This window comes from Mustela lutreola, chromosome 11 (assembly GCF_030435805.1).
Source record: "Mustela lutreola isolate mMusLut2 chromosome 11, mMusLut2.pri, whole genome shotgun sequence".
In the NCBI taxonomy this organism is placed as follows: Eukaryota; Metazoa; Chordata; class Mammalia; order Carnivora; family Mustelidae; genus Mustela; species Mustela lutreola.
This window is the reverse complement of record NC_081300.1, coordinates 91,382,325-91,515,224: the sequence shown is the minus strand read 5'-3', so window position 1 is coordinate 91,515,224 and position 132,900 is coordinate 91,382,325. Positions and strand designations below refer to the sequence as shown.

Genomic DNA, 132,900 nt, shown 5'->3' with positions numbered 1-132,900 from the left:
ACCCATTTTAGGCTTGACACACGGTACCTCATGCATTAGGTAGCTAATTTGCCTGTGTAGCCATCACTATTCAGACTTTCCCAGTGGGGCGGGTTGATTAATTTTTTCTTTTCCAAGTGGCATCTCCTTGAATAGATGATTCTGTCCCTGGTTTCTTCCATTCGGTGATGTCTGGGGGTCTTGCCTCATAGACACGCACAGATCAACCTGGTTCTTTTCACACTACACAGCATTTCTGAAGGGAGACAGAAACCTAGGTTATTCTGCTCTGACTGTGCATTAAAACACCAAGGTGAAGGTGTTTAGGAGGGTCCTTCATAAAATCGGGATGCCTGGGTCCCTCTGCGCACAAATCGAGTGAACTCAGAGAGCGGGCTCTGGCATCAGATATAAGAATTCCCGGTGATTTCAGCCCACAGCCTCGGTCAGGAACTATTCAAGGAGTCAGTCTCCTAGTCAAGCATATTAAGCTGTTTCCAAGTTTTTTCTGTTTGTTTTGTTTTGTTTGTTTGCTTGTTTGTTTGAAAGCCTGCTGAGTCCTTTGTGCATTCTTCCTGAGGCATCTGTATGGATTTCCTGAGGGTGGGGGGGGGTCATTCAGAGTTGGATAATCCCTTTTCCTGGCAGAGGGCTGTCCTGGGCGCTCCGATGTTGAGCAGCAACCCACACAGACATCACGACAATCAAAACTGTCTCCAGACATAGGGGAACAGGATTAGGGGGTACAAACTTCCAGTTATGAAGCAAACAAGTCACGGCGCTATAGCGTACAACATAGGAAACAGAGTCAATAATATCAAAACAACTCCGAGAGCTGACAGTATCTACACTTAGCACGGGGGTCACTTTGTAAGATACAAAAATACTGAATCTCTAGGCTGTATGCCTGAAACTGATAGGATATTCTGTATCAATTGTATGTCAGTTAAAAAATGTCTCCAGAGGTATCCTGTTGAGTCAGTCAGTGAAGTGTCTGCTTTCAGCTCAGGTCATGATCCCGGGGTCCTGGGATCGAGCCCCACATGGGGCCCTCTGCTCAGCGGGGAGTCTGCTTCCCCCTTCCCCCCACCTCTCTGCCTACACGTGATCTCTGTTAAATAAATAAAATAAAATAAAAAGTCTTCAGATGCCTGGGTGGCTCAGTGGGTTAAGCTGCTGCCTTCGGTTCGGGTCATGATCTTGGGGTCCTGGGATCGGGTCCCGCATCGGGATCTCTGCTCAGCGGGGAGCCTGCTTCCCTCTCTCTCTGCCTGTCTCTCTGCCTACTTGTGATCTCTGTCTGTCAAATAAATAAATAAAATCTTTAAAAAAAAAAAAAGTCTTCAGACACGGCTAGATTCTGGGAAGCAAAATCACGCCTGGTGGAGAACAACAGCTCTGGGGTAGGGATCCTGAAGGAAACTGGCTGTATTGGGAGGGGTGCACCTTTTTTTCTTGGGAGTTGACAACGCTCCAGAGTGCCCAAGCTGATTCGCAATCTCTGCTTTCCTGGGAATATCCCCCGGCCAAACATGCTATCCCTTCATCCCTGGGTCTCTGGATTCAGATTTGGGGCCATACTCCCGAGCACCTCCACTTTTCACACTGCCTCCTGCAGCCCCGAAGCGGGGGCATGCTGTCACACCTAGGAATACAACTCTAGAATCCAAAATCTGGAATGTGAGCCTACAAGTCGGGAGTAGTAAGAAGGGTGAGGAGGAGCTGAGTTCTTTCTGATTTTCTTCTTTCTTTCCTTTTTTTTTTTTTTTTAAATTCATTCTGCTGAGGGGAGGGGAGGATAATTTCTTCATCCTGCCCCACCCCCCACCTGAAATTTCCAGAATCAGCCTCCTTAAGGGGATACGATCTGCATCCTGGTTGCCATCTGAGTTTTATAGGCAATGAGTTCAGTGAACAAGACAAGGTAAGCGGCCGCGAGAAACAGAAAGAAGCTTCCCAGGTCTGTGTGCATCTGTGCTTACGTGCATGTGTCTGAAAGAAAATTAAATTCACAGGCTGGGAAGCAAGAGGAGGGGGGGAAGAGCCACAGGCCCAGCCGGTCATGTCTCTTTAAGAGAGATAAGCTGCCTGTCCCATCCATCTCTTTGACACTATCAGCCTGTTGTCTAAAGTACTTACAGTTCCCTCCTCGAGAGGAGAAGCCTGACATGGGGGTGAGGGGGGAGGGGAGAAAGGGAGGCATGTAGGACAGGGCGCCCTGGCTGGCCTGCTTCCCCAAAGAGCAGGGACGGGGGCGTGCAGAGTGAGGAGGTCACCCCTGGCCCTGGGGCCTGTTTTTAGATCAGCCCTGAGTGCTGGGGAGATGGTCCCGCCCTGGCTCCCTACCTGAGACCCCATTCCCAGGGGAACCACTTGAAACCAAAGCTTGTTGTTCTCAAGTGGCCGGGGGAGTGTGAAACGTAGGAAGGAGAGAGTGAGCAAAAGGGAAAGGTCCTTGGCTCCAAGGACCTCAGCTCTGCCCCCAGATCCTTTAAAAACGCACATCACTGCAGTTCCTACTACACTGGGAAGTGACTGCTCATCTCCTCCCTGTCCCTGAAGCAAGGAAATCAGCACCAGAGACATTGAGTAACTCTCCTAGGGTCACACAGCCAATCAGGGACATCCATGGGGCCTGAACTTAGATTTCTCTCGATTCCAAAGCTGACTTCCTAGTGTCTTAACCTGGGTATTCCTTGCACCCTTCTGTTATGAGAAGTCATGTTGATGGATTATCTGAATTAATGGAGAGCCATTTATTCTTTATTCATTCAACAAATACTTTTGAAGCGTCTTCTCTGTGCCAGGGTCTGCCCTGGATGCTGGTGATAAAGGCAGGGCCTCAATTGCTTCCTGATCCTTAGAAAATATCCCCTTTGATTGAGCCAGACCTGCAGAGACCTCGGTTTGGCTACTGGACCACTTGATTTTGCCAGATTGTGATTTGGGGTCTTACAGCCTGTTGAGAGAATCCAGGAGAAACCGTTCTATAACATTTGCTGTTGGGCACCAAAAGTCACGTAGCACCACGTCGTCTTCACAAGGACCCAAACGAAGAACTGTCTCCTGGTTTTTAGCAAACGTCTTGACTCGTTGGTCTTGTGCAAACTCTCAGAGTATCGTAAAGAACTATAATTCTCTCCCTGTTTTGGCAGCTAGGAAGTTCAGAGCCAAACACATTTCTATTAACTATACAGGATGTCCCAGCTCCAAAAAAATGAGGAGCAAAATGCCCTAAAATGTGGCGGCATGAAGCCAACGCACCCCGGGGAACCCAGATTCTGTGGGTGGGTGATTCAGACAGGGCAGGACAGGGCCACAGAGACGGCACCCCCATGTCAGGAGCCAGAAGCAGAATGACCTTCAGGCTCTTTGTTCACGTGTCTGGTGGAGTGCCGGCAGGCTGGAGGTGGGAGTCAGCTTCCCTCCATGTGGACTGCTCCCTGGGGACTCTCCCTGGGGGCTAGTTTAGGCGTCTTCACAGCATGGTGACTGGGGCTCAAGAGTGAGCGTCCCAGGGCAGGGGCAAGTAAGGCAGAAGTGGTCTCACTCTTCATGACCTCGCCTCGGGAGGTTTTCTGCCCGAGGAGGTCACTCCCCAACCCCCACCCTTGACCCAAGCTGTTTTTAACTCTGCCCTCAGTGCTAGGGAGCATCCACCCCACCACCAGGTCCTGCTCATAATCAAGAGGAAAGTCAGACTCCATCTCTGGATGGGAGAAGCGTCACGATTCCAGAAGACAATGAGGGATAAAATTGTTGCTGGGGCCACTTTGGGAAAACACAGTCTGCCACGTGGGACCAAATAGAGTCTATTGATTTGTGCTCATGATGCTTGGCTTTATCGCCTTACTAATTGTCATCTGTGAATTGCGTGTATATTGCAGCCCGAGATTATTTATGAAACCAGGTAACAGAGAGACAGGAGGGGGAGGACCTCAGCTCTGCCCCTAGACCGGCTTAATCAGCACTGTTTTCCGAGTGCTTTTTATATGTTTGGCGCTGTGCAAAGAGAGCCTTCCTTCTCCTTTTAATGCACAAACAATCTGGTTATCCATATTTTACAGGTGAAGAAATGAAAGTGTAGGAAGCTGATGAAACTCACCAGGTCTGGCAAGGCAGAAAAGTGGCAGACAAGTGCCTCCCAGGCAGCCCCATTCAGCTCTGCCCCAGGTAGAGTCCCCGCCTCCATGCTCAATCCCATCCTTGGAGCCTCACTCAGCACCAGGCTTCTGACTTGAACTTGTAACATGAAGAGCATGCGAGAAGGAGCCCTTCCTACCCCCAGATACCTTCTCCGACCCCTGAGTGTTCTTATGCCCAACTTTCTCTGAGAAATAAGAGAGTATTCGTTGACCTCTGCACATCTATCAAGATTAACATTCTCTCCAACTTAGATCAGCCAGCCTGTGGGGAGTTGGGGGAATTTGGCAGAAAATCTCTGAGCACCCACTTCCTGCCAGGCCCTGAGCTAACTCTCAGGAATCCAGACACGAGACATTTAATGTCACAGAGGGCCGAGATACGTTAGAAGGCAGGGACCTTGACGTTTTGGCTTTGAAGTTGGGCACTTGGTGAACACCTAGCATCGTGAATGGAGAAGGTGGAAGGTTCAGCAATGAAGCCTTGGATAAGTGACCACCTCTCGGAGCCTCCACTGGCTCCCCTATAACCAGGGCTGTGTCGGAAATCCTGTAACTCCTCCAAAGCAAGTTTGGGGGCTGTGTCTGATCACCCCATAGAAGGCTCAGCACACAATCAGCCCTCAACCCACAGGGCTCCGGGAACTCTCTGGGGCTGGGTCTAAACTCAACTGAGTTTGATGGCAAGAGGAGAGAAAGAGTGGATAAGGTCATTGGTCTTCTGGCTTTCCCACCTCTGCAAGGGGCAGCCTTGACTCTATGGGTTGCAAGTCGGGGGACCCAGTGTAATGACCGCAGAGGCTGCAGCCCCATTGGTGGGTGCCGGTGGAGGGGCGCCTGGCGAGAAGGTAGAACAGCGGGCCTATTTGAAGGATCCGAGACATTAGCTCAACAGACCGGGCATTGCTCGTTCTCTGTTGGCCCAATTAGCACCAAGTTCAACTTGTATTTTCCACGTAGAATGCGGCTGGTGAGTCAGGAAGAAAGGCGAGCTTCATTATTCGCTTTTTGCTAGCTCTTGGAAATATCAAGAATACTTGGCCCTCCAGACAAATCCCAGCTCCAGGCCCAAAAGCTAAGTCCAGATATGTTATATATTTATTCAAGGCAGCAATTGGCCAGGAAACGACTATAAAACACACATTTTGAATAAAAGAGGGAGATTTATGGTACATTTGTAAATCTGAGTCATATCTCTCTGCCTCCCCCAGGCCAGGATCCCTTAATCACTAACATACCCCCAGCTTGTACACTCGGTGGGCATGGAATTGCTTCCTTCTGGTCCCGTCCTGGTTAAAGATGTGACGGGGATCGTGCTACTTTATCTGACAGTCAGTAAATGAATTGCCAATTCATTCTGAGCTGCGATGGGGGCTGGTTTTTGCTTTGGGAAGAAAAAAAGTGGGGTCCTTTCATATGTATCTTTGATCAGTCGGGACTTGACAAATTATTTTCATAGGAATTTCTCTGTCCTTAATGCCACAGGGAAAAAATGGATTTACTCGAAAAGAATAGCTTTTATGTTTCAGAAATTAGAGCAATGTAAAAGTTTTCCTGACCTCTCTTTCTTTTCCCTTTTCCTTCCACTGCATTTTTCTCTAGGGAAAGCAGGCAGGTAGCAGAGAGAGCTGGAGAAGGCCACGGCCAATGGCTGGGCTTCCAGCAGGTTGAGTTACTTCAAGCCTATAAACATAACACGAAAATAAGTCTCACCCGTATATACAATTGGTACTAAGAAAACCAAGTCAGCTGTTTTGCCCCAAGCTTCCCTAGTGATAGCTGACTTTTTTCTTCTCTGGATTTTTGTTTTAGGGACAAAGGTCAACCTGAAAATACCTGAATTGTGTTTCAGTAGGAGTCCCACTATATTGCAACTATCTCATGACTTATCTGAAGGGAGGGGGCTGAAAAAGAAGATCTCTAAGTGATTTCCATATCAAGATTTTTATCAGCTATGGCACAATCTTAAAGAAAAGAATGTATTGAGAGTATTAATGGTTCAGAGCTGCCATGAACAGTTGGGCAGGTTGTGCACTGCCCCAACTCTGAGAGGCACCATTCAGGTAGACTGTCATTATGAAGACTATGCTCTGAGGGTTGTGCCATGCTCAGCCTGTACAACTGTGGGTGACAGCTTTGAAAGGGAACTCACGGAAGTGACAGGAAAATTGGAGAACCACAATTATAAGAAAGGAAGAATCTTGGGGACCAAGGTGGAAGGAACTAAAAGAGAGTTTAGTCAGGGCCTAGAGTGAGTAAGTACTAGCAGTATCAGTCTACTTAATTCTCTGCTCAAGATTCTCTCTCTGGTGGGGCATCTGGGTGGCTCAGTAAGTTAAGTGTCCAGATTTTTTTTTTTTTTAAGATTTTATTTATTTGACAAAGAGAGAGATCACAAGTAGGCAGAGAGGCAGGCGGGGCGGGGGGGGGGGGAAGCAGACTCCCCTGCTGAGCAGAGAGCCCAATGCAGGCTCGATCCCAAGACCCTGAGATCATAACCTGAGCAGAAGGCAGAGGCCTAACTCATTGAGCCTCCCAGGCGGCCCAAGTGTCCAACTCTTGATCTCAGCTCCGGTCTTGATCTCAGAGTTGTGAGTTCAAGCCCCATGTTTAAAAAATAGAAATAATAAAATAAGTAGAAATAGAAATAATAAAATAAGATAAATAAAATACAATAATTCTCTCTCTGGGAAAGATAGAGACAGAGACAATGAGCCTTTCTTGGGCCAAGCACTCCTCCTCTCTGGTCTAAGGGATAGGGCGCTATTGGATTAGCAGCTCTACTCTCTTACTTTAGGATTTCCTCAATGTAGAGCCTGGAACAAGGATTCGGGAGTGGTGGTCTGTTTGGGTGAGAGAGAGAGTGCTCAAGGCTGTGGGGCTACTGAGTGGCAGAAGTGGGGCCAACATCCGTGCAGAACTGTATTCTGGATTCCTCGTGTGATGGGTATTCAATATTTTTCGACCTCTTTGCATCCATTTCTCCTCTTCTTGGGTTTATCTCTCCCTCGTGGTGAGTGGTTTTGGTGGGTGTAAGTAGCGGCTGTGAGTGCCCAGGCCTGACTCCTGAGCCTTGTCCAGTAGGGCCGGTGTCCTTATAAGACAGAGAGACACCAGAGCTCCCTCTCCCTCTCTTTCCCTCCCTCCTTGAATGTGCACAGAGGAAAGGCCAGGTGAGGACACAGCGGAAGGTGGCCATCCACAAGCCAGAAAGAGAGCTCTCCTCAGAAACCACCTTGATCTTGGACTTCCCCGCTGCCAGCACTGTGAGGAAATAAATTTCTATTGGTTAGTTGTGCCGTCTGTGGGGTTTTGTTCCTGCAGCCAAGCAGACCGCGAGGCACTGCCCTTCCTAATGATCTGCCCTCCAGGATTTCCGACTCACCGATCAGCCCCCACAACCACATGAGCCAATCCCCTGCATTAAATATCTCCATGTCTCTTACTTCCTCAGCTCTTAGACGGGCTGAGAAAACCCCTTAAGGAAAGACGTGTCTATGAGTTCCCTACCCACCATACTCAGCCTGGTCTTAACATCAGTGTGATACAGGGCCCCAGGGAGGATGAGAAGCCACGTGAGGCAGAACTAAGTCGTCCCATGCAAAGGCCTCCTAGATCCACCTGCCCGCAGCCCATCACCAGCCGATCTCCGGCCCCGGAGCCCAGCCGAGCTCAGCTGAACTTGGCCCCGATGCGCAGAACCGCTAGGTGGATTCAACAGCAAGACCACCTAGCGCCTCATTTGGCGCATGCGCGACACTAAACGGTGATTGACACCTGCCTCGGAGGCTTTGCGGTGGACCATTTCGGAGCGCTCGCTGTGGCTCCAGACCAGGGCTGGATGCTTGCGGTCTGGGGCTGCCAGCGCGCACTGAAATGTCCCCCTTTACGCCTCAAATCTGAGGCGGCCAAAGAGGATGCAAACGCCGTAAGTCTCCTGGCCACGGAGTGCTTGACTTCTCGTGGAGCCCTGCTCGCTGAGGAGAGCATCTCTTGGGCTATACTTATGAACTCATTCACCCCATCTTTGGGGAACAGCTTCGAAATGAAAATACAAGCAGACAACGCTGGAACATTCCCACTCTCACGACCCCAGGAGAGAAGATGCGCAGTTCTGCCAGTAAGAAGGGTGAACCGCGACGAATGTTCGGGAAGAAGAAAGGCTCTCCTGACTCATCTCGCGTACAGCAAAGCCCTCCTGGCAGACGTCAGGGCTGAGCTGAGATCCGTGTTTAGGCCTCTGTTTATTAAATGTGCAGACGGCCAGCTGCCTGCAGAGCACATCCCATTATGGCTCCCATGTAATCCCTCTCCCAGGCCTGAGAGGCAGATCTTACCCTCCATTTTTCAGACGTGGAGACAGAGGCTCGGGGAAGTGAGTAAGTAGCTCCTGCACCAGGGGTTAGCGGGGCGTCCGAGATCAGGAAGGCAACAGGCGTTGCCCAGCTTCCAGGTGCAAAATCGCACAACCTCCTGAAGGTCCAGATGTTTCCCTGGCACACACCAGCTACCCTGTCCCTCCTTCTCTTCTCCGGGCCCACAGGGAAGGGCAGAGATGACACGGATCTCTTCCTCACATTCAGGAGCCAGCAGCACATAACGGTGGCCAAGCCACTCACAAGCAGAGTCACCTTGGACATGACACAGACACTCTCTGCTTGGGTGCTTGCTCATCTATAGAGTGGGATTAAGACTGGTTCCTACCTCCCAAGAAAGGGACTGTGTAGGTTGCTTGGCACGGGGGCCAGCAAATGGTGTACAGTCAGGGAATGAAAGATGCTCTTTATCACTTCTGCTGCTTGTAATGACAAAAGTAGGGGACGTTGGCCAAACATTAAAGCTCGGCCAAGAAGCGCCTCCACCTGCTCTCCGGGCTGCTCCCAGTGCGCAGCGCGTGCCGCTCCAGGAATGTAAAGTTATACATTTGTCAGGATTCGCATGCATGACTGCTTTTTTAAGAGGTCGAAGAAGGCATTCTGAGGTCAGAAAAGAGACAGTGCCAGATTGTCAGCCTTTTGGGGATGTAGAAATTTCTGACCCCTCTTGGTTGCCACAGAGGATCCACGGCTGGTAGTCACTTACAAAGCTAGCTATTGTAATCATCCTTGAGATGGTGCCTGTGTGGAAAAGCTGTGTTTTAATTATTGTTCAAAGTGATGAGGATGGTGATGACGATGATGGGGATGTTTTCCTAACCCTCGCTGAGCTGAGGTCCATTATAAAAATAATAGCGGATCACAGGGGCCAATTTCCCAACCAGCAAAGGAGGGAGGGGAAAAAGGGGGATCAGGGGAGAGATGAATAGCAATAATAATTAATACTGGGGCGCCTGAATGGCTGTGGGTTAAGCCTCTGCCTTCGGCTCAGGTCATGATCTCAGGGTCCTGGGATTGAGCCCCGCATTGGGCTCTCTGCTCAGCGGGGAGCCTGCTTCCCTTCCTCTCCCTCTGCCTGCTTGTGATTTTTCTCTGTCAAATAAATAAATAAAACCTTTTTAAAAATAATTAATACTAATTCATCATCTTATTGACTAACAATTACTGCCCTAGACCGGGCACTGTGTTCAGAAATTTACAGTCACTCTCTCACTGTCTGCCTCCTGTAACATCCCCCTGCCCCAGGGCGGGGAGGGGGAGGTACTCTTATTATCCTCTTTCAATAGATGGTTTCATGGAGGGTCCAAGAGGGTAAGTGACTTGCACAACAAGATCACTGAAGCTGTAAGTGACAAAGTGAATTTTATAAGCCGGGTCAGGTAGAGAACAAAGGGGAGATTCTTAAAACCACCTGAGCCAGCAAGTATGTGTGTATGTGCATTTGTTGTGTGTGTGTTTGCACGTGGGTGTGTCTCTGTGTGATTATATATGTGTACATTGTGTGTGTGTCTGTGTGTTGTGTGTCAGTGTGTGACTGTATATGTGTATTTGTGAGTCTGTGTGCATGTGCATGTACCTGTGTATGTTGGATTTCTTAACAGGAGAATCAGAGTCCACCACAGGATGATAGCTTCACCCACCAAAAGGAGCAAGCCAGCAAGGGGCAATCCCAAAAGTGAAAACAGAGAAGCAGCTGGTGTCTCCTTGTTTCGGATGGAGAATGTTCCACAATTAGCAGTCGGCTGACAGGTGCCGGTACCCAGCTCTGTCTCTCTCCAGGCCAATGGCCCTTCTGATTGGATCTGAATCCCTTCATTCTCCAAGTTGACCCAGGGAACCCCACCTTCCTCACAAACCCGATTTGACAATGGCCGAGGCATACACTAGATTTTATTTGACTAATTCTACTCCTAATTAGAAAGATAACTCATCTTCATTTAAAAAAATTGAGAAATATCCCAAACCACAAAGAACATGTAAACACTCACAGTCCTGCCACTGTTATGATTATGTTCCACAAACTAACTGGGGTTTTTTTTGCCCTGCAAGCTGGAATGAATGCAGTTGCATTAGGTAAGACTGAGAAGCTGCCATGCACATGACTTGTAATCAGCTTCTTTTAGCTACAATGTATCTTAAATATCCTTTTCCAATTGGCTTCACAAATGTATTTTTTAACAAGCCATGTGGTATTCCATTGCATGGATTGACATTAATTTATTTAACTAGCACCATATTAGTGGATGATAAGGCTGTCTCCAGTTTTGTATGATTTTAAAAATCATGATGAACTTCCCAGAAAATTAGTATGATGCACATCCCTGATTATTTCCTTAGGACCGATTCCTCCAAGTGGAATTACCAAATGAACCGATGAGTACAATTTTGAGACTTCTGGTATCTTTTGCCAAATTCTCCTCTTAAAAGGTGTATCTATTTTCATTCCAGGCAGCAGTTTCTGGGGCTTATTTTCTCATTAGCAATAGGCATCATGATTACTTGACTATGCATTTGCTAAGTTAATGCATACAAGTTAGGCTTAACTTGTTTTTCACTGATAAGTCTGTCTTTCCAGGCATTCATGGAACATGTGCTGTGGTAGGTCCTTTATGGTACATTTCTACAGATATTATTCACTTAAACTTCAAAGGACAACAGTCCTTTGAAGCAGACACACTATCTCCTTTTAATGGACAAGGAAGCTAAATCTTGGGCAAACTGAGGTTCCATGCTGAGCTCTGCCGCACACCAGCTGTGTGATGTTGGGGGTGCTCCCAACCTCTCTGAGCTCCAGAATACTAATGATCTGAGTCTCTGAAAGTTCCAGTCATCCTCCTGGTGATCCCCTAACTTTGAGTCCCAGTTGCTCAGTGTTGCACCAGGAAGCCAGGAAGAGCTCTAACTCTCCTCTCTCAGGTACAAAGAAGCCTACCAGCTCACAGATCCAGACTGTACTCTGCAGTCATGGGAACTAACTGGAAAAGAGCCTACACAATTAGTAGGTGCTCAGCAAGTCAGAGTGTCTACCACACAGGGTGGGACCTTAACACATGCTTCTTGAATAAATGAGTGAACGCAAAGTAGGTCATTACTGCCCATTCATGAACCCTACAGCTCATTCCTTCAACACCATTTCTGCCTCAGGACCTTTGCACAAGCTATCCCCTCTGCCTGAAATGCTTTTCCTCCCAACTTTTCATCTGGCTAATTCCTACCCAATCTTCAGGGCTCAATTCAGAAGACACCTCCTCCAGACCAAGTTAGGACTCCTTGTCTTGTCCCTTTATGACATCATGCATGCTGCCTTCATTGGTCTTCTTGCCTTTGCAATCCACTGATGACACAGGTTACCTAAAGGCTGTTTCTCTCACTAAACCATACACTCCAGAAGGATACAACCTCTATCACCTTGTTCACTACTGTGTCCTCAGCATTTACACATGTCCAGTCCAGAAGAAACATTCACTAAATATACTATAGGAATATAACAATTTACACCATGGCTTTTGACACCTAAACAGTAATAAACTACATGAATATTTGCGTGTGACATCCTTAAACCTACCAATTCAGTGGTAGGTTCAATTCAGTCAATTTGTAACCATTGTTTGAAACCCGAAGAAGTGACCGACCATCTGTGATGGAACAAGATGTCCCTTCTCAAAAAAAAAAAAAAAAAAAAAAAAAAAGTCCCTTCTCTGGCCTATGAAATTTGCGGTGAGCACATTTTTAGTGATGTTCCATTGGTAACAACTGTTTGATCGCTGTGCCTGAGGGGTGCTAACTCAGTATTCTTCTGATGTTCTTGTGAAAAAATAAGACTGGCTACCTTGTATCATTGGTAAATGAGTTTTGGAAGGTAATTTTTTCAAGCGCAACCTTTTTTCCCCTTAATCCATCAGAACAAATGCTCACTTACGGTACAGTCAGAATTTATTCAGTGAAATTTTACTAATTCATTCTCTGTGGGAACAAGGATGTCATTGACCTAGTTTCTCCACTGTACCTACAAGAAGTTGAATTGTCATTTCTTGATCATTAACTTACATGTCTTGGGAGTTCTTTGCCTAGGAAAGCTTCCAGGAGGACCTGATTCAATGAATAATTTGTAATCAACTATCCAGTTGTTCCTGTTTCAAGGGGATGTGTCATATCTGATGGTTCTTGATCATTTCAAAGGTGCGGGCATTGAAATCACAAAAACTTTTCAAAACAGCAGCATGAATTTACTTACAATTCTGCTGCTGTGCCCTGCCTTATATGTATCATACAGGACAAACTCACAAATCTTAAATTTGGGGGTTTTAAATAAATAGCCATCGAAGGTCCCAACGGTTGCTTCATTGGGGACCTCCAAAACACTTGATTTCTGCAACCAATTTAAAGAAACAGATCCTTCAGGAAATCAAGTACTAGGTGTTATAGAAAATCTGACCAATATTTTTGGTCAGTTGAGATTCCTGATGACCTTGCTTTTTTAACACTGTCATAAATCCAATGAAAGAAAATAACTCCATCCCAGGGATATAAGCCAGGAGAGAAACATATTCAGCTCCATTACACTCAAGTACAGGGTTCCAAATATTCCCTGAAACTAGCAGAAGAAAGAAGATGGGGTCAGAATTACACCCGCAAGACAACTTCTTCCGACGTCCTCCAACTAACTTCTCCTCTATTCGGTCGGTAAAAAGAACAGGGGGAAAAGAAGGGTATTCAAGTCCCTTGTACTTTTTTAAGCACATGGTATTTATTAGGCATTAATTGGCACACAAATATACGAAACGAGTACTTAATTCTCACCCCACCCCTTAGCAACATAAAAAGACATAATCGCATGAAGACACTCACGTACAAACATACTTACACACTCACACGTACTGGGACATACTTAGCCTCACATATTACCCTGTTCTCTTTATTAGGGTCGGTTTAAAAAAAAATTTTTTTTAATCAAGAAAGCAAAGCACATTCGAAAAAAAAAAAAAAAAGAAAACGCAAACTTGGTTTTGAGTATTAATAAAATTAAAAGCTCTTGGCCAGCTCCCATGCTGGATTTCATTTCATGTTATTACTTAATTAGAACTCCTATTTATAAATAAATAGTACCAGTAAAATATTACCTCTGAAGAACCCTGCAATAACGTTTTACTTACACGCTTATTTTTTTTTTTTTTATACTGTTTTCTGCTTTCAATAACCACAGTTTGGTGTCGGCATCTGGTGTCGGTGTGACTTCTTTGGGGAGAACCAATCAGCGAACAGGTCTGGCCTCTTCTGTAGGAACATTGGGCTTTGCCTGGCATCCGGGGCGGGTCGCCGGTGATGGAAGTCTGGAAGCTTGGGCTGGCTTTGTGTTTTATCAGGACCAATATTTATTTTGGCCTCTTCGCAATGCTTGTCAGCACAGAGGTTGCTTCTTGCTTTATCACAGTTCTGCCCACATGTAAACCAGGGCTTTTCAAGTTTTTCAAAGCAAGCTTTCCGGTCGGGAAGCTATAGGCCACGTTTTAGCGACAGACGGCTGGAAAGACACAGAGCTGGGAAGACGGGAGGGCCAAGGGAGATAGGAGGCCAGAAGGTGGTCAGCGTTAGGAGAGGGCCACGCTGGGCCCCAAGATGATGGGCAACGGAGGAAAAAATCGGACAAAAGCCGGGACCTGGGGAACCTTTTCAGGAACGTCACATGGTAGAGGTAGTCATTACTTAGTCAAGGGCAGGGTGGCAAAATTTAGGTTTCAGGGGTGGTATATTTGTGGGGGGATCCCCACAAGTACATATTTTGAAACACACTTGCCTCAGACCTCCCCCGAAATAAGGGACTGGGTCCCATTAAGAAAATTGAAAGGAAAAAAATATATTATTATTTATTATATAACAATGTCAACATTAACACCAAGACAGGGAGGACTCCAACTACACCATTCGGCTAAAACACTCGATAAGGCAAGGCTTTCTGGAGACCGAAAGAAGGAATCACGGAGGACATCTGGAGGTGGTGTGAACTTGGCCGGCCAATGAGTGCGGTGGTCATGGGGCTGGGTGGGGTAGGGGCAGCGGTGGGGGCTCATCTCGTCTCGGTTGGTTTTGAGACGGAAAAACAAAGTCACATTTTTTGAATTGTGGTTTCCAGCGGCTGATTAGATCAGCGCTCTCATGGGTGAAGACTTGAATAAGGAAATGAAAACTGTCGTCCGTGGGGTTTCTCTCTGCTACTGTCTCTCCCTCCCTCTCTCTCTCTCTCTCTCTCTCTCTGTCTCTTCTCTCTCTCTAGCCACTGTCTGCAAGGAAGCAGGTCTCGCTTTAGCTGTTCTCACTCCACTCTGGCACCATGCCAACCCCATGCACCGAGTGATACTGGTGCGGGGACAGGGTCCGTGGCACGCCGTGAGAATAGAGGAACTCGGAGGGCTGCAGGCCGCCGGGCGATGGCAGGCCAGTCTGCGGCCCACACTGCCTGACCACAGGCTGGTGGGCCACGGAGGTCTGGTGCTGGAACATCCCCTCTCCGAGCTGTGGGGAGCCGTGGTTGGCCATGCCAGCCAGCCGGGGGACTAGAGGCCCCGAGGCGAAGTGGGCCGAGAAGTGCTGGTAGGGGAGCCTGTCCATGGGCTGCACCGTGGCCACCGTGCAGCTGCTGTAGGAAGGCACGCTGGGCCATGTGTTGCAGCTGAGGTCCTCCAGGCTGGGCACCGGCTCGCTGGGGGGCGGGGCGCTGGCGTACATGCAGGCCTGCCGCTGTGCTGACTCTGTCCTGTAGGAGGCACTCAGGCCCTGCTGCTGGGGGTAGCCGGCCCGGTAGAAGGGGTCCTCCTCGCTGGGCGACGTCTCCATGTAGGGCTTCTTGTAGGGATGGTCCGTGGTGGAACATTCTTCATCTGCAGAGACAGGAGGATAGAGACCAGTGAGGCCGGGGCTAGAGGCGGACGTGGCCACGGACTCAAGGACCCCTTCCCCAGGTGGGGGTGGGGGGGACTAGCCCCCATTCTGATCAGTAACAGTGGAGACTTTGAACGAAGACTTTGACCTTCCTGAGCTCCGTTTCATCTCTAGCAAGAAAAGGAGGCTACAGAGGGACGTGCTGACAAAGGGATGCTGGAACACAGACTGAGCACCGAGGCCAGGGCTCGGGAGCAGACAACACCCAGTACGTAAAGATGCCTGCTCTCTTCCCTCTGCCCTGGTGTGCACATGCCACGAAGGCGGGACATGGTCTGTGCTCCCCACCACGGTATCCCCCAGAATCCAGAACATACCTAGGAACCAAAGCAAGAATAATACCGTCCACGATTACAGTATGAAGGCACACAAACGGCGTTTACTCTGCCTGGTGCTGTCCGAAGCGCTCTCCGGAAGGGACCCCAGACAGCCGGCCCAGCAACCCCATGGGGTGGGCTCTGTGAGGGTCCCCACTTTGCAGATCACAAAACAGAAGACCAGAGAAGTCAAGCAACTTGCCCAAGGTCTGAGTTACGCAGCTGCTAAACAATGGATCGGGGTTGGGGGCGGGGGTGTCAAAATTCAAGTCATCGAATTAGGCAGGAGTCCCTGCTCTTCGAGACCAGGCTACACACAAGGGCATGCACTGAGTACCTGTGCAACAGACAGAAGGACAGAGGGACAGTGCACAGATGGATGGGAGCTCGGAAGTGTCCCCAGATCCTTCCCTGATGCCTGTGTCGGCAAGTCCCGGTTAATATCTCTTAGAGCTGGTACAACCTAACAGGTCACCATTTCTTTATTGAAAAAGTCACTTCCCTTCCCCCAGACACCAGCGAGTCCCCGGTACAGGGCCGTGGAGATCATTCCGTCCCTGAAAGACGGTCTTCCGTAACTAGTCGGGGTCACTGCCTCCTTTGGGAAGGGCTGGGCTCTCTCTAAAATAACACAACAAAACACGTTTTAAAAACCATCCATGTGCCCAGCACAGCTTTGCATGCACTTTTGGGAGCTCAGGGATCCCCTCAAATCCAGACCCTAAGTTAAGAAGTATAGACGCATCTGGGTTTCAGTCTGGTTCTCTTGCTTTTCCTATCTGTGCGCAGCCGTAGGCCTCCGCCCTGAGACCTGCGCTCAGCATGTCTGAATCCAAGTCAATAATACTTACCTCACTGAGCCGCTAAGAATTCAATAAATCAAGCCCGTAAATCTCCTGATATCTGTCAACAAAAGCAGCTCTTGCTGCAAAGGAAACACCACCAGTCAGTCTCTCGGCAGACCTGATACTGAGTAACACGCCTCCAGGTGTTTCCTTCAGGGAAGCCACCTTAAGAGTTTCCAGCAAGGTGTAAATGTCCCACAGATTCATTCCTTTGCTGGAATTTTATTCCCCAGCCTGGAGATTTTTCTGTCCTCCTCTCCCAGTCTCTTTCGAATCAATACGTGCCTGCGAAGGTCTGTTGTTGGGGGGCGGGGTGTGAAGAAAAGGAAACACTGGGCGCTCCTGCACCTCTGCGGTGATGGTCAGTGGCCTGGGGGCAGGACATGGGACTAAGAGGAGAAGATCATCCTTATTATGTACTGAGCTCCTACTGAGCCAGAATTCAAGTCATCGAATTAGGCAGGAGTCTCTGCTCTTTGAGACCAGGCTGCACAGAAGGGCACGCACTGAGTATCTGTGCAACAGACCGACGGACAGAGGGACAAGTGCACAGATGGACGGGAGCTCGGGCGAGTCCCCAGATCCTTCCCCAATGCCTGATCTCACAGTAATTCCTCCAGGTGGCCTGTCACAGAGGCAGAAACCGAACTCAGAGAAGTGACCTTCCCAAGGTCACGGAACTAGAAAGGAGCGTGGACTGGAATCCAAGCCAAGTCTGCTTTCCTTACCAATGACACCTTGCTTCTAGCTCTCTTGATTTCTCACACCGAATGCCACTCACCTAGTTCTCCAACAGAGATGTACTGAGCCGCTCCCAGGTGCCAGGTACTGGGCCCAGAGCGGCCAATAATGAGCCAAGGTCCAGCTCAGTGCACTTGGAGGTGGGAAGGGAGGACCCTCTCCATCTCACCCTGAGCAGTGACGCGGCAGGAGGCTGACAGGTGGTGAAGGGGAGGTGGGCCTTGCATATAAAGCTTCACCCCACAGTGAGTCCTTTGGTTTTGCACCAGATTTTAAAACAGCTCCCCAACTCAAGTAGGAGAGCTTGGGTTTGGGTTCCGCGGAATCCTTCCATGGGCATCACGCCCGGAGTGACACCCACAGGTGGGTGAAGACTCTGACCCCATGTAAACCCATCCAGGCTGGGACTGTACCCACCTCCCAGCGAGCATGTTTATTTTCAGCAAGAATCTTTCTGGGACACATCTGGGCCCCATAGGACGACCAAACACTTGTCCAGAATAAAAGCCAAAAATGTGGCCTCTCTTCCAGGTGCTTTAAACACATCATGCCAACCGTTCAGATGTGTGAAGATAGCCAGATGAGCTGGTAGCCACTTTTTCCACCTTTCAACAGGGCATTTGTCTTTGGTCTCCTGAAGATGTTGTTACGCTCGACTTTTTCTGTCCTCCCCACCTCCTCCCTCAGTCACCTCGTGCTTCCGTGCTTCCTTCCAACCCAGCCACCCCCACACACACAACAACCCCCCCCCCACGCCCCGGATCCATAAATCTGAATGTTTCCATTGTTGCTAGAATCATAACCTTTGGGTTTTCCATTTAACCAGGGCGTTTCCCCTTTTCAATAATCAAGAGTACAGCTGCAGGGTACCCTTGGCAAGAGAAAAAAAACAAGGCAAATGAACCATTCCCGAGTTTCTGATCCCCTTCCAGATTTGTTACAAGCGAAAAAGGAAGAATAATATGAAAAAGGCCGGAGCACATTTTGGAAAATCGTAAAATTACACATTCCAGTCTTTAATAACCCAAAGATCTGATGCAGAGTCCTAAGAAAAGCAAAAGTCTGGCTTATTCATGAAAGCGGGTCCCGAGTGTTCTCAAATTCCTCTTGGACCTCATCACGTTGTAAAGAAATTCCAAAGCATGGATCCAAATTTCAGGTCGGTGGTGATCAATGGTTGGGATGGAATTCCTGTGTTTGTTTTGGTCACGGTTTCGGTTCCTTTCTCTTTACTGGGAGCCCGATAACCGGTCAACAGCAAAGCTCTCTTTCCCAGCCGAGCCGTGTTTACCTTCCACAGTTGGGGAACGGGTAGTCAAGCATCAAGTCTTCCATGAGACAGGCCCACAGTTCAGTCCCGGAAAGGTGTGTAGTAAGAGTGGTCCATTACATTCCACCTGTCCTGAACCCAACTGAGTCTGTTGAATACCAGGAAAGCTCTTCCTGATTCTGAGCACCGCATAGCACTGGGAAATATCCCGGCCCCTTGCATTTTTCTAGTGGTTTCTGATTCTGGATGAATGGCTTTAATGATCAATCCAGAGCACAGATTTTAGGGCCTATCTCTGGTTCTCCTTGGCTATGTGGCGTTGGGTAGATCACTACACCATATCCCAATCTTAGTGCTTGACTAAGTAGGGGGATAATGCTTTAATTTCTTGCAGGAATGGAGATGATAAGTATGCAGATCTTATCTGTCCGAGTAACATGGGTCTCCTCTCTGTTCCCTCTTAGAAGATCAGACAGATGGCTCTGGGGACTGTCCAGTGCTTGAAGGTGCCTGGGGAGATCCTAGAGCAGGAAAACTCACAAGGCTGCTTTTATATTGCTCATCCCATTAAGCAAATATTGTCACTATTCCCAAATGGGTCATTTCGCTTGCCGACTGGGTTCATTCGGATAAAAAATCCTGTTGAACTACCATTCCTTGGTTGGGTGACCTTTGGCAAAGTCAGAAGTGGAACTATGATTCGGGCCTTCTGGGTCACAGCACCCAGTCACCGTCACAGCTCTTTCTGAAGGACAGCCTAGCCTTTCGGTTTTCGTGAAACTCACTTTCCAGAAAAGAGGAAAAGATGGTAACCTTGACCTGATGGGTGGATGGATGGTTAGATGTGTGGATGGACAGAAGGATGCATGAAGGGCGTGTGCATCTCTGTAGTGTTAGATTTTAGCTCAAAGTGGGCCAGACTGAATCAGTATTGTGAGAAGATCCTGAATGGGGAATCAAAAGACTCGGGTCCAACTCTCACTGAACCACCAACTGAAAATCATGACATTTATTTATTTCCTTATTATCTGTCCCCTCAATGAGATCACAAGTTTGGGGAGAGCAGGAGCCTTCGCCCCCTTGCTGTCCCTTTATCACATGCACTTGGGACAGTGTCCGGGACAAAGGAGATGCTCAACCAATATTAATTCCACGAAGGCATCCCAGATCTGCCACTCACCAGCCACACGACCTTAGGAAGCCAATCCAACCTCTTGGTCCCCCGTTATACGCCCGCAAATCGGGGATGGAAGACACCCCCTCCCCAGCTCAGGGGCTGGAATGAAGAAAACAGTGTGAAATTGCTCTAAAAAGCACCCAGCACTGACCAAACGCACCCCACAGAACCCCCTTCCTCTCCCACTCCCCTGACTTCCTTTTGAATAGCCAGGGCAGTAGATGGCTTTGTTCAAATCTTTATTTGGGTTGCCTCTGGATTTCTAGGGTTGGGGGGGTATGGGGCGGTTATCAGGGTGGGAGGAGGAAAGAAAGACAGATGAGCGCTCTCCCAGGACCCGGGGTCCTGGGTCTGATTGAGTGGCATTGATAAAAGACCTTCCCGGCTCTTTGGGTTCCCTCCTTCGGGAGAGATAGTTTGGAGACAGCCGGGTCCAAACACGAGAAGCCCTCCGGCTTGCCTGGCCCTTTGACATTTCACTGGGCCTGCCTCCTGGGCTCCTTGGAAAGGAGACAGACAATGAGGGGAAGTCAGATAGTGGGGCAGGCAGGGGCCCCAAGAGGGGGCGGGGGGAGGGAGGGGGGAAGCCACCCATGGAGCCGTCACTTCACGGGAATCCCAAACTGGAAGGAAACCTTGCTGATTCTTTATCACCTTACAATGGAGGCTGATGATGAATTGCTTTTTGTCGTCTCTGAGGCACCGGGACAGACGGAGCTCGGAGCTCGGAGCTCGGCTGGAACGTTCCCTGTCCCTGGGAGCGCCCTTTTGGGGGTGGAGGGAGGAGGGACAGGCAGAGGTTTGTGGCAAGGTGAAAGGGTTCCTGCACGGTGCACACCCCAGGCACCCCGAATGCACGGACCGTGGCTTGAACCCCGGGCAGGACCACTCAGGACAAATCACTCAGTCCCTCTGAGCCTCAGTTTCCACCTCTGTGGAAAGGGGCCATTCTTCCCCTTGTTACGGGCAATGGGCCCTGGGGACTGATTGTACCCACACCTCCAGCCCCTGGCACCACACCCAGGGCTGAGCGCCATCATTTCCCGCCTCGCAGCCTGCGACAGCCTCTCAGCAGAGCTCTGGAGCCCATCTTCGTCCCCCCTACCCCCCCCTCACGCACCCACCCACCCAGCACAGCAAAATGCCAGCTTCCAAACAGAAACCTCATCATGTCCCTCACGGGTTGAAACCCCTCCGAGGGCTGCCTGTTGGTGTTAGGATAAAATCTAACTGGGTAGCTCAGTCGTTTGACTCTCCGATGCTTGGTTTTGGCTCAGGTCATGATCTCAGGGTCCTAGGATCGAGCCTCACATCGGGCTCTCTGCTCAGCACGGCGTCTGCTGGTCCTTTCCCCCTGCTCCTCCCCCAGCTCATGTGAACTTTCTCTCTCTCTCTCTAATAAATAATTTTTTTTTTTTTTTTTTAATCTAAAGTCCTTAAAATGGCTTACAAGGGCTAGCAGGGCGCTGGCTCCTGCCTTTCTCTGTAGCTCATCTGCCTCCCCTTCCCTTCATTGCGTTTCAGCCACACTGCCCTTGTGTCTGCTCCCCCGTGGGGGGCTGGCTCCCCGTCTTCTCAGGGGCTGCACCCATACCCTTCTCTCTGCCTGGATCCTCAGCCATCTCCCCTGTATTTCCATCCAGGTCCCGCTCTGCAGATCCTGGCTTAAATCCTCCCTGATCCCCCGTTCCTGCCTCCCCGCCCTGCACCATAGGCATCAGCAAGCTCTCTATCTCCTCCATACCGTCAGATCACCCACATAATCAAGCAGTTGCATCACCATATGTAATTATACATCTGACCCGCCTGCAACCGTGAGCTTCCTAAGGGCAGAGCAGTGGCCGGATAACGTGCGCTGGGCACTTCTGGATCAGACACTGTTCTGGGGTTTTGCATGGACCCCCTGGTTCCCATCTCATCATGACCCTACAGGGGAGGTGCTGCTGAGATCCTCATTTTACAGCAAAGAGAACTGAGGCCGAGAATGCGAGCAGCTTGCCCATGGCCACATTTCTGGAAAGCCTCAGCTGCCGGGATGTCCCGCGGCAGACCAGCCACCGAGTCCGGTGTCCCCAGTGGCGGCCTCAAGCTGACCCTGAGCTCACCTGAGGATCCTGCCATCCGAAGAATTCACCCCCTAAAGCCACCTCACACCACCTTCTAGGAGAAAACCTTTGCAAAGATGCTGCTGTAAATGCTGAGACTTAAAATGCACCTGGATGCTTTTTAACTTCTTCCTTCCCTTCTTTTGGGCTGGCCTGAATTTAACTGATGGAACTCCCTAATTCAAACCTGGTGAGCTCTTAAGCAGTACATTTGACTTAGTCTCCAGACCAATCTCTAGTGAAAGATGGCGTTTGGGGGATTATGGCTGATAAGCAAAGGTAACGAGGTCCGTCTACAATGGGACTCGGAGCTCAGGCAGAGCCTGCAGACCAGGCATGGGTTCAAATTCTACCTTCGGGAACCAACAGCCCATGATTTTTGCTTTCTGAGCCTCAGTTTCCCTGTTTGTAAAGTGGGTAAATAATAGCACCTACTCAGTAGTGCTGTTGAAAGGCTGGGGCACAGAACCTAGGCAGGGCTTCCCTTCAATGGGACATAGACCAGAAACTTCGTGCAGGTACCTAGGCCCCAGGGGACATCCTTAACCCCTGGCTCCTGCCTGAAGAGGCGGGCATGTTTGCAGGCCTCTGGTCTCCAGCCCAGGCAGCAGTAGACACGCTGGGAGCTGGGCCAGGGGGCCTGTGGAGGTGATAATATTGTTCAGAATGTCAAAATTCAAGGAGCTTGGATAGGCTTCAGGTTAGGTCTGGAAACTCAGCCTCCCCTGGGTCAGCTCCCAGTCCCAGGCTTGAACCAAGGACAGCCCTTCCCTCCTTCAAAATGGGAGATGGGTAAATGTCAAATAGACCGTGTTACTTTCCTCAAGTAACCTCAGCTCCGAGAAGACTGCTGCAGGATCCGTGTCCATCAGTTCCTATGAGCTGACTTAGAAAATAAAGACAAAGACGAAGAAGAGGAGGGAGAAGGAGGAGGAGGAGGAGGAAGAAGGAGGAAGAAGAGGAAGACAAGGGCTAGGGGGGATGAAAGGAGGGGAGGAGGGAGAGAAGGAAGAAGCGGTCACTGTTTCAGACACTGGGCACAGGACTTCTAAAGGCATCGAGCTGGCCACGGAGGCTGGGAGGTACGACAGGCCACTCTTAAAGACTAAGATTTGGGCCTGCCGGAGCAAACCAGTAACTGATTATTGGGTCCACCCTGTGCTAACGATGGCAAGCACCCTTTCATGACATCTTCACACCATGCCTAAGGCACAGGTGCAATCATGAGACCAAATCTACAGATTAGGGAAAAAAAAAAAAAAAAAAAAAGGCTTAGAGCAGTTAAGGAATTTTGCCCCTAATCATAAAAATCTGCAAATGGCAGAGGTGGGATTCATCCCCATTGTACGTGGTCCCTGCCCCCCCTCCATATCTGCTTTCTCAAAACTTCACTCAGAAACAGCGCGCTCTTCCTCTGTGGATGCTCTGCCTGGAGCCGTACCCACCCCACAATCAGACCTGACAAACGCTGGGCGCTGGCTGGGTATCAGGCGCTCTCGGGAACTCAAGCACTGTTGACAAGGTGGGAAAATGAGGCACAGAGAGGCCAGGACGACTGGCTGAGGTCACCCAAGAAGCTGGTGGCAGAGTTGATACCTGAGCCTGTGCCGTCGGGCCCTGTCGCCCACGCTGTCCTCCCCGCGCTGGTCTGCTGTTCACACAAGTGACTGTTCTATCAAGCCGAACTCAACTGCATCTGCTTCGACTCTGGCTCAAAAAATGTGCCACCAGAAATGTCCTTTGGTGTTACAGCCCTCGACTCAGATGACTTAGGAAAAGCCACCCATATCTCATTTGGCAAAGAAGACAATGAAGGGTCTCAGACGGAATTTTAACTAAACTTAAAGACAAAATGCAAGAGAGAGAAGATCGGCTGGGATTTTCTTTTCCATTTTTTTTCTTTGATTTTGTTTTTGATCTGGAAAGGAGAGAAGAGCTCAGAATCCACCCACCTAAGAGAAACCCTAGCACATAAACCAAAGCACATCCAACTACAAGAAGGCTTCCTGCAGCCTAGCTTATAATACACCCAGAAATTCGAGAATCAGCCACCTTTGCCCACTCGTGGCAGTGAACACAAACTCTGCTTCCTCTTCAGCAGCTAAAAAAAAGCACGAGGCAGCTCTACGTTCATGGAAAGATCATCTACAATGTATTCTTGAGCTTCAGAACCCAAGTTGCAAAACAGTCTAATATCAACTGTTAAAAGCAGAAACAGGGGCGCCTGGGTGGCTCAGTGGGTTAAGCCACTGCCTTCGGCTCAGGTCATGATCTCAGGGTCCTGGGATCGAGTCCCATGTCCGGCTCTCTGCTTAGCAGGGAGCCTGCTTCCCCTTCTCTCTGCCTGCCTCTCTGCCTACTGTGATCTCTCTCTGTCAAATAAATAAATAAAATCTTTAAAAAAATCACTTTAAAAGCAGAAACAACTATTTTTATGTGTCTCTGCACACGTGCACACATGTGCATATGTGTGAGCGCATTAAACAGGACTGAACGGTTTTCCCCAAGGAAGGGGCCCCAGAACTGAAGGAGACATGTCAAAGGAAGATCCTTTACTTTTACTGAACAGTTTGAATTTCTTACAATTCCCATGTATTTTTATATTGCTTACATTTTTCAAATACATAAGTGTACTTTTTCCCCCAAGGAAAAGAAGGAAACACAGAAAAAGGTCGTCACACTCACCTTTCCTCTTGGTGCAATGGTAAATCTGACCGTGCTCCTGGGGCAGTGGGTATGGGTTGGGTGGGGGCAGGAGGTCCTGGGAGGGGCCAGACACACCATTCTCGCACTGGTACTGGGACCCCAAGTTGGATGAGGCAGAGAGAGCTCGAGGCTCACTGCTGAAAGGACTGTGATTGGAGGCTACTTTTTGTCTTACTGTGCTCCTGGGAACCACGGGATATTCTTTACTGAAAGAGAGAAGATGGGAAATAACATTGATCAGTGCCCTGATACAGATCCCCCCCGCAGGTGGAACCAAAGGGTCAAAGAATCCACCAGAAATGCATCACAGGATAAGAAACAAAGGAGTCTTTGATGAGCACCGTGATCCAATTATACCCGAATGCACCGAATATGACAGACACACATATTCACGCACTAATTTTTCATGCCTTATACATTAGGCAAGTAGGCTTATGAACAGTTCTATGTGCATGCCAAAAACCAAATGATCATCTCCCATGAAGAACCCCTCTTCACATGGCATTTTGAAATACTTCAACCTAATGTATATGTCTTTGAATTCCCTAATTTGAAAGCTAGAAGAGCTGAGTAGTCACTTAGACTGAATTTCTGGGTTTCCATCTTTAAAACAGGGCTGAAGGGGGCGCCTGGGTGGCTCAGTGGGTTAAAGCCTCTGCCTTCGGCTCAGGTCATGATCCCAGGATCCTGGGATCGAGCCCCACATCGGGCTGTCTGCTCCGTGAAGAGCCTGCTTCCCCCTCTCTCTCTGCCTGCCTCTCTGCCTACTTGTGATCTCTGTCTATCAAATAAATAAATAAAATCTTAAATAAATAAATAAATAAATAAATAAATAAAACAGGGCTGAGGTCTTCAGCCAACCTTAGTGAAGAAGTCACTGACCACCTAGGATACTCAGGTATGATCCCCCGTTACCCTCATCTGGGGAGTTTGCTGCCCGTGCCTTCGAATTTCCTTTTGAGTGGCTGTATTTGTCACCACAGACATTAATATTTAACTTCTCCTCCATGCCTTGGTTTTCCCATCTGTGGAATGGGGCTAGTAAAAATCCCCAGTTCAAAGCGTTGCTGAGACAAGAAATGAATTAATACGTGTGAAAGACTGAACAGAGCAAGTGCTCCACAAAGGGGAAGCATCCTCATTACGCCATTATTTTGAGAGAGTGGGGGCAGAGAGAAAGAGAGGGTGAGAGAGGAAGAAAGGAAGAAGGAAGGGCAAAGACAAAGGAAACAGAGCTCAGAGCATGGGATCTAAGATTAGGCAGATCCAGATTACGTCCCATCTCCATCACTTATAGACTGTGTGCCCTTCGGAGCCTCGGTGGTCTGAGTAGGTGAACCAAGCAGAATAAAACCCAGTCACGTCCTCTCAATAACATCCTCCCAAGGGCTCAACATGTGGTTCCTCACCCTTTTAGGAGACACCACCCACAGGTCTTTGCATTCAGCTTTCAGACCAGTATTCCCACTCTCTTCCTCATGAGGGCTAGGGGTCTGCAACAGAAGCTTCCCCGGGAAGGAGGGAGGGGTGCTCAGCAGTCCCAGGACCCCCCACTGGAAGCCAGGTGGGTGGGAGGGTCAGAGTGGGAGTCTGTAGAGGACCTGGAAGGAGGGGTGGCTCCAAGACCAAAGGGAGAAGCGAGAGAAGCTTTCGCACACACACACCTAAGAGGAGAATGGTCTGGCCTAGAGCACACGTTCATCCAGGCAGGGGAGGGGGCTGCCAAAGCGGAAATTGTGGGCAGGAGAATCACAGTTACACCGTGCAGGCGGTCGGAGGGGTGACCCAGCTCTTTTCTGGAAGGCAACAGGATAGCAGCCCCTTTCTTAAAATCACACAATACCCAGATGCAGCAATCCAATTACTATACATTTTCCTAAGAAGTTGTTCAAGTCAGGGGCACCTGGATGGCTCAGTTGGTTAATTGTCTGCCTTCAGCTCGGGTCATGGTCCCAGGGTCCGGGGATCGAGCCCCACTCTTGCACTCCCGTTCTCTCTCTCTCACTCTTGTTCTATTTAAAAAAAATAAATAAATAAAATCTTGAAAAAAAAAAAGTTGTCCAAGTCTGTGTACAGGGACATAAGCATGAGGCTTCTCTCTGCAGCACTGTCTGTCATAGGGAAAAAACAAGAAACAGCCTAAACGCCTTCATGAATGAGTGGTTAAGTCAACTCTGACAGTGTGGAGAATGGAATATTATACAGGGTTCAAAAAGAATCTGAAGACTGTCCGCACAGGGATGCAGAAAGCCATGTAAGACAAACCAAGGCAGGAGGACAAGGAACAGTGTCTAACTTACGAAAACTACCAGGGCTTCCCTCAGGAACTGGGGATGTGGGAAAACTTTAAGGGCACTTACAGTTTTGTGCAAAGCGGAGCCCTGTTTGGGTGAAAAGTAAAACAAAGACGAAGACAAAAATACTGGATGCCTGAGTGGCTCAGCTGGTTAAGCAACTGCCTTCAGCTCAGGTCATGATCCTGTAGTCCCAGGATCATGTCCCACATTGGGCTCCCAGCAACATGGGGAGTCGGCTTCTCCCTCTGATCTTCTCCCCTCTCACACTCTCTCTCTCTCATTCTCTCTCTCAAATAAATAAATAGATAAAATCTTTTTTTTTTTTTTAAAGAGGAAGATATTCAAAGCCCTCCTCACGCTTCTCCCAAGAAGACTACTTGCAGGTGGGTGGGGGAGAACAGGACTTGAATCTGATTCCAAGTCACGTAGAAATGCAGAGAAGCTGCTAATTCCAGGAAATGCCCAGTCTTCATAAAACGCCCCGGCCCCCATGCCTGAAGCTGTAGCACACCCAGCCCAACATTCTCGCTAACCCAGTGAGCTCAGATAAAGCAGGTCTGTGAAACGAGGAAAATGCTAAGATGATGCGGAGAAACCGCAGCCTTCTACTCTGAGCACCCCCGCACACACACCAATACCTTCCTATCCCTGAAGAACCCACTGGACCCTGATTTCTATTCACATAGTTAAGAATCTGGATGTAGTGGAAAGAAGGAAGGTTCTGGATTTGGGAAGACATGTGTTCTCTAAAAGATCCGCCAGCTAATGCTGTGTGGCCTCGGATGAAGCACCCAACCTCTCTGAACCTGACGAGACTGTTGAAAAGCTCCCACCAGATGCCCTAGAAAATACCTGGCACTTGGTAGAAACTTCTGTTGCACCTTCACAAAAATGACTCACACTTTCAGCCCACAGAATTTCTCAGGGGAAGCAGTCCCATAGCCTGTCTCCCTGACTTGGGAGGTCTTTACTCAGGGGAAAACGGAAGGGTCTAAATTTGGATTTTTAAAATGACGTCTTTATTTTCACTAATCTTGAACTGAAGTTGAGTGTTCCTTTCTGCTCCAAATGTAGGCAACAAGCCACGGCTGCATTAGCAGTGGTAGCGACTGTCATCAACAGAAACGAAGTAATTTCATTTCCACCCAGCTGCTGCACATGCCTCAAGATACCATTTGTGCTTATCACGGCTTCAAAATTACAGTCCTTTAGGACCTGCTGCTAGATCCCGTTATTTAAGGCATGTAGGAAGCACGCGTAACTCCACATCGCCGTCGAAGAACATTCTGATGACTACGTTTCAGGATCGCTGGTTTGCTTTTGGCCATCTATGCATTTAATAGGTTGCCTTTCACCATATTATTCTGAGACAGGGGACCCATAAGGTCCACTGGACCACCAGAGAGGCCCATGGCACCAAACCACCTAAGTAAGAACGTCTCCCTAGAAGAAATAACATATCAGCAAATCCCCAACTTAGTTGTGACTTTTGCCATAAACCTACTTTTTTTTTTATGCCTTAAAAGTCCTCCTGAAATCAGGTCAGGTACCAAGAACACGACATCTAACATGGCATGAGGGCTGCTTCACTGGCCCTTTCCATCCTTTCTGAGACCCTATGAAGTAGGTTTTGTCCCCACATTCTGGGATGAGGCCACCAAGGCCTTGGGAGGTCACCAGCTCGCCCATGGTCCCAGAGCTAAAAGAGACACAATCAGGATTCTAACCGCTACTCCTAGGCATGCTCCTGATGACTTTTTTTCCATTTCTAGGATGCAAATAAACCCGTAGAGGAGCAGAGGGCTCAGGGCCCACGATTCCTCTCCTGCTTTTCCCACCCCTCGGGGGGCAACCGTCTCCAGACCGGCCCCTGCCTGTCATGCAAAAGCACATCAGAGTAGCCAAGTAGGGCACACGGAGCGTCTGCCAAGTTTCCATGAGGCTACAGGGCCCTCACGACACCCGGGGGTCCCCCGGCGGAGCTTTCCTGTGGCATGTACCACCTCTGAACCAAAGCTGGAACTATCCTGAGCAGCCACACTACTCCAAATCTCCCCCTGGGGCCAGAAGTCTGAAAGGAATGAAGTTCACTTTACAGTCCTCTCTGTGGCTCCAGCTACGTAATGGAAAAAAAAAAAAAAGAAGAAGAAGAAGAAGAAGAAGAAGGAGGAGGAGGAGGGAGATTATAATAATAATAATAAAACATTATAAAAGTTGTCCAATCTCGCTGGCAAATCCATTTAGGTCTGCTTAGTTCCAGAACCAAGCTGCCGGAGCTCCAACAGGAAAGGGGAAATCTCTTTTAGTTTTATATTCTTGATGGGGACGGTTTTTTTTTTTTTTTTTTAATTAAAGAAAACAACTCCCCCCCCCCCCGCCACCACCACAGGGGGGGGGAAAATTGGCTGAGGGATTTTACAAGAGAATGTATCAATGGACTCCGCGGAATTCTCCCTTCCAGCGCTGCCAAATTGCAAAATTACTCTCTGGAAAGGCCAAATCCTGCTTTTGATTAGTAACACTCACAGAAGTGGGAAAGCCGTATTATCCCAATAACCGCTCATCCCTCGCAGCTTGTTTTTCCCCAGGGCGCTGGCAACGCCCTCCCCGCAGTCAATCACGAGGAGCACGTCCCCAGGTCCATCGGACAGGTGTCAAAATGGGTGTGTGCGTGCAAGGGTGAAGTGTGTTCTCCACCAGCGCGGGGCTACAGAGGCAGAGGGAGGAGAACACGGCAATCACACGGGCTGTGGGCATCTTCCGGGCTCCCTGACCCAAGGAACACGACCTGTGGCCGTGCGACCCTCTGTCGACCGCGCTTGTGAAGACAGACTCTGGCCCTGCAGCTCGCGAGCATTAGCGAGGAATCCAGGGCACAAAGGAAGCAAAGGAAAAGTGGAGAAGCTCCTGCATGTCTGGGAAGAGAGGCGGCAACAGAGAGCTCTTTTTCTTAGACTAATTCCCATCCTTGTCCTCCACCTCCAACTCCTCCTCAGCCTTGGTCTCTGGTGCTTTCTCAACGCTCCAGCCGCTCTGCTGGTCGACTCCCGCGCATTCCCTCTGGGCAACCAGCACACTTCGTTGGCAGGGTTAGCGACACTTAGAGGTAAAGACATTGTGGCTCAGAGAGGGTAAGCACCTGGCCCCAGAGAGCACAGCTAAGAAAAGGATAAAGCTGAGCTTGGCCCTGGGTCAGCGCTATTCCCAAGTTCTTGCCAGCGAACTTCTACTCGGTCATAGGACGGCGCCTTCATACCAACGAGGAGCACAGAGCAGCAGGGAGACAGAGCCACCCTGTTCTATAAGGCCGTCTGGGGCTGACGGCAGGACACGGGCTGCATGGGCAACGTCAAGGGCTACTGGTCAATCTGTCCGTCCTACCATCTGAGCCATTTTTAGGTTACCGGGATGTCCCAAGCCACCGCTGCCTCTGCCGTTGGCCGCAACCCTGCCGATGCTAGCCAGGGCCCCCAGCACCTCGGCTCTGCCTGGGGTGTCGCAGCCCGCAGACTGGCTTCTCCCCATCTCGGGCCCCCTCTCACGTTCTGTTCCACGTGAGCGAGTGCAGTGAATGACGCCATTGTCGCCGGGTCTGGGTTGTAAAACATTACAAGGGAACACTGAGATCCACGGCCAAACCGCCCGCCGCCAGCTAACGAACGCCCCCAAGAACGTTTTCCACCGTGGCCGACTGAATCGGTCTTTTCACGGGAGCAGGTGGCAGGGGCGCCGGGGTGCTGGGGTGGGGGGCGCGGGGCAGGGGGGCGGCGGCTCGCTCGAGGACGGGCAGCCTCTCTCAAACGACTGACCGAGCGGGGCAGGGCTGGGACTCAGGATCCCCGTCCTCCTGGAGCGAGTTCCTCCTCTGGCTAGTACCCTGATCTGCGACTAAAATTCAGAAAGGGGCCCCATCATCCCACAAGAGCGCTCACGACTAACTTTCTAATTCGCTCGGGGACGCTGTTCTGATCTAGCGTGGCGGGATGCCTGGGCCGGACTGAGCTCGGGACAGATCCTCATTGCTGCCTCTTTCCTGTCTACGGTGCTTTACAGGTCGCTCTAGGACTCAGTTCCCCTGAAGCCCGCAAAGCTGGAGAAGTGCATAGTGAGAACGGGGTGCACAGAGAAGCCGCATGCCTTTCCCCACGCTGATCCCACCAGGGCAGTAGGATTCGAGGAGTGCCAAGAAATTCCAGGATGCCTCCCTCTATGGGTTTAAGCAGCACCCCCCCCCCCCACTTGCGGCAACTTTGGTCGGAGAGCCCGGGCTCCCTTGTTAAATCTCTAGGTAATTCACCATGCGGGTGGTTGTGTGGAGTGGGGCGTTTGAAGTCGGACATGCCTCACTTCGGTAGCTGGCGTCAAACCTGGCCACGGGGGGAGCCGGCTCGGTTCCACCTTTCCCTGAGCCTCAGTCTTCTGTCTGTAAAATGGGAATGATAAGACTCACTGCCTCCCGGGGTTGTAAAACAATACAATGCAGGGAAAGATTTAGCATATATTGGGACGCACGGCTCAGTGTGACACCAGCTTACAGATTGCCCAGGATTCAATTCGGAAGCAGAAGTTCTTACATTGCAAGGTCTCCAGATGGCCTATGAGCCCCCTTTTCCCCTCCCAAAATATTAGATAGTTAGAACTTGTAAATTTTTCTAGGGAGAAGTCCACACTCATATCACCTACTCAATAAAGCTTTGAGCAACACAACAGGGGCAGCTCCAGAATCACGGAGAAAGCCCTGGGTCGTTGCACGGAGCACGGATGAGGTCAGCCTTGGCCTCAGTGTCTCCACTCACAGGAGGAGAATCATGAGGCCCACGTCTCACGTCCTTGTCGTGAGCCCCTAGAGCAAGAACTATGACGGGAAACGACAGACAGGAACTCGTCATTTTGGTTCTGTCTCCTAAAAGTAGCAATTTTAACAAGGTTAACCATGCCTCTGTCTTAGTAGTTTCTTTTTTGTTTGTTTGTTTTCATGATTTGGGAGGGAGGATGGGAAGGTAGAGAGGACTTTCCGAGGTTTGGCTGGGCTCTTTCTGGAGGACGGAAGACTGAAAGGGTCCAGATGAACAGACCTTTCTCGAATTGCTTCCTGTACCGAAGGGGATGGTCTTGAGGCCTTGGTTCTGCCCTGGGGGCTCCTCGGTCACACAGAAGAAAATCAAGCAGCTTCTGGTGACCTTTAGTTCAAATCACGACCTTGGCAAAGTCACCCCAAAGCAACCACCCTTGCAGGAATGCTAAACGGCCCACGTGCTAACGTAAAAATCGGTCCCTCCACCTAAAAACAGTAAAAGTAAATAATCATAATAATATATGATATTATTATAATATTCACAAAATATTTATAAATATTATAAAATATTTATTAAAATATAAAAATAATATAGAATATAAAATAATAAAACAAAATAATAAAAAGATACATTATTTTATAATATAAAATATTTATAGATATTTATATATGTTATATATTATATACTACATATTTATAAAATATATTACATAAATATATACTTATAAAATATATTATATGTAAATATGTAAATATACACATACTTATAAAATATTTATAAATATTTATAAAAATATAAAATATAGAATGTAAAGATAATAATAATAATAAATAAAACCTTGAAAAAAATAAATCTCCCCAGGAGAAAGAGGACTCACTGCAAGAGTTCATTTACACAAAATTCTGAACAGACAAAACTAACTTACAGTCAAAAGAAAAAAGGTTGAAACACGGACTGCTTCTGGTGGGGGTGTGGAGGCAGGAATTAACTGGGGCGGGGCATGAGGGAAATGTCTGGGGTGAGGGAATGTTCTATATTACGACAGGGGCTTGGATTTTGTAGGAATGTGCATTTGTTAAAAAGTGAACAGTGCACTTAAGATTTGTGCATTTCACCGTATGTAATTTTACCTAAAATGGAGATTTGTGAGCAAAAATTGAATCTTAGTTAATGATACGCATGCAGAAGAACAGAGGAGTGGAATATACTCATGTCTGCCACTCAGTATGAAACGCTTTAAGAAAATAAGATGGATGGATGGATTAGAGAATGTCTGGTTGGATGGACAGACAGATGGATGGATGGGTCAGGGTTTGGATGGATGGACTAGGGGATGGATGGATGGGTGGATGGGTGGATGGATGGATGCGTGGATGGATGGATGGATGGATAATAGGGCAAATATACAGCAAAATATTAACTACAGAACCTAAGCAGTGGGTATGTGGGTGTTCACTGTACAATTCTTCATGTTTTCTACAGATCCTCCATTTTTCATAATAAAACATTGGGGGAGCACTGTAGGCACTTCTCATATTCAGCCAGGGTTGAGCACTTAGAGCAAAGGGTTATTTTTTTATAAAATAGTCCAGCACATGGGATCTATTTCCAGATCTGTTTCACGCATTTACCTGAATGCCCTTGCTCATGCTGCAGAGCCCAGGGACTACCCAGGTACAAGCAGGGGACCCCTCCATCAGAAAACCTGTCAAAGGGCAGTTTCGGAGCCCTCCCTAGAGCCACCAATTCAGAACCTCTGAGAAGGAAACCCAGAAATCTGCTTTTCTTAACAAGCTCCCCCTGCCCCCAGGTAATTTCAATGTCTGCCAAAGTCTGAGAAGCACTGCTTAAATGTGAGTGAGTGATTTGCCCACAGACACAGTCCCTGAAGAGCAGGTAGGTGCTGGGGCAGCGGGTGGGGGAGGGGAGGGTGGGGACAGTGTTGCAGACTAACAGGGGGAGTTCGTCTGTTAGCGGAGGAGTTATCGGGGAGGGGGAGGTCGGGGCAGAGGATGGGGGGTTGGGAGGGCTGTTCTGAGCCTCCACATCCTCAACAGACAACCTCGAGCCAAGGTGAGACCCCTTGGGACAAACCTCAAGTTTGCAACTTAGGCTGGCTCAGCTTCCCAAACACAACCCCCTCTTGTTTTCCGTAAATTCACACTTCTCTGGGGGAAGCCGTGTGGCTAGCCAAAAGCTCAGCAAGAAGCAGGGAGTTAATGCCATCTCCAGAATGTTGTCTTGGAAATCACTGCTCATTAACCGGGCATTCCGATTACCTTTAACCGCAAGCATGGGAATACAAGAGTGCGAAGCCATTTGAGAAGTGACCATTTGAGGTTAAGGAGCTGAACGTTAATTTAGAATCAGGAAGCCAGGCCCCGAGAAGGAGGGGCGGTGCCAGTGGAAGGTTTTTAACCTTTTGGGAGCCCCAGAACCCTGAATCCCTTAAAGTGGTTTGAAATTTTTGTCTATTTATATCTTGTGAGTTTTTCAGTCCTTGGCTTTCATTGGACTTTCAATAGGGACCCTGATTAGGAAACCCAGCCCTTCTTGGAGGAAGAAGATGGAGGTCAATAAAAATCACTTAGAGGGGCGCCTGGGTGGCTCAGTGGGTTAAGCCTCTGCCTTCGGCTCAGGTCATGATCCCAGGATCCTGGGATCGAGCCCCAAATTGGGCTCTCTGCTCAGCGGGATGCCTGCTTCCCCCTCTCTCCCTGCCTGCCTCTTTGCCTACTTGTGATCTCTGTCTGTCAAATAAATAAATAAAATCTTTTTAAAAATATTTTAAAAAATCACTTAGAGGCAGGTGAGTCTCTCCTCCTAAGAAACCAAGCTCACGGCCAGGATTCTTCCCCCTGACCAGCTGCGTGGCCCTGGCCACGTCACCCTGGCCTTTGGCTTCCCAAGGACATGGACCCCGTCTCAATGCCTGACATCAACCCGTCTGGGCCCGATGCGGGGCCAAGTGCTTCCATGCCTATGGGGATGGTGTTAAAATATGGGGACACACTCTGACTCTCCTTCTGCCTAGAGGAGGGATCCCTGCCCCTGGAATTCGGTCCCCCCTTGGTTGAGTCCCATTCAACACCAGAATGCAACAGAAGGGATGCTACAGTTTCCAAGGGCTGGTGAACAGAGCCTCACCGCTTCTTCCTGGTTGTCTTGGGGGCAGTCCACAGCCGTGGAAGGAGTTTGACTCCCCAGGGACCAGCCGTGTTGGCCAGGCCGGGTGCACATGCTCCAGGGGACAGCCCCGCTGACAGCCCAGCCGAAAGCCAGCATGGAGCATGGGAGACAGCAGTGTCCCAGTCCGGACATCCAGCCTGGTGCCATCAGCTACCTGCCACCCCAGACAACACCGGAAGGCAGTCAGGGATGGCCCAGATGACCCCTTTCTAAGTTCCTGACCCACAAACCATGAACAAAATAAAAGTGTTTCGTGTTACCTCATGCTTTGCCTTGCATACAGTGGCGACCAGTCAGAACTGAGGTCGTCTGCACTTCCGCGTCCCTTGAACGAGCCGTGGAGGCACAGAGCAAGTGGTTTCTAGAGCTTTGGCTCTTCCTGGATCTACCCTCACATACAGAGAGAGAGGATGGCCTCGCTTGCGGCCCAGGGCTTCCCAGCCAGCCCCAGGGAGACCCGGGAATACTCAGTTACGTAGCAAGAGTCATCAGGACACACGCATTACCTCCTCCACCCGCGCAACAGCCCTGGAGGTAGGTTCTGTAATTATCTCCCATTTTACAGATGAGGAAGTAGAGGCTGGGTGGAGTTGGGGGAGCCCAACCGCGGAGCTTTCTTCCCCGGGGATGCTGCCCCTCTGGGGTCTGATTCACCTCTGCCGCCTGAAGACCTGCCCCAGCATGAGCACTTCATCGGTATGTCTTCCCGCATAACAGACCGACAGAGCCGACACTGGAAAAGTAAGTGACTCTCCAGTCCTCAGTTTCTCCTTCTGCAAAATTGGAAGAGACGCTGTCTCCTCTAGTCCCTTCTGTCTCGAGAATGTCATGTTCTTGGAGCAACTGTCCCCTTTTTCCCCCTCCACTGTGCCACCCCAGGGGGCTTTCGGAGACTTTCTGACCCTTCCTCCAGACTTGCAGATCCCTGCCGGCTTCTACCCTGACCCAACCCAGAAAACCCTTCTTCCCAACACACGCAGACCCCTCTTCCCACAAGGCCTCCCTCCCAGCCTCTCCTCCCCTCCTTCCTCCACCGCCCCTCCCCCCATCACCCCCACCCCCTCCCCCAGGGGCCCTGGCCTTGGCCTCCAGCACCTTCCACTCTTAGGAAGTTCACAGCTTGCCTGAACACATCTTAAAGACTAAAGCAAAGGTCAAAGAAAGCAACATATCATGGAAAACCAGGGCCTAGGTCATTTCAAACAGCGAAAGCTCCCACGCCTTTCTTGTTAAGATGAGCATTTAGGGATATTTCTCCAATTTCTGTTACTTGCATATCACCTTGACAAGTCCACCAAAATTTTATACCAGTTCTACTCTCATTTAATTACTATTTTCCCTTAAATAATCAACCTTACCTCTCCCCTGCCCTCCTCGCTCCTTCCTCAGAACTTACTCTCATTCCAAGCAACGTTGTCTCTAAAAATCTGCCTGATGTTCCCATCTGTCACCAGGCTAGAGGTCCTGCAATTTGGGAAATATTATTTGTTTAGGGTAACACGTTTTCTTAAGCCGCGGATTAACCTTTCGAAACGACCTTGGCACATATTCTAATCGGTCAGCTGGAGACAGGATTTTAAAATAATTTCATCTTCTTTTTTGTGCTTTTTCCACATCTCACCCGTTTTTATAACAAGCGGTTCTTGCTTCTGCAACCAGAGCCCATAAATGAGCGGTGGAAAAACAACTAAGACACCATCTGCATTTTCCAAACGCAGAGAGGCGGGCTCGGAGAGATAGGGTGAGTGTCCAGACGTTTGCCAAGCTAATCCAGACGTTATTTATGTGGGCTACGCACGGGTCCGTGTCCGGCCCTCTCCCCTTCTTCCAACTGTTGGAATTAGAGGAAATGTCATTCCTCCTGCTTTTTCCCCCTCTCGGGCCAGCTGTCACCGGGTGTGTGGGGGACAGGAAACAGGATTACAAGATGAACAGGGAGCCTGCCATTCTGGCCTGGCTGTTATCACGGCCGACTCTGGACAGCCATCTTCCCCACTTGTCACTGGGAGCTGGGACCATAGCCCGGAATAAATGCCGAGTGAGGGCAGAACTGGGAGTAACGGGGAGTCTTCTCCCAAATCAGATACACTGCCTAGGAGCCAGGCACCCTACAGACATTTTCTCATATAATTCTTATAAGAATCGTGGAAGGCGGAGGCTGTCATTTATGCCCATTTTACAGATAAAGATACTGAGGCTCTGTGAGGTTAAGTCACTTGCCCGAGGTCACATGCTCACAAATGCAGAGCAAGGATGGAAGCCAGGTTCGTCTGAGTCCCAGAGCCTTCTGTTGGAGCCACTCTGTCTTACTCCTCCTCCTTCCCAGGGGCCACGTGCACAGGACTGGGCAGATGACCCCGTCTACTCTTCCGGCCTGGTCAGTGCTCAGATCAGCCCTCTGGCTCCCCAGCGCAACTCCTAACACAGCCACAAAGACACACGTGGTTCTTTGGCTGCATGTTTGCACCCAATATGTCAATTAGTGCCTACGGACTACCAGCCAACCCTGTCCCGCCTTTTTCTGCAAGTGCCTACCCAAAGAGGACACGTAGACGACCCCTCAGCCAACCTGCACTGATAGGGGGATGATCAGGACAGCCAGTTCAGACCAAAGTAGAGCCATCTGCCTAAATATATAGCCAGCTGTGTTTAGAACCTCAGGGGAGAGTTTCTGGGGTGACCGACATTTCATCTCTCAGACACCTGTCCTCCCCACGTGTCTCCCCTCCGTGCCTATCATCTATGCCATCAGCTTCCAAAGTGAAGGGCCCAGGCCTGACACAGGAAAGCGCCAAGGGGTCGTGGGGGATAGATATCCACAGTCTGTGGCCAGGGGTTGCCTCTTGGAAAAAGGGACAGCTCCAAGGACACCTAGTGATGGACAGGAGATGGCTGAGCAAAGAGGAAGGAAGAAAGCTTGCGGAAGACCAGACCTGCTGTTCCAAGGGCCAAACACAGTAGGAAGGATACAGGCGTGGAACATCGCCTTCAGCGTGATGGAGACAGAGAGCGGACACTGGCAGGGGTCAGAGCGAGAGAGTGACTGCGTCCGAAGGGAAGGGCACGGCCCACCCCAGGGAGGAGTCTGGGCCTTATCCTGAGGGCAACAGGAAGCCTGGGTGTGTTCTACGCCGTGGAGTAACCTTCGCTGATCTACCTGTGTTTTACAAAGATGTCTTTGGCAGATGCCTGGAGAACATCCTGGAAGGGTTTAAATAACTTAGGAGGCTGTGGTGGGCAAGAAAGTGGGCAAAGCCCGGCAGAAGAAAGGGGGTGAATTCAGACATATGTTAGGAAGGCAGAAACAACAGGACCTGGTGACTGGTTACACGTGAGAGGGCAATTTACAACACCTCAAATCCACGATCCCACCTGCTCTTGACCTTGTGGAAAGGAGGGACACAGGGTTTGCGGGCTAGAACGGGGTGCCTTGCTTCCAGTCCCTACCTGCACAGCCTCGACCCTCACCGGCTGGAGGACGGAGGTGAGAATCTGTCAAAGCCTAAAATCCCTTAGGGACAACTAGAAGGTCGTCGGCCCCTCTCCCTTTCTAGGATACCTGTTGTCAGCTTTTCCACGGACCATAGATTCAATCCAACTCCATTTTCAAAATGCAGACATTCAAAAAGCCAGTTGTTATTTTTTAATGATGATGATTTAAGAGCTTGGTTCTTAGAGTCACAAAAGGCATCTTCCTGATCCGTGATTGGGAAGAAACCCCATTCTAAATGCAGAAATGCAGACGAGTGGGGCAGAGTTACGCACACCTGAAGGTCAGGGTGTAGTTCTTCTTTAAAATCATGCAAAATCTGGGATGCCTGGGTGGCTCAGTCAGTTAAGAGTCTGCCTTCAGCTCAGGTCATGATCCCAGGGTCCTGGGATCGAGTCCTGCCTTGAGCTCCTTGCTCAGCAGGGAGCCTGCTTCCCCCCTGCCTACAGCTCACCCTGCTTGTGCTCCCTCTCTCTCTCTCTCTCTCTCAATCTCACAAGTAAATAAATAAAATCTTTATTTTTTAAAGTGCTTTAAAAAATAATAAATAAATAAAAGCACGCAAACTTAGATCAGGAAAGTCTGCTCACTAGACTGCGGCATGCATTTCCAAACCAGTGTGAAAACGACAACACTATGGCCTTTCTCTGTTCCTCTCCTAGATCCCTGAATGAGTATGTCTGTCCCATCTGCCTGACTCACCCTTCTCCTGTCTTCCAGAAAGGATAAAGAAAAGCTTCCTACGTGACCTCATTTTATTTTGAAACACTAAACCCACCAAAAGAAGAGGGGGGAGGCAAGGAACCCTTTCTTGGTCAAAGGAATCAAGATGTACTTCTAATTCTCTTGCCATATGGTAAGTTATTTTGGAAGCATACGAAGAGGTACAGAGAATGTTTGACAAAATTGGCAATGCTCGTACAATCCTTTCAAATCAGACCAAATTCCCACTATGTACATTTGCTACAACCCCTTCTATTCATCATATCAGCAACTGTGACCACAGGATATGTAAAAATACCGAGCAATTTTTATCACCAGCTTCCAATTCCCCAGTGCCCCGGACCACCACGTGGTGTCAAATTTGTCTGCATTTCACCCCCAGGAAATCGAGTCATTAACTTCCCTTTCATTTACCAAGAGTTGTTGCCAAAAAGAAAATCATTCATCGGCTGTGACTTATGGGAAGAAAGAGAGAAAGGACTGATTTCACGAGAAGGAAAGAGAAGGCAAAGAAAGGGGAGAGAAAGCTGGAGCTTTTGTTGCCCGGGACAGATGGAGAAGGCCAAGTTCCCTGGTGCCTTCTCCCCCTTCCCATCCCCGGAGGACACATTCCCCCCAACACCACCGCCCAGGGCTGTCCCATAGGGTGAGCCACATGGGAGCATGTGGGGGTCATCAGATGGTGGGACCGAAGGTGGCTGTCTCTCCTTTTTCTCGATGGTCAACATGCCTGGGTGTCTGTGGGGAAGGCGGGAGGAGGGAGGCGGCTGTGGACTCTCCTGGGTTCCTTGCGGGGGTGGGAGGGAACTTGGAGAGACCAGAGCCCAGCACTCCACCTTCTTACCTTTGCATTCTCGACATTCTGTGTAGTTCCATATCATCACTGCCCCGGAATCCTTTGGCGAAGGGATTATTCTCAATCTTTAATTGGGTGATCTGCAGGAAGGGGAAGAGAGAGTCGGTTTTCACTCGATGGCTGGAAATGCAGCCTCTGGCGACCAAAAGAAGCAAATTAAGCCAGTCACGTCAGTGGGACCCACCACTTCATTCTAGAGGAGGCTTTGAAAAATTCCCTAGATCAGACCACTTTTAAAAAGGAAAAAAACCTGGTTTCGGTTTGCCCCTTAATTGGAGTCATACTCTGCATCACTCCAGCCGGGCTGGTTTGTTGTTTAATCCCAGCATGTTGTGTTTCAAACACAATCTTGGAGTCCCCCTCCCCCTCGGAAAGTTGGGCACGGTGACATGGTGCCCCTTTCCCGCAGCCTGGTGACCGCCATTTGGAGAAACTTGGTTGCTTTCAAGATTCTGCTATGCCTCATGCCTTGTTCATTTCAGCTTCGCAGAGCTAGCTAGCACAGGTGGAAGCTGGTGCCGAATTAAATAAACACCCGGAGAGAGGGCTGTAACAGGCATGACAGCTGTCTGTCAACTCCAAAGCCCTTCAATTTTCCAGATAAAGAAGAGAGAGCCCTCTTCTTGGAAGTGTTTGCTGCAATGCACAGAGGTTAGCAGTGGAGCAGGATCTTGGGTTCAATGGTCAGAACTTTCACGGAAACCATCAACACGTAGTCTCTAAGCGTGAGCGTACAAGACAGATTCTGGTGAAAGAGGACATCCGTATGGAGTCTGCTAAAATACTTCCTAAAAGCTGCGTGTGAATTGAATTTTTATTTATCGAATCTCTTGAGAGCCACCAAGGCAGCATTCACGAGGTTCAATCATGAAAGCTTCACCTTCGCCATCGTTATTATATCTATAATCTTCTTATTATATAATAACATTATATAATATGTATTTATACTTATAAAATTATATCTATAACAGTGTATCTACCTATACGCTGCTCTCTGCTTAGTATTTTTATTTAAATTTCACCACCTTTTGTTTACATCTATTTTATTTTATTTTATTTAGATTTTATTTACTTATTTGACAGAAACAGTGAGAGAGAACACAAGCAGGGGAAGAGGGAGAGGAGGAAGCAGGCTCCCCACTGAGCAGGGACCCCGGTGTGGGGTTCAATCCCAGGATCCTGGAATCATGACCTGAACCGAAGGCAGTCACTTAACCGACTGAGCCACACAGATGCCTCCATATTTATTTTATTAAAAAATATTATATCACCTCTCTCCACCTCAAACTAGAATCATGAGCTATTCGATAAAAGGAAAACTACTGTATCAAATTCTCTCTGCTGGCCCCCACAGAAAGTTCCAAACCCAAGGCCTGCCCTGACTTTGTGGCAAGGGGAAACGAGACACTTTTAGAAATGCATTTAACACACACTGGGACTGAACTCTCTTCCTGATAGATGAGTAGAAAGATAATCAAAACGAGAACAATTTTCTGTGTTCCTGTCCTATGCAAGGACCCACAAAAACCACATCAGCTACCCTCAGTAGTAGCGTTACAGACTTTGAGAAAGTCTCTTTGAGAAGCCAGGAGTAGTAACTAGTGAATGTGCCCCTAATTCATCCATTTGGGGGCGGGCATTCTGGTACATTCTGTTTTCCAGAAGAGATGGCCTTATAAGGTTTCCTTCTAACTCCAAGACTCTATAATGAACATGAAATTACTATGTGACACATGTGGATGTGTGTATGCCTGCAATAACAAATAAAAAATCGGGGCACGTGGGTGGCTCAGTGGGTTAAGCCTCTGCCTTCGGCTCAGGTCATGATCCCAGGGTCCTAGAATGGAGCCCCGCATCTGGCTCTCTGCTCTGCAGGGAGCCTGCTTCTCCCTCTCTCTCTGCCTGCCTCTCTGCTTACTTGTGATCTTTGTCAAATAAGTAAATAAAATATTTTATATATATATATATATATAATTAACATTTTAAAAATATGTTGATTCCAAACAGACAACATTTTGGAAAAGGCAAAACTAAAGAGACAGCAAAAAGGGATCCGTGGTTTGCCAGAGATGGTGCGGGGAGGGAGAGATGGATAGGCAGAGCCCAGAGGACTTTAAATAAAACTATTCTGGTGATAATGTAACGGTCCATACATGTCCATGATTGTACACGTGTCCACACCCACAGAATCTACGACCCCAAGAGTGAGTCCTCATGCAGATTCTGGGTGATATTGATGTCTCAGTATAGATTCATCAATTATAATAAATGTCCCACCCAGTGGGCGATGTCGATGGTGGGGGAGCCTTTGTGGAGGGTCTCCCCCTTCGGAGACAGGAGGTCCAAGAGAACTCTCTGTATTTCCCACTTAACCTTGCTGTCATCTTAAAAAGCTACTCTAAAAATATAATACCTATTTTTAAACTTATAAAATAGGGGTGGGTCTTTATGGGTAACACACATTCCCTATTTCCTCATTTTTTTTTTTAAACTGGACCTATTCCTACAACTTTCTGATTTTGACTTGACCCTTCCAAATGAGTAGAAAGGTCTGTGAAAGTCTCTTAGGATGAGGCACCTGGGGCACTCAGTGGATTAAGTCACTGCCTTTGGCTCAGGGTCCTGAGATCAAGTGGGAAGCCTGCTTCCCCCCTTTCTCTCTCTCTCTGCCTGCCTCTCTGCCTACTTGTGATCTCTGTCTGTCAAATAAATAAACAAAATCGTTAAAAAATAAAGTCTCTTAGGAAAACAGCCTTTAAAATGGGCTGCTTCTGTTCCGAGTCACTTAAATAGAGCTTTCTCTCCCACTCAGGCTTTGTCATTAAAAAAAAAAAAAAAATGCAACCCCATTGACCATAAATCATGCTTTTTTTTTTTTAAAGCTGGCAGGGAGAGGGATGCTCTATATGTGAAGTAAAAATCAGGTCATTCCAAAAGGGGTGGAGGAAATCCTCGCTGCACCCCCCGCGAGTTTCGTAGGCAACACGGGTGTGGTATCGGGGCTGAATTAATGCCTGGTCCATGACGTCACTGTTCCATCCATAGCTCAGGACAAACAATTACCGCGGGGGGGGGGGGGGGCGGTGAGAAAGAAAAAAAGGGAAGGCATGTTTTGATATTTTTATCAGCAAAAATCTTTCACTCAAAACCATTCCTTGCACCCCAGACACGTCCTACTCCTACCTTCCAAAAATATAATTGCATAGGACAAGCCCAGTTTGCTACACAGACACTTAGGTGTGTGGCTCCTACATATGTCTTGTTTGTAGACCAAGTGCACAGGTCCCCAGGACCTAAGAATTATTACCCTTGGAGAACCGTTAATACTCAAGCTCCACAGCAGGTGAAAACGTCAGCCTGATTCTGTCCACTCCCGTCTCTGAAATTCCCTTCCAAACACATTGCCTGTTGGCTGGCTCCCTCACGGGCACACGACACGGTCGGATGTCTGAGTTCTACTAAAAGGCTCCCCTGAAACCGACTTGCGCTAGTCACCAAAGGCACTCTGCCTCTCCAAGATCAGCACAAAACCGGATATCCGGGTGGAGGAGGCGGGGGGAAGTGGGGGCTAAAACCAATATAAATGCCAGCTCCAACCAGTGAGACAGAGGTTGTAAAAATTAATGAGAATAATTGTTGTGAATTCTTGCTTTTGGGAAAAAAAAAAAAAAACCCTCACGAGAGCCAAAAATCTTAATTATGTCTCTCTATTAGGGGTTCATTTCCTGGTCCCAACCAGAAAGCTCATACCTCATAAATACAGATTCCTTACACAATGATTTAAGCAGGAGGAAAAATGCCTTTTAATGGCAAAGTAAGTTAATATCGGGGGACAGACATGCTTGCATACACGGCCATTGTTGCAAGAGCAGAGAAATGAAATGGCCACGTGACCTTTTTTTAACACCTAAATATTTCTAGGGCTCGTTCTGGGTGCTGCTGACAGCCTCAGTGAAAACCTTACAGAAACGTGTTTCACAGAGCAAATGTCGCTGCTGCGGAAGAGTCGAGTTTTTTAAACATCTCCAGCCATCTGGGGAAATAATTCTCAAATCCAGCTTGGGATCACAGCTGGGCTGAGGAAACATGTCGTGTCATTAGGAGCCCCCACGGACCCCAGTCTCACAAACGAAGGTTGCCATGTACCTGCCTCTGCGTGGAACAGCGGCATCCCAGCTGCGAAAGAGCATTTAGGAGGCATCGGTCCACTTACAATAAAACTGAGTGCCTCCTATGGTCCCAGATTGTCCTGGCAATTAAATCCCATAGATTGCTGTTCTGTCCTCGCTCGTGTAGTCAAACCCCTTTGCAAACAGTCCTTAAATTGATGGCATGTTCAGCGTGTGAACGCCTTCAACCACAAAGACGGACACTTGTCGTTGTTTTTCAAACACGGTGAGAAGAACTTATTTAAAGGTTCAGTTCTGGGGCGCCTGGGTAGCTTAGTGGTCATGATCTCAGGGTCCTGGGGTCCTGGGATCGAGCCCTGCATTGGGCTCTCTGCTCAGCAGGGAACCTGCTTCCCCCTCTCTCTCTACCTTCCTCTCTACCTACTTATGATTTCTCTCTGTGTGTCAAATAAGTAAATAAAATCTTTAAAAATAAAAAAAGATAATTGTATTAAAAATTTTTAAATAAAATAAAAAAATAAAAGTTCAGTTCTTCTGATTCTAGAATAATCAGGGAAGGCAAAGAGTCTCCCAGCGCCTGCGTTTTGGATGGCGTTGTCTTGTTATGAAGGAATTCGTTGAGCAGTCAATCCATGGGATCTTCGCTCACCCTCTGGGTGAGAATGTGTGTAATGAATGCCCTGTACTACACATTTTCCAAGGACTACCTCATTTAGTCCTCGTGATGGTAAACACGAGTGATTCTCATCTCAGCCCCATTTCACAGATGAGGAAAACTGAGTAACTTGCACAAGTCAAATGTATTTAAACCCAGGCAGCCTGCCTCCAGAGTCCCCCCTGGTCCTTAGGCAAGGGTAAGACAGCAGGTGGCTTCTGCCCACGAAGTCAAGAGTCTCCACACCTGGCCCACGTGGGACAAGGAAGGAACAAGACGGAGTCCACAAACCACACTCAGCTTGGCCTGAGTGTTTAAGTCACGTGCCCTACATCCACGCAGGGAATGCCTGCACAGGCCCCGGACTGGGCTGGAAAAACGTATGACTTTAGACTACTGCCTGACAAGGAACAGAGATGCCTTTGGTAGTCCACAACTAAAAAGTTGGGGGGCAGGAGAAGAAGAATGATGGAAGGTTGTCTCCTATGAAATCCCTCTTCTGAGGGGTGTCTGGGTGGCTCAGTGGGTTGAAGCCTCTGCCTTCCTCTCAAGTCGTGAGCCCGGGGTCCTGGGATCGAGCCCCACATCGGGCTCTCTGTTCAGGAGGGAGCCTGCTTCCTCCTCTCTCTCTTGCCTGCCTCTCTGTCTGCTTGTGATCTCTTGTCTGTCAAGTAAATAAATAAAATCTTTAAAAAAAAAATCCCTCTTCCGGATGTCAGGCTAAAAAATCCTTTATGGACCCAACCAATTAAAAACAAACCAAACCCAATTCCCATCTGCGAACCCTTTGTGTGGTTATCAGACACACATCGATCCAGATGGATATTTGGAGACACACATTTTTAGACCCGTGAGCATTTAGACACACAATCCCCTAGATTGTGCTCAAATCTCACACGTACACACCCTACTGGGCAGACACTCCTTCAAGCACATGGATCATTAAATATATTCACTGGGGAGGGCATTTTTTTAAAAAAGGAGAAATGGGGGGCGTGGGGTATATTCACAAGTGGTCGCAATGACAGCTTCATGGATACCTACATGCTAAACTCACCAAATGGTATATTTCAAATATTGCAATTTATTGTATGACAGTTATGCCTCAAAAAGCAGAGACAGAGGGGCGCCTGGGTGGCTCAGTTGGTTGGGCAGCTGCCTTCAGCTCAGGTCATGATCCCAGGGTTCTGGGATTGAGTCCCCCTACTTGTGCACTCTCTCTCTCTCTCTCTCTCAAATAAAATAAGAAAGAAAGAAGGAAAGAAGGAAGGAAGAAAGAAAGAACACACTCTCCCAGATCTAGTCTTGCCTGATGGACCCTAAGATCATAACTGCACAGATCTTAGGGATTCCCCCCAAAGGACCTGAGCACTCACATCTTTCTTTAGCAGGTCACTTTCAGGAATCTATTTCCTGTCCTTTCTGTTATGAATCTGGACTTTCTTAGTTAAAAGGAAGAAGAAAAAAAAAGAAAAAAGAAAAGAGAAGAAAACTAAAGAAAAGAAAAAAAATTTGATATATCTTTGGATCCTCTGTCAGGTCTAAGCGTGTGTGTGTGCATGTGTGTGTGTGTGTGTGTATTAACACATAGACATACATGTGTGTGTATGTATATACACACATTTGAGAGGGAGGGAGGGAGAGAGGCGTGGTGAGACTGAGTGTCCTTGTTGCTATTTTCTTCCAAATTTTTCCCCTGTGACTGTCACCACAAAGTTAAACATAGATTACAACAGCCATAGAGGAAACAGGTCTCTCGCAGCCAGACCCAAATTAGCCTGAAATAGTTTTGCAATTTTCAGAGTATTTGACCTTAATGTTTTTACTCTTGTTGGTTTGACAAGTCAGGGGTGGAATTCAGAAAAATCCTTCTTCCCCTTTAAAAAGTAATTGCATTTTGGAGAGAGTGAGTTTCCTTCTGGAGGGAAGCTCTCTCAAGACTTGGATCCCCAGACAGGACTTGCGGCCTTGAAGGGACCATCCATCACCTCCTGGCCTGCTGACTGACAGCCCAAATTTGGAGATTACCATCTTGGAACTGCCCCGGCTTTGCTGGGAGGTAAGGAGGGGTGTTATCTGACACTCAGTGTGTAGGCAGGAGGCTTTAGGGTGCTAAACCCACCTCTCACCCCTGCCCTGGCCTCTCCCACCTGGCTTCAAGGCACCTGTAACTTCCTGCCAACCTACCCTGATCTTGCTGATGGGGACTGGAGCTGTGAAGGAGGAAGGGCATCACCATCCCCATGTCCATCTTCTTATGGTGCCCCAGTGACCTGCCCTCACTGATCCCATATGGAAACCCCTCCATTCCCCTTGAACAGTCCTCCAACCCAGACCACAGTACTTAACGCTAACAGCCTGCAGCCCCACAGTGTGCCCCCACCCCCCGCCCTGTATCTTGCCTTGCCAGATTCTATGTCTTTCAGAACTCGGCTTGAGAATCACTCAATCCTGTCCTCCCACCAAGAAAATGAATCCAGGGGCACTCACGTTTCCAAAGACCAGAAGCGAACCATGACAAGTCAAGCAGACCCCTTTCTCCTGGGGAAGAAGAAAAGATCCACCACCCCCAAACTGCAGTGATGGGGTACCTTCTTCCAGCACCACTGTCCAGCTTGGAAATGCCCAAATTGGGGTGTGGGTTTTGAACAGTGCGGGGTCTGCTGTTGACAATATCGAGCTGTACCCTATGTCTCTACCAGCCTCCAGCCTCCTTCTGGAAGACAAGGCTTCCCTCGCCTCCCTCTGCAAGCTTTGGCTTTACTGTGGTCTCATCTAACTCCTGGGAGCTGCTGGGGGGCGGGGGAGGGGGCAGGGCATAGCTCGCTGGGGTTTTTGTTCTTATTTTCTACGATGCCAACTCTGCCTCACTCTGGTCCAGGATCAATAACGGTGGAGACAAGGAGAGAAGCACCTTGCAAACCCAAGCCCAGAGCTTCATGGCAACTGTCACCTGCCCGAGGTCAAGTTGAAATGCACCCAAAAGGCAGAGTGGGAGAGAGACCCTCACCCACAAAAAGACGTTCCACGAAGCTGGCCCCAGGCCTCCACCCAAGAGCATGGACCCCTGCAGTAAAGCGACCTTTCTTCCTAGCCATCACTTAGTGAGTGCAGAGAGATGCGTTCCTGTATTTGTCACCTACAGTCTGACTAGTGCGTTGAGAGACAGAGAGAGAATGTCCCACAAAACCCGTGAGTACAGTACAAACAGCTGCAACTTTCAGGCCATAGCTTGGTGCCTACCCCAGCCCCGCCCCCAGGGGGGTCACAGCTGGTGCCCGCTGTGAGGGAATAAAGAAGCCCTTAAAGCTTAAAAGTTTCCAGAAGAGATCCCTGCATTCTCCAGCAAAGGCATGGGCAGCAGCCCCAGCACATGGTTCCCGGGCCTCGGGCTTACCTTGTGGTTCTGGTAGGAAGTCACTGCGATAAAGGCCGTCTCAGGAAAGACGTGGGTGCAGAACGCAGTATTTTTTGAGCCAAATCCATTATTTTCATCCGCCTTCACGATGTGTAATCTGGGCTGATATTTGTGCATGGAATTTAGAATAATCTAAAAATAATAAGGAAAATGAGATTGTAAGAAAAAATCAAAACTCCTTTGTTTCCCGATAAATCTCCTCTCTCCACCCCTAAAATTCACCTCCTTACACAGACTCTCAAAAAAACGGTCTGATTTTTTTTTCCCTCCTGTTTTGAAAAGGGGCCAGTGATTTCATTAAAAAGAAACATTTCAAAAATGACAATTTCCAACCCAAAAAGCCAGGGTAATATTCCAGGAATCTACCCAAAGCACACACGGCAGTAAATCAGAATTCTTAATAAAGTTTGCTTAATAAATTAACTCCTGCATAGGGCACACCTCTCCCCCCCCCACACACACACGCGCAGCCCACCACCACCACCACAGGAGAAACAAGTCTGGAGCAAGGAACTCGTGACCCAGGGGCAAGTTTAAGCGTCAGTTTTAGAATGACAGGGGAGAAGACACAAACAAATAAACATCCCCCCCCCCCCGAAAAAAAAATTTCCCTCACATAGATGGCAAAGGAAAAGAGCAGTGTTTGCAGGACTGGGATAAAAATCACAGGCTTGGTCCTTCATTAGAAGGTGCAAAGTAGAGTCAATGAAAAAAAAGAAGATAGTGGGTTGGGGAGTGGGTAAGGATGATGAGATTGCGGGAAGAAGCCCCCCCCCCCCAATCCTACTGCCACCAGACGAGGGCCTGCTTCTCTCCTGGTTCCCTTTCTACAACTTTATCAACATTTCGGGATCCACAGTCGGAATTATCTCCAGACTTGGCCCCAGACAGAACCATTACATCTGCTTTCTTGGGAATGCGCTCTTTCTCCTTCCTTTCCACCATCTCCACGTTCCGGGGTGCTCCCAGGAACAAGCAGGGTCTTCCTATTCCGGCTGCACCTCTCATAGGACCGCTATGATCAGTATTAAGGGGAAGGGGGGGGGTCTCCAGACTTCCTCTCTGCTGGAGCAGGGACTAGTCCTAGGAGATGAGCATGTTTGCTAATAAAACTAGCTTTGGGGTTTTGAAGACGCCTGGCTTTTGATGATTTCAGGAGGCTGAGAACGCGAATTTATCAAATCGCTCGGATACAGACCCACCGAATGGGCCCATCGCAGCGCTGAACGGGCCGGAGAACTGGCCTGCTTTTTCCCCAGGACCGCCGGGTTGGGGGGGGCGGGGCGCGGTGCTGTCCCGGTGTCTTTGATTATTTGCGTTGATGACCCTGGGGCAGGGTCCTCGGGCCAAACCTTGAGACCCTCCCAGAACGGGGCGGGGGGGGGGGCGGGGGAGGGGAGGCGGGGAGGGGCGAGGACCCCGGGCCCTGCGGCTCCCGACGACCCGGGCTCTAATCTCCGGCCGCCGCGGCCCGGCCGCCTCCCTGGCCGATAGTGACGCCGGCCGGGGCGGCGTGGCGACAGAGAGACGCAGCAGGGCCGCCGCAGCCCCCGGCCGGCGCGGCCATCGTCCCGGCTTAGCCAAATTGCTTTGACGGCCGGGGACAGTGTGGAGACATCAGCGCGAGGGCGATCTAATGGCTCCTAATTTCATTAGGGCGGCTCTGGACTCCGAGTTCGGAGCTGGAGGGGGGGCAGGGCTGCGTGGCAACAAGGGAGTCCAGGGGGCCACCCCGAGCACCCTCCCTCTCCCGCGGGCTCGGGTGGACTGGAAACTCGCAAGGGTGCCGAGGCCTGGTTGCCCGGCCGCGCGCCTTCCCCAGGCGCCCACCCCAAAGGGCACCGCCGGCCTGCAGAGGGAAAGCCAGGCGCCCGAGTCCCACTGCCCGGCACCAAGGTTGCACGGAGTCCCCCCCCCCCCCCAGCAAAAGCGTCCTATCGAGCCTCCACAAGGCCACGGGCCAGACGGGAAAACCGTCCCGATTCTTCCCGGAGCTTCACCCTGATAGTCCCAGTTCTGCGCCCGCAGGTGCGCGTCACCCCCGCCAGCCAACGCCCCAGAAGCTCGAGGGCATTTCGGCGCAGGGATGGTCCCGCCCGCGGGAAGCCACGATCTGTCGAACTGCGTGGTTGAAACAGGAAGGAGGCCCGCCGTTTTGCCCTGAAACGGCCCTTGGCACCCTCTGCTTCTTCCCCAGCGGGCAGCAGTTCAAGCTCGCATCCACCACGTGCAGACTGTCCCAACCCCACCACTGACCCTGGCGGTTCAGCCCTAAGGCCCCACAGGACAGAATTCTCCCCTTGGACCTTCACAAACTGCCCCTCTTCCGAATCAGATCCATTCAACCCCAGTTCCCTCAACTGAGGACCATGTGTTTGTTGATTCTTCCCTCTAATTTCCACTCTTGGAATTAGAAAGATCAAGCCTCAAATCCCTGCTCCAAATTACAAGCTGTGTGACCTTGGGTGGGTCCCCTCCCTTCCTCTGGACTCCCATTTATAAAAGCTGCATATGTGTGTCCTCATTTCTAAGTTGCTATGAAGGCCAAATGCTCAAAGACCTCCTTGATGGTGGAATTATCAAGCCAAGGGTTCTGGACACACTGAATTCAGTCAGAGACGGTGTCCTGTCCTGGCGATCAATCACTGCCAATGAAAAGATCTAGAGACATTTTCCTCCAAATCAGTGTTTTGTTCTTCATTTGGTTTTTGTTGAGGAAGAGAATCTAGGTTAAGGGAGAGAATCTGCTAAAAGCTACACATTCTCTTGGAAGGTGGGGGGCAGCACACTCAATGCTCCCCATGCAGATTCAGGAGCTCACCAGGCTGCTCTGAGGGAGGGGGCCCCTGTGGACTCCAGGAATGGGACTCAGGACCAGGCTGACCTGCTCTGGGCATGGCGGGGGCAGGGGGAGAAGCTGGAGGTTGTTGGGAGGAGAAAATGGATAAACCCAATATATCAGCTAAAAAGGGGCGCCAGGGTTGGCCTCTGGCAGGTTGGTTTCCCCATCTGTAAAAGAGGGAGCAGGTGGCCCAGGATCTCCTTGTCAGTTAGAACATCTCAATAATAAGACAGGATTTGGAAGTGAGCAGGGAAAGCAGCCATGGCTTCCACCTTGGTCCTGTCTCTGGGCAGCGTGTGCCAAGTCCCCACTGGGCTAGAAGGACTGGATTTTCTGGGGTGTGAAATACACAGCCCACCACACCTCATCACTGGTGTGCCTGAGGTCCAGACCGGGATGTGCGCTTCAGTCTCCCCCAGAGCCCCTTTCTCCTGCTCCCTGGGAAAGGGAGCCCCAGAGCACAGGACGGTGGTCCACAGAGAGGACTGCACAGGAGAGTGCTGGAACCAGAAGGGAAGAAGACCCGATCGATCGGAGAGCAGAGAGAGGAAAGACCCAGATGCGTCGAGTGAGCGGGGCAAGGAAAGGAGAAAGGTGAGTATAGGGAGGCAAGAAGAGAGAGAAAACTGAGGGAGCCCCGCAGAGGGAGAGGAGAGAGGGCAAGACCGACTGACTTGGACAGACAGACTGAGAATTGCACCAGGTACTTACGTGCCCGAATGGGTCCAGGTGGTTGTTGGTGAGCTTGAGTTTCTGGAAGGAGACCAGCTGCCGCATCCAGTGCGCTCCCGTGGCCGGCGAGTCCGGGTGCACATAAAGACGGCCAGGCATGGCAGGCTCCGCTTTGCCGGTCACGGACCTGGAGCAAGGGGGGGGCAGAACCCGCCCAGACTTAGCATCCCCGCAGGTTGGCGGGGGTCCTGGGCCAGGCCAGGCAAGAGCTGCTGAATAGGAGAGTGATCTGGAAATGGCCTAACCCTTGGGCCTCCCCTGGGCCTCTGCAAGCCAGCGTCCAGGCAGGTCCCCCAACCGGCTCATTCTTCTTTGGTCTCACTCCTCCCTCTGCACCGGGGTGCCACTGCCCGGCCTAGCAGCCTCTTGCTGACCAGGGACCACCAGGAGGTTCTGGAAGTCTGGACAAAAAAGTCTAAGCAAAGTCCTTGAGGGCTTTCAAACGGGCCTTGCCATTCGAGCCTCTCTGCATGCTTGGCAGCCAAGGAATGGACCTCTCCTCTCTTGCCTGTTTAACTCAAATACCATGGCCGAACCTTGCTATTTCATAAAAAGGCATGTTCAAAGCAGGTAACTCATAAAAAATAACTGTAAATGGTTTTATGCCCCCAGAAATACCTCCAGCGCTTGGAAACAATACCCTTTTCTAAAAATCCACAACCCGCGGGTGCAGCTACAGATACAGGCCCTTGACTTACTCTGAGCCTCAGTTTTCTTGTCTATAAAATGGGGACTAATGGCTGCTGTTTCTTCCTCTCAGGGTGGTCTGGGATAGCACCCAAAGCCTCTGGCACACAGTAGGACGTTCAAAAACTGTTTCTTGGTTCAATGCGGGGAGTAGGGAGTCTGGCTTTCCACCCCCCCTCCTCCCACCAGCTCACGCCGGTGGGTGCCTACCATTTGTTATCTGCGAACTTGTATCTGTGGTCATCCGCTGGAACGATGTCCATGAGGAGAATATATTTCGTTTTGGGATTCAGGCCCGTCACCTTCACTTTGTAACTGGGAAACATCCGCCTGGGAGAGATGGGAAAAAAGACGGAGAAAGGGAAAGGAGGGGGGGCAGAGAGAGATTGAGAGAGAGAGAATTTTACTGCCAATCCAGTAAAGGGCACGCTACACATTGTCATGAAAGCAGCAGCTCTTCCAGAAGTGCGTGGGGAGAAAAGTGGCCCCCGCTCCGCTCTTGGCAAAAATCCATTCCAGGTTTCCCTTGAAGTTTTGGGGAGGAGATAGGCCCGGAGGTGAGCTGGAGGCTGGTGACTATTGGTAACCAGGAGAAAAATAGAAAGCTGGAGGCCAAGGCTTCCAGAAAGAAACAGTTGTGTAGAAGGCCCTGCTTGGAATCTCCATTTCTGCTCTTTGTAAATACTCTTTTCAGAGCCAGAGACCTGCTTTCTAATTTAGGGGTAGAAGGAGCCCTATTGGGGGAAACGCTGGCGTCCTGCGCCCTGACAGGTGGTCCTGTCGTTGAGCCCACGGCGAACACAGGGCTGTGTGCGCCCTCGGGACTGCACACCCGTGGGTGCCCATATAGCTCCCGCCCTCGCTATGGTCCACGGCCGTTCCCAGAGTAGAGCTCAGCGGGTGACCTCTGCCGCGAGGCTCTAGCCGAAATTTATTTCTAAATGCCCCCCAATTTCTCCAACGTGCCTGGCACTCCTCCTCGGAGAGTCTACACACGAAGAAACTCCAAACCCATCCAGGTCTAGTTTCGGGAAGACCAGAGCTGGAACCGGGATGGGGTCACGGGCAGGTGGGTGCTGTGTACCCCCTCTTTCTGGGTTCTGGGACTTGCGCTCCAAATTCCCAGTCCTCCTGTGGAGGGGACGGGGGATGTGCGTGCCCGGGGAAAGCCAGCAAGGACAAGCTGCTGGATCCTGGCTCGCCCAGGGATGGCAGGAAGGGGTGAGTGAAGGGAGGCCTTGGAGCCCGGGCCAGGGGGTGTTTTGGGGGGGGGGGGTGTTTATCTGGCGGATAAACCGTGGGTGCACCATGGGTACAGGAGAGGCTTCCCAGGCCTTTTATAGTTAAAGCCCCTCAGCTCAGGCTGAGGGCAGAGGGGGCTTGGCCGTGTGTGTCCTTCCTGGGCAGAACGGGAAGAAGAGCTTAGTTTTTCAGTATAAACAGAATGCGTCTCCTGGTTCACTCGGGCCGAGCGGGGGAGAAGACGTTGTTTAATTTCAAATAATAATAAATGTCACTGTTGTCAGTTTATTGCGGGAGGCTCCGGCTGGAGAACGGGGGCGTCTGGCGTAGCGGCTCCTCCCTCCCCCTTCACACGCTCGGCGGCTCGGGCCTACTGGCCTCTCGGGCTTCACGCGCCCGGTCGGGGCTGACTCCGGGCTTTCTGCCCTTTGGGACGCGGAGGGTCGGTCCGGCACGGGGAGGCCTGTGGTGAAGGCTGTCCCCAGGCCTGGGCAAATTAGCACTCGGAAGTCCAGAACTGCAGGACCCTGCCCCCCAGCCTCCCCAGCTGTCTAGCACATCTAGCAGAAAAACTGCGAGCTTTGAAGAGGAACTCTGGGGTGAGTGTCTTGGCGAAACTGCTGAAACGGCCGTGTTTATCGGTGTCTGTATATAGAGCCCGGCCGAGCCCCAGTTCAGTTTCAAAGGCTTCGCCTGCTTTCTATAAACAATGAAAGAGGTAGCGAATACATTCAGCGATTCGGAGTTTGGCAACCGGGTGGGACTCTGGACCAGCTCCAAGGTCAGGGAGGGCGGGAAGGAGGGTGGGGGCCGGGAGTCGAGGCTGGGAGCGGGTCTCTGAGCCGACTCCGCAACTCTCTGGTTTCCCGTTCTCTCTCCCCCTGGCCCTACTGTCTCCCATTACCAATCTGTCCGCCATAAGCGTAGCCCCCACCACCCCAGTGCAAGCTCTCGATCCTTCCGCATCAGGCGGGAGACGTGCCCTGCTTTGGAGGTGAATCTTGAAGGCGTTTTCCCCCACCAGGGGTGGAAGTCACTGGAGAAGCTCTCCAAGCAACGTGAACCCAAATTGGGCCACACAAAAACACATTCATTCTCTCTCTCTGCTCTCTCCGGTTCTCTTGCCTTTTTCTCTGCCCCCCCCCTCCCCGCCTCCTCCAGGTCTCCCTCTCTCGGGTCTCCGAGACACCTTTCCTTCTCCGTCTCCCCTTTGATTTCCCTAGGCCCTCCACAGCTCACCTTCCAGCTTTGGTTATGATCATTTCCGTGCCTACTTCGTGAAATTTCAGCCACAGTTCTCTTTCGTGGAGAAACACCTTGATCCCTTCCATGCCCTATAAGAAAGAGAGAAAAGTCACACAGACAAGCCCCAGGAGCAGGGGCCTTTCCTTCCCAAACGCCCCCAAACACACGGCAGGGCTCCGTGGACTCTGGGGCGTGGGGTCGGAATCCCTGTGCAGGCCCCCTACGCTACCCCACTGCATGGTGCACTGCTGTCTCCTAATGCCAACACAAGGCCGGCGAAGAGTCCCCAAACATCAGGGTCCTCTAGCATGCCCGTGAGAGGACAGACTAAGACCAAAAGAAAAAAAAAAAAAAAAAAAAGTGGGGGGAGGGGAACTAATCTCAATTCCTTTCAGCCAAGATGCGGCTTAAAAAAAAAAAAAAAAGCAAAAACAAAAATGCTCGATCTCAAAAAGCCCACTCAGAACATCTTTCTGCAGACACCCACAAGGGCACACACAAACACACAGATGTGCAAATCCCGCACGGCGGGGCCAACATAGACATACGTCAAAATCTTAATTTAAAAAATGTTTCTATAGGATGATAGGTTCCCACAGTCCAAAAAAATTAGTCCGCAAATATCTATATTAACAAACCTTCCAGGTTCTCCTCACATCCAGCTTCGTTCACTTTGAGCTGTTCTGATTCCGGGCACAGCCGAAACAGCTCTCCACATTTCCACTTTCAACTAAAAGCTATTTTACAAAACCGGTGCAAAAAAATATACAGACACGAAAACCTCCGTTCTGCCATAATCCGTAATTGTCTCGTGAGTGGATTTGCTTTTCTGAAAACAAAAACAATCTGAGTTTCCCAAACTCTGTGCCCACTACCCTCGGCTTCTCTATAACCGTACACGCATTTTCCCGAGATGGGAAAGGCCGAGAGACAGGTGATAAAGTAGGCAGGAAAGACATCAATCGATCGAAATCCCAAAGAAGGGTTTTGGCTACATCCAAGTTTCTGTGCTGGTCAAGTCACCCTCCTTTGCACCATCTGACGCCTTATGTAAATTATTAAGAGCTGCACGGGCCGCCTTGACATCCAAGGCGCCGGGGGGGATGAGGGCACAGAGAGTGCGCGGAAGCCTCACCCTCTACTGGGGCCCAGCTTCCAGCCAGGGAAGCCTGTGGCTCCCAACAGCCTCCTCGCACACGCCTGCGCTCCCGGCCCCCAGCCAGGGCAAGTCAGCCCTCCAGAGCCTGACCCAACACAAACAGTGCAACTCCCGGGTCTGGGCGGTGGCGTGGAGGAGGCCCATGGAGGCGAAGGGGAGAGCAGATCTGAAGAGGGGTCAAGCCATCGCTCACGCCGGCCTGAAGCGGACGCTGACCCAGCCCTTAATGAGGCGCTCGGGGCTGAGTCTACACCTAGTGCAGCAGCGAAGGCATGATCTGGGCTATTGTTAGCCAGCCCCACATAGCCAGATAATTAAGCCTTCTTTAACAACCTAAATGTATTTCCAAAATCCTCTAGCCGTAAAGATTATTGTCACAATAAAGTGGATGTGAGTATACTGGTGTTTGGGGATGCAGGGCATGGAAAGGTGGAAAGAGGGCGGATGGAAAGAAAGGGGACAATTGGGGACAATGAGTAACCCACCCCCACCCCTCCCCCACAGGAGGGCCTCCGGTTCTTCAAAGGGCCCGGAGGCTAGAGGTCTCCTTACCTGCTGGGTGAAGGCAGCCTGCGGGGACGCTGGCGACTTGCTGGGGGCCCCCAGCGCGCTCTCGGCTTTGGAGTCACAGGGTAGCTCTTTTGAGTCAGGTTCCAAGGGTGTGTGCGCCAGGCCAAAGCCCTCGTCTGCGTCAGCCATGGTGTGTCGGGCGCCCTGTGCCCGCGCAGGGTCCTGCTCTGAGGACAGGAAGCAGAGAGACAGAGACAGAGGCAGAGAGACAGAAGAGACAGTTGGAAACTCTGTTCTAGTGATAGGAGGGGGCAGCCGGGTCCCCAGTTTCCAGCTCCCAGCACCTCCGTTCCCAGCTGAAGGAGGATGCAGGAGGTCCCCTTATTATTATCATTATTACTCCTTTCTGAGCGCACACAACCTCTTGCGAAAGAGCGGGGTCAGAACGGGAGGAGGCGAGGCCCGCATCTCCCCTGCGCAGGCTCCCCACGATAAGCCAGCTGCCCGTCAAATTTGTCTGGACTTCTGGAAGAGCCAATAAAGATAAGGCCTGGGTATTTTTGGAAGCCATTGGGTACGAACCAAAAACAAAACAAAAAACTAGTGTCCTTTTAGAATTGTTTTTCTTCTTCAAATGTACAGAAGGACATCACAGCTCTGTTTATTAACACTCGCAGGAGGCATATTTCTTGGGCAGCAGGCAAAATGTCTGCAACAACCCGCCTCTTGCAAAACCAAAAACAGAGGAGGGAAAAGATCTGCAGAACGAGAGACCAGGTCCGCGGGAGAATTCACGTTCATCCTTTATCAGTTACAGGCTTTAAAATTAAAAGTCCTTCAACAGTAAGAGTCCTCCCCCTTTTCCCCAACTTTTAGCAACGGTTTAAAAAAAAAAAAAAAATGAAAAGTAGCCCAACGGAAAGGGCAGGAGAGCAGCAGCCGCGGGGTCGTGCGGAGGGAGACGCGCTCCTGGGCGCCGGCAGCCCGCACCCCACCGCCTGCTCCGGCGGCGCGTTCTCCCGGGTTTCTCGGCTCTCCGGCCCGAGACGGGCATTTTTGACGAGCGGCCAGGCCGAGGGGAGTTTCTCTGAGCTTCAGCCGCGCCTGGCTCGCTAGAACTGCAGGCCCAAGCTCGGGGGACCCGCGAGGGTCTAATGGGTCCCAGATAAATTCTGGGCTTCCGTCGTTGGATCGGCCTCCTAGGTCGGGCGCAAGGGGTAGAATGGCCCAGGTTGCAGGCTTATGAGGTTGGAACACGCAAAGTAACAGCTGCAGAACTGTTCAAGCCCGGAGGAGCCTGCCTCTTGCTCTGATCGCTTTCCAATCTCCTCCACGTTTCCAAGTAAGGATTTCCTCCCTCAAAACCCGGTTAGACTGGGAAAGGAGCGCCGAGGATGGCCCCCCAAAGCTTAGCGGCCGCTCCTGCAAGTGGCTGGATCCCACCCAGGGCTGCGGGGGCCGGACGCCCAGAGCCCGACCGAGGAGGACGGCTTCCGAGGCCCAACTCCCCAAGCAGCTTCCCTCACCACACCCTCGGGGTTCGGGAGAGGCGGTGACGGGAGCCCCCAGCAGCCGGCTTGCAACAAAAGAACCCGGAGCAGCCGTCCCCCACGTGCGCTCGCCTCCGCCGCGGGCCGCAGGGACAATCGCAACCAGCTCGCCCCGGTCGGGGTCGGGCGGAAGCTCCGGAGCTGGCGGGGGCGAGCTAGATGCGGTTTGACAGAACCAGGCCGCGCGTCCTGCAAACCTCCACGCTGCTCCTGGGCCGCGCGCCTCCCCGGCTGACTCCATGCACCAGGAGCTCTCTGCAAGCCGGGATCTGCCGCATCCCGGGAAGGGCTGGAGTCCCACCGACAGCGCCTCCCTGAGCCGATTCGGCTGGAGGGGCTCCCTCCCCGAGCCTCCCCGGCCATCTGCGGGTACGGTTACCTCGCTGGGCGAAGCCGGTGCATTCACCAAATCCCTTCTTGCTCCTAGCAGTGAAACCAGCGGCGAGGCGGGGGCGCGGGCATGGTGGCTCCGGGGTGTTTATGCCCGGGACTGCTCGCCCAGACTAGCGGCTACCGCTGCGTACAAAGGATCACCCACCGCTGGAGCCTCGGCAGCGACTGCCCACCCCCAACACACACCTCCTCCGCTTTGCGTTAGCTCACTCGCTCTCCCTAAAGACTTCCAAGTTGTCAGGCGCCAGAAGGGCTCCAAGAACGCAAGCAGCAGCCTCCTGGAGCACCCTCAGCGTTAAAACCTCAGCGCCCTGCTTCTCACTTGCACCCCTCGGGAGGGGAAGCTGGGGAGACAGGAGGAAGCTGTGGGAATGGGCAAGGTCCTTTCTGGGCGCCGCTTTCAGGGTTAAAGTTCTGGAATCCAAGGAAAGAGTCTCTCTCTCTCTCTCTCTCTGTCTCAGAAATACAAGCCGACTCAGCTGAGCTCAGTGACGTTGGGCTGCCTTGATGCTTACAAAATACTGAAATTGCCTATCCAACTAGCTCCCACTGCACACAGCCTGCCTCTGCCTCTTTCCCGCCCCCTCCCTCCCTCTCTCCCTCGCTCCCTCTCTCCCTCCCTCTCTCCTCTTCTCACTCCCTCCCCCAACCACCTTTTCCATTAGATTTCCCGAACACTCAAATCACAGCACTACTCTCAAACCCAGACCTCGAGATCACCCCTCCTCTCCACCCCCTTCCCAACCTCCATCCATCTCCGCTGCCCTGAGCTCGGCTCGGTGGCTGCAAAAAAAATCCTGCACAAATCATCGCAAACCCGCTCGGCTTCTGCCTGGGAAGTAATGTCGGGGACAGGGCTGTGCAGAGAGCGGAGTCTGAGCACAGTACGCTGCGCGCGCGCACACACACACACACACACACACGCCTCGCACCCCCTCTGCAGCCTGGCCCACGTTCTCCTTCCAGCGCTGACCTCAAGACAGAGCTGCGTGACCCCGCCTGGCCTGGCTGGCCGCCGCCGGCCGTCCTGACATCTCTCCCCCTCCCCACTCACCACCCCAACTCCCAGTGACTCCAGGGTGAAAGCAGGGTGAAGGTGCACTGGGACAGGGACCCAGATCAAAGATGCCAAGAAACGGCCCCGGGGTTGGTGGGGGGAGCTTCCACCCCCAGGGCCACCAGACCTCCCCGGCTGGAGGTGTACGCGAGGCGGTCCCCGGTTTTATTAAAATAATCAAACAGTCATGGGAGACTGGCTGGGGTTTTCATCTCTACTGGGCCCCTCTCCCTGCCCTCCCGGCTCTCTGAAATGTATTATTCTGAGGGTTGAAGAGGTCAAAAGAAGCGTAAACACAGTGAGTAGGTCTTAGCCTGAGCAGACCCAGTTTGGAGCACCAAGTATCGGGGCCGGGATGACTGTCCGGGTTCCCTTCCGTTTCCCACCTTGCCTCCCGTACCCCCTCACCGTATTCTTTTCTGGGGCTCTGATTAGAGACTTGGGCCTGCAGGCCAAGGTCTGGGGAGAGGGATGGAGAGAGGAGAGATGCGCTGGAAACCAGCAGCCAGATGGGTGTAACATACCCGTTTGCAAAATTGCAAAGCGGATTGTTCATCCCTAAAAGTGGGGCGACCGGGGGGAATAAGCAAGCCCAGCGTCTGTGACAGTTCTCACTCCACCTTCCAAGTTTGTTTGCAAACAACCTTTCACCACAGCAGTTTATTTATTAATGTGAAGACACCCTCACCCTTCCAGAATGTCAGCTCAGAGGACTCACTCTGGGCTTGCTAAGGAGGAGACCCCCGGGCCGAAGACTGGAAACAAACATGGCTTCAGGATGAGCTCGGATCTCTGCATCTCTGGCAAAAGGAAGGGGAAATCCAGAAAGACTTCTCCAATCCCCTTAAACTCTCGGAGATTTGCGGATAAAATAAATTCCCATAAATAATTTGCAGCCCCCTCCCGGGAGGGCACATCTGAACTCCCCCAAGTAACTGCCTGGCCAGATTCACTTGGTCTGTGGGAACACAGCCTGTGCTGGCCACCAAGCGAAACTGGGATTTTGAAACCTCCAGCGGGAACCTATTCCTGCCAGGTGACACTCCAAGGCGAAACGCAAGAGTGTGCGTTCTTATTTCCATGGTGAAAAACAGCATCTCTGGGAGTGGGTATTCCGCAGGACCGAGCTGGGGCGCAAAGCCAGGGGGCCTTGGCCAGGCGAAGTGCTGAGGGATACCTCTCCCCCCCATAGCTGTCCAGGGGGACACTCACCTCCAAAAATCCCACCTCTTCTTTCCACGGCAGAAGCCAACAGTGGCGCCTTGCTGGAGAGTGGGGGTTCAAGTGAAGTTTGCAAAGGGCCCCCAAAAGAGACTCCTTTTAGGCCAAGCCTTCTTCCAGCCTCTGTCAAGAGTAGTGTGTACCTCCCAGCTCGCGAAGCTGGTTTGTGGTCTTCGACAAATTAAATATTACTATTTATTACCAGGCATACCCCAATAAAATAAAGAGGCAACCAGGCGATACCGACTATCTCACCAGCCGCTGCACCTATAGGACTTGGAGACGTCACGAGTCACGCAACCGGCCCGCGCGCTGTCACGCTCGACTGGGGGGCAGCGGCGGGAGGTTAATTTCTGTCCGTCTTCGCCTATCAGCCCAGGGGCTGCGCAGCCACAAGTCCCAGACACCTCGGCCACGGGAATAAATAAGGAAATAAACAAACCCAGCGCTCTCTGGGGGAAATGGGGGCGGCGAACATCAGGCACAAATAGAGCCAAGATCGATTTCCTTAGGGAGGGGGAGGGGGCTCTTGGCAAAGGGAGGTGGGAGCCCCCGTCGCCCCCGGCGCCCCCGATTGGGAAGAAATCAGATTGTTTAGGGTGGAACGGGGTCCCTTGGAGGAGGCACGAGAGTCCTTTTATTCTTTTAAAATTATTTTTTTCCGAGGAGGAGCTCTCGGCAAACGAATATCGAGGCGCCGCTCGAGCTGGTTCAGTTGGGGACGCGATAACTCAGCGCCGGCTTGCAGACCTGCGTAGAAGTAATTACGGGTTATCGCGCAGGGGAAATGAGATCGAGGCGTGGCGGGGAAGAAAGAGAGTCGTCCGTAAAGTTTTTGCTGAGAAAAAGCCCATTCTGCGCGAGCTCCCCTAGCTAGGTCCGGGGATGCAACGCGTCCCAGGGTGGCCCGGCGGGGGCGGGTTACGAGTGGGTGGTGAGGAGGAGGTAGAGGGAGTGATTTCTGCAGAGAAATATTACAGCCACCCGGCCTGCACTGGGTGAGACGCTCTATTTTGTTTTGTAATAAGGATTCGCAGTTTTGGGGGGCTCACCGATGGCCATAACGTCTAAGCGCCCCATGGCGGATGCGCTCCAGCTTTTGCGCGCGGCTGGAAACGCGCTGGGTGCGGTGGCGAAACGTACAGCGTAGACGTTCCCAGAAGAGCTAGAGGCCTGTCCCGGAGTGAGCAAGCGAGCGCCGGGCCTTCCGCAAGGGTAAGCTCCCCGCCAAGGGGCCGAGAGGGAAGCAGACGTCGGAATCTGGCCTCGCACCCCAGCTTCGGGGTTCCATTCCGGGTTTCGCTCGCGCCTAACCCTCAGGGCTTTCCGAAGCAGGGCCTGGCTCCAGGCCCGGGCCGTTTGGGGCCGGAGCGGCCGCGAAAAGCCAGGAACGCCGCCGACCGAACAGCCCCAGGAGCCAAGGTCAGGCCCGCGGGGAGAACGGGCAGTGGTTTCCAGCGCAGGACACGGGCGCCCGGGGCCAACCGGGCCGCAGACTCTGCTGCTTCCAGCAAGCAGGACCCGCGTCCCTCCGTCTGGCCAGGCCGCACTGACCGACCCCAAATTCTCTTCCGTTTCCCAAGTTATTAACAATTATCTTTTCCTCCATCTGAGGTCCGTTGGGTGCAGCATTTGCTTCCAGACGCCGAAAGTGCGAGCCGAAATCCTTCACCGGGGATGGGTTCCCGCTTGACCTCGGGGCCGAGGTGGGCCGGAAGCGGAGGCCTGGGCCCCGCCGGCGCTGGAGGGGGAAGGCGAAACTCCGAGCGGGGCCAGTTCCTTTCCGTTCGGCTCCCTTGTCTCGCATCCCCGGCGCGGACCCCGCCACCCCCCAGACCAGCTCGCAGAGGATTCCGAAGCCTCAGCATCCCTGGCCCTCTGTTCCAAACGCTCCAGAGTCGGACCACGCACCGAATTGGATAAATTAGAGACCTCAGCCTGTGCTGAGCCTTTCCATTCCTTCCCCCAGTCACTGGGCAGTGAGTTCCAAAGCGAGGCGGCAATGTGCAGCCTTCGCTCCTTCTTCGGGAGGATCCCCGCTTTCCGCGACCTGCTCCCAGCTGGGTTTGCCCCCCAAAATGTATTTTCCTCATTTTGCAAAATTCCGGCCCCGATTTTAATATCACTGTGGGTAGAAGACTAGAGGTTCCCACTTAAAGAGTCCAAAACAAAACCAGGCGAAAGCAAGAGGAAACCACTGTTGGATCTTCCCTCCTGCCTCTGTTTTTAACAGAATCGAGTCCCAAACCACCTTCTTTTCTTTCCTCCCCAAAAAGAAGTGGCTTAAAAAGACACCCTCTTTTCCGTTTCTTTTCCATTGCGTCCTGCCTGACTCGAGTCTCTCCTGGAGGCATCAAGTAAGGAGAAGAGCAGAAGGGCCTGGGAAAATGAGTAAGAATTGTAACAACAGATACGACCCAAGGAAACTTGGACCAACTCCTTTTGCAAAAGAGGGAGTCAGACTAAGGGAGAGAAATTTCCTCGTTTCTCAGGGGGTCACTTCCCCTCCTGCCTAGTTAAATCTGGCTCTGTTATATACATATATATATATATTTTTTTTTTCCAGGACCATGGTATCTCCCTTCCCAATGTTTGATTCTGTTCCTAGCTTCTTCCCTTCAGACCGGAAGCATCTGGGAAGAATACTGGCTATTGCTATTATTTTAATATCCCATATTCTCCTCCAATATTTTCACCAGGGTTTATTATTGCTACTATTTTTGTTCATGTTGGTGTTCTTCCCTGTGCTTTGGAAAAATTCCTCCCCGTTCCCCCAAGTTTGGCGCGTGAGGTACCCGCCGCCCCGATCAGGGTAATAAAATGAGAAAAGGAAGCAGGAGCATCATTCTAGAGGCCTGGCTGAGATCGCAAGGCTAGAGATTTGCAATCTCCCGGAAGAGCAGAGAAGGTGGCAAAAAGCAAGGCTGCGATGCAAAGGAACATCTCTGTTCTTGCCCCCCTCCAATTTAGGGAGTCCTCCGTGGAGGAGAAGGGTCTTGAACTGAGAAACTGAGCTGCCTCCTACCCCATGGGTTTCACTGAGCATTAATGCTCCAACCGTGTCTGCAGCCCAGGACCTTCAGAAAGGCCTCCCGTGTAGTCCCCCAAAATGTGGGGGAAAATATGCTGAATTCCCGGGCTCTGACCCAATACGATAGAGACCCAGGCTGATACCTCCAGGTCTGGCGGGGACCCTGTCTGGGTACCTCCTCCTTCAACTGGAGGGTGCAGTGGAAATTTGGGAACCCACTGCTCTCCGGGGCTCTGGAAAGACAAATTTTCTTTGGCAAAGGGAACGGTGTCGCGCTGTCGACACGGCAGACTATTTTTCTTGTTTCCTCGCAAGGGCGGAGGAGGGGGGATAGAAAAGAAAGCGAGAAAGAAAGGGAAATTAAATCCACACGTGTTAAGCTTGCTCAAAGGGCCGGATTCAAAACCAGAGACGAAACCGCGACTCCAGTTCTGGCTGCCCGTGGGCCTCCTTCCAGCCAGCCTGGGCCTCACAGAGCAAGACGTCCACACCGGAGAGAGCCCGATCTGATGTTTCATAAAGAGATTTCTTTAAGGGGCAAGGGACATGGTTCCTGTCTGTGCTGCAGGGAGTCCGAAAGCAGACTGTTTGCAGCAAAGCAAACAAAGATGGGAGTGGTGACCGTCCCCCGCCCCAAACTTCAAGAAAGTCCAGCTTGATACCTCCTAGTCAAGCCAATGAATCAGGTAGCATTAACTTTATAACCCAAATGAGCCAGGCCAGTGATTCTGGAATTCCTAAGGTCTGATCAACCTCTGGGACTTGGAACTGCCTGGGTCAAGAGAACCTAAAAAGTCCCGCTTCGGAGGCTGGAACAGCCAGTTTAATCTGCACAGCTCCTTCCGCATCCCTCGCTGCTTCTCTCCCTCCTAGAGAAACTTGCTAGGACGGCTCCAGGCCCCAGCCACGGGAGGAGCCCCGCACGAGTGCCGGAGAAGTGGCGGTGGAGGAAGCAACGGCCTCCCCACCCGGAGCTGCGAGTGAAAACTGTAGTAATGACCTTGAGGAGGTGAAGGGACGCGTGTGGGGGTGCGGGTGAGGAAGGCAGTCAGACCCCAAACTGGAAAGATCCGTCACCAAAATGATTGCTTGGTCAAGACCTCTAATTTTTCTTCCCTTTCAGCCCGGGGCCTCGAGCGCCCGCAGCGGGTCCCCTCCCTCCCGCCTCCACCCCACCCCAGACCCCCCTGGCCTCCCACTGCTGGGTTTCTGGCCTTTGGGGGCAGCCCCGACGGAAGGCTCCAGAAACCGGGACCCCAGATCCCCAGCTGCCGCGCACAATCACACGCGGGAAACCCTGGGGTGAAACTGACCAAGGCTTGTCCTGGGGTGCCCCTGACAGGTTGGTAGCAAAGAAGAGGTCCCTGGCGACCGTTTCCGCAGGGGCCCTTGGTTTCCTGGTCACCATGGCAACCCAGGAATCCCATCAAACGCTGGCAACAATGGGGTGCTCCGCAGGACCATCGGGCTTTTGCCCTGAGTTCCAAGGCCTGCAAGGCTCCATTTCCACCGGTGGGTCTGGGCTTTCCCAAACCTCCTGCATGTGTTCAAAGCTGCAGGGACTGACAAATCCCCCCCCTTTTTGAAACAGAGGAGAAAAATCCAGATTTAGTGCCACGTCTGCAGGCTGGGTTCAGGTCTGGAGCAAAAGCCCCGACTTGGAACTGAAGGCCGGCCATGACCTCAGAGGCACGCAATCAGGGCGATGAGAGCATCCCACCGGAGCCACAACCCAAAATCCCAGCCAGGGACCTGGGCCTCGGGGAATGCTGGGTCTCTCCACCCAACTCTTTACCCATCCGCTTGCGAGGCTCCCTGCCTGGATCCCAGCAACTCTTTCACTTGCCTGGATTAACATCTAAATGGAACTAGGAAAGTCAGGAACTCCAAGTCCCGTCTGCAAACATTATCCACCTTTTAGAGAAAACATTTTCCATTGTGTGGGTGTAATAGAAACAACATTCAAATAGTATGTTGGGGTTCCATGGCTTGCTTCTTGAGCCTGCAGGGCGAAATGCCCCCTCTTGTTATTTGTGGGTGGGCCGTGCACAATACAGGCTGACTTTTCTGTTTCATTCTGGAGGCAGCGAGCTCCCAGAAACAGCCAGGGCACTGACTAGCTCCGAGACTGTGGAGGGAGCCAGAGAAAGAGTGAGCCTCAGAGGGAAGGGTGCAGACCTCTATGCCGGTGGAGACCCATGGCTGCAGGTTTGGGGTTTGGCTCCCCGCTCCCCGCTTGTTTCACTCTCTGAAGGAGACACCGTCCATCTCCAGGTTGGTCTGGAAAGACAAAACTCCCTCAGCTTCCACTGGGGGGTATCTAATGTCCCCAAAAGTCCCAGCTGGCTTGCACTGCTCCCATCCACTCCCTCAGCTTCCACTGGGGCATCTAATGTCCCCCAAAGTCCCAGCTGGCTTGCACTGTCCCCATCCACTCCCTCAGCTTCCACTGGGGCATCTAATGTCCCCAAAACTCCCAGCTGGCTTGCACTGCCCCCATCCACTCCTTTCCAGTCTGAGCCTCAGCCCCCATGGTTTTTCCTTCCCAACATTTCCCATTAATGTTTTTGGAAGAGTTCTGCTTGAGTCTATAGGGCCACAAAGAGAGAAATGTGGATATTCCAGGCTCAAAAGCCTGCTAGCATTTGAGGAGTGATAATAGCTGACATTTACAGCAGACTAGGAGCTGTTGGAACACAGTTTCTCCCACTCATTTAGTTCTCAGTAGCTCCATGAGGAGGTAGCTCCTGGGGCCCTGGCCACAGTCACCCACAGTGAGCACAATGGGCACATTTTAAGCATCTAAAAGCACATTTGGGGCCCCTGGGTGTCTCAGTCATTGAGTGTCTGCTTTCAGCTCAGGTCATGATCCCTGGGTCCTGGGATAGAGCCCCACACCCCTGCTCAGCAGGAAGCCTGCTGCTCCCCCTCCCCCTGCTTGTGTTCCCTCTCTTGCTAGCTCTCTCTCTATGTGTCAAATAAATAAATAAAATCTTTAAAAAGGTAAAAAAATAAAAAGCACACTCAGTCCAATGAGGGCAGTGGCCGGAGACTTAGCTTTTGGGGTAAGGGCTCAGATCTCTCTGTCGGGTCTCCATGCCCTTCCCTCCTTCCCAATGAGGAAGGAGAAGAGGGCCTTAGTGGGCATGCAGACCGAGATTCAGGAGAACTTAGCAGGATGGGAGAGGTGTGGACATTCCCACTGTCAGCCTCAGTGTTCCGCTCTCAGTCCTGTTCTGTTCCCAAGCCTTGGTCCATATGCATCACAGCCTCGATCCCAGCACACACTGTCCCCTGACGGGAGGGAAATGGGGATGGGTAGGATACAGGGGAGGTGGGGAGGAGATGCCCTGGTTCTGTTTCTTAAAAACAAATAATTAGGTTCAGAGAGGGCGAAGACTTGCCTGGGTTACATAGCATCTACGGAAATGCACCCAGCTCCTTGCCATTCCCTAGTTTTGCACATTTAGGGAGAGCCTGAAAGGGAACCCCGGCCACTTCCCACAGCTGGCTGTGGGCTCAGCCTGCTGTGGGTTACCCCCGCCTTGGAGGCACAGAGGCCGAAATCTGCGGGTCGCCGGTGTTCCCCTCCCAGACGCTCAGCTCTCAGGGTGACCCTTCTGTCTTTGCACCACCCCAGACTCTCACGACTTCAGGATGTGCATGGATCCCATGGCCTCAAGATCCCATTGGCGGGTCTCAGGAAGCTCCCAAGCCTTTTAGGAGCTCCAGAGCCTGGGCCCAGAGGCCTGATGTCGGTCCTGAGGCCTCCGCAGGTGTGGCCTTTTGCTTTCCCACTTCTAGACCCTTTCTCTTGCTCCCTGTTTGCCCTTGCCCATACTCCTCCCAGGCCAGCCCTGGTGCAGCGCTGGCTGCTACTAGTTAGAAAGGGAAGGACTTCTTTAGAAGCTGAGGACTTGGATCCAAAGCCTGAGAAGAACACCCCATAGGGAGGCCCAAGGGGTCCCCACTCTCCAGCAGCCACTTTTCAGTTCCCTCCACCAGGGACATGCCAGCCCTTTGGCCTTCCAGGGAATGATTCTTCCTGCCACCATGCAAATTACACCTTCTGGGAGGCTGCCACCTCTCCAGACCCCCTCACCCCCACAATCTCCTAGACCCCTCTCCCTCGGGTTGCTGGCAGAGGACACCAAGCTGGGTTGTTCTGGGGTTCCTCCCAAACCACTCCAATACCAGCTCCTCACCATCAACGGCTTCCCCGAGGGCCCCACGTGCCTGCTCCTAGTACATCTTGGTGAGTTCCAAGCACTAACAAACTAACACACAAGCCCGCCCCAGGACCCAGGAGTGAGCGCCTGATCCGGGAACACCTCAATCAGCGCACAGGTAAGGCTGGATCCAGCTGCCAGCTGGAGGGACCCCTCTCCACCTGGACCCATGGGCCTCGTGTCTCGTCCTGTGTGACTGAGTATGACTTTATCCTTGGAGTCTCTCTGCATGACTGTGTGTCATTTGTGGAGAACCTGTGTGTGTCTCTGCCATTTCTGAGTGTGTGTGTATGTGTCATTATACCCTTCTTTTACATATATATTTTTTTCTGTTACCTCCTTACGTGAGAACACGTGAGTAGGTGGTGCACTCGCCCGGATGTGTGGTTGTGGGTGTGGGTGTGGGCGTTTAAGACTCCACGTGGCAGGAGCGGCCTTGTAAGTGCATAAGGCTTCCCGGCGGGGCGGCCACCAGCCAAACATCAGCACAGGTCAAGTGGTGTCCCGGGCTCATAACCCAGCGTTCAGCTCCCCTCCATTTTTATTGACCACTTTTATGATTATTATTTTTACCCACAGCTCCAAGTGGAGGCCTGCAGGCCTGGGCCCCCTGGAAGGCAGCTGAAGTCCTGCCATTCACCCGGGAGGCCAGAGGGGTTGTCCGCAGGCCGCTGGGCCACCAGAGTCTATATTTGGAAACGAATTCCACACTCACTTCCTGGGAACTGGGTGAGAGGTGCTTGGGAGCAGAGGGGGCCGCGTCCATTAAGGAAGCCCCCTGCTGGCCCCCATGGGGCTCAGGGGAAGCCCCACGTTCCTGGCAGGTTGGAAACGTCAGGTGCAAGTGGACCCCGATATACACCTGGACGGTCGCCGGAGCCCAGTTGCTTCCTCCGCAGGCAGAGCTAAGCACATGGGGAGCTAACACACAAGCCCACCACACTCCATTCCCCACCCCATCATGCCGCCCTGACCCAGGCACACCCCCAGGGCCCTCCCCAACCCCAGAGGGGCAGAGTTGGCTCTAAATCTTAACCGTGTTTACTTGTTGGAAGTCAGTTCCCAAGGGATCCAGTGCTACAGCAGGGCTGCCCCCAAGTGCCTCACTCCGGGCAGCATTTGACCTTGTCCCCCATGTTGGGGGGGGGGGGGCTGGTGGGCTCCCTCCCTGATAGATCTGCTACTTCCAGTCTCCCTGCAGGCAGACACCAGCGAAGCTTGCAGAAATCCTCCTGGAGCCCGGGAGGGGCACGGCGCTTACCTGGGCTGCCTAGCCAGGCCCTCTCCCAGCCCCTCGAGACCTTGAATATGGTCTTGGGCCTCAGCCACTTGTGTCCCCTGGTGCTGGGAGGAAGCCGACTATCCTGGGCCCGCCCCTCTCGGATGCCGCTGGCAGGACACTCTGTCTACAAGAGGTCAAGCAGCAAGATGCCCCAGACCAGGCCATTCAGGAGTCACTTAGAGCACACACCGCCATGCCCAGCCCACCGCCGCTGGGCGCACACGTACATGCAAACACGCGCGCACACACCTGTCCTCAGTCTCCTGCAACCCCACACAAGCCAATATCCAAAGATACACTCCTGTTTCAGTCACACACACACACACACACACACACACACAGAGGCTCCTACTCACTGCCAACAAAGACACAGCCGCATCACACAGACACATCAAACTAGACACACGCAGACAAACAATCGTGGTCACGCACACAGGTGGACACGAACTCAGCCACACATTCGATCACAAACTGTCATGGCAAGTCACACGATCACGATTACAATCCCTCCCCTCCCTCCCTCTGCAGTCCACCCCACGCTCCCCCTCAGCCTGGACCCTCACGTCTCCTCTGCTGTGGACACACACGCAGGAGCTCTTGGACGCTGCTCCAGTCCAGGAGGAGCATTTGGATGGGCACTGCCAGCGATCATTCTCCAAGGCCTGGTGAGGTTCCTCAGGACAGATCCCTCGATTCAACAGCCCCCCGCCCCGGGCTGGACAATACCAGCTCAGGAGAAAGAAGCCCGTGCAAGTTTTGTGGCCGGCAAGGGAGAAGCCCATCTCCAGATAAACCCTCAACCTCAGCCCACCTCGTTTCCAGCTCTACCCCAACCCCCACAGAGGCCCTGAAACTTTGACATAGACCCTCTAGTGGGCCCTGAGCTCTATCTAGTCCAGCTCTCATTTTACGTGTGGGGAGACTGAGGTCTAGAGGTGCTGCGATCTGAAACGGAATTGCCAAAGCTTCTCAGGATTTGGGAGCAGAGCTGGAACTAGGACCCTCGTCTTTTGCCTCCAGTGCCATCCCATCCCTGTTTACAGTCCTCCAAATGGCATCTCAAAAGTTTTATGATAGAATCCCAACTCCTTCTCATATGTTGTCCCCCATGTTTGGGGGGGGGGCTGGTGGGCTCCCACCCACTGCTCTCACCTCATCTCCTGGTCCCCTTTCCACCTCCACATTCCATCCACCCTCCTCTCAGTTTCTCATTTGCACCAACCTTTATTCCTACCCCAGGGCCTTTGCATGTTCCACTCCCTCTGCCCCTCCCCAGCTTTCCTCATGGCCGTGCCTCCTGTCATTTTTGTTATGTGCTTGTCTATTATCTATCTTCACTTTAGAGTCTAAGCTGCTGAGGACAGAGATCATGGTGCCCATCCCATTCACATAGTCGATGCTAGATAAATACTTGTTGAATAAAGTATGTGAAGGTATTAAACAGAAGAACTCAAGAGTCAAAGATGTGGAGACATAGAACATATAGAAGGAATACTGAAGGGCACAGCACTACATGCTCCAGGCACTAAAATAAGGAGTGAGGTTTGAATGGTGGTAACTTTAGAGGGGAGATAAAACCCATGCCTAGTTCTGGGTTTCTGAGCCTTGAAGTCCTGAAATGCTTCCTCTCTCCCTGTCCCACGTGCCCCTCCCCCACCTCACCCCCCACCCCCGCCCCGAATACCCCTCCCTTACTACCCCTCCCTTGTCCCTTGTCCTCTGGACCTTCCTTTTGTCCACCCTTCTATCTGGTCCCGGGAGTCTGGAGAAGGAGCCAGTAGATTAGTGAAAGTGGTATTTTTATAGACTGATAAAAACCACGCTTATCTAGAAAGCTTTGTCCCGTTTCCCCCAAGTGTCCCTAATTGGTCATTTGCCCAATGTCCTCTCCACCCTCCCTGCCTTTTTGCCTCTGCTCCCTTCCCTGCTGCCCTTCCCTCCAGCAAGGGCTGCCCCACAGGAAACCTTTGCCAAGAGGATTTGTGGGATGGGGTGGGGGTGGTGAGACAGATGGGGAGGAAGGGTGGTGTTGGGGGAGGGGTCCAGCCTTCTCCAAGTGGGTTTGCTACGCCACTCTTTAATGATGCCAAATATATTAAATTCTATACTCTAGCAGCCTCTTAAATCCGTTTATGGCCCATGCTAGACCCTGGGCTATAATAATAATAAAAATAAAAGAAAGGATTTATGTAGCCAGGGTGTGGACCCGTCACTGGCAGAAAAGAAAGAACTGTTTCTAGCTGATCTTGCTGGCCTGTCGCCCACCCTCTGACCTCCCGCTTCCCCGGGTGGAGGCTCCCGGGGGCAGGAAGGGGGGGAACTGGGTTCCTCGCGGGACAGAGTTAGGAAGCTGAGGGAAATGTCCAGTTAAAAGGAGCATTTGCTGGGCTTTTCACAAACCAATATTTCCAGACCAGTCCCTCCATTTCTCTCTTGGGCTCCTGGAGAAGGACTTTCCTGTGTTACAGTACAAAGAGGAACAAGGACCGGGAATTGTGGAGAGAGCAGAGATCTGGGGTGGGAAAGGCCTCCAGAAGAAGAGAAGAAGCCCATAAAGTTGGTTCTTCAGTTCCTGGACATTGTCACGGGCTCCGGCTCCACCCCTGCCCCTTCCAAGTTGTGTGACCTGAGCAAGCCTCTTTGTCTCCCCTAGCCTCAGTGTCTCCATCTGTACAATGGGTCTCCTAAGAACACCAGCCTCAGTGGTTATTAAGAGGGAAAAAGAAATGATCTATTTAGATGTCTGGTGCTAGTTTAGAGTAACAAGTGCCCGACTGAGGCACAACTACACTGAGAAACGCGCCATGCTGAAGAAGGCTGATCCTCTCCCAGTGAGTGGGGGCTGCGTGGGGGTGCAGCCCGGGGCTGGAGGAGGACAGAGAGGAGGTCAGGGACTGAGTCGTTGAGAGCGGATGACCAGCTTCTAGTGTCTGGAAGGAGGAGCCAGGTCTTCTCTGACAAAGATTTCTGGGGCAGAGGAGAGGGCAAGGGCAGGTGAATGAAGCCAGAAGTGCCCAGCAAGCCCTGGCCTCTGTTCCAGGGGGAGGGGAGGAAGGTGAGAGCAGCCATTCTCTTGTGACTTCACTATTGTGGGACGGGGGCTATGGCAGTGCCCCATGCTGTGACAGCAGCTCCTGAACCTTGGCTAAGAACCTAAGCAGTAACGATTGACTTCCAGGCCCTGTTGCCCTAGGACACAGCACTTCTGATCATCCCGCAGCTCCCAGAACCTGAAGAACGTTCACTGTGAATGGCTGAAAGACTGAACGGAGCCAGGCCCTCTCTCTGGCTTTGTGGTCCTGGGTCTGGGTGTCCATGAGGCCAGGGCCTGGAGCTGGGAGTGAGAGGATCCTGTTTCTCTGCTAGCTGGAGTACAGTTCTCACTTCCTGGGTGTCCTCTTATCAGGAAACTTGAAAAATAGATTGGGGACCTATGGAAGCTTGATTGCATTTAATAACCCAATTTCTTCACACCTTTGCATGGCTGCCACCCACACTGACTCCAGACTTAGCCTCGGGAACCTGCTATGGCCAATGGCACAGTAATACACTGGGCACCTTGTGGGTCTCTACTCCCTTGTCCTTCTGCCATCTCTGTGCAAAGGCAGGGCTAGCCCGATGGAGGATGGGACACAGAGTTGAGTCAACCAGTTGTCCCAGCCAAGGCCCCAGGTTACTAAGACAACCCAGCCCAGACTAGGAAAGCCACTTCATTGGCTGCCAAGCCCCACTTGGCAGTCGCAGCTGGCTAACCCAGTCCCATAAGCAAAAATAAGAATGATTGCTACAGGAGCCAGTGTGGTGATGACTTGTTACATGGCATTACTGTGGCCGTAGCTAACGGATACAGAGCCCTGATCTGAATCCAGCCCTGACTATCCCTACCTTCCCATTTTTACCAAGGAAAGGAGTTTTAAGGTTCCAGCTGCACAATTTCAAGCCCTGGGTTCCATTTCCAGGATTGGTTATTTAAAGCATCAGAGATAGACTGGGGTGGAATACTATTCAGCCATCAAAAATGCTATCTTGCCATTTGCAACATCATGGCTGGAACTAGAGGGGGTCATTCTAAGCAAAATAAGTCAATGAGAGAAAGACAATCATATGATCTCACTGTGGAATTTAAGAAACAAAACAGGAGTCTAGGGGAAGAGGGGAATAAATAAAACAAGACGAAATCAGAGAGGGAGACAAGCCGTAAGAGACTTAACCTAGGAAACACACTGGACGGTTGCTGGAGGGGAGGATGGGGGAAGGGGGGACAAGGTAACTGGGGATGGGCGTTAAGGAGGGCATGTGATGTAATGAGCAGTGGGTGTTATGTAAGACTGATGAATCCCTGAAGCTCTGAAACCAAGAGTACATTATACATTAACTAATAGAAATGAAAGTAAAAACATAAAATAAAATAGAATGGAATGGAATGAAAGGAAAGGAACGGAACGGAACAGAACTAGACTGGGGCTTCTATCTCCAAACTGGGGAAACTGGTTTGGACAAATGAGGGAGAATTCGTATGAGGGAGAATTCCTATAAGGCCAGGTCTACACTGAACCAACTTCCTGGTTCACGGAAAACACACAGACATGGGTTTAGGGAGGCAGGATGCTTGGACTCTTGAGAACAATGGCAGGTTTTCCCTAGGGCAGACTGCCATGCCACAGAGGAAGGCACCCGGCTCCTCCTTCAGCCATAGCGCCCCCGGTGTGCTCTGGGAAATAACCCCTTCCTCTCTCTTCTTACCCGGAGATGCGCAATTAGCCTATTCCATCCCCCCAACCACAGTGATTGGTTCAACAATAGGCGTGTGTCCAAATTCTGTCCAATCAGAGGTTCTTGGGGGGACTTCCGCCAGAAATACAGGAAGATGGACGCCTATTGCCTAGCGTTCACCCGGAGGGAAGAGCCTGCCCAAATGGGCGAGTGCTCTGGCATCTCTCGGACTCTATTTTTCTTGCGTGTGAAAAGAGGATACTCATTGCACTCTCTTCTAGAATTATGGCGAGGGCTTAATGAGATAATCGATGAAACGTACCACGTACCAGCCGGGTGATCCTTCGGTGTTAGCTCTTGTGATTAATTGGATGCCATCTTTGGGCTAGATAAGCGTTTTAACCAGTAACTAAGACTGGTTAGTTTTAGTTACTGGTTAAACTGAGCAGATACCTGGTAGTGTCCTTATGATGCTTTCTCTGTGCACGGGGACGCCGGTGAACACGGCCGGGGGCGTACGCTCCCAGATGCGCCAGGAAAACCCGCAAGCCGGGCTTTCCAAGCGAAGAGAACCCTGAGCCTCATCAGGCATTGCCCTAGGGAGGGTGGTCTGAGATGAGCCGCCCTGAACTCCCTCTGGTCACCAGCGGCACCGGTGGGCCCCTGCAGGAGTTCTTGCCTGCCATGAGCAGCACTTGACTTTGGGTTGAGTTTATCCTGCATGCCTCCCTTCCTCGGGGCTGGGTTCGTTTCGGGGGGCTCCTTAGCAAAGTACCACAGCCCGAGTGGCTCGACAGCAGACCTTTATAACTTCGCTGGTCTGAAATCAAGGCGTCAGCAATCCCCTTCTCCCTTCCGGGGTTCTCCGTGTCCAAATTTCCTCTTTTTATATGGATAGTAGTTGTATTGGATTAGGTCCCACCCTAATGACCTCCTTTATCTTAATTAACACCATAAAGACCTCTCTCCAAATAAGGTTACGTTTGGAGGTCCTGGGAGTTAGGACCTGATGCTGGAATTTGGAGGGGTTGGGGTGGGGTATACAATGCCACTTGTAGCAAGTGCGTGGTAACATCTGGGCTCACCCACAGCGCACATCCAGACACACACCCCCCAACCCTCCAGAACATCTCCAGGGTCCTGATAAGTAAAATTCACAGCCGTGATGGATCAGAGGGACATTGGTGAGGGCAGTGTCTTTGAGGCAGGCATTCTGGAAAAGTCATGAGGGAGATGCTGCTTTCGATCTGGATCTGTATCTTTTGCCATGAGCTCCTGGATGAACTTCTTATTCTCTCTGAGCTTCACCTTCTTCATCTGTCCCTTGAGCTTGACGGCAGAGGCAAGACGCTACAAGAATGAATGGAAATAGCGCGCCTGGGTGGCTCAGTGGGTTAATCCTCTGCCTTCGGCTCAGGTCATGATCTCGGGGTCCTGGGATCGAGCCCCACATCGGGCTCTCTGCACAGCAGGGAGCCTGCCTCCCTCTCTCTCTCTGCCTGCCTCTCTGCCTACTTGTGATCTCTCTCTCTGTTACATGAAGAAATAAAAAAATCTTAAAAAAAAAATGAATGCAAGTGGCTTGGGGAAAATGAAGGGGCCTGGCCTGTTGCTGAGGAACAATGTGGTGTAGTTAACCCTTTTAGATCTGGGTTCAAGTCCAGACACTGACAACTACAGACCACGTGGCCTGGGTATCTTCATGTCTAAAATCAAAAATAATTTCAGGATTTGCCTTATCATATTGGGGAAGATAGCTAAATGACTATCTAATAATATGTGTTCCCCTACATACCCCTAAATGATAGGCACCACATACAATCTAGCAAACCTACTGAGTGTTCAGTAACTGTTAGTGATTCCCCTCACCAAAGTTTTAGCCTTGCTGCTTGCTTTAAACCCCAGTTTTGAAAAACAGCTTAAGTACACATACATCATGGCCCACATCCTCGGAGCCGAGCCCCACTGAGCAAGACAAATGACCTAATATTTCTGCTGCAGATCACTCGACTCAAGTTCCCTGGGGAAAGGCTGGACATGTTTCTTTGGAGAGAGGAAACTTCTAGATGAGACCTTAGTGAACGAAGCTGAGATTGTGCAAGGTCACCAGGAGCTCAAAACCCCAAAAGCAAAAGTGTAGGTTCAAACACCTGGAAAGATCAAGGTGTTGTTTTATGACAGCTCAGCTGCCTGCTGTCTGGTCGAGTCTTTCTGTCACCCACCTGCCCCTCGTCCTCCCAGCTCAACAGGTAACCATGCCTTGATCTATAGGAAGAGACAGTGAGTGACTGTGCGCTGACCCATCTCCTATGAGACATGAGTAGTTTACTCGGAACCATTTCTAATTTAATGAAAGAAATGTTGGTTCAGCCTGCATGGATCACAAGGACCATGTCCTCTTTGCCCCAGAATATTAGTCTCTGTTTATTTACAGCAAAGCCTTATATCCCTTTCTACACCCCTAAAAAGAAAGCACAGTGGAGGGGTACAATATGCCCAGGGATCCCCAGGAGATTGGTAAGCAGTAAGAGGGCAGTCATGCTCGGAGTTGACTTACAGTCATTCCTATCTGGATGGAGGGACCGACGGTCGAGCCAGCGGTCACTACCACCGGCCACAGCCTGATTTCCCCATCTCAGCAGCCCTGGACATTGTCCAGAAGGGTGTCTTCACGTGGCCACTCCTGGATTCAGTGGACACTTCTTAGCAACACTTCCACGCACTATCTGTTGTCTCATTTCATTGACTTGGAGGAAGAGGGATGGCGAAGCGCGGAGTAATCTCTAGTGTGATGTGAAAACAGCCCAAGACTTCTCGGCCAGGGGCTTGTTGGGGGATGGCAGGGCTGGGAAAAGGATTCTCAGTGCCAAAGCATGTTTTCAAGAGAGCTCAGGAGTCAGATGCCCCACGAAGGGCCTTTGCATTCCATGGTTCAGAGCACAGGCAGGCCAACTTGGGTGACCATGCACGAGTTACTAATCTCTATGCCTCAGTTTCCTCTTCTGCAAAATGGGTACACTAACACTGCCCTTCTGGGATTTCCAAGAGGAGTAAATAAGAGATTCGTGTATAACACTTAACACACCACTGACAGAGGGCCAGCAGATGTAGCAAAATTACTCTTCTTCCTCTCTGTGGTCCATGTGTAGAACTGTGAAAACGTGCTTCCCTTAACTGACAACAATGTGTTCTAGTCTTTAATAGGAAAAGAAAACCAATGCTGAAGAGGTGGTTTCTAGCCTCAGTGACTTTACCTGAAAAGAAACCCACCTGATAGGTTACGGGTAAGGTTGTGGAGTGCGTGGCTCAGCAGGGGAGCCCGATCACTAGAAATGGGGTATGGTGGAAATCCTCAGTGGGGAATCAGAACAACCAGTCCACGGGACTGAATTTTGCTTTAGTTCACAGTTATTCCCCTTTAACACCTACCCCCTTGGCTCAAATGTTGGCATTCAGTTACTGGTCCCACGGGTTTAAGGCTGGGAGCATCTTTTTTGCGTCCATCTTTGGACCCAACCAAAAGACATTTAATAGATGTAGATCTGAGCTATACCTGGAAATCATTTAATGATATAACCCCATATTACTCTTTAAAAAAATTTTAGATGTATTTATTTACATCTGATTGTGGACCCAGCTCCACAAACATCTCAGCCCTCACACAGCTCATGTTAATGTCACGCTGCTCAACCACGAATGAATAAGAGGCTTGCACAACGCAATGTCAACTGTATTGTCCCCAGCTTTCTCTCAAATGCTTTCCTGGAAAGGACCATGCAGGTCTTTATTTTCAAAGTAAATGGTGGGTTCCAGCCCTACAGAGAGGTGACTAGAGATCTGTATACACATACAAATACCTAGTTCACGATACTGAAAACTGTTTGAGCACTGACACATTCTTGAGGTCCTTGAGCCAAATATGCCTAAAGCCAATGCACCCTCAGACTTTCCAATTTAATGAGCCAATAAAACACTCCCCTTTTAAATGTTTTTCGCTTAAGCCAGTTTGAGTCATGTTTCTGTCAATTAAGTGAGGTACGGGGAGCACTGCGTGGGTCCTGACAATGACCGCTACCTTCCCTTGGATGACCTCCATGCTGCAGACACCGTGCTCTACAACATGTGTCCAATGAGAAGGGACACCCTGTCCCTCCCCTTAATGGTCTCACCATGGTCTCATAAAGAGATAGACACATAACAGAGGGTCACAAGACAATGCCCTCTGACGTTTCTCAACCTTTCCTCCTTGCTTGAAATAGCCTCTCCTCTTTTTTCCACCCACCCAAATTCTCATCTCATTTTGGCCTACAGGGGCCAAGTTCACCCTCGTTCACTGAGACTGTTTCCATGGGGATGGAACCCTCAAACATCCACTTACGTGAGGAGTGGTGTAAGACCCTGTGTGCCCCACCTGGCCGACTGTATTCACAGCTTGTGGGGAGTGGAGTGTGTGGACACTGGTATGTGATGATAATTAGTCCATGTTTTTGGAATTCATTAACTCATAAACACAGTCTAGCTGGTGATGGGCTGGGCATGTGGTGAGGAGGTGGTGGGGGGGGCAGGGGCATGGTGCCAAGAAAGAGTAGCTGAAAACACATTCATTTTTTTAAGTTCTTTTTAAGATTTTATCTGTTTATTTGACGGAGAGATCACAAGTAGGCAGAGCTGCAGACAGGGGGCGGGGCGGTGGTGGGGGTAGGCTTCCCGCTGATCAGAGAGCCTGATGCAGGGCTCAATCCCACGGCCCTGAGATCATGACCTGAGCCAAAGGCAGAGGCCCAACCTAATCAGCCAGCCAGGCATCCCTGAAAACACGTTCTTCGATGAACATTAATTTCTCAGGCCTGCGAGACTGTTAAAAACCTCTGACAACGCTAATTGTATCTTGCACCATGACTCTGGGCCAGAAGCTCTTGAGGACATTGGAACCTGATTAAAAAGGCCTGCAGGATGCCTGGTTAGCCCAGTTGCATAAGCAACTTCCTTTGGCTCAGGTAATGATCCTGGAGTCCCGGGATCGAGTCCCACATCAGGCTCCCTGCTCAGCAGGGAGCCTGCTTCTCCCACTGACCTCTCTCCTCTCATGCTCTCTCTTTCCAATAAATAAATAAAATCTTTAATAAATAAATAAATAAGGCCTGCATTTCACCAAAGCCCCAGATCTATACTTAGAAACTACCTCAGAGAGACTCACTGGTACTCAGTTGTCCTCCCCACGTGACAACCACGTTCCAGGATGACATCTCTAAGGACTTTCCAAGAAAGCAGCAAGAAGGTGCTGCTTTGATCCAGTTTCCACTATTACTTTTGGTGGTTTCTATCATCATCTTGAATCTGAACAAAGCCTGCATCGCTGTCCACAGATGACTCATTACCAGGACTCTACCTGGAGCCTCCTGTCCATATATACGCTGTCTATCTGATACTCGTTTGCCTGAGTCCACATACCGTGGGCTATGGGCTTAAGCAACAGAAATGTATTTTCTGACAGTCCTGGAAGCCAGAAGCCCAAGGCCAAGGTATTGACAGGGCTGGTTTCTTCCAAGTCCTCGCTCCTTGGCTTTTGATGGCTTTCCTCTCCCTGGGTCTTCATGGGGGCTTTCCCTCTGTGTGTGTTTCTGGTCTGTACCCTGATCTCTTCCAGGAGGACACCAGGCACCATGTACTAGGGCCCATCTGAATACCCTCATTTTACCTTAATAACCTCTTTAAAAGACTTGTCTCTAAGCACAGTCACCTTCTGAGCTACCAGGGGTTAGAAATTCAGCACATGAATATTTGGAGAACACAGTTCAGCCAGTGACAGGATTTTCCTGACTTGTTAAGGAGCTCGTTCTGTGCCAGGCAGTGTGCAAACACAGTACATGCTCCATCTCATTTCATTCTCCCAAAAGCCCCATAAAAATGGCACTACTGGGGTGCCGGGGTGGCTCATTCATTAAGTGTCTGCCTTCGACTCAGGTCATGACCTCCAGGTCCTGGGATCCTGGGATCCAACCCCATGTCAAGGCTCCCTGCTCAGTGGGGCATCTGCTTCTCCCTCTGCCCCTCCCCCTGCTTGTGAGCATGCCCCCCCCTCAAATAAATAAATAAAATCTTTAAAAATTACATGGCACTAATAGCTCCATTCTACTGATAGGGAGACTGAGGCTCAAGGCGTTCGAATAAATAGAAGGAATTTACACGGCTGCTCCGGGTAAGAGCCGGGGTCAGTCTGGTCTGGCTGATGCCAAACCCTGTGTTTTTCACCATCACCCTAAAATGCGTACCCGAACGTGGCCATTCTTGAGATGATTTTAGGTGGGACAAGGTGAACTTTAGAAAACAAGGTTAATTCTTATATATTCGTTTTTATGATCATTACTAAAAAAGTAAACTCACTCATCAAACTCACGGTTGCTTACAATGAGCCCAAAATGGATATTCAGGCTTAGAAAGGTGAGTGGGAAAAAGAAACTGAGCAGGCAGGGCTTGCGGGTGGCAAAAATCCCGCAGCGAACAAGACTCAGTTTGGGGAAGCAGTGATTCCATAATACATGACTCCGTACAAAGCCACCATGGCCACTCCCAGATACGCAGCTCCTAAAATCATATTTAATGCCCACTGCAGAATAGTAACAAGGCCCTACTTCTGCCCAACGTGACACAGCCATCCTACACACAACCGATGCTGCACTAGAACTTCCCACCCCAGGGAACACCAACTCTCTCTTCCATGTTGGAGTGAGAGCCATTCTCCAGTCTTCTCCGGGATGATACACACAAATACAGCACAGCTGTTCCATCATCCTCCTCGCTTCCAATCCCTCTTTGTCTCCCTACCTACCCCCTGTCTCTTTTGAGCCCGCTTTTCCCCACACCATCAGCCTGTGGAGGAGTAGGGTCGCCAGGACACCATCAGGACTGGGCTGCCAGAGAGGTCTGGATGACTGCTTCAGCTTCCTTCTGCCCTTCTCCCTTCCCCAGAGGATATGTTGCATTGTTTCCGGGCAACCCGCAGCAGCCAGCGTCTTTCATCGGTTCCTCACCGCGGATTCTGGGGCTTTATTAGCAAATGAAAATGGCCCCATTCCAACTGACATCAATGAGGTCTCAACCGGGCGCAGGACCAGAGCATTTCCTGTGGCTCCAAGGCTCAGACAAACCAGTTTGAAGAGATGCCACCTGGCTTTACTCAAGCTACCAGTGAGCTATTTTTGACATAAAAAGAAGCTGAGTTTAGCTGATAACTGATGGAAGAAATCTTAAACACAACTAGTTGGGGAGGGGGGGTTGGTTAACATCTTGGCAGTGGGGGCAGATAGACCGAATTTGGTCAACCAGGAGGTTTTGGAAAACGAGGAATTGAATTCCATCAAGTCACCAAGTGTTTGCAAAACAACTGTTTGATGTGTATTTCCCCTCCGTCCCCTCTTTCTGCTGCCTCAGTTTATGTAGGGAAAGAAAGCTTTAATATTTTCATGAACCAGAAATTGGCACAGTAACAAGAAAAATCCCATAACACTTCCATATACAGTGTTCTCTTTATCTCTGAAGGAAAACCAAGTTCGAAAGTTAAGATAGAATTTTCTGGAATGTTTTAGATGTGTATGCAGCAGAAAAATGGCTTCTGGGTGCCCCTCCAAATCTAAGGTACAGAAAACAACATCTTTAAATATTCGCCAGATCTGGGGCACCTGGGTGGTTCAGTCGGTTGGGCATCTGCCTTCCACTCATGATCCCAGAGTCTTGGGATCCTGAGATTAAGCCCTTGTTGGGCTCCTGCTTAGCAGGAAGTCTGCTTCTCCCTCTCTCTCTATCCCTCCTCCTGCCCATGCTTTCTCTCTCTCTCAAATAAATTTTAAAAAACTTAAAAAAATAAACATGTGCCAAATCTTTTATCTTCAATAATTCAAAAAGGATTCACTCAATCCGCCACCCCACCTGACCATCTATGTTCATTCACAGTAGCCTTACGTAGTAAGGCGACAAAGTGTAATTATTGTCCCATGAGATCTGGAGAACTAGACACACAGAAAGGTCGAGTGGTCCACCTACGGTCACACAGCAACCGCCAGCTGGTCCAAAGTTCTGTATTTTAAGTCTCTGCTTCACTTTGCGCCCCCCAGGTTGTTTGATGTGGTTTGATAGAAACATTCAACAGAAGTTCCTGTGCCTTATTTTCAATCCTATAAAATGAGACGGCAACTAAGAAGAGTTTTTCTGGTTGATCCTCACAATCAGTTCTCAACTTTGGATGATGTATCCTTGACTAGAGTCTGGCCAACATGGCCATGGTAAAATGCAACAGTAATATTCTCCTTAGTGACTCTAACAGCTATGAGTACTCCTGGAACCACTCCACAATCAGCTGTACCCTGTACATCCCTTTCATTCACCACCTAAGCCAGCCTATATGGCCTCACTTTACATACAAAGAAACCAAGGATCGGCAAGGTCAAGGCTCCCCCCAAGGTCACACATGCAAATAGGACATTGAAAATGGTTAATAAAATCTGCAATGTAGACTCTTAAGTCAGCACTTCTTTTGGACTTCTACTTGATAGAAACTCTTGCACAGAGAAGTCACCAGCATATATAAAGAAGCAGGTATAAAGATGTTCGCTGTATTATTGTTTGTAATGGTGGGAAAAAAAAAACCAACAAAAAACAAACACGAAACAACCCAGATATCCATCAACAGAGAAAGTGACCTTGGGCAAATTACTTTTTGACAGACAGAGATCACAAGTAGGTAGATAGAGGAGGAAGCAGGCTCCCTGCCGAGCAGAAGCCCTATGTGGGGCTCGATCCCAGGACCCCAGCATCATAACCTGAGCCAAAGGCAGAGGCTTTAACCCACCAAGCCACCCAGGTGCCCCAGGGCAAGTTACTTAACTCTATATGCCTCAAGGTTGTTTTTTTTTTTTTTCAAGATTTATTAGAGAGAGAGAGAGAGAGACCGAGCATGCATGCGCCCACGAGGCAAGGAGAACAGAGGGAGAGGAAGGGAGAAATTTTAGCAGGCTCTGTTCAGGGAGTCTGACACAGGGCTGGATCTCAGGACCCTGAGATTAGGACCTGAGCTGAAACCAAGAGCGGATGCTTGAACGATTGGGCTATCCAGGTGCCCCAGGTTGGTTTTTGTTTTGTTTTGTTTTGTTTTTATATAATATGTATGCCCAATGTGGGGCTGGAACTCACAATCCCGAGATCAGGGGTCACACGCTTCACCGACTAAGCCAGCCAGGCGCTCCTGTATGCCTCAGTTTACTTATCTAAATTATGAGGTAAGAATAGCAGTTCTCTCATAGGTGTGAGAGTTCATTAAATAAATTCACTTAATGAATTCATGAAATAAACTGCTTGGCACCTGGAAAGTGCTGTGCATACCTTAGCTACACTTATTACTATATAATAAATTCCTGTGCAGTGATTAGGATGAGCAAAATATATTTAGGATACCCGCAATTACATATTGCATCTTTTTAGCAATACTAACTGTAATTCTCAGAAACACCATGTGGAGGGGGGGGAAAGCAAACTGGAGAACTCTATGCACAATATGAGATTCATGCAAATTAAGAAAAAACAACAACTCAATTTTTGTATCACTATGGGAGAAGTGCATATTTTATGAAAGCAAAAAAATGCAACTGTAGGTATTTGCCAAAATGATGATAATGGTTCCATTTAAGGAGAGGAAGAGAGGAAGATGGTATCAGAAAAAGGAAAATCATTTCAGCTTTATAACATTGAACTTCTGGTATTTAAAGAAGGATTTGAAGCCGATAGCACTACAGGTGACTTTCTGTTTTCTTTCTGGGTGGGAAGCACACGGACATTAGATGCGATAGTCAGTGCGCTCTTCTGTCTTTACAGAATTTTTTCCAAGTGTAAAGAAGGGATCCCCAAATTCTCTGTTTATGTTGCTAGGAGAACCTCACACTCAGCACGTTTGTCATTCTTGCTTGCTGCCCTCCTATTTCTTTGGCTTCTTTCCTGGTGGGGAGGAGGCGTGAATTTTACTTACTAATGACCAAAAAAGAAAAGCATCATTTACCGTCCAACTGTAAGATGATCTTTGCAAAGAACTAGGAAGTCATTTTCAAGACACATCTCCAGGGAAGAACCCAGCGATCAAGGTTGTCTCCGTAAAGTATAGAGACCTTCACCCACTCTCTGAACCGCGCGCCTCCCCCTCCTTTGCCAACCTGCAAGGTCTCTCAAAGGAATGCAGAGAAAATACCTTTTCCAAGGCCACACCAATACTTTATGCAAAGATAGGATTAATTTAAGTAAACAATGCTCCAAAACACAGTAGGAAAGGGAATGGGTTTTTAGCCAGAAAAGTTCATTTCAAAAGTCAATAGACCGGGCGCCTGGGTGGCTCAGTGGGTTAAGCCGCTGCCTTCGGCTCAGGTCATGATCTCAGAGTCCTGGGATCGAGTCCCACATCGGGCTCCCTGCTCAGCAGAGAGCCTGCTTCCCTCTCTCTCTCTTTGCCTGCCTCTCCATCTACTTGTGATTTCTCTCTGTCAAATAAATAAATAAAGTCTTTAAAAAAAAAAAAAAAGTCAATAGACCTTTTATAGTGTGTGCAACAGCCTTAAATTTGTAAATGCCACCCTACTTTTTAATATGACCACAAACATTTTCAAGTTTAATGCAAACTTCCTTCCTCCTTGAGGTCGGCCCACATTCAGAGGAGCCAGATTCTGGGGGTAGGCATTTGCTTCAACTGCTGAGATCTCTCTCTCTCTCTCTCTCTCTCTCTCTCTCACACACACACACACACACACACACACACACACACACACACCACAGCAGTAACAGAAACACCAGCGCTACTGTGTACAACATTACCCCATCTCTCCATTTGGAGGAAGCCAGGATTAGAAGATTTAAGCCTCTTTCTCCTTTTATTTCCAAATGCTTCAAGTTGTGAGTTTCTTCCTTAAAAATCATTCCTCAGTTATTTTTTAAGCAATGGGCTAAGACACCATGACCAACATCAGGAAGGAACCCAGCAAAGGAGAATGGGATAGCAACACAGAATGAATAGAGCATGCTTATTTATTATTTATTTTGATAATAATAGCTAACATTGGGACACCTGGGGGGCTCAGTTTGTTAAGCAGCTGCCTTCGGCTCAGGTCATGATCCTAGTGTCTTGGGATCGAGTCCCGCATCGGGCTTACCTTAGCTACACTTATTACTATATAATAATATAGTAATATTATTACTGGCTCAGCAGAGAACCTGCTTCTCTCTCCCACTCTGCCTGCTGCTCTCCCTGCTTATACTCTCCCTCTCTGTTAAATGAATAAATAAAACCTTAAAAAAATTCTTAAAAAAATAATAGCTAATATTACAAGCTGATAGTCATTGCATGTTTTCTGGGTGCCAGGCCAAATCCTCGGTGCTTGGCATGTTCAGTCACATTTGATCCTCATAGGAAACCTTTAAGGCAGACACCAGTATCCATCTAATGTCCGTGGGAAAACCCAGGCAGAGAAGTTCAGGAACTTGCCCAAGGACACAGACCTAAAAAGGTCATGGCTCAGGATGTGGATCCAGGCACCGGGCCCTTACCCACTCTGCCCAGGCTATATATTGAGTAGGAAAAGTTACCATTCAAATCAGAAGACATTAACTGTGCATAGATTGTATCCAGAAAATAGACAAGAGAGAGATCACAGCGGGAACTGCCTGGGAAGAAGGAAACTGGGCTGTGGGGGGAGGGATGGAGCAGGAGACATAGTTTCATTCTGTAACTGTTTTTAAGATTTTATTTATTTATTGGAGAGAGAGAAAGAGAAAGAGCGAGCAAGGGGAGGAGTAGAGGGACAGGGGACAAGCAGAGTCTGCACTAAGCACTATACAGGGCTTGATCTCAGGCCCCAGAGATCATGGCCTGAGCCAAAACCAAGAATGGGGCGCTCAACGGACTGAGCCACCCAGGTGCCCCCCCCCATATAACTTCTCAGAGTTGAAATTTCATGCGTACAGTATACAAGCGTGTGTGAGAGTAACACACGCTCCCACATCTTGACTGTGCTGCGTCTTGGACATCTTGGGCTCTCGAGAGCTATTTGCTGACCTGACCGTGAGTTAGTCCCATCTGCCAAAAAAACAGGATTCCTGGTATCTTCCTGGAGTGTCGCTCAGGTAGTGAAGGAATGCATTTGAAGTTCGAAGGCATCACAGGCAGAAGCCCAGACTTCAGATAAGAGGAATTTTGGTAACAGCCCCAGCTCCTATGTTTAAGGGATCCCCACAGGAATCTTAGCCCCACATCCGGATCTTAACCAAGCAATTTTCGAAGCCATATTCTCACACCCCATTACCTTTCAGGGCTTAGCACCGGCTCCGGGAATGGAGGCCTGCTAGGATTTATGGGAACTGCAGGGGAGAAGGGCAGGCTCAGAACCAAATCCTTTCGAAGCCTGAGTCCATGGGTGGGTTTCCTGTGAACAGCTAAGGGGTGTGCCTGTCTTACTTCTGTCTCCGTCAAGTCTACCTCAATGCCACCGTGGTTTCTAGCCAATTGTCTTTGAATCGGCAGTAGAACTTGTTGGTTCATGTTGGTCTGGACTTAGCTGTCCTCTTGCAAGCATTTTATTTTCATTTACTTATCGTGAGTGGTGGGAGGTAGGGTGGAAATGAAGGCGTTGGCGAGGGGCTCCAGCACTTGGGAAAAGGAAAAAAAGTGGAAGAGGAGAAGGAAGCTGAAACAGCAATAAGTTCAAGCATAGTTATCAGGCTTCAGAAACAGAGGATCTGGGTTTGAGAGCATCCTAGTAAGTATGTGACTCTGGGCAAGGGGTTTGCCCCAGAGCCGCAGTTTAATCATCTGTAAAATGGGGCTAAGGGTGTTTCTCTGGCACAACTGATGTGGGGATGAAATGAGATTTTTTTTTAAATTGTATATTATTTGAGAGAGACAGGGAGAGAGAACATGAGCAGGGGGGAGGGACAGAGGAGCAGGGAGCCAAAGGCAGGGCTCCATCCCAAGGCTTGATCCCAGGGCTCTGGGATCATAAACCTGAGCCAAAGGCAGATGCCAGCCCTGAAATGAGAAGTTTTTAAAAGACTCTGTCCATGGTGAGTGTTCATCAGATGGGGACTGCTATGCTGAAGATGAGGAAGCAGGGAAGGGGGTGACAGGGGTAGGGGTGCTGTTCAGAAAGAACCATAAGATAAACCTTTTTTTTAGAAAAGGTGCCTGGGGTGCACTTGGGGGGCTCAGTAGGTAAAGCCTCTGCCTTTGGCTCAGGTCATGATCTCAGGGTCCTGGGATGGAGTCCCACAGCAGGATCTCTGCTCAGTGGGGAGCCGGCTTCCCCCTCTCTCTGCCCCTGCTCTGCCTTCTTGTGATCTCTGTTTGTCAAATAAATAAATAACATTAAAATAAATAAATAAATAAATAAATAAATAAATAAATCTTTTTTTTAAAAAATTGCTTCCGGGGCGCCTGGCTGGCTCAGTCTGTAAAGTGTGCCTCTCTTAATCTCAGGGTTGTGAGTTTGAACCCCATGTTGGGTGTAGAGATTACTTAAAAATCAAATCTAAAAAAAAAACCCCCAAAACAAAAAACACTCCTGGCAAAGGCAAGACATGCAAAGGGCAAAACAATAGCCAAAGTACAAAAGACTATAGAGTGAAAGGAAATCTCCCTCTCCTGCCCATCTAGTTAGGCTCCGGAAGTAAGAACGGAGGCAGGATCAGTATCTCCTACACCCGTCTACACGTTAGCGCATGTGATTGCATTTCCTCTCACAAACAGGAAAACACTGTACAAACGGATCTGCCCTTCACCTTTTTTTTTTTTTTTTTTTTTTTTACTTATATCTCAGAGATCTCTTCTCACCCATACAGACAACCCCCCCATCTTCTCTACATACGCACCGCATTTACCTGTTCCTTTTTACCATAGTTCATCTAAATCAGAATCCCATTACAACCAATCAATCTGGGGCGCCTGGGTGGCTCAGTGGTTTAAAGCCTCTGCCTTCAGCTCAGGTCATGATCCCAGGGTCCTGGGAGCCTGCTTCGCCCCATCTCTCTGCCTGCCTCTCTGCCTACCTGTGATCTCTGTCTGTCAAATAAATAAACTAAAAATCTAAAACAAAACAAAACAAAACCGATCAATCTATCAATTTTTTTGGCCATCAAAGCAGTGCTGCATTGAATATCTTTCTACACCTGTCATTTTGCATATGAAGGATTATCTGTAGGGTTGGTATCTGGCTTGGAGGGGTGGAACTGCTGAGTTAAAGTGTCCTGTTCTCCTGTTTTGGGTGGCTATCTCAAATCACTCCTCCCCGCCCTGGCTGCAACCATCCACCTCTCCCTACTCATGACTTCTCAGAGTGCCTGACTGTGTGGTAATTAAATACATTCATCTTTACCAATCTTACCGGTTTCTAAGCTTTAAGAAAACCAGGCAATTAGGGCGCTTGGGTGGCTCAGTGGGCTAAAGCCTCTACCTTAGGCTTGGGTCATGATCCCAGGATCCCAGGGTCCTGGGATTGAGCTCCCTCATTGGGCTCTCTGCTCAGCGGGAAGCCTGCTTCCTTTCCTCTCTCTGCCTGCCTCTCTGCCTACTTGTGATCTCTGTCTGTCAAATAAATAAATAAAATTCTTAAACAAACAAACAAACAAACAGGCAATCAGGACTTAAAGAAATAGGGCTCATCAGCCAGCTGCTTGGGTCATTCCAGAAAGCCAGGCGTAAAGAGCAAATGCTCTGGGAAATGAACTGTGTGCTACTAGTATTTCTTTCCTGAAGGCCCCTCCCTGATTTCCATACAGGCACACCTGTTTCTCCTGCTTCTAGAAGCATAGGTGCCCCACATGGGTCCCCAGCCAGCCTCTGCCCTCTGCTCCCCACCCCCCTCAGAGGCTAAGATCACCCAGCATTGCCAGGGGCTCGGAACGTCAACATTTTCTCCCTGTCTGGTCTGCGCTGCAGGCTGGGTTTAAGGCCTAGGGAGGAAATGACCTCTTCTTAATAAGGAAGCTTTGGGAAAGTAGATGGGGTGGAGGCTACTTATGGGGGCAGCGTGGTCACATGTTAATATTCTCATCACTTAGGAAAAGGGGCAAGAGTGTGGCATTCCTACCCTCTTTGTCAAACCAAAGAAGTGAACCGGTTGGAAGATGAATGTTGGTGGCTCTGAATGGCAAATCATGGAACATGACGCTTTTCATTCAGGTGTATTTATGGGATTCCTATTTACCTAATAAATACAACAATGGATGAACAGCTGTTGTGAAGGGGGAGGTGTGTGCTCATGGGGCCCGGGGGGGGGGGCGGGGGGAATAGAAATCTGTTATCCAGAAAGGGAGCTACGTGGTCTTAGGAAGGATTTTTTTTTTTTTAAAGATTTTATTTATTTATTTGACAGAGATCACAAGTAGGTGGAGAGGTAGGCAGAGAGAGAGGAGGAAGCAGGCTCCCTGCTCAGGGGGCAATTTTAACATCGGATGGTTTGTTTGTCTTCTTGAAATCCTTGCTAACTGTTGGCAAGGATTTCTCCTGGGCCCTCAGAACAAAGGTGGGAATCAAATGGGCAGGAGACCTGCACAGAGCCTGATATACACGCGTGGGAGTAACACCCGGGGTGGATGGGGTGGTCACTGGGTATTCATCCCATCCTCGATGGTCCTGATGACTACTACAGAGTTTCTGAGCTTCTAGTAATCCTCCAACCCTTCCTCCTCTCCAACACACATGGGGGTGCCTGGAAGGGCGGTGCTAACCCAGTGCAGGACTCCTGGATGGTTCTTAAAATGTTCTCTTCCCCTTTCTGATTTTCTCCAGACCAAGGCGACCTGCGGCATATGGTTCTTCCATGGTCAAGAACGTTTAAGTTCAACAGCAGCACATTCTAAGTCCAGAAGTGGAGGGCTAGAGTAGAAAGGGCCGAGGGAGGAGGGAGAGCAGAAGAGGAGGGTGTGAGGAAAACCAAGGAGGGATGCAAAATAGTGTAAATAAGGGGAAAGACCCCAGCAAGGGCGGGGGTGGGGGTGGGGTTGAAATCCTGCAACCGGGAGGAGAAAAAGACGGGAGAGAAGAAAGAACACTGAGCATCTAATGGGAAAGAGGGAATCCAGGAGGGAAGGAAGAGGGACCACAGGCAAGCAGGCAGGGGAGAGGGGAAAGGAGGCTACGGTAAAGGAAGACGAGATAAAAGTGGGGGTGGGGGGAGATAAGACAGAAGAGAAAGTGGAAAAGACCCAGGAGAAACCAGATGATGGAAAATTAAGTCAGGAGAGCTCTGGACGGTGATGTTTCTGAAATTTCTTTCCAACGGTCATCTGCCACCCGCTTTTGTGGTGGCAGAGACATCTCAGATCTTAAACGAGCCTTCCACCCCTCTCACGGCTGGGCACAGAAAGGCATTTTCGACGAAACCTCACCAGCGAGCTGCAGCTAAAAGGCCATCGCCCCGGTGACAGCCGGAGGGCGACAGCCGTCCCAGCTCCCTCAGTCCTGGCTGCTGGTCATCCGGCCTGGTCTCTTTCTCTCCGGCCGGCGAGGCCACACGTTGTAGGACAGAGTCCCAGGCCTGCGTCGCGGCCCTGTTTCCCGGCGCCCCGGCCGCCTGCGCCTGGGGACGGAGCCCGCAGACGCCCTGCGCGCAGGGGCGCACGCGGCGCTGGCTCCGGTCCGCTAGGAACCCACAACCGCCTTTCTCCGGCGGGCGGCGGGCGCGCGTAGGCCTCTTTACAACACAAACCTATAATTTACACATTTTGATTCCGCCTGTAATTTCGCCCCCGGAGCTCCGACGCCATAAAACTCGTGGGGCCTGGCAGAGGGACCCCACCCCACCCCCAAGGCCCCAGCTCTCCCCGAAGGTCCCTGTGTTGCTCCAAATAATCGCGTGGACCGCGGCCAAGAATAACTCGAAAATAAACACAACTCCCGGGCCTCTGAGCACAAGCCGAGGGTCCCTCCTGGCCCCACCTGGCTCTGGGGCCTGCGGGGGAGGAGGGGAGGCTGCGCCGAGAGCTCTGCGCTCAGAGCGCTGCCGGGAACCCTGGAACCTTTCCTGGACCTCTATTCAAAATCCGTGCCTCTCTGGCTGGCCTTTGTCCCGATACCTCTCCTAGCAGGAAAATCGTCTGGCTTCCGGACCTCTCTCCGGAAAAAAGAACAACGAAGGAAAAAAAAAAAAGACCCAACATGGACTGGAGCGAGTCCCCCCGCCCCCGGCCAAACTCCGGGACTTTTCCCCGATTAGACTGGAGATCTCAATCTCACGCTGCTCTTAAGACACCAGGTCTGAGGGTGTGGGTGCGTGCCAAGGCTGTGCAGAAGTGCAAAGGCGGCGGTGTGCCCGCATTTGCATGTATATCCTGAAGTGTGTACTCGGTAAGGCACGTGCGAATAACTGTGTGCGCAAAGATGATTCTGTCTACAGATAATTACGCGCAAGTTATCCGAGGCTCGGAAAGTGCAAACAGCATATGCAAACTGTTACTAATGTGCAAATAATTTCGACGTTTCAACTAGGTGGGTTGTGCTGGTACCTCTACGTGCATTTAATTCCTTGGGCAAATTGTTCCGTGTGCAAGTGTTTAGTGTTCGCGCCAAGGACTCTGCCGCTGCAAACAACCGTGGTGATGTGTGACGCCTTTGCAGAGCCAAAGAAAGGGCTCCAAAAAATCGTTTCTTGGTGGTGGGTCAGACTGCACACCTTCGGGACTGCCCAAGTCCCGGGAAACAGCGTAAAAGAAAAAGTGCCTTGCTTCCCACGCGGGCTCTGGCTGCTCCCCCTGCCGAAGGGAAAGCAGAGAGGGGAGCCGTTTTCGGGTTCTTTGCCTCCCCCAAACTTCCTGCTCCGCGGGGTCTGTGCGTTCCAGCAGCTGCGTGCGTTTACACAGCACCGCGTTGCGCCTCAAGATTTCCCTCGGATGTAGGGTCTCCTTGGAGCCCACGGGTAACTGGCTACCGCCGCACAGCGCCCAGACCCTACCAAGGTTTCCCAGTGTCCCGGAGCCTCCTAAAATTTTCCCGGGCCGGATACAACCGGCCCAGAGCAGTGCCACCAGGAGAAAACGAAAGTCCTCGCGTTTTGCCAAGGGCTCTCTGCGCGCTGCAAAACCCCAGTCGGCAACCACCAGGCGAAAAGTGGGGATAGCAAGTCCATGTGTCCCCCACGGGCACTGCAATGGCGAAGCACGTCCTGGCTAAGGCAGTCAGTCCCTCCCAGCGCGCTCACACGTGTGCCTAGAATTATAATACAATATAACACATCGTAATATCGAATATTATACCGCGTTTACCTTCCATTAGGATGTGTATATTGTGTTAGGCTGTGCTTATGTGTTTGTTACGACGTGTTGTGATATTGTATCTCTCAATCTCACTACCATGTGCCCACGCGCACTTACTGGCTTATTTGATCCCCACAAAGACCCTGGAGGCAGGACTCATTTCTCGCTGTCTGCACTGGAGGTACAAAGAGAAGAAGTGTTTGCTGAGCGCTACCAAGCTAGAAAGGGGCAGGGCTTGGATTGGAACCCAGAACCTGAAGACTGGCAGTCGAGGTGGGTGGGAAGCAGACATCTACCCTCCCAGCTTGGTGGAAAGATACCCTGCACTACTTGCTGCTGTTTCTGGACTAGACCAACAATATGGGTGTATTTTAATGTATTTTGGCATTGGGTGGCTGAGACAAGCACTGCCAGCCTGCGCTCTGCAACCCTCTGGCTGAGAACTCAGGGTAGACGTGCCTTGCCTCTCCTAGCAACCCTAGGAGGGAGGGAAGGAGGGTATTCATCGTGGTTCACGGATGAGGAAGAGGTTTGGGGAGGTTAGATAGTTTGCCCAATGCCTCTCAGCAAAGGAGGGCAGAGTTTCAGGTCAGGCTTTCAGACCCCAGAAGGATTTTGATTTGGGTAACTGCATTCCCAACCCAACCCCAAGGCATCCCGGTTTAATCGGAGTCCAAGGGTAGGTGAGAGACTGTTGGTGGAGAGGATTGGTTAGAGACAATAAAAACTCTGGGTCTCCTCTCCAAGAGGAAGGAGGCCGATGCACCCTAAGACAAGTCTTTGGAACCGTGACTGGGGTCCAAGACCTTGCTTGTGACTTGGTTACAGTTCCACAGGCTTCCTTGGGGAGACAACGGGGCAGAGGATTTTTGATCCTTCGTGCACCCCAACCTTCCCTCCTTTTTGTGTGCTGGTGGAGGACACCATTTAGTCCCCTCCCTCTAACTGTAAACACCAAGGGATTACTGTGCCCTCACAAAAGTCCCTAGGGACCATAGGACGAACGATAACACCGACCAAGGTCTTGAGGAGAGCATCTGGGGAAGGGGACTTCCCTGCCTGGATTTTCAGACCTCCTGCTGCCAAGGGAAGCGCTCCTCCCTGGAAATGTAGGACCAGGAAAGGAATTCAGACCCAGCCTACCTGGATTATTTGACTCCCCCCTAACCCCCAGCCCCCAGCCGGGTTTCCTTGCCAAATATCCAAATTGTTGGGGGGGGGGAACCTTGTGGGTGAATTCACTGGGCTTTGTAAGTGTAAAATGAGCGTCTATCCTTAGCAAGATACCAGCGAAACACTCTCTCCTGGAGGTGCTCTCCAGGAAACAAAAGCGTGAGAAATTGCCCCTTCTGCAGCAAAATGGTATCCGCTGGAAGATGAGATCTGATGGACATTTCCAAAGGCTGAAAGAAATCCGCAGAATTGTCCCCAGGCCCGACTGTCCCTGCTGCCCACTGCCTCCACCGGCTTGGAGTGGGCATACCGCTGCCAAGTGTGTGTGTGTGTCAGGGGGGTTAAATCGAACCCACAAATACAGAATTTTTTGTTGTGTTGTGTTGTGCTTGCCTTTCAAAACAAAACGTGTATCCACACCTTCCTGGGGAAAATGGGGCTGAAAGATTAGACAATAATCCAGACATTTGGGGCTTCGCTTCCCCTCCCCTCTATGTACTTAATGATCTGGATATTTGGGGGAAGTTTAGATTTCTAGTATCTGTGTGATTAGAAGGAGCACTTTGATTTTCTATTTCTGGCTGGGCGGGGGTTATGCGTGCTTCCGTGTGGGAAACGTGGGGCCAAATTTGAGGCTCTTCCCTAGGCCAAGAAAGCGTCTTTTTTTTTTTTTTTTTAAAGATTTTATTTTATTTGACAGAGAGAGATCACAAGTAGGCAGAGAGGCAGAGAGAGAGAGGAGGAAGCAGGCTCCCCGCCGAGCATAGAGCCCGATGCGGGACTCGATCCCAGGACCCCGAGATCACGACCCGAGCCGAAGGCAGCGGCCTAACCCACTGAGCCACCCAGGCGCCCCCAGGCCAAGAAAGCGTCTTGATGCCTCCTTTGAGAAGAAGCCAAGCTGACCATCCTCCTCACCATCCTCCTCACCAGACCCTCTCTCCTCCCTCCTTGCCAGCCTTCGGGCAGGGGGAAATTGGCAAAAAGGGAAAACGAAAAACACCAGAAGCATCTGGAAATTTCAGGAGCCGGTATATCCTTCAAAGTCAGGGCTGGAGGATGGAACTTCTCACTCTTGCTAATACAATGCGGACAGTTGTCCCCATAAAAGCAGATTTTGACCAGTTGGCAAATCCAAGAAATTCTGGACAATTCAGTGTAACATCCAGATAACAGGCCATTCCGCCCCTATAATGCCAGAGGCATAGGATGGGGGAATTTGTAACGATTTCGGTAAATAATTTAATGGTGTTTTTCGTTTTGTCTCATTTCAAAAGGCGTGGTCAGGGCTGGCATGTCCCCCTGGGGCACGCTGGTGGGGCCCTGAGAACAGCCCGGTGGCGGGGGCCAAGCCCCCCTGGAGCCAATGCCTTGCTCTCGGAGAAGCCGGAGTGGGGGCCCCTCGGAGGGGAGGGTCGCTGGGTGCGCTCAGAGCAGATTTGCCCGCGCGGACCCAACAAAGATGACATAAGTGGCGCTGACGAGGGCTGCCCGGCTGAAACGCGCCTAAATAAAGGGTCCGCCGGCAGCGTGGGCCAGAGGGATTGCCTCACACTCCGGAATCGGGCCCAGACACGTTTGGAAATGTTTTTCTGGCCGCCCGCCCCGCAAGGGCGACAGCCGCAGCCGGCGGCCCAGGCAAAGCTGCGCCGCTGGTCCCAGGCTGGCGCTGAGCGGCGGCCACCGTGTGCTCCTCCGCGCTTGCCTCCTCCCCCCACTTCCTTCAGTGCCCTCCACATTTGTATGCCCCCTGGGGCACGGCTCCGCCTGCAGCACCCCAGCTGTGACCAGAAAGACATTACGGAATCGGGCAGGCAAAAGTTCGAACAGGCAAAAAAAGTTTGGCACCGAACAAGGCATTGTGATTTTCAACACCGTTCTTCCCCCAGGGATAGGCAGGTTGCACGGGGTAGACGACCGTCCTGGTCACAGCTGGGTCCCCAGGGCCCAGGACGGAGACTGAAAACAATGGAATATTTATGAAATCAATGTATGAAGCCAGAAATCAGGCTTTCAGTCTTAACGGTATCATAATCCCCCTCTGGGACACCGGAAGTCTATCTCTGACCATCGTCCCCCCTGTAGAGTAACGGGGCAGGCTTGTGGCCCCTGCCAGGCTCTCCAGACTCAGTCATAATATGTGATAACCACAGAAACAGCTGACACTCACGGACCACCTATGCTTTTCATCAGCCTTTATGTTCACTGACTCCCCGACAATTATTAGGGGTAGACACTGTTATACCCCCATTTTATAGATGACCAACCAGGAGCTCAAATACGATAACTCAGACCACTTGGTTCATGCAGGGATTTCATGACTGTGTGAGTTCGGTGCTCTAGATGCCACATCCAGGGTCTGACCAATGCTGAACCCGTGGCCCCCATTTTTCTCCAGATTTTTAAAAACAACGGCACCGAGGATCTGTTTCACCCCTCGCTCTGGATCTGGAGCCAAGCAGTCCAGCCAGACTAAGCCCAGACGCTTTAAGGAGGCTGTAACCATCTCTAAACTTCCGGATCAGGGCTGGGACCCGTCACATCTTAGGCTGCTGGGTTCGCGCGCTCTCAGGCTGCTGGGTTCGCGCGCTCTCTCTTGAGGCAGAAGAAAAGGAGTTTCTGCTTTCCTGCCGAATGCGGCGCATAAAAATACTGCTCGGAATTCCTAAAGCCCCGAAGAACCTAGAGCAGCCGCAGGTTACAACGAAAAGGGTCCTGAGAAAGGTCACCCAGAGGCAGATGTGACTTAAGCCCCTGAGCCATCGCGCTGTGCGCCCCACCCGCATCTTTACGCACGGCACAGTTACGCGGCGCGCGTTGGCGCAAACCAAGATGCTGTCCGCGGATCTCCAGTCCCGCCAGGCTTCGGCCACTGCACGCTAGTCAGCGTAATGAATGGAGAGCAAAAAGAAGGGATGGGGAGGGAGGGGACATTGTGACGGGGGGGGGGGTAAAATGTCTTGAAAATAATACACTGAGAGAAGGAAATATGGATAACAGTTTATCAGCGCCCCCGCCCCCATTGCCCGCATGTTTAAACCCCCTAAGTAATTTTAGATTGTGTCTTCAGTTAATATATCTCTCTCCCTTTCCCGCGGGCTGACAGGGAAGCGCCGTTGCTGCAAGATGTCTGCAGAAAAGGGTCTTTAAGAGTTTCCACATTGTTTAGCTACACAAATGTGTTTGTGGTTCCCGAGGTCCTCCCCCTCCCCCACCCGCCTCCGAATCTCATTTCACTTTATGACTCCAATTGTTTGAGGATGCCCGCGCCACATAAATCCTGCTTCGAGATTAATCTCTCTGCTCGCTCGCGCGGGGCGCAGTGATTTTTTTTTTTTTTTAAGTTTTTTAAAAGAGGGCGCCGGGCGGAGATTTATTAACAAGGAAAAATAGTTTATTTTTATAGTCGACCTCGGAAAAGTGGGGGTGGGAGTGGGCCGGGCTAGGAGAGTCGCTCGGATGGATAAACAATGGGGCTAAAGGGGCTGGGGTGTTAAAGACCATTTCAGCTAAGCGTGGGCTGGCGACTTGAACTTTTCTCCGGGCTACCCCGCAGCTCGCCGGTGGATGCATCGCCCGGGCTCTGCGAGGCCACGCTAATAACCGCGAGGTGTGCCTGTGTGGGTCTGCGGATGGACCGTGCTCCAGTGCACGCGCGCGCGCGCATGCACCCGTGTGCGGGTGAGACTCCCACACACTGCTGGGGACCAGTCTCTTCCAGAGATGCGGTTCCCAAGGGCGTTCCCCAAATCAGCCTCTCTGCCCGGGGTTGCGATCTTCCCTTCCGCTAAAGGGAAGTGGCTTTAGCGTGATCCACATGGATGGGCGTCAGAGGTCCGCAGAGCCCTGGATGGTTTTCACGAAACTGTGAACGTTGGTGTACTTTTCTGAAGAAAATTCATAGTTTTCATCAGCTTCTCTGTGGATACCTTGTCATCCAAAAGGTTAAAGGCCCCCTAATTAAGGAAAGAGCAAAGCAGGGCCTCTTACCTCCCCAGGTTGCTGGCAGCTGCCCGCTCTGTGCAAACTTCGGTCCTTCAAACCAGCCTCGCGTGTGTCATTTTTGAAATCTAACAATGACCAGAAGCCAGAGCCTTAAGCTAGGGCGTTTTGGATGTCTATTTGAGCTCCATTTTGGACTCACCATACTTGGGGATTCTTACCAGCATTAGATTAAGAGCCAAGGGACCTGAGCTTGGTTTTCAGCCTCTAACTAGTTGTCTTGACCCTGATGCAGTGGCAGCCCTTCCTTGGAGCCTCAGTTTCCCTTTAAGCTTTTGGAAGGGACATTTCTGAGATGTGTCTACACGCTGATGTGCTGTCTTTCACAGCCAGCTGCCTTGAGGGCAGATGGAGGAGAAGAACGCCCAATCTGGAATGCTCAACCTGGTGCCAAGGATAAGGCCTTAAAGTCCTGGTGGGGAAGAGGGCTTCTTAACCTTTCCCGCGCAATGTAGTCATTTTGAGAAGCTGATAAAAAAAAAAAAAAAAAGCCCTCTCCGCACCAAAGAAAGAACGCACTTGGGTCGTCAGTTTCACTTCTGATTTTCTGGAGTCCCTGGACAGGTGAAGGTCCCCTGCTAAAAGCAGATAGATGGAGAGCAAGCCCTGAGCAGGGCCTTAGAAAGGGGCTCGGGGCCTGAAAGCGGACGAGTCCGAGCCCCCTCAGTGCTCCCGGGCGAGCCGAGCAGGGGGAGTGGGGGAGAGGAGTACGCCCCTCCTTTGATTCGCAGACCCGGGCGCAGCCGGAGACCTCCCGGCACCGCGGCGTCTGTCTGTCTGCGCGTCTGCCCGCGGGTCCCGAGTGAACTGGAAGAGCGCTGGGAGCGCGCTGCACCAGCGCGAGGGCGCGCCCTGGAGAGGCCTTCCTGGGGGCCGGGATCTGGCCGGATCTCCCAGAGCCCAGTCCCGATCAACTAGTTTGGGGTGCTGGAGTTAGAGGCCTTGAAGGCACGCTTGGCTGGCGTCTGCCAAGTCTTTCTGCAGTTCACGGATTCGGTCTCTCTTCCCCCCAAACGTCTTTCCCCGGGACTGGGGACACCTGCTCAGGGCAGAAGCAGGCTGTGGTTCAACTTGCTTGATCCCACCTGGGTCCCCTTCCAGGGGAAGGCACACCCCAAACAGCTGGGCTGCTGGTTGGCTCCCTCCAGCCAGTGCCAGAATCTTCTAAGAATAGACCACCCAAAATAAGGCTCTTCCTATTTTTAAAATGATCTTTCAAAGGATCACCTTACTAAACCGCAACAACCTACTTACTCACTATTAACATTTGTCCCAGAGAAGTTAAGCCACTGGCCCAAGAGCGCACAGTAAAAACTGCAGAGTTTGGAGTCAAATTCAGGGCTTCAGACTCCAAATCCCTGTCATTTTGCTGATGCACTGCAATCAGCTTCTCCGTACAGGCCCCTCCATCCCAAAACACAAGCACCCCAATTCACAAGGGATGAGAGCACATGTTGCTCCTGGCCGGAGCCCAGGAGTTGTCCAGCCCCCCAGTGGGAAAGTGACAACGCGCATCAGAAGCCAGGCACACACCTCCCAGGCGCACCCTTCCCGACAACTTGGGGTGCACACCTCCTTTCTCCTCCCCGCCCTCACAACATCCCCACTCTGCAGCCCTGGGCTGCCAGGTTGCACTGACCCCTTCCATCCCTTGCTTGAGCTCTCAACTCCATGTTCCTCCCCGCCCCTCTGGTTCTCTGAAAATACCAGCCGTTCGCAGCCCCAGAGGGAACAGTGCCCGGAGAGTGGAGGCACGTCAGTCGCTCCCCACCCACCTGACGCCTTACCTGGTCGCCGTGTGGACGCGGGCCCGTGCCGGCCGCCTAAGCGCGGACTTGCGCGCGCCCAGGCGCAAAGCGCTCCATCAAGCATCCACTGGCCTCCGGCCGCGTTTCCGGTTGTAGCACTGGGCGCCCCCCGAGTGGGCCCGATAAGCTATCGGCCGTCCGGGCCCAGGAGGGGCGGTCAGCGGCGAGCCAGGGCACCTCTGGCCGGCTCCTGGCTCCGGGGCCCGGCGGCCTGCCAGCGGCGCTCAGGACAGCAGCGAGATGCCTGCCGAGGTGTTTCTGGTTACAATCACTTCACACACAGGCCTGCATTCCGCCCCCGCCCCCCCAATCCTTACCATTAGGTCTGAAGTCACACCTTCTCTGGGCCTGGGGAGCTTTGCCTGGGTGGGCGATGAGTGCCCGAGTGCCCGGCCCAGCCTGGAGTTGTTAATCCACAGAACTCGAGCAGGTCCGGAAAAAAGGAATATTTTGGTGGTCAGAAAATCAACATCGGGTAGACCTATTGCCTGTTCCTGGATACCAGTTTTCTACCAATTTATCCGGGGCTGCTGTGTGTTCCTGATTATTTTCTGGGAGGGCTGAGGCACACCGTTTAATGGATTGTTTTGTATTCTCTTTTGGAAAATAGAGGGCTTAAGAGATAGGAAAAGATTCTCAGGAGAAAACTGATGTTGGCCCTTAATTGGTCTGAAAAATTCACTATCGTCATCAAATAGTGGCTAGCATTTAATACCAAGTGCTTTCGTGATTTAGTTCTTCAAAAAGGTCTGTGAGGGTGCGGACTGTTATTTTCCTCGCTTTGCAGATGAATCCGTGGAGGCTTAGAGAGGTGGTTGGGGTCCCAGAATCCCCCCGGCAATAGGAAGATCAGCCCCGAGCAGCCGGGCACACAGTAGGTGTATCGAAAGTGGAAAGTTTGAACCTTGGCAATGGAAGGAAAAGATGCACTCACTAGTCTGTCTTGGGGAGCCGTCTGCCACCTACGAGGTGAGCGGTCAGACCCCGAAAGGCCCCGGTGCCATTTCTTCCCTGCCCTAGGAAATGATTCAGGCCAGAAAAGAGTTCCAAACCCAATGGCCCTTGCCTGGCCCTGGCTCCAGAGTCCAGCAGGACTCCCTCTGGCTGGGATCAAGCCTGGAGCTTTCCCAAGCTTCGGCAGGAATTGCAGCCAAACCATTCGGGGTTCCCGCTTAGCCCCATGGGGTGTCCCGGGGTCTCTATGAGAGCATAGATCCCGGCTGCCCCTCTCCAGGCTGGGGCTTGTTTCTGATCGGTCGGGCCTGGGGCCTGGGGTCCTGGCCATGCCTCTGGGGTCACTCCAGGCTTTGTTGAACCTCCCCCATCTGGAGAACAGGGCCGCCCGGGATCCACAGAGCAATTAACCTCACCCACCCTCTGCCTACCAGTTTCCTTAAAATAAATGTGACAAACGTAGGCCTAATGATCTGTGGGGGAAGATCTATATGCTTCGGGACCGTAACACATGGCTCCCTCCCTCCCTGGCCGAGCTCGCAGCCCTACTTCAAAGAACAGCCAGTGGGTGATAGCACAAGGGGCTTCCTGGCTTTCAGGAAACAAACAATCAGCCAGGTTCTTTGGGGGCAGCAGAACGGCCACAGACACGAACACTAAGGATAATGATGATGGTGATGGTGATGGCGGACATTTATTGATGACGAAGGGCTGGGTTTGGTGCTAGGAGTTTTGCACGCTGACTTTATCTTTTATCTTTTTTTTTTTTTTTAAAGATTGTATTTGTTTATTTGAGAGCAAGAGAGAGAGAGGGAGAGAGATCGTGAGCGGGCAGGGGAGGGGCAGAGGCAGAGGGAGAAGCAGACTCCCCACTGAGCATGGAACCCCACCGTGGGGGGGGGCAGGGCTCGATCCCAGGACCCTGGGATCATGATCTGAGCAGAAGGCAGATGCTTAACGACTGAGCCACCCAGGCACCCCCACAAACTCATCTGTTCCTTGCAACAACTCTCACCAGGACTTCGATATTGTGGCCCCGTTTCACAGCCAAGGGCTCCCAGAGTCATGTCCCCATTCTCTCCCAGCTAGTGCATACAGCAGGATTTGAACCTGATCCATCCGCCTTCTAAAACATTAATTAATAAAGCAAGGCTTTATTTTTTTAATAATTTTTTAAAAGATTTTATTTATTTGACAGAGATCACAAGTAGGCAGAGAGGCAGGCAAAGAGAGAGGAGGAAGCAGAGAGCCCAATCTGGGGCTTGATCCCAGGACCCTGGGATCATGACCTGAGCCGAAGGCAGAGGCTTTAACCCACTGAGCCACCCAGGCACCCCTAAATCAAGGCTTTAAAAAAATAAATGCACATGATAAAAAACCCATACAGGAGAAGAGGATAGTGTGCAAGGACTAGCTGACCAGGGCTCCTCCACTTTCCCCCCATTCCCAGCTGTTTGTCCCCAAGTTTGTGTTTTGTGTATTTCTTTCTGTTCTGCCTCCTTTTACATTGCAAACATACCTCCCGCTCCAAACTGCTCTTTGCTTTGCATTTTTATTATTCGGCTAACTTGCTGAAGCGTTTTTAAATGACGGGCTTTTGATCGCTGATCACCGTGCATTTAAAAGAAGGAGAAAGTGCCAAACCAACCAACCAACCAACCAACCAACAAAAAAAAAAACAAACAGAAAAGGGCCTTGGTGGGGCTGGTTTCCTGGGGAATCTTGTGGGGTCAAGTTCTGCTCAGGGTCATTTCAGCTGCTTGGGGACAGAAATGAGGAAGGGGAGGGAGAAAATGGAGAGGCAGGAGTGAGGATCTGGAAGGCTCAGACAGCTCTTGCATTCCAGTGGGAGATAGCAGATGTCCCAGGAACAAAACATGCTCATCCGCTCTTGGCACGGGAGTGTCACTGGACTTGCATTTCAGAGCAGGAGCTCTTCAAAGCCTTAAATGGTCTCTCGGAGACCGACCGGGTAGAGTCAGAGAGACACTCTGTGTTTTGGGCGGAGGGGCTGGCTTTCAGGGCGGAGGGCTGAGCGCCACCAGCAGCCCCGCAGGACAAGGGAGCTGCGGGGCGGGGATGAGGCTTGCCTATTTCGGTCTGGCTTCCCGTGTGACCTTCTCTGCCAGGGTGTAGACAAATTTAAGCCACCAGCCTTTTCATTCCATTCCTGCCCACCAACCCCAATATGGTTACCACCTACTTTTTTTTTTTTTTTTTTAATTTTATAAATTCCCTTTGTCTGCCTTTGGGCTCAAATCACTCATGCAAAGTTCTTCTCCCAGATGGTGTTTGTACTTGCATTCATAGGGTTTATAAACACAGAGCGTCTTCCGGGTGCCTGCCTCCAGCACCTTGGTGAAAAGTTGCTGGACCCACAGGATCTCAAGTTGTCTCGAACACGAACAACCATGCTTTTGCCTGCTGTCCCCTGCCCCGCCGTTTCTAGCTCCCTAGCAAAGAAGAGTGACGTCCCCTTTCTCTTGGTCCTTTTCTGTTTCTTGCCGCCTCTCACTCTGGTTCTTTCTTTCTCTGCCCCCGTGTGATCCTTACCCCTTTCCTGCATTCCCCCCCACCCCTGCCTTTCTGCCTCCCCCTGCCTGTCTCCTCTCCTCTCTCTACAGCCATCCCCTTTCTCATTCCCTCTTTCCGGGTCTCTCCTCAGAGCTCCCTTTCTCCAGGGAGGGAGTATTATGACAAGGAATGCATGCCACGTTTCTGGGGCCTTCTAATTCAGGGGTTTTGGAGAGCTGATCTTAACCAAAACAGTGGGTCTCTTTTTACCATTCTAGGGGGGCCTCAAAATCGAAAATGGCGCACCTGGAGTTGCAGTTTATTTTCAAAATGCATGCATGGCTGCTACCCTTCTACAAAGTTCCCTAAAGCAATAGCCAGAAATGTGGATAGCTCTGTAAGCATGTCCACCGCCGTGAAATGGGTCACGAGAAGAAGAGTTAAGAGCTTAGACGTATCAAAGTAGAAGATTGGTAAAACTATGTCTCCTCTGTAGGTGGAATAGTATGTAGTCACTAAAAATCCGATTTTAAGCGAGAAAAACAGACTTAAGGTAGTAAGTATCTTTACGATCCCATCTTTTCCAGGTGCGTGTGTCTGCTGGTGTGAATTACATACCCGGGAAGAAGACGGTGTGTGTGTACGGTTTCACTTACGCGTGGAATTTAAAACTGAAATGAATGAACAAAACTAAATTCTCAAATACAGAGAACAGTTCGGTGGCTCTCGGAGGGGTGGGGAGAGGAGACCAAACCAGCGAAGGGGCCAAGAAGAGCGCAAACTTCCACTTATTAAAAATAATAATAATAATAATAATAATAAGTCACGGGGACGTCCTGTACAGTACGGGGGCTCTAGTTAATCGTATTGTTTGGCCTGTTGGAACGTCTCGGCAAGAGTGGATCTCGAACGTTCCTAACGTGAGAAAAGACGTTTCTTTTCTTTTTTTGTGTGACTCCGGACGGTGACGGATGGTAACCGGACTTACCACGGTGATCATTTCGTGGTGTGCACAGATTTCACATCATTAGGTTTCTTCACCTGACATATAATATATGTTTTAGGTCGATTTGACCTCCATGTGATTTATTTTATTTTTAAAGATTTGATTTATTTGTGAGAGAGAGGGCGTGAGTGAGAGAGCACGAGCGGGGTGAGATGCAGAGGGAGAGGACAGGCAGGCTCTCAGCCGATCAGGAAGCCCGATGAGGGATTCGATCCCGGGACCCGATCCCAAGAACCCTGGGATCACGCCCTAAGCTGAAGACAGACGCTTAACCGACTGAGCCCTCTAAGGGCCCTGATTCTACTTCAATTTTAGAAAGGTGTTGTGTGTACATCAAATATTAACAGTCGGGGGGGGGTTACAGAATTGAGGGGGGGGGGTTAAGATTTTATTTATTTATTTGGCAGACAGAGATCACAAGTAGGCAGAGAGACAAGCAGAGAGAGAGGGGGAAGCAGGCTCCCCGCTGAGCAGAGAGCCCGATGCGGGGCTCCATCCGGGACCCTGGGATCATGACCTGAGCTGAAGGCAGAGGCTTTAACCCACTGAGCCACCCAGGCTCCTGGACTTTTTTTTTTTTTTTTAATCTCCCACCTCCAAATGGCTATCTTAGAGCTGCGTGAAATCATGGTGGTTTTTAATGCTGTCCTTTCTACGTCTGTGCATGTCCAAAATTTTTCCATAATATTTTCGACATTGATAGCGATGCAGAGTTCTTTCGTAAGTGTGGCTAAGTACAAAAGATGTTGTTCAAGTTCATTTTCCCTTTGTGGCTCCCGTAGGAGGGTTCCCCTCGGAGCTTCTTTGCTCTGGCAGCCAGGGTTCTGGATTCTGGGGCGGGGGTGGGGGGGCTCTAGACCCAGTTATATCCTGCTAACCTGAGCAGAGGCCATGGGTGCTGTCAGCTTGGGCACTTCTGACAATGAGCTGGAAAAGGGACAAAGTCTGGCAAAGTCAATTAGGTGGGCTGGCAATAAGAGGTTATTCTGTGGGGCCAGGAGTTAACCTAGAGAGGCCCGTCCCTAGGAGAGTGCAGAGGCCCTTTTAGGCCTGGGGGACATTTGGTTGCTATTATGAATGAAGAAACTGAGTGGAGCTGAAACAGGAAAATGGCAAAGTCGGACATCTCAGTGGGCTGGAGGGAGGCCCAGTGACCCTGGGGCTAAGTAATTCCAAATGGTCTTTGAAAGCTCTGACAGTGGGGCCACGGAGACCCGCCCAGTGGGGCCACGGAAACCCGCCCGCAGTGGGAGAGGGGGACAGAGGTCCCATTACAGAGGTTCTAGGCACTGACTGAGCCATTTTCAAGAAAGCTGATTATTGCCTTCTCTGGCCGAACTCCTTAAAGGAAGCACCAGAAGTAGATGTTCGTAGTCAACCAGCGGCAGACACCTGCTGGCATTGGAGCGAAGGGCGAGGGGGAAATTTTCACAGCTAGAAATAGAGCCCGATGGCTCAGCAACTGAGTGGCCACGTATCATCCCCATCGGTTCTGTGGGACTCGGGCCTCTGCAGTGCCTGGAACCCAGTGGGCCCCAGTAACTACTTGATGTAGGCACATACCCATCAATGCGTTCCTGACTGTTCTCGGGCTTTGTCTGAGGTCACCTGCTTCCCTATCCCCTGACAGACGGGTCACAAACAGTAGTTCCTGGGTCCCATCCCAAGCTTATAAATCCAAATCTGCGGCCTTTGCAATTTTAACACTCACCCAGGTCACTCTTTTGCTCCCCACAATTAGAACACTGCTGGAGGCATCACAGTTGCTCGCTTCTAGAGGGTCCTGAGGTATGCCGAAAGAAACGAGTTCTACAAAGTCAATATTATTCCCACCATTTATTTTCTGTTTATTACAGGTAAATATCCTAGGTAAATATTACACTTACCCTTTATTTCAGATTTATTACGTGTCAGACACCCCGTGGAGAAGTGTGGGTATATTATCTCATTTCTTCCTCAAATAATCCCTTCAAGGAGGTAGTAGAGCTATTTTACAAGGGGGAGGGGGAATGGTTGCAGGAAGGAAATGGAGAGGTGAAGCGACTTGCCCAAAGGTAACGAGGACCAAAGCAACAATCAGGAAAGAGGGCATCACTGACTGAGGCTTCCGGGGAGCCCAGCACTGTGCTAAGCAGAGAGGTTTTTTTTTTTTTTTTTTTTTTTTTTACATTTTTTATTTAACTCATAGACATTAACTGGACATGGATTATTTCATTTTGTTCTCACAAATGGAAAAGGCAAGCTTCTTTATTAGTATCTCCATTTCATGGATGAGGCCTGGGGTGATACCTGTCCCATGGCCACAGAGCCCATAAGCAGTGACGGCAGATCGGACCCCACCCCACCCCGTCAGTCCCACCACCTTCAGGATGCGATGGAGACTCAGGCCGCCTCCCAGCCATGGCCCAGAACACTTCTCCTGTGTAGCTAGACGATTGTAAACCTTAGACTGGATTTTAGTGTAGTGGAATGCAAAACAGGTTCCAAGGTTTCTGAGGAGCAGAGAGCATGTAGAGCAACGATTAGGCATTCTGGATGCTCGCCTTGGGTTTTTGTGTGGTCATCTCTTCCTCGGTTAATCCACCTGTTAAAGGGGTCCCCGGGAGTGGTCTCAGTTCAGTAGAGCCGTCAAGAAACCATTAAGGGAAAGAACACGGCCAAGAGTGAAGAAACCGAGTCCTGATTTCAGACCTGATCCCAACTCACGTGCCCTGGCAAGGCGGTTCTCCCCACGGCTCCTTGCTACCCCCCGCCCCCCGCCCCTTGTTCCACTGGACCTCGGTTTCCATGACTATACATCGCTCTCAGACCCTGGGTTTGTGAAAGCTACTTATCTTGACTTTCCAAATCAGGCCGTTCTGAGCTTCTTCTGCTAGTTCAGAGGCTCAGTTCTTGGAGTAAAAGTAATAATAGTAATAAATTAATAAAATCTAGGGTGCTGGTGATAAAAATATCCCAAAGTGCAAGTGGCCTTGGGGCATTTTCCCAGTCATTAAAAAGGGAAAATCAGCCTCCCTAAAAAAACAAATTCTCCTCTCACTGTAAGTGCGGGTTATCATTCGGAATTCTGATGACTTTGGGGCTGACAATTTTAACAACCACTTAAGTCTCACCCTGAGCCTTTTATCTGAGCACTACACAAACATTGTTAAACACACAGGCTGAGGCCAGGGACACTGGTATCATCTTCGAGGGGAGAAGACCCAGAAAACTGAAGTGTCCACAGGCCACTCCCTCCTACTCTTCCCTCAACAGAGCTAATCAATGGCCTGGCTCGGCTTAGAATTAATAAGTCTGGACTCTTGCACTTTTGACCTGGCTGTTAGATAACAATTCCTTTAGCTAGGCCACGGGTTATTAGGCACGAAGAGTTCAATTTGATAAGTAGATGACGTTTTATTTATCTAAATTTCTGGAGGAGTGGTGTTTATTTTTAAAGCGAGGAATGTAATTTATAAATAATTTATTTGCACGGTATGAGCTAAAACAAGGAATCCTTATTGGAGAAGAAATAAACCAGAAAGCAGCTCTGCTACTTCATTCGTTTCAAAATAAATAAACGCAAAAACTCGAGGCTTTATACCTGCGATTTTCTCCTCCTTCTCTGTCTCCTTAATGCCTGCCGGAGTGACATTCTGATTCACTGATCTGTTTCAAACTGAAGCTCATGAGTGAAAATGGTTTTCTCACCTACCACAAAGCAGTTTGTTTGTTTGTTTGTTTGTTTTACAATTTTATTCATTCATTTGAGAGAGAATGAGTAAGAGCACCAGCTGAGGGAAGAGGCAGAGGGAGAGGGACAAGCAGACTCCCTGCTGAGCAGGGAGCCCAATATGGGACCCTAGGATCCCAGGACCCTAGGATCATGACCTGAGCCTAAGGCAGACGCTTAACCCACTGAGCCACCCCAAATGTCCAAGGAAGTGATGACGATGTTCGTCTGGGCTGGGGAATGGAACTGCAGGGGACACACGTTGAGTTTTCACTCTCTATGCTTTTGTAGCTACAGAAATGGGAATGGTGTGAATGTTTGCCCATTAAAAATACAGGACGCCTGGATGGTGCATTCAGTTAAGTGCCCAACTCTTGATTTCGGCTCAGGTCATCATCTCAGGACTGTGAGATTGAGCTCACAGTCATGGGGCATGGAGCCTGCTTGAGATTCTCTCTCCCTCTGCACCCCCACCCCCAGCCCCTTGCTCATGCACATGCTCTCTCTCTCTAAAAAAAAAAAAAAAACCTGAAATTATATATAGTCAAAGAATGACTGTGAATTTGCATAGAACAATGTTTTAAAAGACATGCAGAGTTGGCAATCTCTGGGTACCTTGGTCTGCTGATGCTTTACATCTTTTCTCTTTTGCTTGTTCCTATTTTTTGATGTTTCTGAAAGGTACATAGAAAGAGTTCTTTTGTAGATATTGGGGGGAAAAAAGAAGGAAGGAAGAAAATGATTTTCCCTTCTTTGCTCTCAATGGAATGGACTCCTTTATATGTATTTTAAATACCTCTGAAGTCCTCACTGTAAAATGACTGGGGGTGGGGGGAGACAGGGGAAAAGACTAATAAAAAGAGGTTTATGGGTATTTGGGTGGGATGAGAAGGACTTCCAGATGCACGAAAGCCAAGATTGAGAGGAGGGAGTGGGGGCCCTGTACCAGGTTGGAGTGAGAGGCACTTCTGAAGATTATGGTCACGCTGGGCCTCCTTATAAGGGACCCCAAATGCCCAGCACTCCCAACGATTGCCCAGTGAGAAAAGGGAGGGAGGGGAGAAGCAGTCAGGATCCCCTTTCAAGGATGAAGAAGCTCAGATGTTGAATGAGACCTCTCAAAGGTCAACCACAAATTCTGAGTTTCTCTGCATGGTGAGAGCTCCTTCCTTTGCAGTGATAATGATGACAAGAAGAATGTCTAATTGCATTCAAATGCTTACTCCACACCAGACCCCAGGCAAAACACTCTCTATACATTATCTTGTTTAACCTCACAGGTTGTTATGAGGATCAAACAAGATAACACCCCTTGGGCAGTAGACAACCCTTGGAACTGACCATGGCTTCATTCTCTATACTGTCTGGTTGGTAGGTTGGATCTAAGAGGTAACTGTGGTCATCTCTTTGCAGAGGCACCATTTGCATGTGTTCCCATTTTCATTTTCAGCATGCTGGTTGAACATCCCAACTGCCAGCACCTGAAACTCTTGGCTGAAGAATTTCTCTTGCCACTGGAGCCTGCCCTCCTGGGTCGGAGCAAACTGGAATTGCCAAGCTATTAATGCCTCGCCTCCACAACTAGGGCAGACCCTCCATCAATGACCTATGGAACACAGTACAATCCATACTTTTGTTGCCCCCAGGGTGGGTTGTTCTGTGGAGTGCTGTCTACACGGATTCCCACAACTCCCCACTGGGATTAAGTTCCAGAGCCTGTAGGAGTAACCCTGCACTGACTTCCTCCCCTCCCCACCACGTTCTTCTCAACTCCCCGCACTTTTTCCGACAGTCACCTCCCAAATCAGCTCCTTACACTTGAAGTCTTGTCTCAGGCTTGGAGTCTGGAGACCCAACTCCAGACATCTACAGCAACCCCATCCCACGTCCTTTAATAAACAAATCTGCTTCCCTCTTGTATTTCCTTTTTCCATGGATAGAGCATCTGATGGGTCTCAAATCTCATTCACATCTCTTATCTCAATTGAACTTCCCCCCTCCCAGTTCTGCCAGACAGATAGGCAGCTGTTACCAACACCCCCTCCTCTGACAGATAAGGAAATTGAGAATGAGTGGGATGGTGTCATTTCCCCAAGAACACACACAGTGAGGAAGGGGCAGAGCCCAGATCCCGGGCTTCTGACTCTATTGCCCCCACCCTCAGGGCCAGAGACTCTCTGCCTGCTCTCAGAAGGGTAGCGTCCACTTCTATAACACTGCATGTTTTTTTTTTTCTGGGTAGTATCTCATTCAAACATCTGAACAACTATATTTTATTGCAATTATCATTATCATTTATAGGTGAATAATCTGTTGTATGGTTCACGTGGAGGCAACTGTAGACACGGGAGAGCTTCAGAGGCTTCTAGAAGCTAACTAAATTATTAAGTAGTCCTTGACAGCAAGTGGGTCCATGCCACCTAGAGGACAAGCTGCACTTGAGCAAAAACATCTCGGAGAACCTTGCTCCAGCCTTCTTATGCTTTATGGCAGCGGGGATGGGCAACCATCCAGAACTGGGCTAAGCCTTCAGCTCTTTGGTTCGCCTTGAGGGAGATAAGATGGTGTTTGGACATTGGGGGAAGGGATTATTGTGAGAACCAACCACAATGAATTCACAAAAATGTGGGGCCAATGGTGGGGTTCACAAAAACGTGGAGTTCATCCTCCGATGGTGGTGACCCCTCATTGTGGGACATCCCTGAATATGAAGATCAATCCTACCAAATCTGACGTCCTTGACGGTGATTGGTTGAAGAGTGGATCTGTCACACAGTTCTGGCCAATGACATAAAAGCAGAAGTTTCCTAGGAAGAAGGGGGTTAGTTTCCAAAGATGCCCCCTTCCAAAGTGTTGCCCTTGTGTTGTCTCCTCCCCTTGAATCTGGACTGGCCCTAGGACTTAATTTTGACTCATAGGATACTGTGGCAGCCACCTGGTAGCTCCCAATGGCCTCTTTTGTTCTGGGGGAAGCCGGCTGCTGAGTGAACTCTGATTTCCCTGAGACCACTGTGCTGTGGGGAAGCCCAGATGAGCCACTTGGAGAAGCCCTGCAGAGAGAGAGAGCTTCCTGGCCATCCTCCAGCTCTTCCCCAATCCCAGCTGAAGCACTGGACAAGTGGCCATCTTGGACAGTGAAGGCATGTGACATTCAAATGGCTGCAGCCCCAATGGTCATCTGACTGCAGTCTCATGAGAGACCCCAAGTGAGAACTTCCCCGTTGAACCCAGTCACCTTAAGGAACCATGAAAGAGAAACTTCTCGAAAAATTTCCTGGCTTCTAAGAAAGAGATAAAGAAAGATACCCCCAACACCCTTTTAACTCTGGACATGTCAAGTTAAATGACTGGAGAACTTGGGGACATAAAAGATCTTGTTGTTGGAGACCAAGTCCACTCACTGAGACTGGCTGAGCAAAGAGAGGGAAAGAATCTGAGTCCCTGATGCCTTCCCTTTAGAGCACTGTGAGTCGGCCAGCCCTGAAACCCACCCTACCTGGGGCTGCTGTTGAGTAAAATAAACCCTTCCCTGCCAGCACCCAATTGGGCTTTGTTGCTTATGTTGAGAGCTTCCCCATTCATCCCTAGAGTAGGGAAGCTGACGTGGGCTAGTAACAGATCTGGGTAGGCAGTAGAATACAGGGGTCAGACAAAGTTAGCACAGGTTTTAACATGGGCTCTGTCACTTCCTCGCTGCAATAACAAGACCCTTCTCTCCTTTCTGAGCCCCAGCTTATTCCTCTGTAGAGTGAATAGTTCTGTCTACCTTGTAGGATTGCCGTGAGGTGTCAATGAGTGCATGTATGAGAATGAATCATGCTGAATGCCTGCCTCACCGTAGACAAGTGGGTTCTGAAAGGTGTGCCCGTCACTCAGGTAGCATTCAGAGAGGCCCTTCCATCCTCCAGACTTCTTCAGGAAAGGGAGAAGCTTGGAGACTGCCCCAGAGATAACCAGGGGAGAAGGTTTGCCAGAACACGATGTATTCCTGTCATCGTCCCAAGGCCCCCAGGACTCCAGGGCCCCCCAAGGCACATCAGGACCCCAGATGGCTCCTCTCTACACACCTGGTTCTTCATCAGCTCAGGGCCAACCTTCCCTTTGAAGTTGGTCTGTCATAACACCTGCTCCCAACTGGTTTGAAGTTGAAGTTTAAAACCAAACCAAAGTTTCCTCTTCTTCTCTAGGTTCTATTTAACTTCCCTCAATAAACTGAAGCTTCCAGAGGAGTAGAGGAGAAGCGGGGCTTGAGATCGATCCAAGCTTCATTTAGTCGAACCGGTGACAGCTTTTCTGTGTGTACAATGTCAAGGCTGGTGTAATGAAGTGGAAATGGCATCCGTGCAGAGGTGAAAATATCTGGGGCAGATCCCCCAATCTCTGGCTGCCTTATTAGGAGAATGGAAAAATGGCTCATCATTTAAGAGTGTCTTGGGGTATTTCACATCTGAAAGCAGGTACCCTAGATGCAGCCAGATCCTTGCAACAAAACACTGGAGGTGGAAGAGAGAAGAACCAGGACTAAATATCACACTTGGCACGTGTCAAGTCTATTGTATCTTTTTATGGCCAGAGTCTGGGTTCACTGATGTCCCTGTTGTATCTCTTGTTAAATAGTTTGAAAATCACCTGTGGGAAAAGTTCTTTTAAAAGTCATAAGAAGTTTTTTTATCTTTGGAAATGGAAATTTTGCTTTGGCTTTGGGCTTTGGGGGAAATCACCAAAATGGAGAAAACACTTTTTTGTTGAGTATCGTTGGGAGCTGCACTTTTGAGGTTACTGATCTCTGTGCTAATAAAGATGTGGTCATTTTACAAAGGAAATTGGTCTGTCCTGAGCCATTGCATTGTCCTGTAGGGAGCATGATTTTGAAGAGACAGGTGTGCGTTTGAGAGTTGCTTGCAAGGAATGGGGGTTGGTGGCAGAATGATGTAAGGGGATATCATAAGAAAGCGGGTTACTCTGGGATCAAGCAGCATTGCTTGTGGGCCCAGGAGTTGTGGAGAGGACCACCCTCCCCACCTCTGCTCATCCACTGTGTAGCTCTGGGAAAGAAATCCACTATTACAGTTGGAGAATTCAGTATCCCTTGATCAGATCCAGTAGGCAGAAAATCTTTAAGGACATGTCTGAACGCAAGAACACCAACCAACTGGATATAACTGACCTCTATAGACTACTTTATCCAACAACGGTGAAATACACATTCTTCCCAAGCTCTCAAGGAATGTTCACCAAAACAGACCACATTCTGGGCCATAAAACACACCATAGCACATATGAAAGAATAGAGACCATACAGTCTACGTTCTTACACCACAATGGAATCAATAATAGAAAGATAGCTAGAAAAATCCCCAAGTACTTAGAGATTAAACAAGACATTCTAAATAGCATGTTAATAGATCAATATTTTGGGTTGCTCAGTGGGGCTCCTGCTTCTCCCTCTCCCACTCTCACTCCTGTGTTCCCTCTCTTACTGTCTCTGACTGTCCAATAAAGAAATAAAACCTTTAAAAAATAGATTAATAGATTAACCTAAGAATCTATTAAACAACACTTCTAAATAATACATGAGTCAAAGAGTTCTCAAGAAGAATTAAGAAATATTTCCACTAAATGAAAATTAAAACACGACTTATCAAAATGTGTGGGATGCAGCAAAAGCAGTTCTCAGAGGGAAATTCATAGCATTGAATGTATAGCTTAAAATAGAAGAAAGACCTAATGTGAACAATCTAAGCTTCCACCTTAGGAAACTAGAAAAAGAAGAAGAAAATAAATTCAAAGTCAAAGGAACAGCAGAAATAATAAAACTTACAGCAATGATCAATGAAATGAGAAACAAGAAATCAATAGAAAAAATAAATGGAGCTCAATGACACACGGGGAAAAAAATAGGCAAATCCAGAATGTGGGACCTTGTCTAAGACTTACTACAGCAACAAGTCCATTGGCGTGAAAGGGTGGAGGACACTCTGGATGAAAAAATATCTAAGGAGTATATCAACCGACTGTCATATGTGCACTTGGTTTGGACCCTAATCCAACAAACCAACAAAACAACTACAAAAGACTTTTTAAAGGTAATCAGGAAAATACAGATCTAAACTTTGTATTAGATGATAGTAAAGAACTTTTGTTAAATTTATTAACGTGGGAGCGCTGGGCTGACTCAGTCAGTAGAACACACGAATCTTGGTCTCAGGGCTGTGAATACAAGCACCACATTGAGTGTAGAGATTACTTAAAAAAAAAAAAAAACTTAAAAAAATCTTAAGAAAACTTGCTAATGTGATAATAACATCAAAGTTCTGTAAGAAAAATGTCCATGTTAATTAGAGATGCCCACAGAAGTATATAAGGATGAAATAACACAATGGCTGGGATTTCTTTTAAAATTCTTCCGCAACAATTTTAAATAAAAGCAGGGTCTGGACCTGCCCTTACTTCTCCTCTCCTTCATCCTGGACCTGTTGGATCTTGTTCTTATTTGCCATTTAAATAAAATGGTCATAGATAAAAGGTCATAGATTATTTTCCATTAATTTTGATTTTTTAAGAATACAGGGTTTAAACTACTATTTTTCTCGATTTCTAAGTTTTGTCGGTGCCCCACACCCTCACCCCACTCCATACCTGTGGGCATGAGTATTAGTCCTCGTGCTACATCTAAACCCAGTCGCCTTATTGTTTGCCTTGGGGTTGGCCTGCTTTGGGATAACCAGAGCTGGTCATGGTTTTCCAGGTAATAACCCACTGAAAGTTTCACCACTTTCCACTCTCACCGCACCGACATATTTAATACCCTCTTCCACCCTTCAAGGAGCCACCGTGGAAGACACTGCCCAAGTTTAAAAGATGGTGGCTTGTGGTTAATTAGGAGTCTTGCCAACGGGGAACACACTATTTACCATCCTCCCTGATTGACAGGCCCACACTTAGAGGCTGCCTTGAGTTTCCTTAGTGTGTTTAAAACAGCTCGAACATATCCGTAGCCATTCCAGACAGTTGTCTCCACTGTTTACTCTTCGAGCTCTTCTTTGCCCCCTTCCAACCGGACGGAAGCTGCCTTCCTCTGATACCACCGACACCCCCAGGCTGGGCACCTTAGGGATTCTCTTGGGATTGTTTCTTTGGCCAGTTTCCAGCAGGAAAGAGACAAGGTTTGTATCTTTCTCTGACCATGCGCACACCATTAGTCCCTGCCTCATCAGAGCACGAGTCCTTGGGTGATACAAAGTGTTCTATCCCACATGTTCCTAAAACCCTCTTGGAAAATAATAAAATGTCATCCTTGGGAGAGCCCTGAAGAATAACTGAATCCTGTGTTTCTCAGCTCTTTTTATGAGGTGCATGATTAAAGGAAGCTCTGGGAGTCCGGAGGAGCCAGGTTCAAATTCTGACTTTGCTGCTGTGGGGCTTTAGAGAAGTGACTTAACCTCTCTGAGCCTCTGTCTCTTATCCATCAAGTAGGGACAAAAATGGTATGCGCCCTCCCCCATCGTGTTGTTGAGGCAGTAAGTAAGATAATGTCTGTGACCACTTAGCATAATTCTTGGAACAAAGTAAATGCTAGGTTTACACTGGTTGCAATAATTATTTGGGTGGTCATTATATCTATTTGAGAATCTATAAAAAGCTATGAAGACCCACCAGAAAAACGTAGGTTCTTTTACACTGAAACAAATTAAATGTGCTAAAATAAGACACAGGCATTTTCTGTTATTATTGTAAGCATATTTTAATTTACAAAAAAGAAACAGTAATGCAAACCCTATACAAGTCTGCGATAAAACAATTTAATAGACAGTGTGGACAAGAGGGGGAAAGCGCTTGTCCCCCAATTCACATCAGAGAAGGAGTCCAGCCCCAGCATTTCCTCCAGGAAGGGGATTGGCTTACACCCACAGTTCACAGTCCTGCAAAGCCAAGAGTAGCCCCAGGAGATGTACTTTGCTACTCTGTCTCTTTCTTTCTTTCTTGTTTTTAAAGATTTTATTTATTTATTTGACAGGAAGAGATCACAAGTAGGCAGAGAGGCAGGCAGAGAGAGAGGGGGAAGGAGGCTCCCTGCCAAGCAGAAAGCCTGACGCAGAGCTTGATCTCAGGACCCTGAGACCATGACCTGAGCCACCCAGGCGCCCCACTCTGTCTCTTTCACTTACTAAACGATAGTACCTTCTTTCTCACATTACTACACGGACTTCACGTATATCATTTTTTAAAGTCATGGTTGTGTTCTGTTTATGAAATTGATACAGGCACCATGTCTGAATAAATTGAGAAATAAGGTCTGTTGTCCTCTTGTCTGACCCCGGAGAAAAGCACCAATAGATCAGAGTACATCCTTCCAGAATTCGCTCAGTGCAGATCCTACATGTGTAAACACACATCTTGGACTTGGGAGGGGGGGGCGCTGTCTCTGCAGAGGGGTTGTCTGTCCTGTCGCCGGAGGTAAGGACGCTCCACGTCCCACATACCTGATTTCGCATCCTGGCTCCAACAAGTCCTTGAGTGACCTTGGACAGTCCTTTGAATGTCTCCAAACCTCCTTTTCCCGTCTGTGAGGGGAGCACACAGTAATACGTTAGCCTGAGGAATTGTTGCCAATATTACACGGGTTGAGGCATGTAAAGCCCTTAGCGGACTGCTTCCCCACCCCGGCACTACTGGATTGGGCTGGATAATTCTTTGCCATGGGGAGCTGTAGGATGATCAGCGGCTTCCCTGGTCTCCACCCACTACACATCATCCCCTCATCCCCACCGGCTGTGACAATCCAAAGTCTCCAGAACCCAGAGGATGCTCAGTGACCTCGCCCCAATATTATCATCGTCACAACAGCAGAGCGCATGTACTCAACATAAAGCCTTCAATTGTTCAGTTCATACAGAAACACACACCTACTGGTCTATGTTAATGGTTCATGCAGGAGTCCAACTTCTTTGTCTCGTCAGAGGCTTTTCAGACCAAATACTCCATTTAACCTCAGATGCAAACTCCACCGCCCCCTCCCCCCGTCCTATAAGAGCTTTTCATATGTGTAATAGCAAAATACTAGTGAAATAATACATAATGGATTTGGTCATTTTTCATGGCTCTGTGCCCCCTGAATCTCCCCTCATGCAGATGAGAGACAAGACTGAGCCTACAACGAACAAGCTGATTTCCTCCCCCCCGTGTCCCTACCTAATTTCTCGACCTTTGTTTGCATCGTGGTGTTTTTCCACGGAGCCCTAGGAAGATGGGATTATGTGTGTGTGTGCGCTCATTCACGGGCTGGTCGGGATCGAGGGGCCCGGGGGGACAAACTTGGAAAACGACTGAATTAATCACTTATGATCTGCGTTCCGTGCACATTATCATAATATTGATATAATACACACACTGTTCTTTGCTTATTTCTCTATTGAGCGAGGCTGTGCAGCAATTTCGAGGAAATCTGAGACGCACACACCTGGCCGAATGCTCTTTCTCTCTCTGTAAATAACCCAAGCTCTCCTGGTTTGCGAGGATTGGCCGAAAATGAGTTACAGTTGCTAGAACATTTTTAAGTAGGGAAATAAATTAGAGTGGTAATAATCATAACAATTATATAATAAATGTTAAAAATGGTAAGTTCCCCAGCGTCCTTCATAAGGTTATTTTGGTGGGGGCGCAGGGGGGTGGAGCGGGTGGAAATTCCATCGTCTGCATCTGGTGACATCATCAGGCTGGAGGGGACAGGCTTCTAAATTCCAAATGTCACTGAGGTGCCGAATGAGGTGGCACTCGACTTTCTCAGCAGAGGTTGCTGGCCTTGGATTATTAAAGTCCTCGTTTGCAAAATATATTTAGAAGTTCAGGGAAGTTTCTGGATTGACCATCTCTTCTACCTTCCCTCTTTCTTCCCTCCTCTCTCTTATTTTCTCTCTCCATAAGGAACCCAAGACAACCATAGCTGCACAGAACATCTCGGTGCCCCCAGCCCCAATAATTCCTCCACCTCCAGCTGAAGAAACGAGAGAGTTTAAAAAAAGAAAGAAAAGACAACAGCATGTCCCCAAACAAGAGACCCTTCCAGTGACTTAGAAAGCACGTTCACATGCCCCATAGGCACAAATCTGGTGCAGGGATGTAGGGTTTGGCTGGAGAGCCATCTGTCTACGCAGCACATGGATGAAAGCAAAAGACTCAGACACTATTCAGAGCAACGCTTCATGCAGGATCCCGTGCTGAGCCCCTCGCTGGCATTATCCCACTTTCCCTGCGGTACGCACTCTTCTTACTCCCACTTTACAGATGTGGACACGGAGGCTCAGAGGGCATGAAGCACTCGCTCATGGTACGACAGCTTTGCACCAGAGAAGTTAGGTCCATCCTTGAGCTGGGTGGCTCCCAGAAGCCCGTTCTCTGAGCCACGATGCACTATGGCCGAGATGAGCTGTGTCCCTGCGGGATGAAAAGATTTTCAAATCCGGAAGGCAGGCCTGCACATCTGACACCGTGATGATGCATGCTTTCAGCAAATCCCAGCACAAGGAGAATACGCTCGGCATGAATTTAACCCAGAGAAGCACCAGGAGTTATCTTAGGCCGGTAGTGAGTGCTGCATTAGATATCAGGCTTACGGACCCAATGTAGAGCTTTCCCTTCGACCAAGCCTCTATTCCTTTCCAGGATATGTCCCATAGACCCTCACAGGAACTAATACTCCCAACTTCTTGGGTCTCTTGTTTGCCCGCCTCCCTAATGCAGTAGTTGGAAGCCCAGACTAGAGTTGGTCCTGGGTTCGAAAGTTGACTTCCTCTCTAACCAGCTCTGTGGCCCAGAACTAGGGATTCCATCTCTCTGAGCCTCAATGTGCCCACTTGTGAATGGGAAGGATGATCATAGCTATGGCCACTAGCTCATACTATGTCTTTGCAAAATTAGAAAGAGGCACGCTTTCTTCAAGTTGCCTTATTTTCTTGTTGGAAATTTGTCATAATATACAGATTTCATGAAAACCAGGCACTTTACTGCCATCTGCTGGAAATCCATTGTAATAAATACAAATGCCTAAAGGCAGGGCTGGGAATGGCACGCTGTTTGTGCAGTGCATGACCTGCACAACTGTACCTAGTTGCCTGATAATTCTTCCGTATGATTGGGAAGAGAAAATTTGATGCAGCCTTCCAAGTGTTTTCTCAGCACTTTGATGGGCATGGCTGACAGATCACAGCAAATGGTGGCTGCTCTGTTGAGTTCTGGCTCAAACAAGTTGGAAGACGATATCTCTTCTGGGCATGTACTAGTCACTGAGAAATCGCATATAGCATCTGGTTTGGGGGATAGTGTCTCTCAGTCAATCTCAACCCACCCATCCATCAGTACTCATCCCCCTGGCCTGCCATGCTTCAGGCAACCCATGCTGCCCTTCAGCTCCCAAACATGCCTCCTCTCTTGCCTCCTGTCTAGAAAAGGGGACAGAGAGAGAACTTTTCAAAAGCTCTCTCTGGCATTTCTTTGATGTTTTGAATCTCTGAGGCTCCCAGGATGGCCTGGGAAAACATTTGGTATGCTCCATCAGCTCTGCCCCTGACCCAAAGGTTCCTGGAATGGGTTAAGAACATGGTGTCTGATGTACAACAAAAACTTGGGTTGAATCTGAGTTTTTCCATTGACTAGCTGTGTGACCTTAAATGAGTACCTTAACCTTGCTGGGCTTCAGTTTCTCCACAGGTGAAGGACTCTACCAATCTATCACAGGGAAGTACACGGTGAAGACAATGAGGAAGTGTGTTTAACGTGCTCAAGAGTGAACACTCTATGAATCAAAGTTTTTACTATCATTAGCAACCGGAACAAATATTTCAGATTTTGTTTATGGGTCATCCGTTTCCAGCTGCCCATCTGATCTCTGATGACCTTGTTTTCTGAACCAAAAATTCGAACCCCAAATCTAAGGCCTTCCCCCAAATGCCTTCCCTTAATGGTTTCTATGAAAAGCTCAGAAGTCTAATCACGCTGGCTTCGGCATTGGATGCATCCCACGAAATGAGATGTGTCCCAGCTTCTGTGGGACACAGAGTTGCCTCACTCAGGAAGTGTTTTTAATTTGACAGCTGTTTCCCCTTCAACAACAAATACTCTAGAGATATGAATGGCTACTAATGAGCCACCAACAGGCCGAGTTTCTCGCTATGGAACTCTGCTTATACCCATCCCTTTAATCACGTGTCCCCCGTTTCCTGGAATTTTAGGCGGAATCAGAACATTTTCTCTTCCTAGCTTCTCCTTTCATGATTTCTGTCTGCTTTGTCCGCCGGCTCTGAGCTTTCAGAGCCTTCTCTGTCGGCCTGAGGAACTGTGGCTTATTGCAACGGCCCTGGTACACAGAGTACACGCCTGGGTTGTTACTGGCTAAAAAGCAGCTGTTTTTGGATCATGGTTTAGTTCATTCTGGAGTACAAGGACAGGGTAGGGAAGAATCTGCTTTGAAGGCCAATCTGCAGACAGAATTGTAGCTCCAGAGACAACTCCTGCAGCCTTCTCGGGCTGTGTGACTTTGAGCAAGTGGCCTCACCTCTCTGAACCTATTCGGACTCCCTTTGTTATTAAATGCAAATGCAGCTAAGCGTTCCTAAACATGCAGCGCTTAAGAACTGAGTCTTTGGAAGAAACTCACCTGGTCTCTGAAGTCCACTATTCAGCTGCTGTGTGACCCGAGGCCAATTACCTCCCCTCTCTGATCCTCAGTTTCTTCCCTTATAAAATGGAGATAAAAGATTGTTCCCATCTCCTGGGCTCCTTGTGAGGATTAAAGAGATAATGCTTTGAAAGCGCTGGCAAAGTGTCTGACCTGGGGTGAACACTCCATAAATCCTAGCCATTATTATAAGCCTTTTAATAAAATAGAGGCTTTCTGGGGATTTAAAAAAAAAAAAAAAAAAAAAAAAAGGACGTACTCATGAGCCAAGAAGCATTTTGGAAAACTGTTTTATTTAACATGTTCTGGATGTATCTGGCTGGTCTTTTCCATTAAAGAAAAAAAAAAAAAAACTCCCCTAAGGAGGCCACAGTCTGGGCACAGCACAGCCAGGCCCAGGCCACACAGGAAGTTGGATCTGGGCTCCCAGCAACAAAACCCAGGCCTCTGACCCCACATTGTGGGATGGTTGAGGCTCCTGGCTCTCAGTCCCAGTCAGAGATGTCCCAGGGAATGGTACCACATCTGAGGGGAGAAAAATCGGATTTTTCTCTGGCTTCCCTGTGACTGGGTGGGAGTCGCTCCTCCAGCCAGGGAACCAAGCTCTGCACCCTGGAATCCTCATCTCCCCCCACTTTCTCCTGCAACCCCCCAAGTGCCTATGTCTCTTTGCAGCGCCCCAACCCCCCATATGTGTCCCAAACCAAGACGTGGCCTTCCAGAGCCCAGCTGCCCTGCCAGCCAGGGAGGGGGCGGGGGCGCGAGAGATTGGACCCAGGCAGGCTTCAAGTACAACAGAAAAAGTAGGGCCAAAAAACCCTCAGTGTTCAAGATTTAAAAAAATAATAATAATAATGCGATGTATTTTTTTAAAAAATATCACAATTAATTCAAAAATAAGTTCACCGCGAACCAAACATCAGTCTTTGAAGCCCAGAGAGGATCTGCAAGTCGGGGCATCCTTGCCCACCTGCGGCCCACACCTTGAGCCTAGGGGGTGAGATTAAGTCTGCCGGCCCCGCCCCGCCTTGGCCTCATGCCGTCCCCACCCCCATCCTGAATTTCCCGTAAGGGCCACAGCCATCCGTTTCTACCTTCCCTCCCTGGGACGCCCCCTTCCCTGAGCCCGAGGTGAGCTGGGGTGACAAGTCAGACTTTCTGGACTGAAAGCCAGCCCGAGGCCTCGGGTGGGACAGTCCAACTTTCCCTCTCGTTTTTACTCCTGTAGGCTCCTCTCCTTAATCAATAAAACAGGAATGAGCTCTCAGCTCCAAGAGTCGCTTCCTGTCTTCCAGTTTATGACCTTGGCCACCTCGCAGCCTTTTCAAGTCGCCGGACTGGCTTCCTCAAATACCTGAGGTCGCCCAGGCAGGTAGTGAACAGAGCTGGGGGCTTCCTGCCGCTTAGCCGGCGGGCCAAGTTCAACCGACCCCGCGCGCTCGGGGTGCGCGGTGCTGGCTCGCGCCGAGGACTTAAAACCTCTTTCTTTGATCGTTTTCTTCCTTCCTTTCTTTCTTTTTTTCCTTCCGCAGAGTGGCGGGGCGGCGGGGGTGGGGTGGGGGGCAGGTTCTGGGAGGTGCAGAGCAGTCGGGGAGAGGGGGGTAGGCAGCAGGGAAATGAGGTGCCGGAGCAACGTTTTTATGCTCTCCTGCCTGTCGCTCCTGCTCCGCCCCCGCCCTGAAGCGAGCGCCTGGAATTCCAGATCCGGAATCCATCCCTTTTTGAAATTGATCGATTTTATCCGGGAGCTTCAAATCGAAACCAGGAGAGGGGGCTTTGAAATGTCAAAGAAAAGTTGCAAAAGGAAAAAGGGGGTGGGGTGAGGAGCGGAGGGAGGGGAGTTCAAAATAAAGAGGGGTGGGCAGCCGGAGGTTTTCCTCCCGGCGCAACGCGCAGCGCCGGCCACCTCCGCAAGGCTCCTTAACCTTTTCACCCTCCAGAGGTGGCGGTGGAAGCTCTTTGAAAATTGGATGAGCACTGTGGACCCTCTCCCCCTGCAAACAGTGCTTTTTAGGGGCATGCCGCGTCCGCGCTCTTTTGGGGGGTGGTAGGGCGGGTGGAACCGGTTTTGCGCAATAAGGGGAAGGTTTTGCAAAACTTTCTGCAGGGCCGTTTGCCTTGGAATTGAACGCTCCCCCACTGAAATATGGGATGAGAACTGTTTGCCTGGAGTAATCGCGACCTAATTGTTAAAAATTATTACTTTGGAATTAAAAAAAAAAAAAAAACAAAAAACAAAAACAGCCCGGTTCTGGAGAAAGCAGGAGCTGGCAGTCAGGACTTGTAGCTGGGGGCTCTGGCTTAGCTTGAACAGCCGGGGCGCGCTGGAAACTCCTCCCGCACCCCTGATTCTGGCGAGGTCACCTCCTGGGGCTCCGGGGTCCTTTCTGCTAGTCCTTTCTTCATGGGCCCCAAGACCTTCACTCCTGCCCTGGGGTGCAGAGAGAGGGCTTATAAATTGCTTCCCCCCCCCCCCCTGCTTTGCCCCTAAATAAGGCATCAAATCCCAAGACCTCTGGCTGATGCCCAAAGATATTTCTTTAGGGGACTGGCCCCTGGAAGGCCTGGGAAATGCAGATTCAGTTGATTGCAGAAAGCTTCCAGCCTTCTTCAGGCAAGCTCATGGACCCAAAGGATGAAATACATGTTTTAGGAGTAATGGAAAGCCTAATTCAAATTGTTGTTTTGAAATCTCCTGATGGCAAGGGACCCCGGGGCACGGCAGTAGAGAGGGGGGTGCCTGGTCCTGCCCCTGCAGGGCTGAGCTCACTCTGTCCCTTCCTCTCCTGCAGCCCCGGGGGGGGGGGGGGGCGGGGGAGGGTGGGCCCTGCAGGAGCGAGGTAGGCAAAGTGGACACAAGGGGTTCTGGGGTCCCTAAGGACAGCGGCCTCAGGAGGCTGGTTTGGGGAAGGGCATTGAGAGGCTTCTCAGTTTAGGACTGTACGTCGGGTGCCAGGGAGAGATGTAGAGAGAGAAACAGAGAGATGGACCTCAAGGAAAGAGTTGCATGAAAACAAAGACAAAAGCATAAGTGAATAGTGAACCAGAAGCTGATAAAGGGGAGAGAGAGGGACAGACACACAGAAATGCAAACCCACAGGGGGTGAATCCAGCACCTGAGTCCAAAGAGAGCACCACCCACAGCCCGTTGATCCTGGGGGGCCCCGAGGTGCCATACAGTGGCCCCAAAGTCCTGTGCCAGCCCATCCAGCTCCGGGGTCCTGGGCCAGTTGCATCCTTACTGTACACAGTGAGCCCACGGGACCCAGGTGGGACCGTGGAGAGCTGTCCACCACTGAGTGGTTTCTTGGTTCCCGGGCTCTGAAAAGATGGGGCTTTGGGTGTGACTGGAGGCTTGTTGGCAGCTGCACGGATCACCCGACCTGAAAAGAAGCCACTAGCTGCTAACCACGTGGGGCACCTGCCCATCTGCCAAGAAGGTACTATTGAAGAATGATGGGTTGATGCCAGGTGATGGATTAATGTCAAGAGATTGGCCACCCTCTCTGTGGCAAGTCCTATAAGACTATCCCTCTCTCAGCCCATTGGTGAGAGAGACTCCTTCCTTCTCTGGAAAGCAGGGCTAGTGGGGTTCCCATGAGAGATATGAAGAACTTCCCGGTGCAAGGTTGGACCCCTTGAGCGGCTGGGCCATAGGGGATCCCCGTGAATGCCTGCTGAAGAATAAGGGGAACCTACCAGGTCCCTTACTAGATATAAAACTATACTCAATCCATACATTAGCCCTGCAAGGTATTTTTTTTTTTTTTAAAGATTTATGAGAGAGAGAGAGAGAGAGAGAGAGAGAGGCGGCGGTGCGGTGGGGGGTGCAAAGGGAGAGAGAGGGAGAATCCTCAAGCAGATTCCCCGCAGATTGTGGAACCCAAGGCAGGGCTCTATCTCACGACCCTGAGATCAGGACCTGAGCCAAAATGAAGAGTCAGATGCTCAACCAGCTGAGCCACTCAGGTGCCCTGCCCTGCAAGGTATTTTTATCTCTACTTAGACGAAGAAACCGAGGTTCAAGGAAGTCAGGAACTTGTGCAAAGTCCCCAGCTCCTACGATGGTGAAGCTGAGATCTGATTTCTCATCTATCAGACCGCAGAGCTCTGCTAGTAACCCCACCACCTCTGCTCCAACGGGAAGTCCCAGAAAGCAGAGCAACTTCCAGAAGAGGGGCCTCCGGACACTCACACTCTCCCAGAATGAGATCCCGAGGTCCAGTAAAGAAGTGGTAGAACTTCTCAGAGATGGCTCCCTAGGAAGCCTGTCTATAGGGACCACTTCCATTTTTCAGAAGAGAAAACCCGTTCCCTCAGCAAATACTTATGAGCCCCTCCTTGCTTGTTACATGGCACCTCCTAGAAGAAGGTTTTGGGTTTATTTTGGGGGGGGTTTACCAAGGGGTGGGGTAGTGTGGGGACAGACCTTAAACCAACCACCCCAAAGCACATTGTCATAAGCTGGAAAGGCTGCAAAGGAAACACGGGGACCCAAGAGAGGCTCTCACATGAGGTCTGACCTAGGAGATGGCAAGGGTGTGATACTCTAGCAGATTTCTTGCCCAATGGTTCTTGGTAGGTTCACAGCTGGGATCGATGCTCTTTTGGTACCCCCCCCCCCACCAAGGTCCCCTTGCCTGGGCTGGTGTACCCATTCCCTGGCATCCCCCAACATAGCAGCAAGTTGGCCCCTAATTTTGCCCAGCTACTCCTTTCTCCAATGAGTTATTCTTGGCCAACACCTGGCTCCCCTGCAAGTTTTCACCACCTCCTTGCCAGCAGCCCCATCAAAATGACTGAAGAATGCAGAGACAGGCTGGTCCCCTTGTCCCAGGTGGGACAACTCTGTTATATGTACCAGAGCCCCCCAGTAGAGCAGACCAAGGCTTTGCCTGAGACCCACCATTGCAATGTTTCTCGGCCTTTGTTCTCTCCATCCTGCTTCTCTCCTTCCTGGAAGTTTCTCCAGAGAGCCTGCCTCAGTAAACACATGTGCATGAATCCTTGTCTCAGGCTCTGCTTCTCAAGACCCTGACCCCAGGAACAGGAAGGCCACTTCCTCCGGGGGCCGCTCCATAGGGTGTATGTTTGCCTACAATCTCTTGACCCCAAATATACCCACCTTTGCCTCTAAGCTGAAGCTCCCAGGTGGGAGAAAAAAAGAACCTTAACCTTGTGGAACTCCAGGGCGACGGTACCAATTGAGGTCCACAGAGGTGTAAATCAGACTGGCAAAGTGCTAAATAAAATGTGTTCCATCACAACTAGCATACCTGGTCCTCAAAGTGGACTTGAGAATTCTTCATTTCGTGGAGTTCTGTCCCCAAGTCTGGTGATACAGGGCATCCCTGCCCACCAGCCCAAGCCTCGTCCATATCCGCTCTGGCGAATGACTGCTTCTTGGCCATCCCTGAGGCCTAGGGGTGAGCACAGGTGTGTGTCGGGGGGATGTTTGCCCTGCAGGGTTGGGTCCAGGGACTAGAACGAAGCAGGGTCTGGATGCGGGCTGGGGCCCAGAAGCCTCTGTTTCTGGGTACCGTGCATAGGCGAGTACCAGGGATGGAGATATGTGGCCTTGGTCCTGCAAACTCCGTGCCCCCCGGGGAGGGGGGCACAGTCCCGAAAAGGGGCAGGGCACAGCCGGCCGGAGCACAGAGACACTTTGTTTAGGACTCAGCCTAATGCTGCCCTGGCAGAGCGGGGACCCCACCGTGAAGGCCCCCAGAGCCCCCCCACGGTCTGCAAGCCCTGCCCTGGGCGCTCTCAGACACACACACACACAGCCTCTGCACTCTCCACACCCCAGCCACACTCAACTCCTGCCATCACTGCTGTTTCCTCTGGGAGCAAATTCAGCAAGAAACTCAATCTGCTGTGTGCAGAATTATGGGTTGTTCTTGGCTCCGGCCTTGCCCTCGCCCTCGGCGCAAACACAGACATCCACACACGGCTGCAGGAGCGCCGTGGGGTTTGGGGCTGTAACTGACCTCTCTTTTCTCCCTCTCCGGGTCTGGAACCCTCCCAGCACCCAGGAGGAGAAACCAAAAAGCATTCAGGAGCAGAACTGGAGGGAAACTTGCAGTCCCCCTTCTCCTGTGTTGCTTCCCAGAGGGCTTGCCCCGCACTGCTGAGAGGGTGTCTCTGCCTCCGTCGCACATCCACTTCTGAGTGGGGTTCCTGCCTGCTCTCCTATCCCAGATCACAGGCAGCTCAGGGCCCTACTCATGGGCCCCTTGGATGCGAGACTGTGTTTGCGGGTCCCTTGGCCTCTCGCTCTCTCTAGCTGGGTGTGCCTGGCTCTGTCTGTCTGCTTCTGTGTATGCCTGTGTGTACCTGGGTCTGTGCATTTTGGGTAAAGGGCCCGGCTATCATCAGATCACCCAAGACGTCCGTGACCCCAAAATGTATGGGAACCTTCACCGCGATCTTGTTGCTCAGAGCCCTGCCACTGGGAAGTCCAAACAGCGGCCAAGAGTGGAACAGATTCCTACGTTGTGATCGATGCATCCGAAAAGGGAGGCTCTTTCTACAGTGAAAATGAATGAACTACGACTCCTGCAAAAAGGCGGTCAGAATCTCTTGAGATGGCGCCAAGTGAAAGAAGCAGACACAGAGGAACCCTTGTGGGGTGGGCTCCCAGCCTTGCCTCACCTACACCCGAGGGCCCCGGCTGAACTCAAGCCCCGGTCGGTCCCCACCCTCCCAGACTCCCGAGGACTGAACTCTTTACGTGATTCGGTTAGCAGTGGACTTGGAAGGAGCGGCAGGAGTCGACCCTGGAGAACCCGCCCCCTTCTTCACAGCACGGACAGAGGCAGGGAATGAGGACCGTGGCGTGGGACAGCGGGCCCTGTGTGGGGACCGATCGGGTCGGGACAGCGGGCCCTGTGTGGGGACCGATCGGGTCGGGACAGCGGGCCCTGTGTGGGGACCGATCGGGTCGGGACAGCGGGCCCTGTGTGGGCACCGATCGGGTCGGGACAGCGGGCCCTGTGTGGGCACCGATCGGGTCGGGACAGCGGGCCCTGTGTGGGGACCGATCGGGTCGGGACAGCGGGCCCTGTGTGGGCACCGATCGGGTCGGGACAGCGGGCCCTGTGTGGGGACCGATCGGGTCGGGACAGCGGGCCCTGTGTGGGGACCGATCGGGTCGGGACAGCGGGCCCTGTGTGGGGACCGATCGGGTCTGGGACAGTGCCGAAGGGGCTGCAGAGGAGCTCTGGAGCTTGGAAAATAATTATTTTTCAGCCTGCGTTATGGTCCCTTGGAGCACATTAAGGTTTGAAACTCAATTCTGACCATTCCAAGAAGGATATTTAAAATTTGGCTCTGCCTGTCACTCCACTCTTCCTTTTTAAAAGTAATTGAAAAAAAACAAAAACAAAAATCTTACAATCCCCCACCCACCTCCGAATCGTTTAAAAAGCCCACAATATGACGATGCAGGCAGCCTTCCTGATTAAAACTTGCCCAGAGAGGTTACCCTAATAATCCTTTGAAGTAAAACTTTGCTTTCAACCTTCCCGAATATACCAAATAGCTATGTATATGTTTCCCTCTGTTTTCTCCCCTCGTTAAATTCCTCAGATGCGGGATCCAAAGGAAGCCTCATGCAGAACCAAATTATCTGTGTTCCACATGTTTAGTTTTTAATAATAAAATAAAATGAAATGAAACCCAAAGGGTGCGGGCCTCCTGACCAAGTTTTTATTACCTGATCTGAACACATGTCACAGCCACACAGGGGGAGGGGCTGGTGGGGGGGTGGCCGGGCCACACTGTGGCAACCGCAGGGCGGTGGGGGGGCTTTCTTCTCCCGGGAAAGCTCTCATCTTGTCCCCTGACCCCAGGCCACTCCAGAATCCCTATCCCCCAGGGGACCCTTCTGCAAGGGCTGCTTCGGGTTGCTCTAGCAGAGCTGCTGAGGGGCTCTGACTGAGAAGTGGTGAGGGCCAGAAGCAATTCGGTTCATGATTCAAACGTGGGTTTTCTTATAGTTTCAGGCGCTGCATCCGTTCGCCCAAGCTCCTTTGTTTTTCTGTTGATGAATTCAAGAAGTACTCCTTTCAAGCAACTAGTGTGTGCCTCGGTGGGTTAGAGCTAGGGAATAAAGCCGTGAACATGATGGATGTAATCCCTGTCTTGGGAAGCTAGCCATTCTAGGAGAAGGGATGGATACAAAGCAAGTAAAAATATATGTGTGTGTGTGTGTGTGTGTGTGTGTGTGTGTGTGTGTGTGTGTGTGTGTGAGACACGTGGTGAGTGGCTCAGGTCATGATCCCAGGCTCCTGGGATCGAGCCCCACATCAGGCTCCCTGATCAGGGGGAAGCCGTCTCTCCCTCTCCCTCTGCTGCTCCCCCCAACTCTCCTCTCTCTTACTATCTCTCCCTCTCAAATAAATAAATAAAATCTTAAAAAATATATAGATAAACATTTCATATATATTATCTATATTATATAAGTAACATTATATAAGTAACATTATATCTATATATAGATAATATATATATATTATCTATATTACTTCTATATAAGTATATATTATATATATAGATACTTATAAGTATCTTATATAAATGTATATATTATATAAATATATAAGTATTATATAAGTATATATCATATACTTATAAGTATATATATATATCTTATATAAATGTATATATTATATAAGTATTATATAAATATATAAGTATTATATAAGTATATATCATATAATTATAAGTATATATATAATATATACTTATATAGAAGTAATATAGATAATATATAACTAATATAGATAATAGTAATAATATAGATAATATAATAATACATTTATCTATATAAGTAATAGAGATAATATATATTATATAAGTAATATAGATAATATACATTTCTATACCATACATAATATGTAATAATTTCTAAAATGTTTATATAATTATGTATTTTATTACATATATGCAAAAAATATGCACACACATACACATCCTTCTACCACCATAATTCTCTCATTTGATTGGATTTTATTTTCTGAATAGTGCTTAATATTTCTAAATATAAGTTTATGCAAAAATATTGCATATAAATGTATATTTTAGAAGTATTAAATATATATGTGTGTGATATTTACACATACATTTATATATAATTTTAGAAATAGTAAGTATGATGCTGTTTATGTATATCCATTGTAGGTGCTGTTGGTACAGTCTGCTTTATATACGTAGTGAGTCTGTAATAGCGTATACTACCATATTCTTTACGTACCTATAATTGGTAGAGTATGCTTTTTACAGATATTTAATACAGCAAGCACTATGCTGTTTTATAAACCTATAGTTTTAGAAACTGTTAAGCACTATGCAGAAAAGAATTACTGTGGATGAGGATGTCTGTTGTGTAAAACATGACCAGACAGCTCCTCTCCAGAGACATGATCTTTAAAAAAAAAAAAAAAAAAAAAGACCGTCTCATGGAGTCATCATTTACATGCATTGAGATTCACCCTTGATAATCTCCAGCTCCGGGGGTTCTGACAAAAGTGCACAGCTGTGTAACTACCACCAGAGTCAGGGTGTGGGATGTTCCCTCCCCCCCAAGAGGATCTTAATTATATAACCCCCCAATTTGGATCTTAATTACAGTCATTCTTCTCTGCCCCGCCCCCAGCCCCCAGCCCCCATGGGTCAGACTTCTGCCCTGTGCTTGTGTTTTATGTAGAATTGTCATGCAAGTGGACTCACATGGTACGCAGAGCTCTGTGGTGCCCTGGAGGTCCATCCATTGTACAAGTATCATCCATCTGCTCTTTTTGATGGCTGAGTAGTATTCCACAGCCTGGACGCATCCCTTGTGCAGCGGATGGACCTACGAGTGGTTTCCAGTTTGGGACTATGATGAATACAACTGCTACAACCATCTACACACCCATCTCTGTGTGGGCATGTGTTTTCATTTCTCTCAGGTGAATACTCAGGAGTAGGATTGCCAGCTCCTATGGTAACTCGCCGTATAACTTTATTTTTTTTCAAAGATTTTATTTATTTATTAGAGAAAGAGAGAGAGAGAGAGCGAGAGAGAGAGAGAGAGTGCATGAATGGGGAAAGGGCAGAGGGAGAGGGAGAAGCAGGCTCCTCACCGAGCAGGGAGCACAATGTGGGGCTTGATCCCAGGACCCCGGGATCACTACATGAGCTGAAGGCAGACGCTTACCTGGCTGAGCCCCCCAGGCACCCTCCGTGTAACTTTGTGAGAAGCTGCCAGATCATTTCACCAAGTGCCTCTCCCATCTCATGTTCCGGCCAGAGCTGTTCCACATCCTCACCGATACTTGGTATCATCATTTTTGCTTTCGGCTGTTTCAGTGCCACGTGTAGCATTTCCCTGGGGACGGGTGATGTTGCGCCTCATTTGGGATCCCTGTTGGCCATTATGCTATGGAACTAAGGCCAGCGGTGATGCATCACAGTGAGAGAAAATGGGAAGAGAGGGGATAGAAGGCAGCAGTTAGAGGCAGGCATGTGTATTTTGTACAGGGAAAAAAAAAATAAGAGTCCTCCGGGTACTGTTGTTGCATAAAAAACTAGCCCAAGGCTTCGTGGCTTTTTAAATAACAACTCTTTCATTTCTGTCACAGATTCCAAGAGCCTGGCATTAAGACTGGGCAGAGGAAAGGTGGCTCGAGACTACTCCATCTGGCTGAAATTTGAGCTGGGAAGATTCAAATGGCTGAAGTTGACTCAATGGCGGGGGCTGTGATCTTCTGGAAGCTTCTTTACTCATACGTCCAGACCAGGATTAGAACCCCTCGGGGGCTGGACTTATCGGTCAAGTGAGTCCCTCTCTTTGGCCTCCTTCCTCCCAACATGGCGGCCTCAGGGACCCAAGCCAAGGTGTTCCAAGACACAGAGTCGAGGAAGCATCCACGTCCATAGAGAACCCAGCCTCGGAAGGCGCGGAGCCTCATTTCTGCCCATCTCATAGGTAGAAGTAGTCACAAGCCTGCCTGAATTCAAGCAAGGGGAAGCTAGTGTCCTGATAGAGTGAGGGCAAGGTCACCCCAGACAAGAAGACAGAGGATGGGAGAGATTGTCGTGGAAGTCTTTAGGAAAACGGAATCTGGCACAGAGTAAAACCTAGTGGTAATATAGTTTCTTCTGCTCAAAAAACGCTTCGGAGGGGGTGATGTATAAGCATGCATGTGAATAAGACCCAGTCCTTGAACTTGAGGAATTCCCAAGGCAAACGGGGGAGATGGATATGTAAATAAAAACCATACAGTGCAGACTTCTATGGCGTGTATCCCATTAGGGCCTCAGGTCCCCAGGAAGCAATCCATATTGCCGGGGAGGCAGTTGGGGGCCTGGGCTCTGGGGGATGTGCAGGAGTTTACCAGCTAGACGAGCTCAGAGCAAACATTGGATGTTCAGGCAGGAGAGGAGGTTGAAGAAGGGGGTCCAAAAAAACAGGCTGAGGCTGGGTAGGAAGGGGTTCTAAATGAAGCCTGGGCAGTTTGGCTCGACCTTATGGTTGATGGGAAGCCACTGGGGGGGTTAAGGGTGGTTAACAGTCGCGTGCTGTGGAAGGAATGCTTGGGGGTCTAGAATGGTGGATGGGTGGAGGGCTGAGGAGGGATACTTCTACTCTAAGTGAGAAGTGGTAAGCACACACACACTCGGGCCAAGGGCAGGGAGAAGGGGGGCACGGTTAAAAAGCCTGGGGAGTGGGTTCAACGGGGCTCCTGAGAATGGGAGGAACTCAGGACAAGGAGCGTGTTCCTCTCCTGGGCATCCAGGGACCTTGTCGGTCCTCAAGCCAGGCTGTGTGCTCGGGTCCCGGTGGAGGAGATTTTCCCAGGGGAACTGTTTGATCTCCATACCAAGTCGGGCCAACCAAAACCTTCGGGGTGGGCAGCAAGACTTTGGGGTTTTTAAAAAAAAAAAACTGCCTACAGGTTCTCAAATGCAACTAAGGTTGGAAGATGCTGGCATCCATGTTGCATTTCCAAAAACCCTTTAGAGAACATCGAGAGAATGCTGGTTTGGACTGAGGGAGGAATGAGAGAAATGGTTTTGATTTGGGACATGTTGGGTTCGAGATCACGAGGACTTGATTCCCGCTTCAGGAGGCGCAGTGGTAGTTTAGTAAAAGTTGGGTGATCCAAGAGAAGAGATGAAGGTGCCTCTCCCACAGGGATGTAGCCGAGGGGGCGCCCGGTGCTGGCAAGCTGAAGAAAATGGATAAAGTCCTCACCACGCAGGCGCAGTGCTGCGGGCTTTAGCTTGTCCCCGGGATAGCTGTTCTTACTGTGCCCATTTTGCAGATGGGAAAAGTGGAGGCTCAGAAAGACCAAGTGAGTAGCCTCGGGATGCACAGGGAGGAAGTAAGTGGCATGTCCAGACTTCGCCTGAGCTCACCCTCAGTGCTGTGCTGCTGACCACCCTCCCGAAACCCCATCCTGGGGTCCCCGCGCCACCGTGTCCTGAAGGCTCCCACCACAACCCTGCCTAGCCTTTCCACACACCCCGTCCTCCAGGCCCAAAGGCCCCGGAGAATTTCCCAGAGCCTCCCCAGCATATCATAAAACAAAACCAAATGCTTTCCCCGCCCACCCCCTTCCCTGAGTGTCTGTCAAAGCCAGCAGAGAAATAAAAACCAGAATCTCCAAACAATATGCTTCCCCACAGATAATAAATAAAATCTCCAAAGAGTGGGGGCGAGTAGGGGGGGCAGAAAAGAGCAAGGAGTCTCACAAA

General features: G+C 50.2%; 1 protein-coding gene and 1 long non-coding RNA gene across 5 annotated transcripts; one reads left to right on the top strand and one right to left on the bottom strand.

Moving 5' to 3' along the window:
* Positions 1–13,219: 13,219 nt before the first annotated feature.
* TBX5 (T-box transcription factor 5) lies at positions 13,220–60,925 on the bottom strand. 3 transcript variants are annotated; one of them, XM_059139061.1, is made up of 10 exons: positions 59,254–59,363; positions 58,495–58,631; positions 56,608–56,792; positions 54,891–54,985; positions 52,620–52,739; positions 51,702–51,849; positions 48,128–48,280; positions 39,934–40,025; positions 24,574–24,800; positions 13,220–15,372 (listed from the first exon to the last, which is right to left on the bottom strand). In XM_059139061.1, exons 3-10 carry the CDS (start codon positions 56,752–56,754, stop codon positions 14,798–14,800), a joined length of 1,557 nt encoding a protein of 518 aa, XP_058995044.1. In that variant the 5' UTR covers positions 56,755–56,792; positions 58,495–58,631; positions 59,254–59,363; the 3' UTR covers positions 13,220–14,797. The 3 variants fall into 3 exon arrangements, with proteins under 3 accessions (XP_058995044.1, XP_058995045.1, XP_058995046.1); XM_059139062.1 differs by lacking the exons at positions 58,495–58,631; positions 59,254–59,363 and adding an exon at positions 60,778–60,925; XM_059139063.1 differs by lacking the exons at positions 56,608–56,792; positions 58,495–58,631; positions 59,254–59,363 and adding an exon at positions 55,535–55,934.
* A 246-nt stretch (positions 60,926–61,171) lies between these two features.
* LOC131811037 (uncharacterized) lies at positions 61,172–63,080 on the top strand. 2 transcript variants are annotated; one of them, XR_009345788.1, is made up of 2 exons: positions 61,172–61,546; positions 61,815–63,080. It is a non-coding gene; the product is annotated as an uncharacterized LOC131811037 (long non-coding RNA). The 2 variants fall into 2 exon arrangements; XR_009345789.1 differs by having other exon boundaries at positions 61,541–61,663.
* Positions 63,081–132,900: the final 69,820 nt, after the last annotated feature.

Bases quoted from the DNA above. Each gene is read 5' to 3' on its own strand.
- TBX5 (XM_059139062.1), bottom strand. From the start codon at position 56,754: ATGGCTGACGCAGACGAGGGCTTTGGCCTGGCGCACACACCCTTGGAA. The intron at 51,850-52,619 runs GTAGGCACCCAC...CCCTTGCTCCAG, and splicing joins AAGTTCGCAGATAACAAATG to GTCCGTGACCGGCAAAGCGG. The intron at 15,373-24,573 runs GTGAGTGTGACG...CTGTCTCTGCAG, and splicing joins CCATTGCACCAAGAGGAAAG to ATGAAGAATGTTCCACCACG.